The 121,896-nt window shown below is 33.4% G+C and overlaps 3 protein-coding genes across 3 annotated transcripts; 1 reads left to right on the top strand and 2 right to left on the bottom strand.

Moving 5' to 3' along the window:
- Positions 1-26,216: 26,216 nt before the first annotated feature.
- On the top strand, positions 26,217-80,257 carry LOC124362524 (lipopolysaccharide-induced tumor necrosis factor-alpha factor homolog). Its single transcript, XM_046817107.1, has 4 exons — positions 26,217-26,346; positions 57,337-57,418; positions 76,177-76,312; positions 78,881-80,257. Exons 2-4 carry the CDS (start codon positions 57,340-57,342, stop codon positions 78,981-78,983), a joined length of 318 nt encoding a protein of 105 aa, XP_046673063.1. The 5' UTR covers positions 26,217-26,346; positions 57,337-57,339; the 3' UTR covers positions 78,984-80,257.
- Positions 80,258-83,391: 3,134 nt separating this feature from the next.
- On the bottom strand, positions 83,392-95,684 carry LOC124363553. The gene is made up of 2 exons (XM_046818805.1): positions 95,568-95,684; positions 83,392-83,883 (listed from the first exon to the last, which is right to left on the bottom strand). The coding sequence occupies exons 1-2, from the start codon at positions 95,682-95,684 to the stop codon at positions 83,392-83,394; spliced, it is 609 nt and encodes a 202-aa protein (XP_046674761.1).
- LOC124362525 (dolichyl-phosphate beta-glucosyltransferase-like) lies at positions 94,554-120,915 on the bottom strand. The gene is made up of 7 exons (XM_046817108.1): positions 120,652-120,915; positions 115,965-116,139; positions 115,580-115,788; positions 109,636-109,744; positions 106,903-107,146; positions 101,882-101,967; positions 94,554-97,914 (listed from the first exon to the last, which is right to left on the bottom strand). The coding sequence occupies exons 1-7, from the start codon at positions 120,712-120,714 to the stop codon at positions 97,805-97,807; spliced, it is 996 nt and encodes a 331-aa protein (XP_046673064.1). The 5' UTR covers positions 120,715-120,915; the 3' UTR covers positions 94,554-97,804.
- Positions 120,916-121,896: the final 981 nt, after the last annotated feature.

Here is a 121,896-nt window from a genome sequence, read left to right on the forward strand (position 1 = left end):
GTTTTTGCCTCTTTGATGAACTTCAGCTGAAAGTGTTAGCGGCTGTTAAGTATCACTTCACCTTGTATTGCATGTTGTAGCGTTGTCTGCTGGATCCAATATAAAACATTCCAAAATCAACAAAAATGTATAAATAAAAAGTTGACTAAGCAAATAATTTAAATTGGACCAAATTGGAAACCTATACAATTCTCAAATCCACCTGAAGACACACAAAATTTCATTAAAATCGGTCTAGCCATTTAAGATTATTTGTAGATATGCCTTTTGTGGATTTGAAATATGTCCAACAACAGGGCTATGCCATATGAACTTCCAAATCTGCAATGTTAATATTATGAGAGTAGTTTTGTTTAGTTTAAAAAGGCTGATTACTAAAACATACATGTTGCTCAGGCAGTTGTTCCAAGGCCAGACTATAATACAGGCCAAAGTGCTACACTCCACACCAGTCTAAAGTCACATTATCTGTCCACTGTTTGAATACTCCTCACATATTTATCACAACTGATTAATTATAAGCTAATCATCTATATTATTAGTTATCTGCTACAAACTCTTTTGTTGTATTAATGTTTACAAAGTATGTATGTCACTTTAAAATCTAATATTAACCTAATTTAATATAAAAAGAACTCTTAAAAAGATAAAGTGTTCTCTAGCAAGTATGGCGATTAATTATCCTCAATTGCAAAAGATAAAATATTAAATATTAACAATTATGAGTTCAAGTGCTTGATTATTCCCATTGTATGAGGCAGAGTGGTCATACAGATATTATACTTCACACTATCAGGGCTTTGGTGTGTATTGTAGTCTAGCCGCTTGGTTATTCCCAATCCTCTGACCGTGGCCACATAATATCCTCTAAACCACTATCTGCTTATTTCTTTATCATGGTTTGCACTCGCTACTTTTAAACATATTTTTCCTTTACTGTGTAATTTTTGTCTACGTATTTAATTGACATTCTTTGATGTAAGACTTCACTCCCAGTTCACCAAGACATTTGTAATCAACCATCAATCAGTTGTTTAATTTTCTAAGAAAAGTTGTAATAATGTTTGTGTTGCAACTATTTTATACCATGAAAGTCCCTAATGATGTAGAAAAGTGTAAGCAATTCTCCAACTATAAACAATTTTATTTTCGGTTTTACTGGACCAATTTTGTGGTGTTTAAAACTTTACTCTGCATTTGATACTATTGTTCTTTATATCCAGTATTAATAATCAAGATTTTACTATTGTTACTAATTATAAACATAATTATAAAAAGTTATTTTCAATAATCTGTCAACTATTGAACAGTTTGAAGACAAGTTTGTGTCATTGTGTTGTCCTAATAGAGATTTAATTTTAAGTAATACTCAACCAATGCTCTTCTCTATGATTTTCTTCTGACTCCTTGCGGACCACCCCTTTGTACAATGAAAAATAAGATATTTGCATAACAATATGTGGATATATATATATATATATATATGTGTGTGTGTCGAAATTAATTTTTTGCTATAGTGGAAATTACTTACACAATTATTGTTATTCAATATTTCAAAGTATTTTGCTATACTTCCGTAGGCTGTAGCTTCTTAACGAGTAAGGTAAAAAAATTGCCAAGAATAAAAATGTTTTGAAAAGTTTTTATATATTTTTGGCCAAACATAATACAATAATTGTCTTCAGTTGGTCTGTCTCAGTAGAGATCTAAGTCAATGACACAAATCATGGGCAATACATCGACTCAACGACTCAAATCTTGCCCCAGTTGGACCACCACAAAAAAATTATTGTAATTTTTTTGTATTTGTATTATTTATTCATAACTTATTATATATTTCATGTACTATTTATTCCAAATTTTACTGTGTGTTTTCATTTTTACTTTTGACTTGCCCTGACGAGTAAAAGTTTAATATCTTGTATCACCTGCAAGAGTAAAAATGCAACAAATGCAAATGCAACTGCCGTAGTGAAACAACTACCTAAAGGACCACAGTGATAGACCAGATAAATTAAACTATGATGGCATTTTAATAGTGCAAGCTGCAACAATAAAGTTGCAATTACTATAAAACATCTGTTATTTAATCTACAAAGTAGGATGTAGCATTCAAATTTATTTAAATGTGGAAATTATAGAGATATTTTAAAAATCTAATGGTAAAATCTCAGCTATTGATTATATTATTAAACAAACTAAATCACATGTATGTTCACAAACACCAAAAGTAATCAAAAATGATCCAGCATGGTTATATAAACAAGCGCTATGTAAAGTTGATTTTTATTATAATAGCTTAAAAAAGTTTTATATATATATATATACATTATAGTTACCAAAATAACGATTTACGTGCATTTGGTAACTGTATATTTATTTAATATGTAGCTAATATTATTACTAATATGATCTTATCATTACTATTCTTATATTACTATTCAGAGCGATTTAGCAGACTATCAGGCAAATACTACATTATTTATTTTTTTGCTAAGGGATTAAATAAAATTATATAGACATTGCTTTATTTTAAAATAACTTTTTATGTAATAAAAAGTAACTTAAAAGCCATGCACTTTTTCAGTACTAAATTGTAATGATACTAAAAGTCATACTTGTAAAAATAAAGTTTATTCAAAAATCCATGATTAATTTATTTCTTATCAGTATGTTATTTTTGTATTTTCTACAAAACATGCTTAGACTTTTTTATTTTGGTTTTATTACAATTATCTTTTATTAAATAAAGTTTCACTTACATCTATTGTTTATTTGTAATTTAATTTTTTTTTATTATGCTTATAAAAATTGTATTTTTGAATAATGATAGTTAAAAAAATAGAGAAAAATAATTCACTCAAAGATAATAATTTTTATGAAATAAAAAACACTTATCAAAGTTTTATTAATGTTTCTTTGGCAATTTATATATCTATAATGCATTGTAAAAATATATAAAATGCTTTTTAGTTGTCTTCAAGTGTATTAGTAGTTTATTTGAGTTTAAGGGATGTTAGAAATAAATCTCTGAAATTTGTAAATAAGGCTTTCTGAATTAGTGCCTTCAATAAAGTTAACACAGTTAGAATACTATACAAACTGGTATCTCGAATATTGAAGGTGTTTACAAGTGACCAGAATTTCATCATGGTCATTTAATAACACAATTCATTATTTCCTTTTTTGAAACAAGTTTAAAATTTAAGTGTTGTCATAATAATAAAATCGATTTTGCCCTAAAAACTAGAATTTTCACATAACTGTTGTCATGCTATTAGTCCTTGAACATTCCAGCACCAATATGTGTGTCAACTGTCTCTGACCAATTATTACGCGCCTCTGTGATATTTTACAATAAAATAATAAAACACTTTTTATAAGGGTCATTATTGACAAGTAATGCAAACCACAATATTTTAAGAACTGTAACATTAAACTAATTTATTGATTTTTAAATTTTAATAAAACAAACCTGTTGACAAAATTTAATAAATGCCTATCTTATTCCACTTGTTTTGTTTCATTGCGCTATTGAAATTTTTGGATTATAGCACAATATTTACAACAGTCATGGGTATAATAAAGCATCATAAAGGTTCATTTTATTTATCAGTTTAAAACTAGCCAATGATTTTGAAGTTGTGTGCCAAATAAACTTACTTAAAATATAACATCAAGGTGATATAATAATAATATAATATAAAATAATAATAATATATTAATATTAACATTCATAAGAGTAAGTAAATGGTTTCATGTAATTATTTTTTTTTAAATCACATAACATTTATTTAAATAAATTCTAAATTTTAGTTGGTAGTTATATCAGTTACATTATTAATAATTCCAAAATGAAGGGTTATTTTCTAATTTATATATATATATATATATATATATATATATATATATATATATATATGATGTCTTATTTTCAACTCAAGCTATCTTCACATACTGCTAACCCCCCTGCACTTAGAACTAAGACATATTTATAGTAACTACTAGCTGACACGGCAAACGTTGTTTTGCCATACAAATTCTTATTAGCATGTGCGAATGTGGTGTATGAGTGGAAGAAGCATGGAGCGCTGTAAACAATGACGGAATATAAAAATGTAAAAAAATTATACATGCATATTTTCTCATTTAATATAATTCTTTATATATAGATAATTATCATATATGACAATATTACTAATTACAACATTAATCCCTCAACGCAATGAATTCTACAATATTTTTTGATACCCAATCTTTAGCTAACACAAACAAATTAAATGGTTTGCTCACTCGAGAGCATGCCACATATAATTGCCCATGTGAAAACCAGTACTTCTACATGGATGCGTTTTTACAACCTACGGTGCAAACCTGTATGAAGACTTCTGGTTCATGTGAATTATATTTCTGACACTAATGTTGTTTCCCTTCTTCCCAAGATCAAGAAAAAATTTTAAAACTGGTTTATTTATGGTCATTGTAATATATTTTGATATTAGGTTTTTCTTTCATTGCTGATTTTTCCTCTTTTATGATCACAAAAATATATATACTGTACATACACAGCTCTAATAACCCCACTTTTGTAAAAAAGACAAATAATTTATGTTTAATAATAGTGTTTAGATGTAAAGTAAATGTCAGACTACATAAGCAGTTACATAGCAGTTACCCTCTCCTTTGCACGCAATTTAGTAGGATTTCAAGTAATAAAGCGTTGCACGTGTATGACTACTACTGGTTTAAGTGAATTTTATTTCCGATGCCAATGTTGAGTTTGCCTTATTGCCACGATCAAGAAAATACGTTAAAAGTTTATATTTATGGCCATTCTAATTTACTTTGTTAGATAGTGACATTATCTTTTAGATCTAATACTATAATATATTTGATTAAAATGCACAGCTAAAGGTACATTAACAATGACACTACACGTTTGTTTAATTTTTTAACTGAAAAACATTGTTAACAGTTTAGAAAATTTAGAGCTGGAATCAGTACATTAGTTTAAAAGCACAATCCAGAGAATTTTCATCTAGCATAGTTCTTGCCAACTGCTTCAAAGGGAGTCTTCAGTGTCAAATTCTGACCATCTTTGGGATATTTTGTAAAATAGATAAAATAGACTTTGTGACACGAGAATTTTACATATTAAGATTAGTAGCATATTTAGAATTTCAGTTTTGGTGACTTAAATTAATCTTAATCATGTTTATTAGGGTAAATTGACCTCTTCTTTTTTAATAATACATAATATGTTAAATAGATTGAAAGAATAATAGGATTTCGGACATATTTTTATTGTATTTTATTGTTTATTGTAGCTAAACAGTTATTGTACAGTACTTTAATATAATTTTGCATAAACATATTATTTGTTTATATAAACCTACTGAAATATGATAGTTGTACAATACTTATTCTCAAATGAAGAATAGGGAAATATGGTTTTTATTTATGATGTATGTGAAGTCAGTGCTATTGCTGCTGTTGAAGCAAAATGACAATATAACTCTTTAGCTTACTATCACTTGTAAATAAATAAAACAAGTTTTAATAATTATTTTATTATTGCGCAAGGCCTTTCGGAATAATAAAATAATTACTGGACAACTTTTTATTCATTTACAAGTAGTAGTAAGTTACAACTTTTTTCCAATGCTTGAAGATTCTTCATTCAACATAACTCTTATTCCAGAATTTCAAATTCAGGAACTATTAGTGTCACATTTTATGTGTTACAGAAAAGAAACCTCTTTCTCTTAGTATCCATGACAGCCTTCTCCAACTTGATGATATCGAAGATGAAAACATTATTGCTGCTGTTTCACATATGCTGTTTTTCAACATGGTGAGATAATTTTAACGACCTTTGTCTGTGTCTTAACAGGTAAAACATGTAAGACTACATGCAGGAAACTGCCCGTTACTTGGAGTTTTGGAATGGTTAAATTTATGTATGTACACCAATTAACTCTTCAATTAGTACTTTTTATGTACGTACGATGAGTCACAGTTTAGAGGTGATAGATTATCAGGTCAGGAACCAAACCACATGGGCAGATGTGATAGTGTAGGAGCAGAGATGCAGTTTATACTGTACAAGCACACAAACGTTTATCTTGAAATCGATAGAGAAATTTTTCAAAGCAAGAAATTGATTATCAGCCACACAGTTTTGGTGGAGGTCAAAATGGGAGGGTATCAAAAAAGTAAAAATATTAAATTATAATTTTTCTCAGATTATATTTATTTTAGATTGATACACATGAAACCGACCGTCAGACACATAAATAAGAGTTATACCACCGCCAGACAACTAGATAAAGAGACAAAGTTGTCACTCAGAGTGTCTTTATCTGGTAATTTGATACTGATTTTACATTGATTTATATGCCTGATGGTTGGTTTTAAGTTATCAAGGTAAGGAAAAATAAAATTTCAGAAAAAAATCGTTTTATTTTTTTAACTCTTTTGGTACTCTGCTATCAATTTGTTTCTTAGGAGCAATTCCACTATTGATTTCAAGAAAAACTAAGTTGTGTACACATACAGTGTAATTGGTTCTCGGCTCTTGAACTAAAAATTCAAAGATAACTTTACTTATAACAGTGATTTTGCTTTATTATAGTGTATTTAATAGAATTATACAGAATCTGTTGATTAGACTGTTTATTTTCCAATAGCACTTAACTCCAGTTCACCTTCCTCTCACATGCACCATTTGAATGATTTGATGCCGTCGCAGACTTGACTGCTGAAATCTAGAGTCATGTTCATCTGAAAGGATAAAAAAAACAGTGGACGATGAAGAACGAAGAAGCTCAAAACGTACTCTTTGTATTGTTTCAGATCAGAGACACCCAGACTACAAAATTTAGTACAGTCTAGGTGAAGAGGTATTCTCATTATCTCATCAGGTGCACAACTGAGTTCACTATGATATTGATTAACGCAATCCCAAAGCACAGTGGAACAACCGAGTCTACACATAATGCTGTTATGGTCGGCAGTATTAACTCAATGCGAAAGATGAGTTCAGCACCAGTTTGCCTTCCTCTTATTCTTATGTACATCATCTGAAATCTGATGTCGCAGACTTGGCTCCTGAAATCTAGAGTCATGTTCGTCTCAAGGGATTCCAAAATAGTCGTCGATGAGGAACGAAAATGCTCAAAACTAACTCTTTTGTAAGAGGAAGGTGAACTGGAACTAAACTCTACATTCGTAAATAGGTAATCTAACAAGAACAATCCCTGATATTATTTATATTAGTATAATATAGTATTTAGTATAATATTATAATATATTTAGTATAATCATTTCCTACAGAAAAATCAATTTTATTTATTCATAAACTGATAAAGTTATTGGACGCTAAATATTTAATTGTGGTATTTTGGCTCAGACATTTTTATAAAGGTTGTAACGAAAAGGTTGAGCTGGCTATGCATTTTCAGATTGTATGTGTGATTCTAAGCTAAAAATGAAGAATAACTTTTTTCCAAATTCCACTTTGTTTAGCCGCTAGCTGCCATTTTTATTAACAAATTATCTCTAAAACTAGTAAAGCTAAAGAAACAACATTCGGCACATAGGTATGAATAGGTAAGAGGGAAATAAAAACATAATTGTTTTCTTTAATATTAACAAAATTGCGTCTGCTGTAAAATATAAAAGTAAAATAATAAAAAAAACCAGTTTAGTTAAAAAAAATTGACTGTACTAGACAATGACTATTTGGTTAATTTTATTGCAATTACAAAGGTACTAGTTTCAAGGAAATCCGTCAAGGCATAAGCGAGCACAACCATTTTAAAGGTACCTTAGTGTTTTATAGATATCAGTATGACTTTACTTCCTGGGAACAGTTGAAATCTATCGCTGGTTGTAACCAATAACACTTGTGTACGAGGTCAGATAGTTTATGAATGTGACTAAGGGTTTGCAACAAATGCGCTCTGTAAGGCCATATCACTGCACAAACCTGCTATGATTGTTGCACCATCATACCCTTGACCTTTGCATTTGAAAATGTCCGACAAACCATTTGGCATTAAACCATAAAGAATCATCTGTTACAGTCCTCCTGCAGACTACTCATCAACTACTTTAAAGCCTAGAAAATTTTCATTAAAAAGGAAGAAGAAAGATGTTTGATTTAAAACAAAACAATAGTAATAAAACTTTAACAGAAAAAATATAATTTTCCGGATCCTGAAAAGTACATTTAAAACAATTTTAAACATTACTTATGGAAAAATAATAATAATGAAGTATTAAGACATATTTGATTATTCCAGATGTGCTGAAGAGTGGTGAGATATCATTCATCTCTAATATATTGAACATTTAAAATTAAATACATATTGTTAAAAATTGAATTCTTGCACCAAATCATATTTTATTCCTAATCCTTGGTCATAAACTCACCAACTCCTCCTTCGGTTTTCATGTTAATATTTTCATCACAATCCTTTTCTCAAACCAAAACGTCCTAACTTCAGCCAAAATTGTATATTTAAACACAAAATGAAAGTCTATTTCATTGTCCTGCAAGTTACAAAAAGAACTATGAAACTTACCTTGTTTTGACCAAGTTTTAAATTTTAGATAGACTAGTTCAGCTCTAACTTTGATTACAGTTCAAATATCATACTCGTTATGAAAGAAACTTGCTGAAGTTAATTGTTTTGTCAGGTACTGTAACTGGTGTCCAGGGTCATTGCCCAATACACCTTGTACCATTGTGTGATATTTATAAAAAAAAAACTCGAAATTCATAGTTGCACAAAATTACTAGGAACTATTAGACTTTCCAATCTCTTATCGGTCACCTATTTCATGCTAGATTACAAGATTTATGCTAGTAAGACATTTATGGCTGGTGCTCATTGCAATATTTGTCATCATATGTTTTTCTATTCTGAGTTGCACTCTCAAAAATACATAAATTGTTTGGCGGCTCTTCCGTGAATGTAAAGTGATGCAAGCCTGGATATGCAAGTTGTTCATGTACATTAGTTTTGCTGGCCCTTCCAGTCTATTACGCTTATATCTCGTCAACCTAATAAGTACATCCTTCATTCAAACTTTATTTTAAGTTAAAAATAACTGGATACAGAAAAGATTCAATAAAGAATTCTAAATGTTCAAAATCAACACAATTTGGAACTAATTTTATTTAAAACCTACTTGTATTTATATCTTATTTTGTACAATTTTATTTTTAAATTCCAACGTATACTCTGGAGATATTGTTATTTACTAGCAAACATAACTATTACTTACAGAAAAAGATATTAATAGTAATAAACAATTACAGAGGAACTGAATGAATATCACTTATGAATATGAATGAATATAACAGTAGCCAAAAGCAAGAGCAGCATCGGCAGCGACGCTTTACAAATATGCCTCGCTTACTGCAATGAGTATAATATGTATGAATGTTTGGACTCCTTCCTATTTACCTGAAACGCTCAGTGCTCCGGTTAGACACCTTTCAACCAAATCATATTGAAATCTGATATTACAGTTACAGAAATTGGTTTCTGTTTACTTCCCGCCCTACCTACCTTAACTGATACAATGTTCACTTTGATGCCAACCTTTTATCATAAATCCACAGTTAAAACCAAAAGAGATAGTGTTAAAATTGCAATAAAAGTTGTAAATACATAAGTTAAATTTTGAAATGCATATTCTGAGAATCGGAAGTTTTCATCCAGCTAGACCATTAAGATTTGCAGACCATCAACTGTCAATGTGGAAAAGTATACCTACACGAACATTGAGATGTAGGAAAGAGGTGTTTCGATCTATTAAATTAATTACTGATTATGATAACAATTAATATTTGACTCAAGGTACCCATTAAGGAATATTTTTACTAGAAGAGATTGCATCTTTTTACTTAATTTAAAGGTACAAGTTAATAAATTTATGAAAATAAATTATGGGAGAAAAAGCAAGAGTTGGTTAGCTCCAATTAAACGCGTACCTTATCAACAACATAGATAAAAAATACTCAAGGGATTACACAAAAAACAATAGCACAAACAAATCTACAATGAAAAATAAATATATCTACGATATGAAATATTTGCTATTCACCGCAAAAATACCCCTAAAATTAGCCATTTACAGATAAAGTATCAAATAAGATTAAATAAATGTTCTATATGAGTTTTTTTTAATTTGACAGAACTTTGGTAACTTGAAAATTAAGTGCGTGCCTTTAACTGTGGTGAAGAGTGCAGTGGACAGATTACGAGGTTTTCCAAAACATAATCACCAGGATTTGACAAGGTCAGTCCAACGATGATAAAAAAAATAGCTCCCAGTATTATTCCGATATTAACATATCTCTATAACTTCAGTCTTATGACAGGGGAATTTCCTAGATGCTTAAAAAGTGCAATAGTAGTTCCAATCTTCAAACGTGGGGACCCTACACAGCCAAACTGTTACCGACCAATTTCTTTGCTCTCAGTTTTTTCAAAAATATTGGAAAAGGTTGTTAAAAAGCAGTTACTTTCATTTCTTAATAAAAACAAATTCTTTAGTAATAATCAGTTTGGGTTTCGAGAGGGTATGTCTACTGAGGATGCCTTACTTTCATTCATGGAATCAGTTTACGAGCCAATTAATAATAGTAAAAAGGTATCTGCATTGTTCATTGTTATTACAAAAGCTTTCGACACGATTGATCATGAAATTTTACTTCATAAGTTATGGCTGGCTGGTATTAGAGGTTTACCACTTGACTGGTTTTCTAGTTATCTCACGGGGAGAGAACAAAGGGTAAACATTGGTGGCGTCATGGGAGATCCAGGGAAAATTGAATTTGGTGTTCCGCAGGGTTCTGTTTTGGGACCAATACTTTTTTTAATTTATGTCAATGATCTTTGTAATGGTTGTTTTAATGGTAAATTGGTTGCGTTTGCCGATGACACTGCTTTTGTTTATACAAACCATGACTTAAATTCGCTTTACCAATCAATGTCAAAAGATTTATTTTTCCTAAGGTTATGGTTTGACAAAAACTTTATGATATTAAGCGAAAAAACTAAGTTCATGTTATTCAGTCTGAGATTCGACTCCAAATTTAATTTCCCACTTAAATTTCATGAAACTAAATGCCTTGTTCCGCTTGTTCCTGATTGTGACTGTTTGGAATTACAGCAAGTCAATAATATGAAATATTTAGGTTTAATCATTGATTATCAATTGACCTGGAAAAACCATATTTCAAAATTAAAAAAAGAGCTTTATTTCAGTTTGAGAAAGTTTTACCTATTAAATCAGTTGTGTGGGTCTAACAAAATTTTAGTCAATGTATATCACGCTCTTGTAGGATCCAGGATAAGCTATGGTATCACATGCTGGGGTGGGACATACAGTACTACCTTATATCCGATAGTAATTTTTCAAAAAAGATTCATCAGACTTATTTCGGAAAAGACAAGGTTTGAACATACTTGGCCACTGTTTGTTGAGATGAAAATTCTTCCTCTACGGTATTTATACATTTTTAAAGTCCTAAAAATGTTTTACATTAGAAGCTCTGCTTTTTCAATAACAAGACAGCCTAGTTACAATCTTAGGCGGTACCAAGTCGTTAGTGTGCCTAAATCAAATTTAAATATACATCAAATATTTTACAGTAGTTTTGCACCACGATTATTTAACATAATTAGTTATAAAATTGGCGACTTCACAACACAGAGAGAGTTTTTGAAAAAATTGAAAAAATGGCTTTTTGAATAAGAAGCTGTCGATAAAATATTAAAAATAGTAAAGTAGGTTGAGTCTTGAACATTTTGAATCGCTTGCACTTACTTCTTGCCTGAATTTCCTATGTGTTTTTGGTACATCTATTTGTTTGCTTACTGGTATTTGTCACTATCTCTTTAGTGTCTTTTTATTTCTTTGAATTGTAAATATAATTACTTGGTATGTTGGTGAAGGAGATTTTTACCATTGAAGTTACAAAGAAATAATTTCCATTCAATGGCACAGTATGTTTTTTAATCAATCTCTTTTTCATACATAATTTTTAAACTATGTGTTACGTTTCGCTGCTAGCCGTTTCATTCTTTTTGTTTAAAACAAGTGATGGAGATCCCAGCTCAGGCTTTGCCTAGGGGATTCCTATTTATTTTGCCTTATATTTATTTATATTGTTATTGTGTTAATTTATTCTACCTTTTTATTCTTATATTTTGAACTCATGGTATTGTAAAAACTGTGTTGTGTACTTGTATATGAAAATGTACTGTTTTGTACTTGTTTTTTGGCAAAATAAAGATTATTTATTTATTTATTTATTTAATGAAGTTCATTCAAAATGTTCTTAAACAAACTCTTTTTCTTCTTTTACAGTATATCTGATTTTATTCACATGAAATATGGCAATGACAAATGTAAACCACAGAAATAGCTGCGCTTGAAAATTACCAAGCCAAAGAAACGTTCTTTCTAACAGTAGAAAATAAGACGCAACTGTTTTCCCCATAACATACATATCCTGCAAGACCGAGAACCCTATATATCTAGGATTTTAAATATGAATTAAAATGTATGATCATAATATATGAGAGATTGTGTCTATAACAAAGGGACCGTAGTGAAGCTGTACAGTAATAATTAATACGCTAAACCCATATGCTTTCACGAGGAGACAGAAAACTGCATATCTTGTATAGTGATGTTTCCGTATCGGGCAGAATAAGCTATTGGTAATATTCGAGATAATCTGTGAAGGTTTGCATAATATTGTAACAGGAGTGGGAGAGAGGAAAACAGATAATCACATCAGAACAGATGCATAGAAACCAGTTTTCAAATAATTCCCCAGAACTTCACGTCGCTTCTTTGCAACACATGATGCAACCGGCAAGATTGAGACTGAGAAATGTATTTCCTTTTGAAATGTTTAAACAAATCAGAAATGATTTATATTTTACATACCTTGATCGACCTCAACCAGACGAGACTTAGTTTGAATATATATTATTTGTTTAAAGTTTGTGATAGGCTATGGGTGATTTGAAAGGATAATAAGATTTCGGACTTTTTTCATCGTTACACGTTACAAAACTAGAACGATGAGTTTCGAGAACAGAAAGCTACCCTCTTTCTTAGAAATCAACCCTGATATGAGTACACAAGGTGTGGCAGGGTGTGATAAGTTCGTTGCCGTACCTTTTAGTTTAAGGCTTTTAGTGCGACTTGACCCTTATGCTTTAGGAGTTTTGTCACTTTGTCACAGGAAGAGGGTAGATTTCAATCTCCGAAACTTGGTGTTCTATTTATATAACAACATGGAACCTTTTTTGTTCTACTCAAACCCAATTTCTTACCTACTCTCAAAAAGGTTAAACTTGTTATGAGTCTCGGTACATCAAACTCATGTCATCTCCAACACTAAAAAACAAAAGCAAAGCCTGGCGTGTACTTTAGCTGCATACTAGCAACATGTACTTAGACGTATTACCTAAGTCAAACCTCTTGTCTTAGAAGAAAATGCTTGAACTTGTAAAAAAATAACAATTTATGTCCAGGAATTTTGACAAAGCATCCACTGCAGATACTACACAATAACAAATGTTATGAGCCAAGCCCGAACAAGTTAACTTTCCGCTTATGGATTAATGTCTTCTTTATTAGTATCTTAAGATGCAGAAGGGCAAGACACATCAAAAGCTCAAAAAGATTTTGTCCTCGACATTGAGGATTACTTCCCATATAATCAGGCCATGGTTTGAGATGAGGCTTTACTTATATCCTCACATTTAAAAACTGCTCCAAGGAGATGTACAGATCACTTACAAACAGTCACTTGTTGATTACTTTCTCGCGCCCACCCAAGTCTGTAAAAATCCAAATAAATTATATAATGAAGAGGAATATTAAAACAATAAAGCTTTGTTCCATTAAATTCGAATATTCAGATTTACTTGTATTGGGATGCTCCTATATAATTATATATATTATCAAAATTATGATAAATATTTCTCATATTTACGACTTAAGTTAAGTTTTTCAAGTTCTGTGAAGGCCAGTAAGTGAACTATAAAATGCGTTTTTAAATTGAAACCAAGCAAAATCTGTCTAGTCATTACTATAACCAGGATATGCTGTATTAGGTAAGAAAATACAATTTTCATGTTAAATGCGCAATAAGTGCTTAGTTAATAAGAAAAAATAAATTAATTTTGGCAATAGTATACAGTACAAAATATAGAACAATAAAATATTATGTTACAATACGTTACTCTATGGCAACGTAACCATCACGTCGCCGCCGCCGGTAGCCTGGGATAGCAGGTGTTTCCTCTTCTGAGAGTGTCCTTTACTAAATCTAATAATTTATCGTCCTTTATATAATATTAGTACCATTATGCTAGAGGATAATAAATCATCTAAGGTTAAAATGGCGCTTAAAAATTAAATTTTTCAAAGTAAGACATCAATAATACATGTTTATTTTTAATTAAAAGTGTATTAAATTGTATTTTTGTTCGATATAGGAGAATTTTGTGTTCAATTTTTCTATCCGGTATGTTTTTTTATACTTTTTACTAAAATGATGTTTGAAACAAGTTTCTATTTCATTTGGTTCTATGATACGCTCCCCCGCTATGATTACCCCCTTCACCCATGTTGTGGTCCACTCTCAGGTTGAAAAACATCGGTTTTATATCACTGAGGTACATAGAACAATAATTAAAATTCAATCCGCGTTATGCATTTCTGCATGTTCAGCCTCCCCCCCCCTTACACTACACTATTAGTGGAGTACCGAGTACGTAACGGATAATAAACTCGATTACGCACAACTCCTGTCGTATCAGTTTAGTTGCGATTAGAGCCTCAGTCATCAGCACTACCAGTGAGTGGTCAGGCGAATGTTGCTATACTTTAATAAAGTAAAGAAATAAAACAATTAAGGTTGAAAAACTTACAGATTACGACATTACACGAAATTTGCATTTAAGTAGAAATACGAACAACATTTATGGCATTGATCTGCAATGGTTAGTCAAAGGATGCCTTAGGGGTTTGCCAAACCATTGGGCTCGTATAGGGGCGCCACCTTAACGCCCGTGGCGCGGGGTCTGTGTGTGCTTAGATGCGCCACTGTCTGGGAGAATCCTCTGGTATTCATATAACCTGTACGATACTAATAATTAAAAAACGCATTTGGGAATTGCAGACAAGCTTTATAGACAAGGATTATAGACAAGCCCATAAATTTGAACATTTTAATTTCAGTCTGATTTTGAGTTTCCTGAGTTTCTTAAATATTTGTCAACAGTGAAAGAATGCCAGACATTTTTGTGACACTTGTATTGAATACGTATCTATATTATTTGTATATTATTGTAAATACATCAACATTCAATTTATCTTATCACATGTAGACAATGTGAATGCTCATGTTCTTATTTATTGTTTTAAAGCTATAGAATGTAGTTTAATTAAATTTGGTTTAAAATGTAGTAAGTATTTTTGTGAAACCATTTGGTAATAAATACATTTGGTTTTATTCATTCTTTAATAATAGTCAAGTCTACTACTATCTAAGTTTTATCAAAACCATAAAAGTATTTTTGCACGTTTTATTTCCAATCTAGTGTTGTAGCAGTGTTTAATAACATTGGAAAATTGTAAAGCATTGAAAAATAAAATGTTTTCTTATTTAAATAACACATCCATTATTACCCTTACATATTTTATACATTCATAAGCTGTTTGAATCAATGAGTAATCTTCTCGCCAACGGCTGTTGGATTTTCTTATGATTGACATGACTGATGATAATGTAAATGTTCCTATATTTAGTATGAGGTTATCAGACCACTAGTCCCAGCTTATCTCTGTGGGTTTCATGAAAAAGTTCGTACCATCTTTTTGTACAGGGCGCTGTTTGACATCCAACAATTTGACTACTGAACTTCTTATTAACTTGGAAATCTTGAGACATAGTAGATGATATCTCACCGGTGGACGAGCAATTTAACTCGTTTATGTCATCAATAAACTATACTTTTGATTCTGATTGTTGTAGTAAACGAATACAGAATTGTTAGGAAGCCTTAGTATAAAGGACTGTTAACGACCAGTATCCAAGTTCCAATTGACATTGGGGTAAAGAACAAAGATTTTTACAGAAAAGTACTCTTCAGTGATTAAGTAGTATACAGCTAACTATTTATAAATAGCTTGTCACAATCGACGAATAAAAATAGAGATTCATAAACAAAATTGTACAAGGAGAATGTTATTATAAGCATTTCTCTATAAATAACTAGTAAACTAGTAACGGATAAACAGGAATTAGGTAATAGCACGGACTAAAGCATGGCGCACACTGCAGACGCGCCGAACCGCGCCGCCTTTTGGAAAGTTCCGCTGACCGTCGCACATACTGGGCGCGCCGAACTCCCTCACCACAGTTGCAGTGCTATCAATTAGCGTGCAGTCGTATGGTTATGTTGTGTCGTTTTGTTTAATAATTTACACGATGAGCAGCTCTGAAGATGAAGATCTGTTTTTATTTTGTCTTCTTCAATCAGAAGAGGAGGAGAAGACACAGAAAACAATGTGGGTTCATCCTATAAATGAGAAAAGGAAAAAATACGGGGAATTTCACCACCTTTTCCCCGATTTATTAAAGGACAAACGGAAATTTTTCCAATATTTTAGAATGTCCCCTGAAAAGTTTTATGACCTATTGAACATGCTTAGGCCTTTAATTGAAAAGCAAGACACATATTTTAGAAGACCAGTTTCACCTGAAGAAAGGCTTGCGGTTTGTTTAAGGTAAGTTATTAACTAAGTCTTTACTAAATACCAAAATATGGATAAACTTACAATAAAGTAGTTTTTATTAAATATATGCAAATAATGTTTTGTAAATTTTAATATTTTCAGAAACCACAATTTACTCATTACATTTTTTTCTTCTTCGGTTAGAAAACATAACATCAAATGGTGTTTTCAGCAATAAATTATTATTTAACAATGTATCGCTGTTCAGGGCTTTTTTAATAAGCAATAGGCTATTTGTTTCAAAAATGTAATGTATTTTATCTGTAAGAAAGTAAAGTTTCAAGAATAACACACAAATTATGCATACAGTACTTCCTACATATTACAATAAGTTTTACCCATGTAACGTTGTATCACTTGACCCTGCTGAGTTTGAGGTGTATGAATAGTTACTGGATCCATCAGGTGAAACAGCACACCGTTCCTCTTGTGCCCCTGGGTATTGTCCCATCTGACCAATAGGAGTTGGTAGTTGCGGCATATATTGGGTTGTCTGAAATGGAACTGGTGCTGTGGGTGTAGGATCTGCGCGTAGAAATGAATGAGCGGTGTTATATGACCCAGAAATGGCCTCTAGCTCTGCATCATGAATTATTCTGGAAATGTTAGATTTCTCTCTAATTTGTAACTCTGGTGGCAAGGTTCATACAGTTTCCTCTACTCCTTGGAAATATTTTGTCAAATAGTCACCACGAGTAACTTCGAGTGATTTATTATTAAGTTGTTGTTTTTTTAAGTTAACATATTCTTGAAATACAGCTGCTGTTGGTGTCATAGTCTTGGGTTTTTTTCCAAGTAGCGCCTGACAGCTTATTACATGGTCTTTTACGTGTTGAATTTAGGCCTACTTCTTTATTGTTAAAGCCTTCTGAAGAGGCAGACACAGGCGCAGTAGAGGCAGACACAGGTGTAGCGGAGGCAGATCCAGTTTCATTTGAGGCTGACTCAGGTTCAGGTCCAGGTAACGAAGGTGTCTTGGTAACCTGACTGTTTTCTAGTTCCGGGATACTTTCGGAAATGTTACTTTCTTGTTCCCTCTGAACATTCACATATTGCTTCACAAAGTCCATCTGCTGTTTCAAGCGCCAAGGTTTCAATTTTTTCGCTGCTTGACCAGACTTGGTTTCTCTCTTTAGTAACGCTTTTCTATAGCACTCCCGCAATGATTTCCATCTGGACTTACAATTGTCGCCTAATGTAAATTTTTTATATTTACCTGAAATAACTTCCTGCACGATGGAAAACACGTGTACTCGTGGCGGTCAACAAAGCAGATTGTTTTTTACGTCGACTGCTATACTTCACCGACGATGGCCGAGGTAGTACGAAGACACCCGAAGGTAACCGCGGCTAAGATACGGTTCCGCTGCCTACGCACACTGTAGACGAGCCGCGCCGCCCCAGTGGAACAAATTCCGCTCGACTTCTCCCAAGAGTTCTGGCAGCGGAATTATTCCACGGCGGACGCGGCTGCGCGGCGCGGCGCGCTCTAGTGTGCGCACTTCCATTTGAACACATGCAAACTATTAAGCCGGAATTATTTCCAAAAGGCGGCGCGGTTCGGCGCGGCGCGTCTACAGTGTGCGCCATGCTTAAGGATATTTCTATAGAACTTTCCTGCAACGGCGGTGGCGCGGCCGCAAGCCAATAGCATCACAACTTTCTCTTGTGGGTATAGAATATCCTATTCTGCACCCTATGAGTTCGGCAAAAGTTAATACCACAACCATTTTAAAAATATAAACAATCTGGACGAGCTGATGGGGAACCGGTTGCTGAAGGGTTGTGCGTACCCAATTTGCCTCTTATTATAACTTTTTTCCGGTAAGGTATTGTACTAGCTTGGTAGAACCCGTATCTAAAGGAATATACAATACTTTATTAGATTGTTACCGACCTATTTCACAAATATCTGGTATTAGTAATGCATTTAAATTAATGTTTAATCTTCAAATAGGTTAACAGTTTATACTGTTACGGACCGACCTACCTACCGCTGAGACACCTCCCATCCGATTGGAGGACAGAAGGAAGACAGTAGACGATTGTGTGAGAGAGCAGTAGACGAACACACCGTGCTGGGCCCTCAAGTTGTGTGGATCGATTCGTGGGCGCCAACTATGGGGTGTGGTTGTTAGCCCCATCCCCTCGGAATAAAGACAACCCTGTTTTTTAGCTGAAAATGTCCTTATCTTGTAACTTTAACATAGTACATTGTCAGTATACTTGATCAATCTAAGAGGAGTATCGCTTACTAAGTTAATCATTAAACATTCTGCTCTTATAACTGTTGAATTTGTTTAATTTAACTAAAATAAACATTGCACTAAAGACATTAACTTGTTAGAATCACAATATATATATATATATATATATATATATATATATATATTATATATAAATATATATATATAATTTATATATATATATATATATATATATATATATATATACGAAAAACAAAATTAAAAAACAGATTATCACATAAAATGTGTATATTCTAATTAATCGGAACAGCTCGACTGGTGTAAATTCTGTATTAAAAAGGTATTGCCCATAAAGTTCAATGTGTGCTATTTGGATTGCATCAATAATAACGAGTCTAGATTTTATGCAGCTTATCTCTCACTGCGATTATTGTTGTTATTGATATTAGAGGTGGCATTGATTTACAATCGGAAAATGTTGAGTGAAAGTAGTAAATTTTGGACATGTGCCCATTTCATAGTTTCCCAATACTAGTACTCCTTCACTTTTTCAGAATCCATGATATAATATTTTCTTCTCAGAATAAACCTCCCATTTTATTAAATTAAGGTGTATCTGAGCAATATTATTTAATTCAAAGTTCAAAAGTAAATAGTAAGTACTAATATAACAGCACTATTCCAAACAATTTATTGTACATAAGAATTTTTTATAACTCAGTAAGTTTTGCTACCTATGAGTTTTTCTTAATAGGACAGAAGACACATTTTACCTTATAAATTATAAAATGCAATTTATATAAAAAGTTGCGTGTTGTGTACAGTTGTAAGCCATTTGTAGTTTTAACCCAAAAACGTTAATTCCATTTCAAAAGTGTCAATTTTATACTTTGATATTAATACAACTAAATATTAGTAAGATGAATATAATTGTACAAATCTTGTTGCCAATAACCGTGATCTATCCAGATGAAAAAGAATAACATTTTCATATAACTCAAAATTTACAAATTACATGAACTAAAACAGAATATTTGTACCAATCTTTTATAACAATATAGTCTTAATCGGATTTAGCCTAAGTTACGAATTTTCAAAGTTGTAGTTTGGTTGAAAAACGCCAAAACCCATATTCTTTTTCGTTGTTATCACCATAAAACTGGAAGATATTGTTTGTAAATTATTTACTTTATATGTATAAACGCAGAAATAAACAGGCTAAACTTTAATGTAACTCCTCTCATTATAGTTCTACTAGTTAATTTGTCGTCAACTTTGAAACTCGAGTATGTATACTTTTTGAGTATCATGGGCAGGATGATAAGTCAGCTTTACAAATGCTGCAATCACCACCATATTAAAGGGGGCGATCGTACCGCTTTGTGTGCGTGGTCAAGTTAACTTCTTATCAGTATCACAAAACATAGTACAGTAATTATATTTATTTTGTTGACTAATAACATTTTCAGCCTCAGGCAGTTTCCTTACTACACGCCTGGGCTGAAAATGTTATAAGACTTCTGACAAGAATGTTCACGTGGGGCTGATTTTTATCTTGTGCAACCGGTGTGCCATCAAGGGCCGGCTGTTGACTATGGCAATAGCGCCAAACTGATAGAGAGATAGGTTAGGCTTTACCAACGACATACCCAGGTGGTATTAATAGTCTATCCTACAAATCGTAAGCAATTTATCAAACTTATGCCCATTGTTCGAAGATAGCTGAGATTAATTTTAGTATTCCCCAAGGACCAGTACTTTGACCCATTTTGTTGAACCCAAACGTAAATAATTTTGTGTCCACTATCATGTACAAAAAACTGTCATGTATTCTGATGATCTTGCTGTCGGATTTTCTAATCATGGTGCAGAAAAGCTTAAAATAAAAAGCAACGACGATTTATCAGAGACCTGCCAATTCTTAAACAATCTTAATTTACAATTTAATGTACAGAGTTAAAAAAATAATCATAACTTCCAGCCTTCTGTTTTTATAATTGATTAGAAAGTCATTGAGAATCAATCATAAATGAAATATTTGGGACCACGGGCTGATGGTATTCTGACTTAATGATGATATTAACCGTGTTTGTGTCTGCTCTCATAATCTTACATCATATTCCAGTAAGCAAAATGCCGCCATGTAAAATGTACTTAAGTTCGTATACCTCGGACTGCTTGAATCATGGTTACGACCATCTTTATGTTTGGAGCTCTGCACCTCAGCACTTGTCGAAAATGGATTTATTATACAAAAGCGACTGGCTCATCTCAAAGAACCTCATGTATAAATATATTAAAAGAGCATAGTACTTTAATTTATACACATACTAATATATATATATATATATATATATATATATATATATATATATATATATATACATATACAGATATCCTTCGTTATACATATACTAAAATATTAATTGCGCTAAATTTAGTTGGCAACGCGTCAGCGATACCTTAATTCGAGGAGCTGGAAAGGTTTCATTACTGTCTGTCTGTCTGCACGATATCTCAAAATAAAAACTGAAAAAATATAGACTTAAAACTTTGCATAAACCTTTAATTATATATTAGCAGCAATGAGTTCGATTATGGTGCATGTCACTCCGTGTGATTTGTCTGAGTGATATATTTACATTTGTCTAATGGGTAACAATGATGGCAACGAGAAATAGCAGAATACATAAATTTGTAAACAAACTAATTCCAATCATGTGAGATTTTAACATGTGACTTTTATTAAAGGAGTAAAAAAAAAGTAATGGAGCCAAAGTTAAAATTGTATAAAACGATATCAGTACAACCTTGTCTTGAAGCTTACCGGACTTGTTTAAACACTGTTATAAAACGTAACTTAATGAACAAAAATGTTAATATATCAATTTTAATATAAGATGTATTGATAAAGATCATCTTCAAGCTTTAAAGTTTGCATGAAACTTCATTTCAAAATACCCGTAGAGGAAAATGAGTTCCGTGATGGTGCATGTCCAACCATAAAATTAGGCTGAACGTTATTGGAGCTTATCTCTTAGCAGTCTGCCGGGGGATGTAAAACTTTCTTTCCTGTATGATGCCTGTCTGTCTGTCTATATGACTAGCTCAAGAATGAAATGGCCTATATGCTTGCAAGTTTGCATGGAACGTTAACGAAGCCTATTATGCGACTCGTGGTGTGACTCACTCCTTCCTACCTTGAAGTATAATTTAGTACACGGCTTAGTTATCCATGAACGCAATTCACAAGCACGTATTTTGCAAGGAACCTACGATATACTCGAACATTACCACAAACTTCTCCCCAACATTTAAAGAATATAGAATAAAAATGTCAAAATAGAAGTTGAGGGATTATCGTTTTCTGGAGTCCCTTTACTTATTTGGGCAGTACCTAGTCTACATTATATTAGAAATTATTGTTAAAAGATAATATTTAACTTTTAATTATTTGACTCAATAGGTTTATAATTGGTTTATATATATATATATATATATATATACCAATGTGTGTGTGTGTGTGTGTGTGTGTGTGTGTGTGTGTGTGTGTGTGTGTGTGTGTGTGTGTGTGTGTGTGTGTGTGTGTGTGTGTGTGTGTGTGTGTGTGTGTGTGTGTGTGTGTGTGGTGTGTGTGTGTGTGTGTGTGTGTGTGTGTGTGTGTGTGTGTGTGTGTGTGTGTGGTGTGTGTGTGTGTGTGTGTGTGTGTGTGTGTGTGTGTGTGTGTGTGTGTGTGTGTGTGTGTGTGTGTGTGTGTGTGTGTGTGTGTGTGTGTGTGTGTGTGTGTGTGTGTGTGTGTGTGTGTGTGTGTGTGTGTGTGTGTGTGTGTGTGTGTGTGTGTGTGTGTGTGTAAAGAATCTATTCTTTAATTGTTTGTGGATGATCTTTAAATAGAAGATATATTTGACTTTTGCCGTCAATGTGAACATGAACATGTCAACGACATTAACAGATCGATAACTGGTAATTTTTATTGAAATTTACATAAAATCATAACAATGATAGTCTAGAACTCCAGAAGAGTTCTATAGAACAAATGCGTAAAATTGCTTTTACTAGTGAATACTGGATTTGCAATATTGTTTGTTACCAATGTGCTGGTATTTGCTTCCGTAAAATAGCGAATATTGTCGAGATCGGTGGTTCCCAATCTTTTTTCTATTACGTACCCCTTTTCCCATAACAAGTAACCGTTTGTTGCCAACCTACCCCCTCCAACAATTTACATACAGAGATTTTTATTAACCTTAGTATAAATTTAGTGCAAAAGATACAAAAACCACAACATATTATATGAAATATATGATTTTTACTATACAACACTAAACTTGATATAGAGTGTCGTATCGACAACGTACAAACGTGATGAAAACTCGATTCTATTACATTGAAAATGTTATTGTAATGAAGAAGTTTAGGAATAGTTTACTCAATGGGATCATTAACCTTGTTTGCCAGGGCTAACTGGGTAACAGCTGATCGAAGGATGAGAGGTACAGCCTCAAACCTGCCAATGCTTCAAACTTGTTCCTATGTTTATTTTTTATAAATGCATACGAAAAGATGTTCTCTCAACAAGTAGTGTGCTTGTAAGGGCAATAAATACTTCAGTACTTTATCGCTGTCATAGTTTTAAATTAAGTTTATTTCTGAAAAAATAACACTCAAGTATGCCAGATGCTGAACCCAATTAATCACTATCAAGGAAGTTGCAATGTACCTCAAAAGGGTAATCGTCAAAAATAGTTTATCTTCATTTTTCAGTTGAAATCATTTTACCTCTGTATGAAAACGCAAATCTACATGTATACTGTACATATCTTTACATAACGACTTAAACAGTCTTATTTTGTTGCGCTATCTTACAAACATTTTACAGAACGATTTAACACTTCTTTCAATGGACCAGAACAGTGTTTTGAAGCTAGATTTTGTCTATGTATAACACAATGCCTTGAAACGACACGAGGATCTACTTAATTGATGCAACCTCGTAAACCTTTGCAAGAGCCAGACATAGATTTTCCGCTACAGTACAAACACAGCAACAAGTTACGAAATCTATTGATTTGTTGTAAAACTAACCTTGAATTGCATTAGATATGTCATTGAGCACATTTAGAGTACATAGCGTAGGTTTGCTTTGAGCTTTTTATCATTCAAGTATCTTTTAATGAAAATAAAAATAAACAAATTGGAAAAATCACTGCTTCATGCATTTAAATAGAAATCCTGGAACTTATTCAACTAATGAACATTTAATATCAGACATATCCTTTATTCTCCTAGAAATTGTATTATTTTTATTAGACGCCTCGACTGCATTCCAATCATCTTTGTTTACAGTTGAAAATGTAAACATCAGCGTTCTACAATCGATTGGGATATTGTCAGCAAACTGAAGGCAAACACTTTGAACATTTGTTATAACTGTTTTGGTAAGTGATTTGAAGTAAAAGAAGTAAAATAAAAGATTAAGTGTCTCAGTTTTCTCTAACAACCAGAATGTTTGCATTTGAAAAATTCTGTATTTTATAATCTTTGAGTGTCCGCCATTTTGTAATGCGTCAACTGTTTTACGTCAGATTTTCGCCAAAATGTTTCTAATTAAAAGAGCTTTAATTTGATGTACGACTCGACCTATGCTTCTATTTAAGAATTTTTACCAACCCCTAGCGGGACGTCCCCCATAAGCAGGATATCATGGTGAAAAACATAAAATAATAGTTTTATATGAGCAAAAGCTTGATGTAAATTTTGGTTCTTATATTGTAATTAGTTCAAAAGTTATTAGACCGTCCCGGGACTTTTCAGCACCCCTGTGTGTGTATGTATATATATATATATATATATATATATATATATGTATATATTATATTTATTATATAATATTTTATTTATATATATATATATATATATATATATATATATATATATAGTCAAACCTACAAATAGTACACGGAAGGTTAAATTTGTTACTATGGGTAACATTATTATCTAAATTTGCAAAAAATATTTTTTGCACTAAATATTTCCTAAATATACAAACATTGAGAGACTTATATGCAGTACAAACCAATATATAAATTAATAACCATTTTCTAAATATTTTAAAATTGTTGAACAGTTGTGGGACGTACCTAAATTTGTTACTGTTGCTAAAATTGAAATAAAGCTATAACAAGCTATAAACCAACATTATAAACCATAACCATGAATTTTGAAAATGGCTAAATGAAGACGTACTTTCTGGCAAGATTTATGACGTTACTGTAACATCACTGTTGCCAAAACAGCAAAACAAATTTCACCATTGAAATACGCGACTCTTTCTATTTGAAATGTATATAAATAGTGGTGTAGTGCTGATTTATGTACTATATGAACTGTCAATACACGTGTGTGTCAGATCGACAAAATAATGTCGATTGCCATTCTGAGACAATACACAAATTGATATTTGTATTTATTGATTTTTATGTTTGATAAACGTCAACCAATTATTTAAAAAAATACTACACATGTCCAGCGATAAACAGTTTAATTTTTTATATCTATGACTATACAGTATCAATGAAACAAATGTTTAATTTGACTCAAAACTGAGTTTTAATGTTTTCAAACTGTAGTCTATATCTATATTCTTTAATAATAAAAGAATATAGATTCTTATTCTTTCCGCGATAATTTTTGATCAACTACTTAAGTTTTTTAAATTCCTCTATTTTCAACAGAAAATAAAAAGGATCTGACATGTACACGAGACGTGACGTTACTGTAACAATCCTCCCCCCCCCCCCTACAGAACGTCATACCCAATAAAGCCATCAATTTCATATTTCCCATCAATTTTTTTCTGAGAATTACGAAGGTGCAGTAATTTTGTCAACAATAGCACCAGTGATATCGCAGCGTTAATTTTGCACCGATTATGAGTTCACCTATTTTATTGACAGGACGATGACGTTTAACTCACTTTGGTTAACTCATTAAAGATATATTTGATACTATAAAGTATTTGGACTGCATTTAAAATTTCAACACGTGGAAAAACATCTATCCGTGGGAAGGAATGAGTGTTTATTGTGCCCCCCTCACGGATCCGTCCCTGAAATTGCCTCACAATGACTGATATCACAAGAGATCACAATGTCGCTGAATGTGACGCCACTGTGTCGGGAGGGAGGGGAGGGCAAGGCTACCCTACCACCTCCCCACCAATACAGTCCGGCCATAACCGGTGAAGGAGTACGAGGAGAGACACGTTACTTCGTCAGCTAGGTAGAAAATACAGGTGAGAACTTTTATAATACGCAACAACTAACACTCTCGCTACAACTATACACTGTATTGGGATAGTATAAGTCAAAATTCAGGAAAATCAATTTTATTGAAACTAGAGCTTAACAAGTCAAAGAAGTACGTTTAGATTGTTTTAAAAGTGTTATAATAATTATTACTCTTTAAAATGTATTTATAATTTTCCGTACTTGTCCAAAGTTAGTACAGACAGTTCATGAAACGTCTAACACTTTTAAAGAATAATTCATATCTCTTTATTTCTAAGCCGATTGCGTTTAAAATTATTAAACATATTAAAATTACTTGTAGTTAAAGTTAATTTTACTGTATTATTATACAATTAAATATAAATTTCAATTTCATTTTCTCATGAGTTTTGTCAAAACAATCAAGGAAGGTGGCTCCCTAGGTAACCCATCAAACTTTCGTAAATGCTGTAATGAGATCCATTGATTTGTTTATCCAGAGGTCGTTTGCAAAGTTCAAGTATTTTGCTATAAAGGTTAACGATGTTGCGATATAAAGCGTTTCCTGCACGTCAGTTTTCGGTCGACTTCTACCAATGCGATGCGTTTTAATATAAAAGATTCCGAGTATAATAAAAATGATTATTTAATATTTCTATAATTTTACTATGCATAAGTTTTTAAAATGCCTTTCCTAACTAGGAATAATAAACTATTGAAGTATAAATTATATGTATTTGTGTGCAGAAGACCGTGTAGGTTGAGATTAGACAGGTATGAGTCACACAGGTTGTGTTGATTTTGTTGTGATAACGGCGAGATATATGCCGGATCACGCACTTCACTCAAGGGCGCACACGTTCAATGCGAAAATAATAATACCTGCATTGACGTTACTACACCTCCACTGATACGCGATTGTTTTAAAGTTTATAAACTGTATTACTGTATCGAATGGCTTCTAACAACCTTGGGAAACTGTCGTTACTTCTTCATTGTGTTTAAACGTAAATGACGGTAACTCCTAAAATGTCCGCCATTTTCCAATGTGGTGGAGAACTTCAAAGTCCAATTCGGAAATGAATTATGTTAAGTTTGGGTTGATAATAAGTTGGGGACTGAGATGTCCTTGAAGATTCCCTTCCGTATATCAAAATTATGAGATCTAACAAATAATTTAATACACAAAAATATTTAAAAGTCTCATTTATGGTAATTTTTTTTCAAATCGCTATCAGGATCTACTTGACACGAATTTATATTTTATGTAGTGAATTTGTCTGTAGCCATTATTTATATACCATCACAATTAATTAGCTTATTAACATGTAAGCACGCTTTAAACAATAACACGACTTTATTATTTCAAATAAACTCTAAATGAGAAAGTTAAAAATTGCCTTCAGATTATTTTATACCGGTGTGTTAATTAAATGATAAATCTCACAAGGAAACATGAAACTTCTTCAGAGCTTTAGCTTATAATTATAATCAGCTATTAAATTTAGCAAGTAATTTCATACAGGGCGCCTTAATGACCCTCCCTCCCACATGAACTTTAAAACTGTTTAGAATTTTCAAAGCTCTTTTGAGAAGATGTAATACCGTACTCCGAGGATATTTTAAATTATTGTATCCCCCATTACCCCAAAATGGGAGCAGGGGGAAACTTTGATTTTAAAAGGGAAGATCCATTGATAGATGCCTCAAATTAAATGCCTTAATAAGAGAAACCAATGACTCCATAAAAACCAGCTTATTACCATAATTTCTAAAATGGATGCAGTTCAAATAAATGTAAAATTACAACTGCTCAGTTGAATGTAGTCATCTTAGAGCTTTTAACTCAACAATGTTTCTGCTTTTAACATATTTTTCTAAATGAGATCACACGATCCTCCTAAATCGTTTACTGACCACCACTTTTGGAGAGGTGTAAAAGATTTCAAAAGTAATCCAGGTTTCCATGAAATAAGAAGAAAGGTAAAAATCGAGGTCTCTAACTGAACTCAATCCACCAGGGGCGTACCGACAGTGAGATCAACGGGACCTGCCCCCCTCCAAGAACATTGTGTTTCAGAAATCAATCCCCTATTAGGTTATTTTGCAATAAAAATAACATGTATGTTGGTAATAAAATATCTAAATTAAAACTTTATAACTATTTTTACGAAATGCATGACTCCATAAATAATTCAGTTTAATTGAAAGCGCTAAATATTTCACCGTCACGCAGCAACTACGAAAGTGAGGTTGGTGGCTTCTCCCTGTACTCGGTACTTTCAGTAACCGAGTGTAAAATGTACTCGTATTGATTTAAAATCATACGTTACAGAGTACTCCAAAATGTTCCAGTTACTGTTACTGTTAAACGAGTCCGAGTACTTTGTACCAGGAACGGTAACGTAAACTGTATTGTAAAAGTAACCTGTACCGGGTACTTTTGATTTGCAATGACACTTTAGTAATATTCTGATATGATCAGTTGTCACAGTAGTATGTTGCCAAGCTCTGGGCAGTTCTGTATTGTATTTGTTTGTTTCAATTGTTGTCACTACGAGGCTACACCGCCCTGGGCAGTGTGACGATTTGCGCGTTAAAACGAACAGTTGCCGGTTGAGGGAAATTAACAAAACGTGCTCAATTTAATTTGTGTTAAAAAATTTTAAATTTTTAATAGTGGTTTACAACATTACATGCTCAATGACTAAGAGCTGCGTGTCGTGACCAATGCCGAAATTTGAGGATGATCCAGTCGAAAATAAAAGTTGAGATGGTATTTTGGTAACAATTTGATGCCCTTACTATTATAAGATTTTAAGAATCACATATTCAATTACAGTATACTTGCATATATTTTGTATAACCATTTAATCATTATCAAATAACTGCAAATAAGTTATGAATGCTCAAAGTTGAAGTTTGGTTGAAAAGTGCCAAAAAACTGGTATTTTTCTGTTGCTATTGATATAACAACTGGAAGTTATTGTACAAACGCAGAAATGAACATGCAAGTTTTTAATGCAACTCCGTTTATTGGAGCTCGATTAGTTTGTGATCCGAGAGTAGACACCAAGATTTCACTTTTGTCTTGATTTGTGATTTAAACTTTACTACTTTGTCAATTTTGTGATTAAATTTGGTTTTAATTAAGGAGTGATTGGTGGTGGAGTGGTTTTACAGCAAACTGTATACACTCTTACCCTCCAATTTGTCCTCATGTTATTAGTTCAAAAATACTATAAAATAACCACTTTAGGTTCTAACATATCAAAAATGTCCTGGGGCCCCCCTACTGATCTGGGGTTGTTTCCATACCCCGAGTGGACCAGTACGGTGTACCAGACACCCCCAGAGAAGATTACTGGGTACTCAACTGCCATACACCATAATGTCTCAACACGATGTTTAATTTCTATGATCACTCGGTGAGTGATACGATTTTAAACGGTTTACTTCCTCCATAGTCCATACGTCCATTTTTGCAAAGTACTTGGTAACTTTAAAATCACTCAAACACGTTTTTAATGTATTTGATTACATATTTCCAAATGAGATTTGGAAAATGCTTTATAGTTCAAAAGTTAATGTTGGAGGCTGCGTAATTTTGGGACATCTGGTAAATGTGAGTAATCACTATAATGAAACAAAAATGTGTAGTGCATAACTGTCAACATTGGGAGAGAGTAGCAGCACCTGGAGAGCAGCACATTCCATTCCTATTGTTATTACACTGGAATGTACATGCTGGGCGAGATACATTGTTAGATAAAACAATGTGTTTCTCGCTGGGAAAATATTTATTTTTCCTGCAATACCATGTACATAACCAGGCATATGTGTTACCAGTGCCTGTTGATATTACAAACTTTAGTTTTGTCAGTAACTGACAATACAGTCATCCCCTGAAATCGCTGTATAGTACGAATGCAAACAAAACTTTCTATCCCTGCTTCACTTTGCCAGCCTCTTAGGCCGGTATTAAAATTTCATTGCTGAACATTCAGGAAAAAATAGAATAATGAAGTTCAAATTTTATTAACTGCCCGCAAAATAAAATATTTGTTATATAACAGGGTTAGTAAGAAGTATTTGTAGTTACAACTGTCTAAATCTGATGGCGAGGAACAAAAACTATCCTTTGAGATATTGCCTATCGCATAACACTATCAAAATTCTTTAGATTTTGTGATCACAGATGTTTGAAAGAGCTATCTAATATTATAAACACATTTACACTAACGTTTATCTGTAGAGAGTTTTACTCGCTCAGTTCCAAGCCTGCTGACCGACCATTTGCAACTCCGTTATCTTTATGGCGACAAGACGTTTGACTCGGATAGTTTTACTGATAACGCGGATAGTGTCATTGATAACAAGGTAAAACAGACTCTTGATATTCGTCAACTGTAAACATGAAACTGTTTTAGTGTTAAATAAAGTATACACATGAAGTTTAGCGGCATTTAAACTTATGTAGGCATATTGGATTGAGCTATTTTAGCGTGTGTCTTGCTCTAACGCAAGCTTAAGAAATCAAGAGGCATTGTCTGCAACAGTAAATAAAATATTAACAAGTCAGATGTAACACAAGATTGAAAAATATAAATGTTGTTCATCGCTGTTTCTCTTTCCAATGTTCCAGTACATAAAATATGTTACAATAAAACAAAATTGAGTTTCAAATTTATAACTAACAAATGTAATTAATCCAATTTAATAAAATACTTTCTGGTATATGCTCATATTATAATAATTAATATTTTTATATATTCTATTGCTATTACGTGTTTAGCAGGGTATCATAAAGTGGACATTTCATCCCAGAACCCGGATTGGGCTCTCAGTTTGGTCATAGCACTGACGAAATGTGTAAAGGGCTCTGGGTTGGAGACTCAGATCGTCCCCATAAAAATAGTCTTATCGAGGTAGATAAATGATAAATTAGGTAAACCAAAATATTTCACTCAAATATCAATTTACCAAATATATTTGGACCAATGTTATTGTTTATGTACAATTACGAAAGCCACTGATAAGATTCTCATTTTACCCTTCAGTATTAATGTATAGTGCAACAGTCACGGAATCTGAAGAATATGAAAGCTAGTGGCTAGTTATCTTTAACTAAAGCTTATTAGATTCCATTTTGGAGTTATTTGCATACAGAGGAGCGCTTCTAGACAGTGAGTAAATGCTCATATTACAATATTAGCCATTAGAATGGTGAGGGTGAGGAAGATAGCAGGGCGGTATCCAAGGCGGGTGGTCATTTAATTAAAGGCGGGGCCGTCTGTATCGACTTCCCATGGATTTTTTAAAAGCCCAGAGCTGCAAGAAAACAAGACGTTCCCGTTCGGAAGTAATAATTTGGTATCCAAATCTCGCTTAGAGACGTTTCTAGCTTTCAATCCCGGAAAAGTCCTAGACCTACGATAAGTAAAACGTTATACAATGCCACTCGGTACAGATATGATTTTAAGGATACAACACAGTATATCTTTACTGCAAGAAACAATGTAAATATTGCATAGAATACGTAGCATAATTAGTTTTTACTCATTATTAATAAACAGTTTCTTCTTGTCGTAATGCTAACGTCTTTAATTTTTTAAATATTGTTGTAAGTTTACAATAAAACAGTTGTCAGACAATAAAATTAACGTCTATTAATGCATGTGTTAACACCAAGTACTATAATAAAACTCGACAGATGCTAGTGAGATAATCCATGAATTCACCAACAGAATATAATGAATGAAACACTAAAAAGCTCAACCGTTAAAGTTTTATGAATAAACTTAAGGCCTTTTTAGTATTAATATTTAAATTCCATTTTAAATACTAATACAAAGTTGCACAGTGATTGGCTGAGCGTTGGAAACCTATCTCACTCGTGGGGCTGGACAAATTTTATTTCTGCATGTCTATCTATCTGTCTGTCTGTCCACACAATATCTCGCAAACGAACTGACCCATACAGTTGAATTTTTTTATTAGCAAACTGAATTCAATGATGGTACATGTTCCTTCATGAGATTTTGCTGAGCTTTAGCTAATATTTATACATCAGTGTTATCTGTAACTATAATAGAAACGATAAAATAGCAGACTAAATAAATTTGTAAACAAGCTGAGTACAATAATATGCGATTTTAACAAGTAACTTATTAACACATGTAGATTATTCATACATTAAAAAATAATAGAGTGAAAGTGGACGTTAAAAGTTGGCGACAAGGTCTGATTTCAGCGCAGTCTTGCGTTGTAGTACCCTCCCTAACTCATCGGAACTTTTATTATTTAACTCGTATGTGCCCATAGTTCCAATAATGGGACAGCAGGGAACTCCAGAAAGTAGCCGGAGGCTTGTAAAGTTCTCTAGGTCTTGGGTTTGTATGAGTTAAACATACTAGTCCTCTGTTACTTTAACTCATATGTGCCCATAGTTCCAATAATGGGACAGCAGGGAATTCCAGAAAGTAGCCGGAGGCTTGTAAAGTTCTCTAGGTCTTGGGTTTGTATGAGTTAAACACAGATGTAAAACTTAACTCAATTAACAAATATGTGAACCTATCATATGGCAGATAACTCGATGAAGATAATCTGCAGGTTTTAAATGTTGCACAAACATTTATTTCTACACAGACAAGAATGAGGTATATGACGGTGGATGGCAAACTATGGAATTTGGCTGAGCATCATTGAAGCACAGTAGGCTAACACAGTTTTTCCTCGTCTGGTGAGGTTAAACATTTATTTTCTATATGATGTATGTCTGCCTATCTGGCAGCAGGACGTTTGAGAATGAAGAGTAAGTTCTAGGCTAGAATTTTTGCAAGGAACCTTGTGAAGCCTGTTACGCGCCACACCCAAATATCGCGTAGCTTCTCTGACGTTGCACGCATTCTTTCAATTAGCCCATTTTATTATACACGGACAGACAGAAAAGAAATCTTCCCAGCCCCTCGAGCGATAACCTCGGCTATCTCTCATTCAGTAATGTAATATTTTAAAATATATTTGAATTCAAATGAATTATTAGAATAATTAAAAAAGATTGTAAAATTGTTCTTAAATTTATTAAAATTTCTATGTATGCTACTGGCTTAAATGAATAAGAAATTAACATTTCAGATTTAAACTTAAACATAAGTATTTTTGCCTTGAGTTAAGCACATGCATTTAGGAGTTGCTGTATTGAGAATAAAAATAATTTATTTGTGAATGCTTTCCGAACATTAATTTAAATATATTAAACATTATTTTCAAACGTTGCTTATATTTTGAATTTAGTTTTCTCAACCTGATAATTACTTGCGCCAAATAATATAGGATTTATTTTCAAAACATGTATCACCTAACCTTCGAAAATATTTAGCTTTGTTCGTGTTACATATCGGCACACCGTCAGGTGGAGATCGCGCCGATATGAAGTTATAATGAATCGAAATACTAAGGTTTGTTACAACGTAGGAGGCAGCTTACTCTTGGCATTGATATGGTAGCTAGAAGCATTCTAACTTTATCTCGGGAGATTGATTGCACCACTTGGCAACACTGCTGGATATCAGTCAGACCTTTTCATATTCACTCCCGAAAATGTATTTTCATGTCTTTTAATAATCACTCTTCCTTTATAAAAAATAACTACTTCAATACTTATGAGTATATCTGTGAACCGAAACACTGTTTCAAGTCATTGATTCAAGCGCTATGGTTGGAGGTGGTTGTCTGAGTAAAGTTCCAACAACTCTAATAGTTGGCTGTGCAGAAAACTGGGTCTCTCTCACTGGTCTGGGTAACTACTCCAATACTTAATAGTATATCCAGCAAAAACAGTGCTACAAGTCAGTGATTGAGTCAAGTATTATGGTCTGAGTAAAGTTCCAACAACTCCAATAGTTGGTTGTGCAGAAAACGGGGTCTCTCTCACTGGTCTGGGTAACTACTCCAATACTTAATAGTATATCCAGCAAAAACAGTGCTACAAGTCAGTGATTGAGTCAAGTATTATGGTCTGAGTAAAGTTCCAACAACTCCAATAGTTGGTTGTGCAGAAAACGGGGTCTCTCTCACTGGTCTGGGTAACTACTCCAATACTTAATAGTATATATCCAGCAAAAACAGTGCTACAAGTCAGTGATTGAGTCAAGTATTATGGTCTGAGTAAAGTTCCAACAACTCCAATAGTTGGTTGTGCAGAAAACGGGGTCTCTCTCACTGGTCTGGGTAACTACTCCAATACTTAATAGTATATCCAGCAAAAACAGTGCTACAAGTCAGTGATTGAGTCAAGTTGCATGTGCAGGAGACAGCGACTCGTTTGCTGGACTGGGTGGTTAACTACTCCAATACTTACGAATATATCCATGAACCGAATTAGTGCTACAAGTCAGTGATTCAAGCGCTATGGTTGAAGGTGCAGAAGTTGGACTCTCTAGCTTATCTGAGTAGGGTTCCAACAACTCCAATACTGGGATGTGCAGAAAACGAGGTCTCTCTCACTAGTCTGGGTAATTACTCCAATACATACGAGTATATCCGTGAACCGAAACAATTCTACAAGTCAATAATTCACTGAAGCGTTGCATGTGCAGAAAATGGGGTCTCTCTCACTAGTCTGGGTAATTACTCCAATACATACGAGTATATCCGTGAACCGAAACAGTTCTACAAGTCAATAATTCAGTGAAGTGTTATGGTTGGATGTGCAGAAAACGGAGTTTCTCTCACTGGTCTGAATAATTATTCCCATACTTACGAGTATATCCATGAACTGAAAAAGTGGTAGTCAGTGATTCAATTATGTTGGAGGTGCAGAAGACGGAATCTTTAATAGCCTGATTAGGGTTCCAAAAACTCCAATAACTCGTTACGAGTATATGCGTGAACCGTAAAGTGGTAAAAGTCTGCGATTCAAGCGGTATGGTTGGATGTGCAGAAGACGGGGTCTTTCTCGCTGGCCTGGATAGCAGCGGTCTGTTGGCAGGAGTTCAACCGACCTTGATGCCAAATCGTCCGCATAACGCTATTTTAGAAGGCGCCATTGTCCGGCGAGTGCTCGCTTGTTAGTGGTAGTGATGGATTACTGGCAGACCATCGAGTTCTAGTAGATGACAACCGACCAAACATAACCCTCCCCCTCCCTTACCTCTTTATTGTTAATGTACCAGAGAAGAAGTAATGCTATCTTAAACGACCACAAAACAACACATGCGTGTTTTCCTTCTTTGTTTATTTTAGGAGAGGCCAGACGGAAATAGCGTAGGCCTAACTCTTCGGGCAGTGGACTTCGCTTGCCGGCTCGCATACATTCTTTTGTAGAATCTTGGTCTGAGAAGGAATTAATGGGAAGACGCCAACAAAGTAGTACTTTTAGTAAGACATTTTCTTTAAATAAGACAACTTACTACACTCTTACTTTAGAACAGTATATTACTTTCTTGATTACAAGTATGATCTAGAGTATCACTTTCAAAACTGCTAACCTAATTCCTGAAACAGTAGATAAAGAACATTGTACTTATCCAGTCCAAAGAATAAAGAATAATTATAGTTAAACTTTCAATGAAGACCAGCTTTCCTTTTGTATAGCCTAGTGCTATCTTAAAAAATTAAGAGGAAATTTCAAACTTGTTAGCTATAGAGTAGAAGCCAAAATGTAAAATTTGTTACTTCAAGTTAGCTGAGTAGAATCAACAACAATTAGGACAATAATTCATTTGCATGTTTAACTATTTTGAATATATCAGTAGTACGAGTACTGCTCAGCTCACAAGTGTGGTGACTTGGAGCTGAATGTAAATAGTTGGCAGAACGATAACAGCGATGTTTTTGCGTGCGGGTACTACAAACAGAGAACAATATTGTAATCATACCGCATGTTCTCGCAAACTGCGGTACTATTCATCAGTACGTCATCCGAGCGCTTCATGGTTTTATTTAGTTTTTACATGGAGCAGTGTACGATGATCGGCTGGATAAGAAATCAATTCGCCATTTGATATGAAGAAAATATGTAATCAGTCCATTGTAAGTTATTTTAAAATACATAAAATCAGTGTTGCCTAGTTTTTAATCCACCAGTTCTATCTACTAGTCTACTTGTTTGGTCTTCAAAATCATGTGATTTGCGGCATTAGAAATCTGTCCGAAACAGTTTTCACATTGTTTAACGCTAACTGCATCTACTTCTGTCAAGCGTGAGTATGTTCCTGAGTGACAACCGCCGCCGGTTCACACTGGTTAAAAACATGACTCGCGTCATACAAGTTATTGTAATAATCATTTCATGACACGTGGCAGTTGATAGTGTCGAGTGCAACACGCTAGCCTAGTAACACAGTAACACCTGACTAGCCTAGTAACACTTTACTAGCCTGGTAACATTTGACTAGCCTAGTTGTTATTGTCATAAAACACACATTCCTGTCTGTACATACGTCTACATTATATATTCAAGACCTAACTCTGAAATAATCATTCATGCAATCAACTAGGAAATATGCGAAACCAATTTTTTAATTACTTAGTAAACACAACTCTTACCCCGAAGCGCCTCAAAAACTCAAGTCTTATCCAATGATTAATTACAGATGTTGTTTGAATTTGAAACTCTTCTTCCTATTTATTCAAACAATTATTAACAGACTAAAATAGGCTCTTGTAATATAAGCTTTAGGTTTCAGTCTTTTACTACAGAGCAGACAAATTAAATACTAACTCTGAAGTACGTAACGACCTTTGCAATGCCAAAAAATGCCGGGAAACAAGCCCCATAGAGGTAAAAAGCGAGTGTGGTAAGGTTGTTAAGCGACCACAGTTGTCTCTTAGTTAAATAATTTTAACATCTACTGTGAAATTGTTATACGTTGTTCAGTAGTGGAGTGGAGATGCAAATTAAAATGTCCAATTAAAGACAAACCAAACACAGATGTCTGATTGAGGTTAATAACTATGACAGGTCGACAGAATACGCTAGTGATGCGGTACTGTCTCGCCAGTTTCCAAGGTCAGATCGTGCTGTTGTCAGTGTTCCTGTGGGTTTTATCTTTCGTCATTTAAGTGAACAAACATTTGGGTGCTAACTGATAAGAAAAGCACTTAGTGTTTTAGTTGATCCTACACAGCTCGTACTCTTTCCAACATTAACATGGGCACTACATATTTTTGTATTAAGGTTTTACAAAACACGTTTAGAAAAATCCTACCGATTTACCACCAGCGGTGGGCTCAAAAGAAAAAGACCTGAATTCCCTTAATGTGAGAAGTCACAAGACATTCACACACACGTTTTGTTAGGATACATCACTTGGAAACAATACGTTGTAGTTCACTGCATACTCAATATTCTAATGTTAGAATGCGGTATTCGCGAATCAGGCTAAAATATTTCAGATGATAAATAAATAAATAAGGAAGGGATGTAAGATCCTCAGTCAAGCAGTCAGCTATCACACTCGTGATCTAATTCACCCTCACACGCAGGGTTTAATAACCTTTTAAAACTCAAATTTTATTTAGAACTGTTTAGGGAAACTGATTATAATATTTTGTTTTACGATCAAGGTTTACTAAATAAAATGTTTACTCAGTAGAATAAAATAAACATTTACTAGCGAAATTGGATGTTACAAATCTATCAGGCGTCATTGTATTACAATATCCAGCAACAATTTAACGTGTACACTTTATTGTACACCTTGTTCACTTAATTCTCTTTGGAAATTGTTCAATGATATATGGATGACAGTTTGGTAACGAAAGGTTTACATGGAACACACTCCTAGCGGTGTTTACAGCTCGTTGAGCTGAGCTCTTCAGAAAACAAACATCACCAAAATATTCTGAGACCAACCAACACCCAACGCTCTCTGAATCAGAGCGTTATGCCTCTCAATAGTCTTTCCTTGCACGTGTCGTCATCTATTCCGGCAAATCATCAAGGGAAATTCATCACTACGAAGGGTAGTACAAATTTAAATTCGTGTCGAAATTTTTTTTGTCTTTCCAAGATCTTTGAAATTATATTGCAGTTGATTTTTCCAAATATAGTTTTTTATCTGATAGTCTCCACCGTACTGGTTGAGGCGATTAGTATATGTAGGTGGCCCAGTCAATGAAAGGAAAACATCATCGAACGCAGACAACAATATTAAGGCCGCCATACAGTACCGGCAAGCCCGTACGACCATACAACTCATCCACAAACTGTAGAAGTTTGTATACCAGAGTCTTGGTACATATATCTCGCCTCAAGAAGAACCGGATCTCGAAGAATCCCTCACCTTCTTTAGTTCTTTTCTGTAGCTGCTCCTGAAATTGTTAATTTTTTAAAACAATTACAAAGTGTTGGAATCTACTTGTTTCCACACTTCAACAATCCGTACGTAAGCCGCTTCTCTTTTGGCTTATCGAGATACTCCGATGATTTTTTCATAAATACGGTTCACTTTTATAAACACTAATAGATTCCTCAAGACACTGATTTTCTTTTTCTCGCGATATGTTGTCTGAACAACCCACAAGAACTGTGCCAACTACGCTGACTCGCTGTCAGGTGGCCGTAAATCCCCACACACGCACCGGCGAATAGCTTTCGATCACCGGTCGCCTGAACAGTCCAAACCGACAGGCCAACTGGAGCCCATACCGCAGACCGGCGGACTGTTCAGGCAGAACTGTCCGGCTTGCCGGTACGTGTATGGTGGCCTTTAGAGAAACTGAATTTATACTTGTTTTTGAGACCCATTTAGAGGATTATTTCCTCAAAATTTCCCATCCCTCTCTCTTACGCAACCCTCTACCTCTTTTTGATCTTTTGCAATGATTCGCGTTAAAGTCATTAACCAAATAACCTCCGTTCAATAACCCCTATCGTTGTAACCTTAATGTATATTTTGTACATAATATACGGGCTGCAAAACAGATTCAGTAACTTTTTTGGCATTATTACGGTTTAGATGTAAATTTTAAACGGTAGAGGTATGCGCTAAACTGTTCTAGTGAAACATACGCGTACGTCCTGGGTTAAAGTTTATATGCTATAAATGAGTGAGTATTTGATCTTCATTTATGTTCTAAATATCGTATTGAAAGTATCTTCCGACTTCTTGTAGTGTCACCAAGTATTGTAATCTCCAGAGGTAAACTCCGAACGCATATAGTGCAACAACAGAGATGTATGTTTTACATGATATGAGTGAATATTTTATATTAAACGATTCTCTAGATATCGTATTGAAAGTATCTGCCGACTTCTTGTAGTGTCACCAAGTATTGTAATCTCCAGAGGTAAACTCCGAACGCATATAGTGCAACAACAGAGATGTATGTTTTACATGATATGAGTGAATATTTTAAATTAAACGATTCTCTAGATATTGTATTGAAAGTATCTGCCGACTTCTTGTAGTGTCACCAAGTATTGTAATCTCCAGAGGTAAACTCCGAACGCATATAGTGCAACAACAGAGATGTATGTTTTACATGATATGAGTGAATATTTTATATTAAACGATTCTCTAGATATCGTATTGAAAGTATCTGCCGACTTCTTGTAGTGTCACCAAGTATTGTAATCTCCAGAGGTAAACTCCGAACGCATATAGTGCAACAACAGAGATGTATGTTTTACATGATATGAGTGAATATTTTATATTAAACGATTCTCTAGATATCGTATTGAAAGTATCTGCCGACTTCTTGTAGTGTCACCAAGTATTGTAATCTCCAGAGGTAAACTCCGAACGCATATAGTGCAACAACAGAGATGTATGTTTTACATGATATGAGTGAATATTTTATATTAAACGATTCTCTAGATATTGTATTGAAAGTATCTGCCGACTTCTTGTAGTGTCACCAAGTATTGTAATCTCCAGAGGTAAACTCCGAACGCATATAGTGCAACAACAGAGATGTATGTTTTACATGATATGAGTGAATATTTTAAATTAAACGATTCTCTAGATATTGTATTGAAAGTATCTGCCGACTTCTTGTAGTGTCACCAAGTATTGTAATCTCCAGAGGTAAACTCCGAACGCATATAGTGCAACAACAGAGATGTATGTTTTACATGATATGAGTGAATATTTTATATTAAACGATTCTCTAGATATCGTAGTGAAAGTATCTGCCGACTTCTTGTAGTGTCACCAAGTATTGTAATCTCCAGAGGTAAACTCCGAACGCATATAGTGCAACAACAGAGATGTATGTTTTACATGATATGAGTGAATATTTTATATTAAACGATTCTCTAGATATTGTATTGAACGGGATTGCCGACGCCTTTATTTTTATAAGCTAAAACTGTGTATTTGTATACGAATCTCAAAATATCGTAGTGAAAGTATCTGCCGACTTCTTGTAGTGTCACCGAGTATTGTAATCTCCAGAGGTAAACTCCGAACGCATATAGTGCAACAACTGAGATGTATGTTTTACATGATATGAGTGAATATTTTATATTAAACGATTCTCTAGATATCATATTGAACGGGATTGTCAACGCCTTTATTTTTATAAGCTAAAACTGTGTATTTGTATACGAATCTCAAAATATCGTAGTGAAAAGCAGGCAAAAATTATTCGCCTTCTAAATTATTAGTACTGCGGTTACTAACACTGAGCTAAGAAACAAGATTTAATATTGACTTTACCAGTGTTCTTATCTGTAAGTTTCTTATATTTCAACAGTGACTATGATGTCCATAAGAGGTCCATCTTGTGATAACACGTGCAGGGTCTGGAGAGTGAGTTTATTTTTATATCTAGGTCGGCGAAACGCTTGTTCCTTGTGACTGCTGGGCAGGCGAACATATCTTACAGTCAACCGCTGAACTTATTACAATTTACGAGAACTACCCATAAGTTGCTATTGACACTGAAATCACATACATGTTTAGATATAATCAATTGACGCCATCTTAAATCAAAATAAAGTGGAAAGTAAAATAACCCATATGTTTACCTTGATTATTATTTCAGTTGCATTAAGAAGGTTTTTGAAGCCTAATTGATCATTACTTCTAGTTTTATTCTTAAGCACTTAAAAATGTCTAAAGTATATAATATTTTAGATATGTAGCACACTTTCTATCAACGTTAGTGCCTTTTGTTCGGCTTAAGTGACTCTTTAATATTCGAGGATAAGTTAAGTGTAAATATTATTATTAATCAGAAATTGATGAATTCAGGCATTTAAAACTAAATAACAATAAATTTACAATTGTAATGAAATAACTATGTTTCAAGCTCATAGTTGAGTACTGTGTTATTACCACGTATCTCTTGCTTTTTATAATTCATTAAGGAACTAAATACTCAAATATAGAGTACATTAACTATGAATAGTAAAAGTGTTTCATTCCATCCTTTATACGAAAGATAATAACATAAAGACAACCATTTCATTTTGGAAAGGGTGTAGTGAATAAAAATTTAAAAGACATTCGTTGAATAATTTACTTATGGAAAGGGCCTTTCAACAAAAATGGGAACACATTAGAAAGTTCTACAACAGGTTTGACTCTAGATAGAATTCAATTATTAACAATTAATTTAAAATAAGAATTGTTTCAGGATTGGTATTTAAATTTGCCAAACTTAAGTTTTGTCTGTTGACGAAAATGTTAAAATATATTAAAGTAACAGCAATATATCTAGAAGTTGGTAAATTGTAAAATTCTAGTGTATAATGAACATGTACATTTAAATGCGTATTTCCCCCCTTTACGTTCTAAATATATAACGTCTAATAGTATAATGAAGACTAGAAGACTATTATGAAAGGATAAAAAGATATCGAAAGTTTTGTAATGGAGTAGGCAGCGGTGGAGTTTGTATTTAAATTACCGTTCCCGCCCAGCCTACAGGTCCAGCCGATTTTCTATCGATTGTTTATACAATCGATTACTGTGGAGCAGCCACGCCTCTACAATAACACCACAGACAAATGGATTATACCCTCGCACTCGTGCAGCTAGTAATATTTGCAAGCTCTGCTAAGGTAGGGCGTTAGGGAACTGCCATAGCTTTAGGCCTATTACTAGTTAATAATAATTTGCCATTGGTGTATTTATACTGTAATATTTTATATGATATTATACATGTAAGTAGTATGATAATATGTGTATATGTGTACTGATAGTCGTTTTATAAATAAAAGGAATCGCAAAATGAGTTGTGTCAAAATCTCCAGAACGGCTGGATCAGTTCTGCTAGTTCCTTTTGTAAAATACTTTGAAATTTCATCAAGGTTTATATGAAGAGAAAGATTAGGAAAGATATATGGAATAATTTTAAATTCGAAAATAATTGAGGTATTTATGTTGTATATTCGTAATTTTACTGACACTATACCGGTACAGCTGTTGAAACTTTCAACTAAAGTTCGACAAATTGGCAGAAATACTCTTTACATTTAAATTTTATAAAATATTAAGTGTACAGTGCCATTAGTGATGCGGATATTAAAGATAATATTTAACTTTTAATCCACATTGTGGCAGTGAGAAATTGAAAATATCTAAAGCATTGTAAATACTATTTAAACACTATAAAACCAACCTTATGAATAATCATGTGAATGATGTGATATAAGGTACTTGACACTGTTAGCTATCTTGAGGTTCCCACACTTCAGTCCGCAAAACAATACATCTATAAAGCAAAACTTTGATTAATTTGGAATGTTGCCTGAACGTAATACGGATTTTCCCCTTATACCGAAAGTAGATAAGCCGTGTGTAGGATTTCTCCTTGTGCCTTAATAGGCTTCTCAGTATAACGTATGTATGAATTGTGTATTTTCTACATTGCGACAAGGAAAACTCGACCATGGCACTGGAAATATCTTAGATTGAAAGTATATTATAAGAGACGGCCTTTTTACCGAAGTAGGTGTTAGAGAACTACATATGCATATAGTTTTTTGCTCGGTAATACGGAATTGGAAATATCGTAGACTGTATGTATATGACAAGGGCTAGAAGTAAACGCTTCTTGAATGAAGTAGGATTCCCGAGACCTGAGCACGTATTTTCTTCATCCTGGCAATAAGGAAAATGCATCTGTGGCATTGGAAGTATAATTAACTGCACCTAGAAATACTCATACAAGTGCAAAACATGATATCACAGTGAGGTTAAATTCGAATACTATTGACTATGGACACTGAAATAATATCTGCCTGATGTATATCTACTTACGTGTGAAAAATGTCATAAGTCTCCATAATATTACATCATTAGTGCTTTTACTACGTAGTATAAGGACTTCAATTTTGAAAATTGCGTGCGAAGCCGCGGGTAACAACTAGTAATTTAATAAATATCGATCATATATATGTATATATAAAGTTTTCTGAAAGCTATAAGTAATATGTAACTTCCAATCGACTACCCTTGGAGGTGAGAATCTCCTGATCTGGAATGTTACTGGAATATGGTTATTGTGTAAACGTTGACTGTTTTATGAAATAAATTTATATTCAATTCTATTCTTTCAAGGTTGCTACGTAGCGTCTTGTGGTAATCTATATTTTAGCACATAATGATATTTGTTTAACTTTCTTTAGTCACTGAACAATTAATTAGTGGTCCTTTCCTGGTAAAAGTGTGATAGCAACTAATGCATAGGTAATACGATAAGAAAATAAGTGGTTTCTAGTTATTTAATAATGACAGTACTACCCAGGACGTCCACGGTAGTTTGTTGTTGACTCTTGTTCATCTCATTCAAGGAATTCAGACTTACTCTCTAAATTGTTTTGTTCTACTGCAAAACTATACCGACCGCATTCACATCTTAGAAAACGTATTTAAATGAAAAATTCATTAGATTATTCAAATTCTCCTAATAATATATAAATAGATTAGGTATTAAGAGAATACCACGCTGTCGAAAATTAGTAACGTCATAATACACGGCGTTAACGTCAGGAATCACTATCGCTTATTATATATCCTAATCAAATAGGGAAGAAACAACTAATCACCGTAAGAAAGTAATCTTGTACGAGATGTACGACATAAGATAAGAGAGAGAATTGGCAACGTCGCTGGTATTGGAGGTGTGAATAACCAGGAAAGAGAAGGAGAAGAATGGCAACGCCGCCGCACCCCGCCGCGCCGCGCTCATACCCGCGGCGGCGGCGGCAGCGGCGTTGATATAAATGATCTTGAAACAGATGTAACAAGATTGAAGCGTGAGATCTGGGCGATTCAGCGAGTACCAGCGGACGGTAGCGCCATCTGCGAGCCTCATGTTGGATCAAGTCGGAATATGGTTTTGTAAAAACTTGTCCTGAGCTCAGTATCAAATGGTGGTGGGAGTCTGCAGCACGGTGAGGCCCGGCTAGGGAGTGATCGTTTTCAAGGTGTCAACTCAATCGTACCGCTACCTAAGAGGTTCTGAGCCTATATACTTTAGTTTTCCCACTTTTGAGATATTACGACTTTACACAGAAATAAGAAAGGGGATCATTTCGGTTAACAAGGAATTGTATTTACCCCCTACCCACCCATCGGCAGTAACTGGAGCTATCGATAAATAACCAGCCAGACAGTAAGGAGTCCGATGGTAAACAGTCACGAGTTCAATATCATCATCCGGCCAATGCTGATCGGCCAACCCCGCTGATACAGCGTGTTTTCATTCAACCGAGGCAAAATGTCTTATCAAACACGCCTAAGTAAAGATTTTATTGGAGAGTTAGAGAAAGCCCAAGGATGAGGTTTAGAAGATTGAGTACTTTATTCGTATTGACAAAATAATCAGTAAATTCAGTTTTACGTGTGCTTTCGAACTTTACAAACACTTTAGTTTCGTTAAGTATGTTTTATTCTCATCTAGCAGATGTACCCATTTGAGAGTTTGATAGCTCTAGAACTAAGTATTTTCTCTGCCTTCAAAAATATTACCAGAATTACATTTCAATATTTGGTCTAAAAATAGAATATCTTTTAAACACATTTTTTTGGGAATAAAAATCATAAATGTGCCTAGTATCTTCGAGACGTTAACGTTTCTTACATATATTCACACCTTTTTAAGTATCGCAGGTACCTTCACTTCGACACGTACCGAATAATGTACCGACGTTAAGACAGTCGGGGTAGTTGTGAGGTGTGTCCACCGCAAGCAGCTTGTTAATGCAGTATTCTCACTTGTCTCGCACAAAGCCATCATTCAACCTTCATCATTCATCATTCCTGACTGCATATACGAGTCTCTAAATATCTTCCAACCTGCCTGAAGAGAGAGAGACACATAAGGCTTCTTTACGTGCAAACCACTTTTACTCTGTATATGAATTTATTTCTGAACTAATTGTTGTATATCTTAGGCATTTAACTGAAATACGAGTGATTAATTACGTAAACTTGACTGTATATTTTACATTTTCGTTATTTAACTAAAATTATATTTATTTTCATCATGTAAATGTGATTACGTGCTGATATTTTCCGATTTTGTTGTCACATGGCAATAAAGAATGTTTGATTCTTGATTGCAAATAGTACTAACCAGTATTAAAATAACACTATATATATATATTAGATGTGATCGAGATATGTCAATCCTGACATTAAAACATAGTTTCAAACATTCAAAAATCAAACTAATCATATCCACTAATCAATTACAGACTTGCAAATTTGGTCAAATGTGGCATAATATGTCCAATGCCTTACCTCAAATTTTCATCAGTCATCTGTTTGATGACAACGTCAGTGAACGTATCAGTACGGTTTGATTATAGACGGTTTGATGTATTAATACTAGTTGCCAAATCATTATTTTTATATTCAATTCAAGTCGTCAATTTAGACAAGTCGATGACTGAAACTGACAACGGGCCAGTAAGCCAACTACTCGGATGTCGGATTATGAGGATGATTTGATGAGGTGAAGTAAGATATAGGCCTGTTTTGTCAACTGACGAGCAAGATGGCTGGTTGGCCTCGGAGAGAACCAGTTCGCAGGTAGCGGAGCGAGCGTAGGTCCTTGCTGAATCCAAAAATGGGCCCCGATATATCGCTCTCAACAGCCCAAGCCCTCAAATAATCGTTAGGTTTATAGTTAGCTTTTGTTAGTAGTGGACGTACAAATGTGGATAAAAACAAAATAGGTATCCACTATTTGAAAGGGCGTTTTCTCAATATAAACTACATAAGGAGTCGCATTACTTAGAGATTCTCTTATTTCCGTTATCAAGGAAAACATAAAAATGTTCCAATAATAAAACATATTTAAAATTATATATTTTTCGAACATAATAAATAATAAAATACGGGCGTTCCATAAAAAAATAAAGTTGACCACCTTATTTTGAATTAGCGGAAAGTTTGAAATACATATTTTAAAATTCTTTACAAACAAGACAAGGTTTTTTTATTTAAGGTTTGCACTCAGATTTATAGTTTCCAAGATCATAATGGTGGCCCATTAAAAAAGAGGCTCTGTATATTATAGTTTTACAATTTAATATGTAGTTTTTAGAAGTATAAAAATGTTCTAAATTGATTTAGATTTAATATTTTTGCTTTTTAAATTCAAATTTTTAATTAAATCTATGCTGGAGGATGGTAATGTATGATGTATAAAGGTATAAATAAAAAATAATATAATGATGCCAAAATTAAAATTGTACTTTTATTCATATATGACATTGTACTCTCTCTTCTTAGTTTCTATATTGGCGTTGGAGAAGAAGCAAACCCACGTAGTGTTGGAAACTCAACGTCGGTTAATAAATAATTATTATTGTCAAAACCACTCTCAAGATTACTCTAATATTATTGAATGCGCAATATTCCAGTACTTCCTAAATAAACTTTCAGTATTCAAGAATTGCTAAGATGGCCCTTTACGGCTTTTCTGACGCTTTTATTTTAGGAGCCGAAGCAGAAGGATCGTTTGAATCTAATATAAAAATTGGGTCAGAATAATATCGGAGTGATCTCTTCTAGATTGTTATTCAAACAAAAGGGACTGTGATGATCCTCTTAACAAAACACTTGTTTCACTTCTTTACTGCTGAAGTTGATTTGGTAAATATAAAGATACCTTGAAGTTTCTTCCTGTGATTTTAACTTCCCTCTAACAAAAGAAGTGCAGCAGTTAGTGACTTGTTTCTTTCTTACCAAAGAAGACCTATTAAATACCAGAACATGCAAAAGGATCGATCTACAGCACTTTTGCTGTTCTGCTGTTAGATTACATCCAAGAAATGCTGTAGAGAACATTCGTAAACACCGAGGGCCATGAAAGAGTTAGCAATGTTAGCAATACTCATTATTGTTAAGGTGCAAATCTCTACCTCTTACTGAGCTCTGATGTTATTCAAAGAGCAGACTAGCTGTAATGTCAACCTTATCTGCTGCACTTGTTGTTGTGCTGCTGTTAGATCACATCTAAGCAAGATTGTAGAATCATTCATGAACACCGAGGGCCACCGGAGGGTTAGCGATGTTTACAATACTTATTATTGTTAAGGTGCAAATCTCTACCTCTTACTGTGCTCTGATGTTATTCAAAGAGCAGACTTGCTGTAATGACAACTGTATCTTCTGAACTTGTTGCTGTACTACTGTTAGATCACATCTAAGCAAGAGTGTGGATGACATTTGTAGACACCGAGGGCCACCGGAGGGTTAGCGATGTTTACAATACTTATTATTGATAAGATGCAAATCTTTACCTCTTACTGAGCTCTGATGTTATTCAAAGAGCAGACTTGCTGTAATGACAACTGTATCTTCTGAACTTGTTGCTGTACTACTGTTAGATCACATCTAAGCAAGAGTGTGGATGACATTTGTAGACACTGAGGGCCACCGGAGGGTTAGCGATGTTTACAATACTTATTATTGATAAGATGCAAATCTTTACCTCTTACTGAGCTCTGATGTTATTCAAAGAGCAGACTAGCTGTAATGTCAACTTTATCTTCTGCACTTGTTGCTGTGCCGCTGTTAGATCACATCTAAGCAAGAGTGTGGATTACATTTGTAGACACCGAGGGCCACCGGAGGGTTAGCGATGTTTACAATACTCATTATTGATAAGGCGCAAATGTCACAACTCAGCGAGCTCTTATGTTATTCAAACAGCGGCCTAGTTGTAATGATAACATTATCTGCTGCAATTGTTGCTGTGGTGCTGTAGAGTTCAACATCAAATTTATGTATCGATAGTTGAAAACCTTGCAGATGGTAGCCTCACTAATTTATAAAGTCATTTTCTTTCTTAATATATATTTTTTGCAACATAAAGATACTATTTTCCAGGTCCATAAAAGTAAAATTAATCCACCCAGTTTCTAGCTTAGGTTTTATTTGTTCAATTTTTATCTGGTGCTTTTAACGGTGTTTTATTCGAGTTGACATTGACTTGAAAGGCAGTGTTACTTCTACAAAGAAGGAATACGAGTGCCTGTAGGAAGGTATATTGCTAATTAATGAATGCAATTCAAATTGATGTTGTTATTATTTTTATCGCTTTCCATCTATTTTTACCCACAAACTAAGCATTTGAATATTAAACAATTATAGATCTTGCCTGTGTAACGTAAAGTACATCAACCAGTTTATCTTATCAACCAATTGTCACGACCCATTATATCCGATAGCTGGAAGAGGAACGGGTATTACACAACTGGCCCACGCCTCGCCAGGAATGGGAGTGGGCCCAGGGTCGAGTCGAGGCCTTGATCCCGCATCGCGGCCTGTAGACTCCGCCAGTGACGTCAGCCACACCTTACAGCTACCAGTAGTGCCAAAATAACAATTTAAAAGTATATTAATCGTTGTACCGCACGGACGAGGTGGACTATACAAGCAATAATTTAAAAATCTTATTCTACAGACGTTTATCTGTAAGTGTGCAGAAGAATTACGCACGAGGATAGCCTTATAGGCTTGTTTAGTGAACTAAAATGGACACTGTTTAGAAATAGTATAATGTAAAATAATCTCAATTTATCAAACATTGAAAACTAAACTAAAAAACAAAACCAATTACTGTACTGCGAATGTTTTAAGAGCCAATTTTTGTACCAACATTTAACACTTATATGAAAATCACATACATTCTCTATAATAGATCCACCAGTAACTTCAGACACTGGAGTTATATTTATTTCGTATAAAGAAGTTTTTTTTAATATATTCCATTCGTGTCCATATAACATTTGATATGACAATCAAGCGTGTCTTCTGGAGGAACTCTCGAATTCTCCTTTGAAGTGTGGTTAGTATTCACTTTGTCAAAATGTATCTGGATTTTACCTTCACTTCTTCAATAAGCAAAAACATTATTTCACGATAAAAAATTCATCCATTAATGTAAGGGGTGTATTTTCACACCGTGATGTGAAAACAACACATTTTGGAAAAGATTTCGAAACATCATGGATAATTGATAAGATGTAGTTATTCTCTTAATTTTTTTAACAACAATAATAATACTTACAAATGGTCTTAACAATTTCATTTTAAAAAGACAAATTTAAAAGTGGAGGTCTATGACATCATCCACCGATATTTTTGTAAAGGACAGGTACTTATCATGCCATTAATATGCAAACTAATATAAATTTCCCCACAAAATTAAAATATATTCATTCGGTCACAGTCAATGTATTGAATCTCAAAGACTGGATATGTCTAAAATTCTTTTTTCGTCAACTTTCATCAGTGCTCTCATTTCGGAGAGAAGAAAATAACATTGGACGTAAATTTCCTTTCCGTCTACTTTATACAGTTTAAGGAATTACATGTAATCTTTTTGTTTTATACCTGAGTAAAGTCTTAAGAGTAGCTCTTTATGAGGCACTATTTGCTTTAATAAATCTCGGAACGCGATAAGGAAATGTCGTGAGAATTCCTCTTCATGGTTGTGCTGAACATACATAAAGAGCAAGTTATAATGCCGAACTAAGAGTACAAGAGGAGACGGGCGTTTCACCCCCTTCAACATTTTTGGTAAATTGTAATGTTCCATTTCTGCAAAACCCTTCTTAAATAATGTACTATGTTGTTAGCAAATCGAGTATTTAGATAATCACTCAGCTATCAGGGACAACTATATAATCAACGAGCTGTTACCCGCGACATTGCACGCAATTTTCAAAATCGCAATTTTATTATACTACTTAGTAAAAGCACTTATGATATGATGGAATCAGGTAGGCTACATATTATTGCAGGTTCACTAAGAGTATCAGAGTTTAACCTGACTCATATCACGTGTTGCACGTTAGGAGCACTTCTAGCTCGAATGTGCAAAATCTGACTCGTTATCTCGATAAAAAATACAAATACATCGGAAATCTGCTTCGGTCAACAAAAGTTTATTTCAATTCTTGTCATATACTTTCGGTCTATTATATTTCCAGTGAGTGCCATGATAAAGTTTGCCTTATTGTTCCGACGAAGAAAACATATTTACATACGTAGGTCTGAAAAGCTAACTTAGGTTAAAAGGTGTCTACTTACGACCATAAATTCCATTAAGAAGCTCAATCGCCAACTAGGGAAGCCTTTAGAAATAATGGACTTAATTATTATAGACTTACGTAAGTTTTACTCCTTTGTACTGTATGGAGTGACCTTACTAAGATTCTTGAATCACAAAACTACCTGTATTATTGATGTTTTAAAGCGGATTGCCATGGTGTATACAGAAGATTGCGTAGATATGATATGTTATCCGATGTGACATGTTAATTACATAATTTCTTTAATTTTGTTTCTGCCCTATATATCATGTTTTATGGAACCGTGTGCGCATACGCACACATACACACACGTGTTCCATATTATATCATCCTTCTGTACTGATAACCATCTCATATGAATACTGTTAAATCTTAAACTATTGTACTGCTTTTTTGTGGTAGTTCAGTTTGCGATATATCACAGTTTAAAGGTATGTTTTTTGCATATCTAACACTTTTTTTGCTTTCTCGATACTATTCGATGATTATTCGTCAATAGATTTGTAGTATTTTTAATGAAAACGCTTGATTTTCAATAAAATACCAATAACAAGCAAAACCCCAAAAGCACTTGGTTGCGAACAAATCGTATTTTTTTGAAATTAAATGACCCAGAGATAATTAAATCCCAAAAGCAAAAGACGAAGAGTTAGGGAATAACGGGATTTAAAGTTTAATTTTAATATAAGTAAAAATTCTTATGGTTTAATACCGTAACCATAAATAAATAAAATAAAATTAATTAAATGAAATTAATGAATGAAATAATAATAATTTATTTTATTTTATTATTTATTTAAATTATAATTCCATTTTCTTTCCGTATTGCCTGTTCTAAGTCAGCCTAAACAAAGTGTATTTCTATTTGAAAATATTCGTATATTTGGTACTTTGAATATTGTAGAATTATCTGTAATGTTTTTCTTTTATTATAGATATTTGAAATCGGGTAAATTATCGGGTGATGTATTCAACACAAGCGCGATGATCAAGTCCCGTTTTTTCTGTCTGTTTGCATTTGACAGCGATTGTTAAATATAAACACAAGCACCGGTACTGATCATCATAATATGGCTGCCGGGCGGCGTCGACGATTGGCAGTGATTTAGATGGCAGTGTATGAGCTGACGTCAAGTTCAGTACTATGACTAACTCATGATACGGTAGGCGCGTGACTTGTAGTGTAAACAGAGATAATATGCAGTGTGACTCCTGGCACTGCACGAAGTCTTGGGTGCGGTCGTAAGCCTATTGCTGGAGATATTACTAAGTGGTTCTAATTACCAGCAACTGTGCTCATTGTCCATTCCTACAGATTAGGTCACAGCCTTCATGCTCACTTCCCTGTAACAAGATTAATACCGTGCGCTAAATTAAGTTAATTCAGTTACACTAGTTAGTCTTTTTCGTGTGGTTTGTCATTTCACTTAACACTTTTTCATAAGAGATATTTAATTAAAACCTTTAATGCAGTTAAATAAAAATTGTGTACCTAAGGCGAATTAGAATTACTCGTGGAGTAATTCGTCATTAAATAAGCACAAACATCGACAATATCTAATATTGATGTAGCTTACTTGGTCCATTTTACTGTCTATTCAAGCCACTTACTTATGAATAGTAAGTTAGTTTTTATGTTTTAGAAGGTCAATAGCCACACGCCGTATTCGGGCTTTGAATCCAAGTTAGGGATGACGCAGCCCTACATCCTGTCCGAAAATTTATCACTTTTCGGGTGTCGGCCAATCTATTCTGAATCGACTGGATGTTTTATGAAAACCCGTAAGACAAACAGGCCTGTGGTTTATGCGGGCTTTGCAGGCGCATAGATTTTGTTACATCTGCTAGAACATAGTAACACTGTCACTATTTTATTATGTTTTTATTCTTCTATGGATAGCTGCTCCGAATCTCTGTGTAGTATTCTTTCTTAATATCTGCTCTGAATCTCTGTGTAGTATTCTTTCCCATCAAGATAACTTTCTAAATCATACAATGCGTATCAGGACACATTTAAAAAGTATTTTGAACAATTGAAGATATTGTATTGTAAACTTTAATATCTTCATTTTCCTTTCTAGCATTTTGAATATCCTTTCTATCTCCAGTTTCCTTTCTAGCAATATCAACGGACAACACTCTTCTTTTATGCGATGTTTAAATAATGTAGTCTACTAATGGCAGTGACTTTTATATAGATTCATTCTGTCATATTGAGGAGTATAGATTGCAAATGTGCAATTATAGTGTGTTGCGAGAATTTCTTATTAAAATAAAGTACTTATAAAAGTTGGCTCAGCAAAAACGAAAAAGATTTTGTGCTTAACAATTTCCTTCAGCATTTAATTGCCAACCTTTACTTGGCTTCCCCACCATAACAAGTCCCGGGAACCGATTATCCCCTCTCGTTATTAGACGATGCTCAAATTATCAAGCATTTACTGCCAATACCAGCTGTTCACTATACGAGTGCCTGCAACAAGTTTACTTGTACACATGATTAAACGTTGCTCATGGTATTAATCATGTACTGCCAGTGTTTACTCTCCTTGCCATAACAAGTCTCTGAGACAGATTATCACTATACATTACGTCTCATATACTCGGTTTTGGGGGTTAGTCAGTTACAATGCTAATTTTCCCAAAATTTTCTTTTCATATCATTCTGTGGTGGAACCTGTAAATTCCTAAAATGCTGGCTGTTACATACCTTGTGTATGGATTGTCGTTCAACTCAGAAAGCCTTTTTAACAAATTCTACAGATTCTCAAAGGCTTAAATGGCTCTTAAAATTCGAAAATGATTTATTTTGTTATTCCTAAACCATAAACGATAGGTTAAACATTTTATTAGTAAGAATTTAATAAGGATCTGGTGCTCTTAGATCCATTGATATAATTTGTGGGTGAGAATGTGCATTTCTACCTTGATACCAAAAACTGATGATGAAATGAGCGTTTGATACAAAAAACTGGATGTCTAAACAACCTCCTCACTTTAAATCTAGCGTATTGTATTGAATAAATATACCTTAAACAATGTTGTTGTAACGTTTTACATGTACTCACCGCATATTAAAAATTCAACATTATCCTTAGTTTAACAGTTTTGAGGTGTTACGCGTGGATTTTCTCAGATGACAGAGACGTTGCATATTGCATATTGAGAGCAAGCCTTAAAATATGACTTAAAAAGTAAACAAATAATTTTAAAATAGTTTGAAATCCAAAGTAAGCTTCTAATAAACAAAACAATGTTTTTATATTAAAAGCTGAGTCAAAAACAATACGACTAGGGTGTAATTTTGCAAGTGGGAGAGTTCTGTCACTAAGCCAAATACCTGCGGTGAGAATATGAGATTCTGGGCATGCGCCAACACCCACCAGTGTCCTGTGTACCGAACGATTTCAGATTCTGTGTTATTGGACGTTATACTGTATAGCGGCGATGCGCTGTGCTGGGCCTCGCAGATCGTTGATAAACTAACCTATAACCATACAGGCGTGCAGTTCCGCTCTACGTACACTTAAGCATCTAATTATTATTAATTAGAGAACAGCAATTATTCTTGTTAATTCACATCGTACGAAATGTTAAAAAAATCAACAATCCCACAGCATTTTTGTAACAGATCCGGAAATTTGTCAAAGTGTACTATGACAAAATCTGGAATAAGTCCGATTAACACACTTCAAAACCCAAAAAAGTAGGCAACGCCCATAACTCTACGGATAAAGTATTTTACTTAAGTATATCAATCATTAGTGTAATTTTTTTTTTAATTTTTATTTCACAAAAAACAATTAGTGCATTTCTTAAAGGTTGATATTTGATATTCTTCTAAGAATATTTATCAGATTTAAATCTGGATCATAGGCATTCGTTTCATAAAACGAATATGTATGAGCACAAAGAAACAACGCCCAAACAACGTACAGCAAGTAAGAAAACCTACAACTTTTAGACGACTTTCAACTTGCTGCCAGAAAACTTGCTGAAATAATTCGCGAGAAACCACCATCGCGAATAAATCTTTCTATAATAAACTTATAAACATCAACCTGCCACAGGATGCGGTACGTTGCTCGCAGATAATGCGCTATAGAGGTCGAAAATTACAATCAACGTTTTGTGATCCTGCGGAACCGGCTTAAAAGTACCTACCTACGAGCTAGGTACATACGTATCTGTGCTACTAGAGGACTGCACATTGTATATCTACCTGTCGTGCACAATAAGGTTCACCGACCTGAAAGTGTGTGGCCATCCAGGAAGTGGGACAGTCACATAGAATGTGTCTGACCCACTTTCTTCTAATTATCATTCATGTTGAATTTAGCAGGGACAGGTTGATGGATCCCTATTTGGCCATCAAATCGTCGGCCAACTCTATGGGTGAAGGGAGTAAAACGTAGTTACTAGTGGTTGGAATCCAATGCTAGTTCTAACTCTAGGTCGGAAATGACTGAATAAACACAAATGTGCTAGACCCAGGTAGCAATAGGTTGGGGGGGGGGGAAGTCGGGCTTTTCCGGAAAGTGTAGGGAAGTGCTAGATGGAGCAGTTTCTAAGCTTAACTGCACCTACGCGCGTTTGGTGATTTGTCCTCCCTTCCATTGCATTATCGCAGCGAGTCGGTATAGCCTCTCCCACCAAACATCCAGACCAATTCACTTCCTCATTCGTCAGATTTAGAGTTAATTGTGTGCATTGCATGAGCCCAGAGTTGTGTAATCAATCAAGTTTGATTAGTCATTGGTGGTGACTAACTTTTAGATAGGCACTGGTTGTTAAACTCGTCTTATTACACCATGTGAACAGAAGATTTTCTAGATTTGATTTGACGGGCTAGGAACCTATGAAGCAGATCGTAGATGAATGTTTCTTTGCTGTTAGAAGCTGCTGAACAGTGAAAGCTAGCTTAAAGACAATCTGATGAAACTACAATTGGCAGATCATATTGAAGGACTGTGGATGCAGTTGGATGCATTATTGAGGCAAGAACCACAATGCAGTGATTTTATTTAAATCTCCGGAAGTTTGAATATTGATAAAGAAATAGTATAAGGCCATGAGTTTTAATGCATACAATTCTTGTATTTGTTCCAAATGGGTTAGTTTTAGAGAAATGCTTTAAAGCTCAATTCTTATTTTGACCGATAAAATGCGCCCCAGAAAATCTTTGTATTGATCCTGATTATATTATCTTTTACAGTTAAAGCAAGATGCTCTTTTATCCTGTTTGAGTTAAATATATAGTTCAAGTAACTGTGTGAGCGTTATGCTATTGTTATGACTATTTACATTCCAAATCGTCATTTACTACTTCAACGGTTAGTGGTTCTATAAGATGAAGAAATTGTATTTATGGCATCTTTCCGAATCTATTACTATAGGTGGTCTGATGGTTGTAATAGTGTATGTTCTTATTACCGCTGCTCATGAAATACAACACAAATCAGTGCCAAAAATTAAGTCAACTTTTATTGATACTCTACTATAATAAAGAGGGGGTTTTTACTCATAAGATGACCTTGTACATAAAACGGATGTTTTTTATGTTGTTATGATTGGTGTGTTTTAGTTTCATAGAAGGCATGCCATATTTAAAACACTTTAAAGTTATGTGTTTGAATTCACAATTGTATAATAGTACAAATAGTTGTGTTTTTTGCACTTTATTGTTGTTATAGTTTTTTATGTGTATGAAAATGTTTTACATGGAAGTATTACAGTAGCAAAACACTTAAATTTATCATTTTAAAAGGCTCTAGAGTAAAATCGCGTTAGTTAAAATTTAATTAAATAATCGCATTTGAAACACTGATGTGGTCTTAGTGCTTTAAATTAAATTAAATTCAAATCTCATTAAAATATTTAGATATAATATGATGTGTTATATTCAATACGGATACAAAAACCAATGTCTAAACATTTAATTCTTACGGTAAGTATTTAAAAGTCAAATATAAAGTATGAAATTATTTAATAAAAGAAAATATAATATTCAGTTGGTTTATTAACCAGCTTACATTAACATAATTTACTACTATAGAACATCAGCATCGTAGGGAAAAGATTGCTACAACATGGAGCTTTCTTCCTATACTTTCTCTGAAACTTTTTCATTTTAATTGGTGATTGTTTATTTGTTAACTCTAACTAAAAAAGGGTACTTTGGTATTATCTGGTAGTCACCATTTTTTGGAACAGTTCTTCTTACCAAGGACTAAAAAACTACATTTTTAGAAAGAAAAAGTTTTTTAAATCAAGCCTGTTCTTTCTAATTATGTAGTTTTTTAGGTCTTTTGTAAGAAAAACTGCTAAATAGTGGCTTTCGGATAATACCAAAGTACCAAAAACAGTAACTCTATTTTAATATAATTACTTCAAATATATTTTCTATTAGTTTACTTACTAATTTATTTATTTATTTGCTTTCTAATGATTTCTATGCTGCATACTTAAAAGTTCGTTGTACTAACTGCCTGTGCGTGTCCAGACAATGACATCTAAAAACGTACCACCCCCTCCGGGCTATGGATTCCAGCCCCAGCCTGGCCAAGTGGTTTATGCACCTCCAAGTATGTATTTGCTTATTTATCACTTTCTTTATATATGATTTATATTAATATTTTAACTGCATGAAAGTGTAATGGCTTTGCTTGAGCATTTGTTGCATCAGTGCTTTTAACACGTTCACTGCATAAAATACTAATCTGGTGTTTTCAATGTTTGTCATTTGATTTCTTGTGTAAGATGTTGTTTCTCAACATGTTACCTTTTTCAGGTATGATTTATTATGATTATGCAAACCTATATACGCATCAAAACGTTTATAGAATCTGTGTAAATTGTATACCTTTTGAATACTTAAAAGATGAAGTAGAAAAATTGAAATATTTCGTAAATAACAGATAAAATTACTGAAAAACTAAAAAAAAATATCCGTCGTGTTGGAGACATATACAACTAAAAATAAAGTGATTAAAGTGTTTGAAGTATAACTTTTCTTGGCCGGCTAAAATCAAGGTAGCTGCCAGTGTAGCTTTTATAAATATATTGTTTGCTTCCGGTCTTGTATTAACTACAGCTTGACTCTACAATTAAGATAAGCGGATCCAGAAAACAACCCCCATGCAGAGGACTTTGTCAAATAAACAATAACAGTGAATGGAACCCTGACATGAGTTGGCACGTGGCAGCGGTTTGCTGGTAGAGTTTGTGTCAACTTGGGTGAGATTGGTGAGAACGGAACCTACAGTGCAAGGGAGAAAGAGTTCTCTCCTCCTTAATTAACTTAACTTATAATTATCAGTGGTTTAGATTAAAAAAACACTTTGGCGTTTAGACGACAGTACCAAAGGGAGAAATGTTAAGACTACAATCGAAGTTATCTTCTTTACGAATTTCTAAAACATTGTATATTAAAACAATGAAATGTGTGGAATGTTTATAGATAAATGGGCATATTTAAAAAAAATTTCTGAATGTTGTGATGTTCTATCAAGGGTGGTTCCAACTAACTTTTTCAAGTAACTCCTTACTCCTGTTTTAAGACATCGCAAGAAGTAAAAATATAAAAAATTTGTAAAGTTTTAAATTTTCTTCTCTAATTATTATTAATCTTCTTGAAATTTATAAGTTAAATGACGAATGTAATTAATTTAAAAAAATTGTTATATTTAAACTCTCAGAAAGTTACAAGTGTATTTGATGCATAATAATGTACTGTGTTTGCCTTTAATAAAAGTAACAACACACAAATTGTGATCCATTTTGAAATAAGAGTGTTTAATGCAAAGATAGGTGTTAAAACTTAAAATTCTATAATTTGTTTTTTTGGTAGAAAACAAGCAAACATTTTGCTACCAATTGTTCAACAAAGAAAAAACCCTTTCCAGACGTTAGTACTAAATTAATTGTAATTCTGAGCAATTTGCTCCTATAATTTATCTTTTTTTTAATATCCAATCAGTACAATACTCCTACATCGTTCATTGGCACCGTTAAATATAAAAACCTCAAATATATGTCAAAACCTTTCTACATTCAGCCATTTATTTACATACATCCTTTTTTTGCAAAGCAATGCATTACAAATATGAAGAGTTTCTATCTCTCCCCAATTTTGAATGAGCCAAAATATAGGTAGGCTACTACAGATCCAGGAATTTTCAATAAGTTCCATTTTACCAAGTCAGTTGACTATTAACTAAGTCTGAAATTAGTCAACAATTAGTAGATATGTTATGCCAAAGTAATTAATCCAGCTATTATACATAGTGTAACAAAATTCTATACAAACTTTAGGATATTGTTCCAGTGACCAATATGAGTCTATCTCTTATCATTTTTGCCTGTATGTCTGTATGTGTTTTATATTTCATTTCGGAAACCAGTAAAGAAGATATAAAACTCAAATTTGGTAAATTTTTCTTGCAGTCTCAAATCAAGAGAAATATTTGCATTAAATTACCATATCCCGTTTCAATATAGCGTCAGTATTGAAGTTTTAAAATTTAATACTGTAAAAACTAACAAGATTATGACATTCGTTAAAGAATAATAAAAGTTTCTAGATCTAATTATAACCATTTCGCGTCTAAAACATATTAATCGATCAAAAATTATATATCGTAAGCTTTAAATTAATTATTGTACTGCGTAACACAAATTTCAATGTTAATCGACCAAAAATTATATATCGTAAGCTTTAATGGCACAAATTTCAATGTTTTGCCAGCATGTTAACAGCATAATTAACCTTCTATTACAACTGTTAAAACCTTATATCTACATTATTTACTGAGCGATTTTTATGATCTAGGTATTAATATATTTGTAAGAAAATATAGCAACTTTATTATCCTTTAAAACGTTTCATAATCTTTCTAGTTAACAACTTTAACCATTCATCATATTGAAAATTTAATATAACTTTTATCTTGGATTGAGATTCCAAAAAAGTTATTTTCCCAAATTTGAGTTTTATACCCTTATTGGTTTTTGAAATAAAAAATAAAACTAAAAATACTTACAGACAAACAAAAGGTAAACAAAAAGAGATGGATCATTGGTTGCATTTAGTTTTTACCCCCTCCCCCCCTAGGGCTAAGGAAAAATATTTTAAAGTTTTTATAGAGTTTTGTTTTATCCTGTATATTATATCCCGTCATTATGTATGTCCGCAATTGATTTTGTCAAAGTTATTAATAATGCTCTATTTATCACTTTTTCCAACCATTATACATATATCTGACTGAATTTGGTCAAAATGATTAATCATGCTTTATTATTGTATCAAAGTAGGTTAGGTTATTATGAGGTTAGGTTATCTTAGGTAGGTTAGTTTATGCTAAGATATTTCAACAGTACCAATCAAAATTGCTAAGAAAAATTGCATAAACGCCTTGGTATGTATCCAATAAAACGTTACATCAAGATTTGAACATCCTAACAGTCAAAGAAGAAATTACCAAATTCAGTCCCTTTTATCTTTCAAGGTTAGAAAATCTTCCAAACCACCTTGCGGTAATTCTACTTGATAGGCCTAATTCTAAAAATGTGTACAGACTCCACCGAACTGCTCTCTTGGATCTACCTTTTAGGTTCTTTAATTAATTATGTTAGTGTTAACAATGGTTAACATCTAACTCAATTTTAATTGTTAATGTTGTTTCTGTATATAATATTTACTTATTGTTCTTCTCAAAATGAACATATTGTAAATAAATAAAATGTTGTTAAAAAGTTTATGCTAGGTTATGTTATGTTAGCTGGTAGGTTAGGTTACTTCACAAGGCCTTTTAGTTACGTGACTTCCCTCACCATCATGAAATTATTACTTTGACTAACTTGTGGTACCTACCTGTATTCTTCATAATGAGTGGCCAAAGTTATTATTTTACTATACTATGATTAGGTCTACTTTTGCCAAATTGCGTTAGCTATTGTATATAATGAGTGGATAATATAATTAATTTATTACTCTGATTAGTGAATTTGGTCATTATACACTGTATATGACTGTAATATACATATTATTGTTTTCATATCAAAATGTATATAGAATAGATTTACGGTTTTAAAAGTGATAAGTAATTGGTTTAAAATAATCAAGAATAGTTTTATTGTTAGTACAAAATAATGTAATATATTGTAACAAACAACACATTAAAGGGCATAGACATTGGCCAGCAAAAATAAATAAAATCCTTGACAAGTCATAAAAAACTGTAAGCAGGAAGGAGTTTGAAGGAGTTTTGTTTTTTGCAAGATGATTAACAATGAGGAGATATTGTTTACAAGCGAAACTGACGACGATCTTCAGATCTGTCTTATTTCTTTGACTTCTGAGCTGAACGCTCTAATGACTAACTATCCAGAACTTGACTTCACTAACCTTAGTATGCATATCAGTGATCTTCAAAATAAATTGATAAACAAAACTCCTCATATAAATGCTGCCTAAGTGATCTCACTCATTCAAGTAATGAACTTCAGTTACTTTCAACGAAGCTTGACTTAGAAAAGGAACAGAGAAGGAACGAAATGAACAACTCTTTTAAAATCCTGGACGAATCGAACGTTGAGATTGTCGACCTTAAAAAACAAGTCCAATCGTTGCTTGACGAACTACGGCAGCGAGAGCTTCACATCTCAACGCTCATCGCCGAGAACAACACCTTGTCTGACGATGTTCGCAGTATTAAAGCCAAGCTTTTGTTGTCGTCTGAGTCCAATGAAAAAAACGATTTAACTATAAAAAATCTCAGTTATAAGCTAGATTTATTAATTGCTGAACTCAGTGTAAATAGTATTAGTGACAAAAAATGTAGTTCTTACAAATGGGTTGAGGAGCATATTATTTCGGATTATTTTTCAGCTATTGCTAATAGTGTGAAGGGTAGAGATGAAATTTTATTGTTTAACCCAGCTGTTTCACATTTGTTAAAAGTTGGTACACCTGAGGCGATTAATGACACTTTGTCCAACTCCACTTTCAATAATGCCAAGTATGTATTTCTTTGTGTAAATAACAGTGTTGATAAGCAGAGAGCTGACTCTGGAACACACTGGTCCCTTTTATTTATTGATCGAGGTGTATGTAAGGCTTACCACATTGACTCTGTTTTAGGTGTAAATTTGAGCTCAGCAGTAAACATTTTAAGAAATTTAAATGTACCTCAATCTAGTCTAGTAGAGATCAAATGTCAACAGCAGGTGAATGATTTTGAATGTGGTCTCAATGTAATTGTCAATGCAAAATTCATTGTTAATTACTATTGTTCTCCTAGACGTAAGGAAGAATTCACTGATTGGTTCTATTGTAATGTTGTAACTTTACCTGACTGTCCATCACCTGCCCTCAACTCTGTCATACCTTCGATCACTCCTTCTCACAACCAGTCGCAATCATCCCCCCCTCAGTTAGATAACAATACTTATACTACTAGCTGTAAAGTTGACACTGTAAAACTTTTTTTTTTTTTTTTTTTTTTTTTTGGGCTGAGGATGGGGAATCTGCAATCAGATACATGGAGGGTTCTCTCTTCTTCCCTTCACTCCAGTGCATGCGGGGTTGACTACGTTATAAAGATCGCCGACCCGCTAAACCCCACCCTCGTCCTTCCTGCCCACCAAGCCGGGACCACTTTTAGCATTTCTTCAGCTGGGTGAGTGTCTTGCACTAAATGCTTTCCTTCTTCACCTCAAGTCCTCACGGCTCATCTTCCATTTTCTTCCGTATAATGGAAAAGGCCATCTTACTGACTGCGTTCCACATGTCTTCCGACTGCACCATGTGAGAGACCAAAGTCTCAGGTATCAGTTGTCCGGTTGTTTCCCAGCAATTGGCTCTCTCCTCTGTCCACCTCTTACAGAAAAAGAAAGTGTGCTCAGCAGTATCTTCCTCTCTGCAGTAGTGGCATATACTTGAGTTACTTCTGCCAATCCCCTCCAAGTAACGGCGGAAACACCCATGACCTGAGAGGATCTGAGTCACATGGAAATTTACCTCCCCATGTGTCCTTTGAAGCCATACTCTAATGTCTGGTATGAGCCTTCTGGTCCAGGAGCCCTTACTTGAGACCTCCCACTCTCGTTGCCAAGCATCCCTCAGTCTTTCCTGCAGCTCCGCCCTGTCTCGTTCTCCCAGGTAGCTGTCAGTTCTCTCTTTCACCAGAAGATGGATAGGAGGAGTCCTAGCGAGCACCAAAACAGCGTCGAGAGATATCGTCCTGTAGGCTGATGTGATTCTCATCGCAGCAAGCCGTTGAACCCTTAGTGCAGCTTCCTTTGCTCTTCCAAACTGCATTGCACTCGCCCACACCGGTGCACCATACAAGAGTATGGACTGTGTTGCTGAGAAAATCAGCCGCCTCTTTGACTCCTTGGGGCCCCGAACATTCTTCATAGTCCCACTTATTGCCATTGCCGTTACTGAGGCCTTTCTTGCTGTTTCCATAACATGGGGAACGAAAGTTCTTGACTTATCCAGCCAAATGCCTAAGTACTTGACCTTAGTCTTCGGTGTGACAGTCGTACCCTGTACCCGAAAAGTGATCGGTTGAAGTCTCCTCCTTCCAGCCATGATAATTGCCTCAGTCTTTTGTGGGGCCAGCTCAAGTCCCAGTTCCTGCAGATGATCCCCAACTCGTGCAATGGCTTCATTGGATCTCTCCATTAGCACATGTTCCGTGCTTCCCTTGGCCACCAGGGCCAAGTCATCAGCATACCCGACAATTCGTACCCCAGGCGGGAGAGCCAAGCGAAACACAGTGTCGTACAGGACATTCCAAAGGGTTGGGCCAAGCACTGATCCCTGTGGAACTCCACTGGTAACTTGCCTCCTCATTCCATTTCCCAGGTCCAGTGTTCTCTCCCCTAAATACGCCTGAATCATGCGCCTAAGATATGGAGATACTCCAATCGCTTTCAGCCGCTGCAATATCTTCTGCCAAGAAGCACTATTGAAGGCATTTTTCACATCCAAAAGGACCACCGCTGGTATTTCCCGGTATTGTCGGCCTCCACCCACAGCACGTCGTACCAACTTGATGACCATGTCCACAGCATCTACTGTTGAGCGTCCAGGTCTAAAGCCAAACTGGTTGTCAGACAAAGCATTGGTTTTCTCAAGTTCTTCTTGTAGTCTTCCTACCAGCAGTTGCTCAAACAGCTTCCCCACAGTACTCAGCAGACACAGTGGCCTGTATGAGTCTGGTCTGCCTTCTGGCTTACCCAATTTTGGGATGAGGACCAGTCTTGCCATCTTCCAGCCTGCAAGGAAGCTCTCCTCTCTCAGGGCCATATTTAACACTTTAAGGACCTTGTCTGGGACTACACTCACTGCCACCTTTACTACCTCTGGGGGAATGCCATCAGGTCCCGGGCTCTTGTTAGACTTGATCTTTTTTCCCGCCACGATAAGCTCATTTTTGGTGAAAGGTGGAATCTCCAGAGCAACAATTTCCTCATGCACTACAGGTGGGTGGACACTGTAAAACTTGTTAGATGTAAAGGTGACAAGTGGAAACTTGTAAAATCAAAATCAAAGCGTATACGTTCTAAACAAACAAAACTTCCTCGGCAAGAAGTGTCAATCGAGTGCGGGAATAAATATGCTGTCCTGAGTGATATTGATGTTGATGACTGTACAGAGTTAAACACGACCCCTGGTGTATGCGGGACTTCTAAGCCAGCTAAGGAGCTCTCAGTGATATCTCACTCCTGTGTCTCTGTATCAGATCGAAATCAGCCAAAAGAGAAAAACATACATGCCAATAAAAGTAATGTTAGCGATAGCCCCTTGACTGTTAATGATATTTCATGTAATGAAAACCTAAGTTGTAATGAGTTACCTTTAAAATCATGTTTGATTATTGGTGATTCGTTATTGAGATACTCGGGCAAGCAGTGTTCCGACTCAGGTGCTACAACTGATATGAATCCTGGAGCCAGAATACGTACAATAAAGCAAAAACTTATGTTTTATCTAAATGAAAAGCCTAAGGTTATTTATTTAAATGTTGGCACTAATGATGTACCCTTGTGCTATAATGGTGGATCTGGTTATAACGGGGGGTGTGGCAAACGTTTAATTCTAGATTCTATGGCAGATCTTTTGGATACTGTTAAAACTAAGTTCCCTACTTCTAAGGTATTTTTAAATTGTATTCCAATAAGGCGTGATTTGAAGTATGGTACTCTGTGCATGTTGAATGAGCAGATAGAGTTGATGTGTTTGAACTTTGGAGTACAGTATGTTGATTTAAACTTTTGCTTAAGACTGCGTCACCTTGCAAGGGATGGTAGACATCTGAATAAGGAGGGTAATTTTCTACTGGGTTTCATAATGCATCAGATTCTTTCTAAGGTAAGTGCTCATAAGGACGAAACACAATCCTTTGAACCAGGTACATCTGAACCTGATACTCCTACTGCTCCTGAAACTAAACCTTATACACCTGAACCCGAACCAGATACTCCTGCTCTTACGTCGGGAAACGATTCAACACCTCATCCCAATCCCCCATCTTAGCACAACGTGACTTTTTCGCCGTTGCTTCAGCCTTGGACTTCAGTCCAGGTGATGTACGCAACGGCTTTCATAATACCTCCCTGAAGGTCCTTCATCAGAATATACGGGGTTTAAATTCTAATTATGAAACTCTCCAGCTTTTCATTCAGGAAGAAAATCCAATGGTGGTGTGTATTAGTGAGCATCACGTTAACCAATTCGGCATTTTGCAATTGGATGGTTATGTGATGGCAAGTTCGTTCTGTAGATCCGGAATGGAAAAGGGTGGAGTTGCTCTCTTCATTAAACCAGATGCTTCCTTTTCCCTTATTGATGTCTCTGACTACTGCGTTGAAGGTTTCTGTGAATTGGTGGCCATTTCTGTTGAGCTAGACAGTAGAAAACTTTATATTGTTGGGGTATATAGACTCCCCTTAATTACAAGGAGGTCTTCTACAAAAATATTTATGATTGTCTTTCACAGGTTGTGAAAGGGAGTGCAAATACAATTGTCATGGGCGATTTCAATATTGATTTAGCGGGTTCTTCCAACGACTCCAAAACTATACTAAACAATATGCTGTCCTTTGGTCTTCACCAAACCATTCGTTCGTATACACGAGAGTTTAAGAAGTCTAGAACCCTGATTGATCATATATACACAGATATACCTGAACCCTGTTTTTCGAGCTCTATTATAGTGTCATACTTAAGTGACCATCACGCACAGGCTGCAATTGTTGGCTCTCAATCATCTTCAAAGTCATCCCCAGCTCTTTTCCGCTACAACCGTGTTTTCTCAGAGGAAAACATTAGTCTCTTCAAATATTACTTGAATAAGGAAAACTGGGCTGATTTGTATTCATTGACTGACTTAAATGCAAAGTTTGAGCTGTTCTTGAGTCACATTGACTATTACTTCAACGTTTGTTTCCCCTTGGTCAGGAGAAAGGTCCCTTCAGAGAGTAGGGACGAGTGTAGGATTAAGCTAGATGGTGAGGCGATAAGGGTTAGGGAACAGTTAAGATCCTCTTACTTGGAATCGAAAGATTTGCCTTCTGTCCACCCCCTTAGGCAAAGATATCTTGGCCTCAAGAAGTTGTATCGTAAGCTTATTCTGAAACTCAAGTCTGATAGTGTGGCTAAGCGGCTCAGAACGTCATCTAATACAACCAAAACACTTTGGGGGATCGTTAATCAGAGTCGAGGTTCACATGACTTTAAAAAGTACCAGAAATCAGGAATAATTTAGGAGAGGTTGTTAATGATCCCTCAGAAGTGTGTAATATTTTCAATGATTATTTTCTTAATGTGGGTGATAAGTTCAACAAGGTTCCGCCTAATGTTAGCTCTTTTGCCTTGAGCACATGTCCTCTGAATTCGTTTTTCTTGTCGCCTACTAATCCTATGGCGATTGCTGAGTCAGTTCGCAGCCTAAAATCAAAGAATTCCGCTGGTTCAGATGGAATATCATCTGCTTTGTTGAAAAACGTAGTCTTAGAGCTGGCAGAGCCACTCAGTGAATTGATTAATCATTCATTTTCAATGGGTATATTTCCTGACTGTTTGAAACTCGCTATGGTCACCCCTTTGTACAAGAAAGGCTGCAATCCGGACTGTTCAAATTACAGGCTGATTTCTGTAGTTTCAACCTTCTCTAAAGTTATAGAGAAAATAGTATTAAAAAGGCTTTGGAGTTTCCTACAGCACAACAAGCTGATGTTTCAACATCAATATGGGTTCACCCAAGGGAAAAGTACTGTTGACGCAATGTTCTGTGTCGTGCAGAACATTGTTGATACTATTGACTCGGGTAACCGGTCTAGTGGCTTATTTTTTGATTTAACTAAAGCCTTTGATTTAGTTGATCACGTTCTTCTTCTAAATAAATTGTCTATCATGGGGATTAGAGTTGTCGCACTTCAGTGGTTTCAATCATATCTGGTCAAAAGGGCACAGTTTGTTAAGGTTAGTTCTATTGATGCGTCAAATAACATCTGCAATAGTTTTTCCACGAAGGGAACTATCAGCAAGGGTGTGCCCCAAGGTTCAATTTTGGGCCCTGTCCTTTTTTTAATCTTTATCAACGATCTTTGTAAGGGCTTAACTGTGCCAAACTTGTGCCTATATGCAGATGACACGTCACTAACGTTTTCTAATTCCTCCAGAGATCACCTGGAACTCGACACATTCTTAGAAGGGAATGCACTTGTTAATTGGCTTGAGCAAAATAGTCTTCAAGTAAATGTCTCAAAAACTACACTCATTGAATTTTCAATTAACAGCCATTCAAGCAAAAGTTTGCTCAGTATTCATTTGGGTGATGAAGCTGTTTTCTCAGAATGCTCCGTAAAATTTCTTGGCCTTATTATTGACTGCAATTTGTCTTTCCATCTCCATATAGAGCATGTATGTAGGAAGCTGAGTCAGGGTATTTTTGTGCTCAGAAATCTGGCTCGTTTCGCATCAACTGAAATTCTTACTGCTACTTATTATGGCATCATCTATCCATTCATATCATACGGGGTTTCCATTTGGGGTTCTGAAAGCACCAAAACTAAGTCTGTGTTTAGGCTTCAAAAGAAAGCTTTAAGAATAATTTGTCATGTCCCATCCAGAACCTCATGTGCTAACCTTTTTTCCTCCAACAAACTTTTAACTTTTCCTTCCATTTATATTCTGAAAACCTTATCATTTCTTCATAAAAACTTTCACCTTTTTAATAGATTTTTTCCGACTCACATTTATGAAACAAGAAGTAAACCCAGATGCATTATGAATATCCCACCACACTCCACCTCATTTTTTGAAAATCATTTAAAATATTCAGCAGTAATTCTTTTTAACAGTCTTCCATTAAGCTTAAGATTAGTCCAAGATTACACAGTTTTTAGAAAAAAATTGAAATGGTTGTTGATCGAGAAGGCTTACTATTCTGTTAAGGACTTTTTAGCTGATAAGATAGTGTAAACTTGAAAAAGTAAAATTATTTTATTGAGAGACATTATTATATATTGTTATAATTTGTTGACTTGGCATATACATTGTTAACTCTGTCTACATGCTGAATAAAGAATTTGAATTTGAATTTGAATTTGCATTTCAAAGGTCATAAATAAAAATTAGCTTTGTGGTTTATGCCTACACTCCAGGGTCACAGTGTTATTTTCTTTTACTGATACAGACTATAACTAAATATGTTTACTCTAGTGAGGGTATTGAATTAACATTCAAAACTATTTGAAATGCTTCAAATGTAGGAAGTCGTGACTGTATATTGGAAACATACTAATTAATTCTTTTTTTTTTCTTTTTTCTCATTTAAGCCTCAGCGTCAGCTATGCCGGCTTCGAAGTGCACTGGTTTCGATTATTATTATTATTACATTTTTTGGACCTCCCTGGGATTTGAACCCGTGATCTCTCGGTTAGAGAGCCGAGACTATAACCATTAGTATACGGAGGAGGACTAAAATTAATTCTTAAAGGTTTTTGCCATATACATACTTTTAAGAACCACTTCTACTTCCCCACAGAGTTAAACCAAGCATCAAATGAGAATGAATAAATGCATGATACTCTATTTTTACTGTAACTCAAAAAACTCCTTAGTTCATGTAAAAAGTAAATTCTCTTCGTGTTCTAGGTAAATTCTTACATAAGTTATCAGTATGACAAGTCCAGCTTGATCAGATGTCTAAATCTATTCCAAATATTTTTATAGACTCATTATTACTGTGTATTGTTGGATTCAATGAAAAAGTTATGAGTTTAATTTTACATTATAGTTATTAATAAACAACTTTTTTGAAACCACTCTGATGCTAATTTAATGCAATTCTCTTTAGCTAATGTGAGAATAAGTTATTACTACAACTTACGAGAGTGGTAAAATCTGTGTACAATACAGATCTATATTGCATTTCATAAGCAAACAATATTGAACTGAACAAAAGATCAATGTTATCAGTTAGTTAATACTATTTCATTGTTATAACTATTATCGCAACCCACAGAATATATCTTATACCCTCCAACTGGCAGTCATTTTTTCCTGTAGTGGCAGCATGTTTTCGAGCCTCGTGCAAGGGTTTTTTAAAAAATTTATTAAAAATATAAATTAAAAGTAATATATATAGAAGTATATATTTTTGTGTTCAGAATTAAACATATAATAATATTAGTATTTAAATTTGGCCTTAAAAAAATGTTGACTAAAAATTTTTTTCCATGAAATTCAAAATTTACATTTTTTTATTTTTTAATTTGGGGGGGACCATACCTAGCAAACCAAGTTATAGTAAGAAAACTATAAAAGTGAGATATCCATTTTATGTCAAATTTATTCTAGTTTCAGAAACACATAAGCATTTTACAAATTTATGAAACTATAATAACACTATATAACAAAAAGCAGCGATGCGCATAAATTGTGAAAATAGGGTGTATATGTAAGAGTTTGCTAATAAAAGTTTTACTAATACAGTTTTACTTCAATACATGTTATATTGCATATTTTATTACTCAGAATGAAGTAAACTATACAGCAGTAGTAGAATAAATTCCATAACTTTTTGTTTAAGAGTCGAAAAAAGTTTCATTTTGTCATTACTCAAAACTTTTGCGAAAAATTTTCGAAAAATGTATTTATTCTAAAATATATTTATTTGCACTACTGCAATATTTAACAATTCACCACACACTAAACACAACACTAAAACACAAATAAACCTACTAAAACTTACTAATAAACACGACTCGTCACATCAACAACTCAGACGGCATCGACAACATGGCGGTCACATCTTTTACGTTCCAAACTACGAACTTGGTACATTGCAACTACAATACAAAAAGGAATAAAACTATAGTATTCCTTAGGCTTTTTTTCCCGAATCCAATGGTGCATGAATCGAATCGATACGTTGCCGGAATATACTGTAATGAGTGATTATGCAAGGGAATGTTTGTTCATCAAAATTTTGATGAACAACAATCATAATTGGGTTGTGTTTATCAAAATTTTGATGAACAACAGTTGGAGGGATAATCACAATCCTTATTAGCTACAGCATTGTTATTTTTCAATGGTTATTATACATTCAGATTTATAGTTTCATATCGATTTGGAAAATTAGATAAAGTATTGTTAATTTGTTACACAGAAAAAGAATTGAGAATCTATTATACTCACTATATTACAATTATTACTATCCTTATACTATAATGTTATAATTCACAAGCAGGGGCGCACCGACTGGGAAGAAAGTGAGGTTAGTTCTTACTATTTCTTGTGGCTTCTCCCTGTACTCGGTACTGCTAATTTTAAATCATACGTTACAGAGTACTCCTAAATGTTTCGGTTACTGTACTGTTACTGCTAAACGAGTCCGAGTACTTTGTACCAGGAACGGTAACGTAAACTGTGTTGTAAAAGTAACCTGTACCGGGTACATTCGGTGTGCGATGACTTGTACTCTTAGGACGAAGAGTACCCGGTACAAAGTATATTTTGTAGTAATCCCGATATAATCAGTTGTCACAGTAGTGAGTATGTTGCTAAGCTCTGAGCAGTTCTAACTGTGTTAGTTTGTTTCAATTGTTGTCACTTCGAGGCAAAACCGCCCTAAGCAGTGTGACGATTGGCGCGTTAAAACGAGCAGTTGCCGGTTGAGGTAAACTAACAAAACGTGCTCAATTTTATCTGTGTTAAAAATTGTAATATTTGTAATGGTGGTTTACAAAATTACATGCTCAATGATTAAGAGCTCCGTGACGTGACGTGACCAATACCGTATTTTAGTCCATGACCCATACCCAGTCAAGAATAAAACTTGAGATGGTATTTTGATAACAACTTTATTTCCATACTATTATCAAATTCTAAATAAATTACGTACTCAATTACAATATTCACATCTTTATGTGTGCACTGTTTTCCAGTTTTTCAGGATGCCCAATGTAATAACAGAAGAATTTCTAAAAAGCCTATCCAACAAGATAACACAGCTTTTCAGATACAGTGCAGTAATCAATTTGGGGTTTTATCGCCTGTTGATGTAAATACTCCTAAATCTATCCTCAATAAAAATTGTAGTAAAAACAAAAAAAACTAGAAAAACAATTCTGACTAGGCCAACATCTCCTGAGATCCCAATCCCTCTACAGCCTCAAATAATAATCGATAACAGCCCTTCACATCCCTCCACTGCAATAATAAATGAATCTTGCAAGGCTCATCATAGGATTTTGTTGTGTGCCGACAGCCATGGACGTGGATTGACTTGGAACTTAAATAAATTGATTAAGACACATCAAACAGTAGGTTTTGTAGCCCCCAGTGGTAGAGCCAAGCAAATTCTTAATCCAATAAACATTCAAGGGGAAAAACTGGACGAAAAAGACATTTTGGTGGTATTTTGTGGTACTAATGACGTCTCAAGGAATGAGGCAAATGAAGCAATAAATATAATCAAAGACACACTTGAAGAACATTCAAATCAAAATATAATACTATTAAATATTCCACATCGATATGACTTAGTGCAATGGTCATGTGTTAATGAAGAAGTTAAGAGGACTAATGGTATTCTACAAGAAATAAGTGATCAGTATAATAATGTCAAGTTGGTGAATGTACATGATGCTGACAGAAAACTTCATACTCGCCACGGTCTGCATTTCAATCATAAGGGAAAACTGTGGCTTGCAGACAAAATTTGTGAGGCAGCTAAGACTTTTTGTGACACTGCTGAAGCTTCCCGGAGCCAGAGTCCAACCAACCCGGATGGTGTGTAGAGGGATACCGAGCCGCAGCTACAGGAGGAGACAACAGCATCGGGTGAAGAAGAGGCAGCTACGGTGTCGGGAAACTCCACATCAATATTCTAGATCTGTTAAAGTAGCATATGTTGATAATAAATGCAAATTTTTCAATGTTTTCCATCTAAATGTTCAGTCAATTAGGAAGAAAATTGAAATGTTATAACTTTTATTAGAATCACTAAATTGTAGTATTTTAACACTAAATGAACACTGGCTAGTCGTAGAAGAAAGTCAGCTTTTTGTTCCTCAAGGGTATAGTCTTGCAAATATTTATTGTAGAAAACCACCATTAACCAGAGGAGGGTGTAGCATTTTTGTAAAAAATGGATTGGATTACCAACCTATTGATTTAGAAAAATTTTGTATCGATACTGTGTTTGAAGTAACTGCAGTTTTATTGAGTAAGACCAACATTATTGTAGCAACAATATATCGCACACCAGGTTTAGACCTCGATTGCTTTCTGTCCTCTTTAGATAGTTGTGTTGGTTTCCTGTACAAAAAGTACCCTTCCAGACATATTATTATTTCAGGAGATTTTAACATAGATATTTTAAAAGATGATTTAAATACTACAAACTTTCTCAATACATTACGCTCTTTAAATTTATACTGTTTAAATCATGAACCTACAAGAAATGTAGCTTGTCTTGATAACATTGTTACCAATATGTTTAAATATGATATAGAATGTCAGATCATCGAGCCTCATATCTCTGATCACTCTGGTATTTTAGCAGTCTTCCACGACTTTATGGGTAATGATCCAAACAAACAAACATATTTCAAGCGAATGAGGGACTTAACTCCCAAAGCAATAAGAAACATTAGAATGGTGCTAAGTGAGGTTGACTGGACTTTCTTAAAAACATACTATAGAGTTGATTTAGCTTTTAATGATTTTATCAACTTTTTGACAACTTCTTTTGAAGAATGCTGTATGATAAAGAAAATAAAAGTAGATTTAAATAAAAATATATGTCAGAATAAGTGGTTTACACCTGAGCTGAGGTCATATAGAGATTATGTTAAGTATTTGTATGATTGCTATAAGAATAATAAAGGTCTTGCTGAAGAAAATTTATATAAAGATGCATATTTAAATGCTAAAAGATGTTATAAAGTAAAAATAAAACAAGCCAAGTTAGAATCTCATGAAAATTATATTCTTAGTTCTAAAAATAAGTGTAAAGCTGCTTGGAATGTTATTAGATTAGAAGCTAATTTAAGACCAGCAAATCAGGAGACAAAAATTGATTCAGAAATTTTTATTGACTATTTTATTAACTCTGTAACAATATCAAATGTAAATAATGTAGCGAGTAACTGTAATATAGCTGCCATCCAGTTTTTAAATAGGTATACATCTAACATGAATATTGAGAATAACGTATTCCACTGGAAGCAGATTCCTTCAAAGGATGTGCTCAAGTATGTTTCTAAATTGAGTTCATCACAAAGTGAAGATGTTTATGGTTTCTCCAACAAAGTAGTCAAGGAAATAATAGATATTATTCTAGAGCCCTTAACACTTCTTTTTAACATGATGCTTGAGCAGAGTGTTTTTCCAGATACTCTTAAAGTTGTCAAAGTTGTACCTATTTTTAAGAAAGGAGATAAATTGTGCCCCTCTAACTATCGCCCGATATCATTAGTTCCTATATTTAGTAAGGTCTTTGAGTGCTGTATAAAAGACCAACTGTACAATTACTTTGCTGAGGGAGAACTACTATGTAAGGAGCAGTTTGGTTTTTTACCTGGTAAAAACACTATCAAAGCAGTTGAATCAGTTGTTGAACAAATCTTAAAAAGTTTTGAATGTAGAGATATATTATCGGCCACTTTAATTGACTTGTCGAAAGCTTTTGATAGTATATCTCATGATCTGCTTTTAAAAAAACTTCATTGTTACGGTATACAGGGTAAAGAATTGAATTTAATGACCTCCTATCTAAGTAATAGGAAGCAAATGGTAGCTCAAGGTTCTGACGTATCAAAGCTCAAATCAGTTCAAATGGGTGTCCCTCAGGGCTCGGTCCTGGGGCCTTTTTTGTTTATTGTAGCTATGAATGATTTTGCTTTTAGTGTACCCTGTATGTCCGTTTTATATGCGGATGATACAACTTTACTCAATTCTGGTAAAGACCTGATTAGCTTAGACTTGGTGCAAGGTAATGCCATGAGGGTAGCTTGTGATTGGTTTAGAGCAAATTTCTTAAATGTAAACAATAGTAAAACAGAGAATATTTATTTCAGTTTAAGAACTGCTGTAACAAGTGGAAGTAAATCAGTTAAACTGTTAGGGGTACATTTGGATGACAGGCTTAGTTGGGATACTCATACATGTAGTCTATGTACAAAGCTGTCTAGGGTAACATACTTATTACGTAAATTAAGTTTATGTGTAAGTAGAGAAATGTTAATAACATCATATTTTGCCTTTTTTCACTCACTCTTGTTATATGGAATACTTCTTTGGGGTAATAGTAGTGGAGCCCAAAGAGTTTTTTTGTGGCAAAAGCAAGCTCTAAGATTGATTAAGAATGTGAAGAGTATGGAATCTTGTCGCCCGATCTTCAAAGAGTTCTCCGTAATGACAGTACCATCTATGTATATACATTGTTGCTTAATGAGAGTTAAAGAAAATCTAGACAAATATGAGGTGGGTCAAGACATCCATAACTATAATACAAGAGCTAAATATATGTTAAATTTAATACCAGTAAGACTTGAAAAATTAAAAAAAAGTCACTGCTTTATGGAGGTGCAGTTGTTTAATAAATTACCTGATAGTGCATGGACAACGAGTCTAAATAAATTTAAAACAGTTCTTAAGAATTGGTTTAAGGTTGCACCTTTTTACTCTGTGGATGAATTCTTAGTCTGTGATACAAGTACTATATTTTTTTGATAGTCTGTTTTAAATGGTCTGATACAGCTTTTTAACTATAAATGTTGTTTTAATTTGTACTGTTTATATGTTAGTTTTTGTACCAGTTTGAAATCTTTTAATTTAAGCTCAGCATTCTAGTCAAACTATTTTAATTTGTTATATTAATTTTTCAATGTAAATTTTGTGATAAATTATTCATTTGTGTTTCCTATTTGTAAGTATTTAAATTTTAGCACTGGTGAATATTTATTATGCAATTTTTTTATATATAGTTTGAGCAAGTAAACCACTTATGTATAAACTTACTACAGAAACAAATTATTTATTACTGTGTTATAACCACCATAGAACTTTAATAGATTATATATATTTATATTGTCTGACAATGTCTATTGTACCTTTATGTATTTAATGACAATAAAGCTTCTTGATTCTTGATTCTTATAAACATTTAATAATTATTGAATCACAAGTTTCCGAGTTATGAATGTACAAAGTTCCAGTTTGGTTGAAAAGTGGCCAAAAACCGGTATTTTCTTGTTGTCATTTGATATATCATGGAAGTTATTGTTAGTAAATAATTTTATATGTAGAAACGCAAAAATGAATAATCTAAATTTTAATATAATTCCTGTTATTGGAGCTCTATTAGTTTGTGATTACAGAGTAGACATCAAAATTTTAACCTTGGTCTTGATTTGTGACTATTTTGTTAATGTTATGATTAAATTTTGTTTTTGTTAAATGAGAGTCTAACGTCATTACAAAAAAAATAGATTTTTCATTTTTTATTTGTTCACATTTTTTTATTTTTATCAAAAGTTTGATATAAAAACATGTATATATAAATTTTCTACACTCAATATCCAAAAAAGTGACAATTTTGTAATTAATATTCCAGTTAAAGCCTAGACATAAAAATTTATTCCAATTTTCAAGGAAATTAAGAAGTGGAGAAGGAACTGATATATTGATTATTCCTCACGCCAAATCTCTATTGCTAGAAGAGAGGAAGAGAATTCCAGTGGTATTCTCTAGCACAATCTATGGTCTATCATAAACCAGTGCTATACTTTTTTAAACTATAATTTTGTGTTGCAGCCACAGCCATGGTGATGCCACTGGGACCTGACACCTGTAATGTCACCTGTCCTTCATGCAATGCCTCTGTCGCCACTCGTGTAGAGAAGGAGACCACCACAAAGACTCATTTGTTTGCACTTCTCTTATGTATCTTGTAAGTATATGTTCTATCCTTCAACAGTTAAATATAAAAGTCATTCCAAACATAAACAACATTTTACATGTAGCCTGATTAAAACATGTACCCAGCAACATTTTTTATCTAGCTTTTTATATAAGTTCAAATTTTCAAACCTTTTAAATTTTGTGTTGTATAAACTTGTTATAGAAAATATTATTTTTATCATTATTCATGATATCTGTCAGTTTACCATGGATAACTTTCAATTCCTGCAGCGTCCCTTACCTTAATTCATGTGTATCCATAGTTCCATTATTGGAGCAACAGGAAACTTCAGAAACCAGCCAGCAGCTTACAAAGTCCTCTAGTTCTTGGGTTTATATTGGTTGTTCTTCATTGATGATGAATTATTTGAAATTATAACGAAGTTATGGACCGCAAAGTACCATAACTCCATAGAATTAAATTAAGTGATTTTCTTCTAAATTCTTTTTAAGGTCTTGGTAACTAATAGACATTTTAAACTCAGTTGATGCCGTGAAATAATCCCTGAATTCCAATATATGTGTTGCTTTATGACAAAAGGTTTGCTCTCCTATTATTATTTCCTCCTCCTATTGACAAAGTAAAGAGAAGGTCTGAATTAAAACACTTCCAACTTACAGGAATGTCGGTATTAGATGTGGTGGTCTAAAGTATACCTTGTCTGCAGCTTTGCAACCAGGTGAAATAACTCAGAAATTCAAATCAAAAATACAATTACTCATAGTTTTCTGAGAGTAAATAGTTTATAATTACTGGTAAAATGTTAAAAAATGTATTTTTGAAACAAATCTTATATATTGCTTGAAATTTTTCTAAATTGTGTAAATTGTATTTTTCTCTTGAATTTGCTGAACATTTTTGATAACTCATTTGTAAAACAACAAAATGGTATCAAAACTGATTCAACAATGAAAAACACCGCATAACACAAGGATAAGTTTTTCAATATAACTTTTTTTTAATGTGGTTGAAACTTTAATTGTAATGAAAGGTGATATGGTATCTGACAACACTTACATTCTCCCCATGAGAAAGATAGTCACATACTATACATGCCGTCTTAGTCATTTTAATAAAACAAAATATTGTTTCAAAATATAAAGAAAATTTATTTCATGCCTTAATTGAAAATGATTCCATTTGCAATATATTCTCATAAGTACAGGTCAGCCACAATTCTATTGCAAATAAAATAACTTCCTAAATACTGGACTGTAGATTCTCAATTATATTTTATTACATGAGTAGTTCTCAAGTTATATCAAGGTTATCATTCTCATGAGATACAAAGAAAAGAAAACACTGACCACCGCTTTACGAAAAAGTGTATGTTACAAATACAGGTTGTGTATGATTTCCAGAGGAATTTTAGGTGTAGTTTTAAAAACATGCAATTTTGCACCTTGCAACTTTGGGCCTGGATCACATGTAATTGAATGTGCTTACGTGTCTATATATAACTTTTGCTTTGGTGTGTTTTATTGTCATTTTTTCTACTGTTTACTATTTCACAAGTTTAACTTATAATTTAAGATTTTACACCTGAAGAAAATTATATATAACTAGTTCTTGAAAGGTTATGTTTCTGTTATTGGAAAACGTAATTGTAGCGAGTGTCCATAACCTCGTTATCTTTTTAAAGTTTCCATCATCAATGAAGAACTTTAACCATATAAAAACCTATCAACTGGAGGACTTTGCAAGATGCTGTCTACTTTCTGAAGTTCCCTGCTGCCCTAAAAATGGATTTAGAGAGACAAATGAGTTAAACTAAGAAGATGTTACTTGTTTCATCATGCTAAAACAGGAAAACAAACTTCAATGTTCTAAGCTATGTAGTAAATAGAGGTATTTCATCAGTCCAGAGGAAGACATGTGAATAAAAATAACTGTCCAAATTATTACCATTTTCTTAATAAACTGCTGAATAAGGGAAATGTGAACATTTCTTTTGTATATGATAGTTTGCTGTCTACCTGTCTGCAGGACATTTTGAGAATGAAAAAAGCAAAGGTTTGAAATTTCACATGCAACCTCAGTGATGCATATTACACGACCTGTGGTATTGCGTACTCCTACTTGTATATTCATGATTTCGTACTTTAAAAACATAAAGTGGTGGCTTTCTAGAAACAACTTTTAAATACAGGAATTACACAAAACACAACAGACTAAAGATGACTATTACATTTAAAATTGAATACAAACATAAACAAAATGCCTGAATCAGTAAAAATCAAGTTGACAAATAATAAAAAAGCCCCTACCAAAAAATAAATTATTTATTTAAATATTAATCAACCTACATCTGTAGTCAAATCTGTTCAAAATAAATCCATTTATTTGGTTGTAGATAATTTATGTGTAGGTACAAACACATCACGTATTTACGTTTACCAATTAAAACAGAAAACATTTTTGTCTATAAACATAACTTTATGGAAATAAAAATAAATTTCATGATTTGGACCATATGGACCAAGCCCACACCTCTCTTCTGTGTGGAAGGAAGAGTAAATACCTAATAATCAACTGCAATTATGTTTGTTTTTACAGATTCTGTCCATTGTCACTGATCCCGTATTGCTCCGACTGTTGCAAAGCGACTAATCATTACTGTCCAAGTTGCGGTGCATTCCTGGGGACCTACGATCATTAGTGGCTCTGGATCTTCCTTCTGATCCTTCTCCGCTATTTATGTGCTTGCTTTATTTGCAATGGCAGAGCGCCACCTATGTGTCTGTATTACTTTTATACTCTTCCATAAGGATCGTAACCAAGAAACCAATCGTTTTAAACTGTTTAATGTTATATTATCAGTTTTTTAAGAATATATGGATTTTCGTAAGTGCTATCGCTTCAGTAAATTAGTTTTGATCTATAATAAAACATTCAAGATCAAATCCTTCACAATCATGTTTGTTGATTTCATTGTGTATGTAAGTAAACTAATATAAATGTAGTACAAAAAAGTGTCTAAAATGTAGGTGCATTAATGCTGTTAAATGTTGTTCAGATTTTTAGTTGAAACTATACTGAGAATATATTAGTAACTAATGCATTGTTAATTACGTTTTGTCAAAACTTGGCCGTTTTTTGTAAATGTCAATTCTGCCGTTGTACCTGACTCTTTGACTCTTGATGACAGAAATAATAAAGGTATGATGTGAAACGATTGAAATCAATAAAGGTGTGCATATGTGCCTTCTGAAGTCAAAATTTATAGATATACATGATGTGTTCTTGATGTGATTACGTTTATTGAAAGTGGTGAAATACTTTCATATACCTAAACATTAATTTCTACCTGATTTTTAAAAATTTTTTTGCAGCCTAGATATTATTGCACGTTATATTTTTGTACATTATGGTTTTAATGAAAAGTAGATATATGTACCAAAGACAATTCAAATCCAGATGTCTCACTGAGAGTAACCACTAGGACCAATGAAAAGAATTCACTAGTGATGCGCTATCTATGTACTTCAATGATAGTTCCTAGACCTGGCCATTGGATGTCGCTGTTAGCAGTGTTCCAGTGAGACTTCTGTGTTCTATCTGTTCTGTGGTATGTGTTTCAAAGTTGTCACGTTTTAATGATTTTTAAGAGTTAAAATCTGTGTAGTCTACCCAAGGAAAGATAAATTAAAATCTTAAAACCTGTTATAATCAATGTTCTTCATCAAATGACTAAAATGCTATTTTTACTGTTTTTATATGTATATTTTTAAAACATCTCTAAATTAGCAACAATGACATCTTTTACTATTCTTATGAAATAATTTACAGTGTAATGAACAATGTATTTAATTTGTATTTATATTATATCTTATATCTTATATTTTGCAAATGTCTGTTTCATTCCAAGCCATCAATACTTCATTTGATGTAAACCAGTTTATATTCTTGATCAAATATATTGTTTAATTTTTATATTCTCTTAATCTTATTTCTCCTTATTTATCTATTAAAATACTTGAGAACAATAAACAAGCTTGTTGTATATACATCATGCATTAATATGTTCTTACGCATTATATCTCATGATATAATATTAATGCCTTAAAAATATTATACTTAGTGCTGTGATTAATATTATTTATTTCTATCTTATACATAAAAATTAATCGCAAATGCATTGCTAAGCACTAATCTTGAGAATGGCTGGACTGATTGAGTTAGTTCTTTTTCAAATATGTCTGTGAAGTCCAAGGGTGGTTTTGACACAGAGAAAAATTGAAAAAGTTTCCTGGAGTATTTAAGAATTTGGGAAAATAGTTATAATATTTAAGATAAATAATTCAAGTTAACTGGCACAAAACAGCTGTTGAGACTTTCAGCTGAAGGTCACAAAAGAGGCAGAAACATTTGCTTACATTTACATTTTAGAAAATATTGAATAATTGTACAATGCTTGATAAATGTGTAATTAATATAGATGGCACCAGTGATGAATAAACCATTTAATGCATTGAAAATACTAAAAACCACCTTAATGAACAAAAAAATTGAAAGGGTTTGACTTCCTTGACATTGTGTATGACATTTTTACTGTAGTTAAAGGAAAAGCAAAGGGATAACAAACTCTTCCCCTTATATGAGAAGCAGAACACAAGCTTACATATGTATGCACATATTTCGTGATCGGGGTAAAATTAAAAATCACTTATAGCATCACAAACATTGTAAACCTGAAATAAATCATTTTAAAACCAAAACAACATATGTGATAATTTTCTTGGCACCCCAGAAGTATACCATGAGGCCAACCAGTTTATGGTTTCAGCAGTTTCACAAACCACCAAAAACAACCGATCAGGTCCTTCTGGAGAATTCACGACCTTTGTCCAGACTACCAAAGATGGAGTAGCAATCCCTTGGTATTGCATGACAGTCAAAGAGCAGGTGTTCAGAAGTTTCCTCCTTCTCATCACACATTCTATAGAGTGTATCCTCCCAGAGAATGCTGACTCTGTGAAGATGCTTCCTCAGGTGACCATGCCCCGTAATTAGACCCACAACCTGAGAAGACACCGTTAGGTCAGACCCCATCCTGGGGGAAGGCAACTGTAGCAGCATTCTGCCGGTTCTCGGACCTGGATGCAGCCTCCACCTTCTCTCATGTTCAGCGTAACCTACTTCGAAAAAGCCCCAAATGATCATCATACCTAGAAACACCACAGAGCTGTTGAAGACCTGTCATGTTGGACCATGAGCCCAAGTTGGCCAAGGCATTAGCTCCTTTGTTCCCAGACAACCCCTCATGACCAAGAACCCAACAGCCACATTGTTGATTCTGCCAAGGGAAGAAACGACTTGATAGCAATCCCAGACAAGTTTGGCATTGAACAAACAAGAGTCCAACGCCTTTAGTGCTGCCTGGTTGTCTGTGGAAATATTAATCAATAATCTTACTCTTATACTGCAGACAAAGATTCTCAGTGGCTTCTGCCTGAAAAACTGTGGGATAAGAACTTATAGAGACCACTACCTCCTTACATGGTCTCACTCCCACAATCCCCATGTATGTACCACGTTTTGTTTTAGAACCATCCGTAAACCATTAAAGCTCCGCAAGTGGAAGAGATAACTTTCCTTTAAACCAAGTCTCCCTGGAAGGTATAATAATCCTGAAAGGTTTGTCTAAGGAAAATCTTTTAGACATCTGATCAGAGATCATGTTGCAGAGCATTCCCCTGAATCAGGATGCTTATTTTGCAGTGCCCCCTATTACAGATCGAGGTCAACCAAAGCCCCACCTGCTGAAGACGGTAGGCACTTCTCCTGGCCATAGCTCAAATAACAATGTCTAAGAGGGTGAGGTTAAGACAGCAGTCTAGAGCCATGCCCAGCGCCTTGGACAAACCCCAGTGATAGCAATGCAAGCGATCCTTTGGATGACAGCCAAACCAGTTTCCGCCATCCTGGCCTCCGTCTTTGGCCACTAGAACAAACAACAATGCAGGTCTAACCAAGGAGACAAAGCTAATACAAAAGCCTCGGCTAAGTAACAAGACCCACCTATGAGACATCTGAATTGCATCAAAGAACATTTTCCTTTGGCGATAACCGTTTCCATATGGGATTACCAGTTTAGGACCATATCGAGGATGATGCCTAGGTACTTGTCCTCAGACTTTATCTCAATAGACGAGCCTCTTTATAAGAATGGAATAAAACCCTCCAACTGACGCCTTCTTGTAAAGGCAATTTCGACAGTCTTGGTGGGGTTGACACTGTCTCATCCTATCACACCAGTTTCCCACCATGTTCAGAGCAGCATTGGTCAGTTCCGTGACCGTTATATTGAACTTGCCACTCTCAAGAATCACAATATTATCTGCATATCCCTGTGTGAAGACAAAACTGCTGTCCAAAGACACAAGCAGGTCGCCTGCAACTGTATTCCACAGAACGAAAGAAAGGACACCATTCTTGGGGACAGCACCTTGTAATCCTTTTACTGATGGTCATCCCATAAGAGTAATAGAAACTATCCTAACTGTGAGTAGGGCCCATATCCAGTCACATATTTCACCATCAATACCTCATCTCGAGACCGCACTGACAATCACCTGAGTGCCTGTATTATCACAAGCTCCTTCAATGTCCAGAAAGACACCTATGGCTACTTCTTTTGCTGCTAGCACCTTCTCAATCCTGTTTTTTTGTAAGAAGTAGACTTCTCAGACCTTTCATTTCATTTCATTTATTTCCAACGGCAGAACCACATTACATAGAGAAGAGTGAAATATAACAGTAACATAACAGTATTAATTCTAACAACAAGTTAACAATGAAAGATTGTAATAACAAAAATAACAATAATACTTAAAGATAACTTGGCGATAACAGTAATAAATATATGATAACAGTGACAATACATACAATAACAGATAAATAATGCAGATTACAATACAAATAATAGAATATTAACGATAACAATTGATAAATAATTTAGGCTATAGATTTTCAAATGTGTGTGTATGTGTGCATGTGCGTGCGTGTGGGTGTGGGTGTGTGTGTGTGTGTGTGTGTGTGTGTGTGTGTGTGTTTGTTTGTTGTGATTAAGAGGTTTCAGTGTGTTGCAGGTTGATAAATGTCTTGAGATTCCGTTTGAAGGTTAGGAATGAGGAAGCGAAGAAATCCATGTGGTTAGGAAGAAGGTTTCCATGAAGCTGAATTCTCCGCATCGTAGAGTTGGCCAAGTATGATGAGGAAACAGAGGATCTAGCAAATAGATATTGGGATCTAGTACCAGCAGGAACCCGGAAGCAAATCCTCTCCAGCAGCTCAGGACAGTCCACAGTAGAGTTAACGAGGCGGAACAAGAATATTGCATCATGGTAGAAGCACCTTGTTTCAAGAGCGGGTAGTTGGAGAAGGGATGCTACTTCGCGTGTAGAGACCTCTAGGTATCCATAGCCCAACCTTAGCCCTACCAGCCTGAGAAATCGCCTCTGGACCCTCTCCAGATCCTCAATCAAATATTTCTGATGTGGGGACCAAATCACACAGCAGTACTCCAGATGTGGGCGCACCAAGGCACAGTAGAGAGTCTTGAAAGAGAGTATATATCAGTGAAATGCTGTGAGAATCTGTGTATCAGGCCGAGTTTGCGCACTGCCTGGCTGCAAGCCGACCGAACATATAACCTTTGTATATAAATATATTTTCTTGATCATTGCAACAAAAAATATTCAACTGTGGCACCAGAAATATCTTAGACTGGAAGTAAACAGTAAATTACAATGGCCGAAAGTTAATTTATTACTTAAATAGGCTTCTCAGACCTGTGTATTTATACTGTATTTCTTTTCTTGGTCGGGGAATCAAGACAAACTCAACTATGGTACTAGAAGTACCTTAGGACGGATTAAATTACAATGACTATAATAATTAAATGGCAAACTCAACCATGGCGTTGAAAACATGCCTGCTCATATACGTACAAAGACTAAAATAAGAGCTATAAGCAATTTTGCTTATCTTTGAAGCTGTTAACTACGGAAATTAACATTATGTATCTAAGATATGCTTACTTTAATTCTCAAACTACACAGAAACCCACCATTAATTGCATCGCCTTCGGCTTAAGGGTTCTTCTACACTGGCCTAAAATATTTCAATTGTTACTGAGATTGTTGAAGCAATTCAATCTATTATCGTGGTATGTTGGAGGAAATTTCGAATCATATAAGAACTGTATCACTGAGCGACTTCAGGGTCCCAAAACACAGTTCTTTAAACTTAAATATAAAATGGATCCGGAGATTGGAATAGCTTCGTGTGACTATCAGTTATCTCAAGAGTATTTAGAATGTTACAAACAAAATTAACTATAAGCGAGGACTAAATGCAGGACTGAGATGCAGTGTGTGCACCTTTAACCTACAATGGGTTAAATTAATAGGAATTGAATTGAATTGAATTGAATCATAGTTTTATATCCAAAAAATATTTACATGCGTGCAAATTTACTATTAAATTTATATTGTCTTGTTACTATACTAGTTGAATGTTTACATAACAACATTATACATAAAAATATTATACACATCAAATTTAAAGTGGCCTAGGAAATGAGCCTACATGGGCGGAAAAGCCTGTGCGTAGGCTCGAGTTGCTTCCCTGGAGATTTTGGTCGAACTGAATCTGGTAATTAATTATCATATTATAATATCAACACACGCATACACACACACACACGCGCGCGTATCTACATAATACGGTATTGAAATTTATCAGCATAAATACTACAAATAGTTTAAAGGAAATATTTAAAGAGAAGAAAAACAAAATTAAGGAGTGGTGTATTTCAAAGATCAAAAAGTCTACCTGCAGAACAACCTAACACATTACTAGCAGATTTCTTTACGAACTGTTATGAAATAAAACAAATAAATGTATAAAATAGGAAAAGTCCATCTAAAGGCATCAGAGCTGTTGAAGGGGCATCAAGCTGTTGAAGGGGCATCAAGAGGGGGGAGGCAGGGTCAAGAGTCAGGTCCTTCTGTAGTCAGCCGTGATAATTGCCTCCGCCTCCTCCGCGCTGATAAGATACAGCCATTCATTCAAGCATTTCTTACTGTAAGTATTGAAGGTGAGGTGAATATTTGGTTGTCTGGAAGGTATTTACAGATATTTCTATACACAAGATGGGATATATAAAGAGAACTTGTAGATGAGAAGGATTTACTGATTTGCATTGATGCGACTCCAATATTCCGTGAATATCGTGTGTTATGAGAATGTGAAGTTGTAGAGAAAATTGTATAAAAATGTTTATAAATGTGAACAAGAAGTGTTTTAATGAAGATTTTTCGAATTGATAGAATGGCAGTTTCTTGATAAAGTTTCTTCTAAAGTGTCAGTTGGATATCTCCTAGATTTTTTGAAACCGGCTTTTAAGATTGCCTTCAGAACCACTTGCAGTGGCTGTAAAAGAGTTTTATACGCTCCACCCCAGGCTATTATTCCAAATGAGAACAACGATTGGGCATAGGCAAAGTTAGCAAGTTTGATTTATTTTTCATTTAAAATTTCACTTAAGTGTTAGGAGATAGGAAATAAAAAATAATTTACCTTAGAAAATCAGTCCACTGAACTTATTTTTATTAAAACCTTATTTTTATCTTCTCAAGTGGAGGAGGGGTTTTAAAATTCAGTTAGAAAAAGGATACTAAAAATGTAAGACAATTGAAAATTTAGAATAAATATTTCCCAAAACAAGGAACATTTTTAAAGACTAAGAACAATTTATGAGCAACACAGGTTTATCACTCTATCAGGAACAGAAACAAGGCCAATACAAATAACTTTAGTTAAATTTGAAGAGAAATGCTGGAACTGTAATAAGATTGTATTTATGTAAGTCCAGTTCTTTTACGTCATATGTCACAAGAGTAAATGGGCAAGCTGACAAGAATTCCACTATAAGAGCCAGCTATACGGACATAAAATCAACATTAAAGTTATAATATTTTCTTCTTTAAGTCTGATCACAAAGTTTGCAAGATATTTAATGTAAATATGTCTTATATAATTATATCCAAATGCCTTGAGGTTTTTGTAAAATGTGGTATTATCTTAATTAAGTATTTTTATTAAAAAGTCAAAATAAGCTTTGAATAAGTGATTATTTTTCATATTTAAATTTTCCACTGGAATAATGGAAAAATTAAAAAGTATTTGAAAGTTGGTTATTTTTGACTTAAAATAACACAAACATAAAATTCTATGCATAAAAATAAGAGAGTTATGTAAAACATAGTTTTTAACATTAGTTCATATGAGATCAAAATCAATATAGCAACGAAAACAGGTACCTCAAGATTAAAAAAGATTGCTTCAAAACCAAAATTATGTTTTTAGAGACTTAATGTAGTTCATTATTATAATGGATTAATGTATTACATAAAAGTTTAATTTTTATAACTCTTAAATTGAAATGAGCCAGAAATATATGAGCTCAGAGTTCTGATGGGAAGACAGAAAACATGATTTCTACATGTAGCTGACATAAAGGCAGTATCTTATCGTGAACAGAAATATACAAGCATACTGACTAGGCTATAAATATTTGGAGATCTCTGTAACTACAGTGTTTGGACAAGTGTTAAAGCTCTTCAGTGGTGTACCCAGGATTTGAGTTTGGGGGCATTCCCATTTACTCATATTTCAAGGTTACTCAACTCAAGGTGGAGGATAGATCAGCGTCTTATTTTTTAATGTTATACAGAGACAATTTTTATAAATGTAAAGAATGTTTTGAAAATGTGGAACTTACCTTAAAAATGGCTAAAAGGATTTGATTACATGCTAAAAACTGTACCAAACAAAACTGTTACTTCTAACAATATAAGTCATCAATATACTTAATCTCTATCTACTATTTTTGTATAAATTGCATGAAATTAAATAACAAACGTATTTACTTATCCTTAATCTTACGTTAATGGTGGAGATTTTTATGAATACTTCTAAATCAGGTTCTAACTGTAATGAAGATTCCCAAGCTTAATATATATATATATATATATAAGTTCAGTATATAAGTTATATATAAGTTCAGTATATAAGTTATATATATATAAGTTATATATAAGTTCAGTATATAAGTTATATATATAAGTTCAGTTATATATATAATGTTCATTCTCATATCTCTTTTTGCATAGCCCTTTATGGTTCAACTAAACAAATAAATATGGAAAATATATTAAAACAACAAAAAAAGGCAATACGGATAATGCTGAAGCTGAAATATAATGATTCAGCTAAAGAACATTTTAAACATTTAAACATTTTTACAGTTTATGGACAATATATTTTTGAATCAATCCTTCTAGCAAAAAATCGACAATTAAATTTAAATTATAAGACACCCAGTCACCATTACAACACTAGAGCAAAACACGAGATTATTCCGAACCATAAGTTACAGTTTTTTGAAAAAAAAACCTACATACATGGGGAACAAATTTTTAAAATTCATCCCACAAAACATAAAAACTGAAAGTGGCTCTAAGTTCAAAAAAAATCTAAAAGAGTACCTAATCAACAAAGCCCTCTATTCCATTGAGGAACTATCCACCTCTCTTTATAGTTTCCAAGATGCTTGCAATTAAGTACTAGCTGTACTTAACATTGTAAATATTATTTAGGTAGTATTTAGAACTTTGACACTATTCATTGTATCACATGTGCATAAAAATGAATAAAGAATTTTGAATTGAATTGAATATATAAGTTATATATAAGTTCAGCAAGTTCAGGCGCTTTGAAAACTTTTATCCTATTTAGCGCCGCCTGGTGGTGAGTTACATCAATGAGCATAGCATATAAACCTTCTACGTGGAGAAATACATATAAATACAAATTTTCATAGTGATCAGTCAAGTAGTTCACGATTCCATAAAGGACAAACACACAAACATTCATTTCTATATATATATATGTGTGGGGTATACTAATGAAGCAGAGAGTGAATAATACAAGATTTAAATTTATAGTTGTAATGATAAAATTATAAGTAAAAATATATCTTTGATTGAGGATTTGTTTTCTCAAGACGATTTGGGAGGCTGGGCCTCAATGGGCCCTTCCCCTGAATACACCGCTGAAGCACTTAGTGTGCTCTAATGTTATTTAAACAGCAGATCAACAGTAATGATAACTTTATCTGCTGCTTTAACATCAGAATATCACAGCAAAACTGACCAAAGCCAATAAGACTACCAACCAAATACCTGTTCTATCCTTAATCTCTAATTATTCTCCCCATACATCAAACTGTTATAAAAATATAACTTTACCAAATGCACAATTCAGTATAATCACAAATAAACAGTTCAGCCAGATATTTTTAAGTGCTCTTTACTTTATGAAAACTAATTTACCAGGTTTTAACTCTAGATTTGAGCAATGTTCAAAATAATGAGCATCACATTTTCAAAACTGCAATTTTTTAAATATCATAGACCTAATGTAATGAATAGTTTTCTACTAAAGAAATGCAGATTCCTATACATAAAATAATAAATGTTTTGACTAAATACTTTTTAAATGAGATCTAGGAACATTTTTATAATGTTTCAAACATCCTATTTTCAAGCATCATTTTCATATAATCTAAACTATATATAATCAATCCTAAGTAAGCAAAAATTGCACACTTTTATGTGGAAGCAGAATATATGTTTTAATGTATGTGTATGTTAAGATATGTATAATTTAAATATCAATAGCTTTTCTTTGTAAAATATTTTATGAACACGCCAATATGAAATATTGCAAGGATCTAATAGAAATAATTTTATAAGCCAACGTATTTGTTATAACATTTTTTTTAAAAATTTATGTAGTAAACTAAAAATTTTTTCTGCCTGTAGCATTATTTATAGTTATAAATTTAAAAAATTGCTAAAAAAGCTAATAATATACCTAAAATATGCATGAATAATTGAAGAAATGGATATGGGAAAAGTAAACAAGTAAATGGCATAATATAATTTATTACCAATTGAATGTTTAGTTTGTTTATATAACAAGATTAAATATGGGATCAAGCTATCTTATTTCTCTAAAAAGATTATAATAAAAATTCAAATTTTTCTGCTGATACAACAGATCTAGACTGCAACAACATTGAAATTTGAATGGCGATGTCACATACCTGGTTATGGACAAATGTATTTTTCACGCTTCATTTTGTACGTTTAAGAGTCGAAAACGATAAATGCTAAATGATAAATGCTAAAAAATAAAACCACCTTTTTACCTAAATTAAGTAGACATTAAAAAGGTGTATCATCTGTAAAGTACAATTCTAAGAACTTATTTATACAGGGGGGTCATAAAGTCTCCCCCTTCTCAAATATACTTGGAACAGTTGCAGATGGAAAAAAGACACTTTGAAATGTTTCCATGCCAATACTGCCTACTTTTTGGCATATTAAACATAGTGGGCTTTGTTTCCTCTAGCAGGTCAACCCCAACTCAAAAATGTAAAAATGTAACCTCCCTTTGTAACACAATTTAGAAAGGTATTATAATAACAAGGATATTAGTACAAACCACTTTTATTTACAAAGCATGTTTTAACATATTTGTCTGATATCTCAGAAATGGATAGTACACAGGTCTGTTAAGTATTTTATTCAATTTTTCAGTTCATTTTATATACAATCCAATACATTTAACAACTATCTTTATGCCATAAAACATCAATTTTGTTTTATTTTAATTTTTCTTAGAAAATGGTTGCAACCTTTCACTAGCCATAGCTCGCTATTAAAAAGCATTTCCGGAAATATATTTATATGAACTATTTAAATTATTTTTATGAGAGGAAACCACCCGAGAAGTTTGTTGGGTTACTTGTGGGTCACCCTGTTTAAGCAACACTGAATTCAAATATGGTGCATGTCACCCATGGGACGTGCCTTAGCGTTAGCTAATATTTTTACATTGGTCTTTTGGGTACCCATGATGGCATCAAGGAAATAGCAGAATAAATAAATTTGTAAACAAGCTGAGTACGATTTCATAAGATTTTAAACTGTGATATATCAACACAATCATGTTGATTATTCCTACACTAAGATGGAAAAAATAATAGAGTAGAAAGTCTATGTTAAAAGTCGGTGACAAGATGCGATTATAGCACACTCTTGCGCTGTTGTACCCTCTCTACTGCACTAGAACTTTTATTATTTAACACTCCCAGCTCCATGTGAAGATATATGGTAATGATATTTACACTTACTATACAGTACCACAGATGCCTGTAGTTGAAAGTGTTAATCATTGATATAAAACGTAACTCAATGAACAAAAAATTTGAATGCATCGTGTGGCAAGATATGAAATATTTCATCTGTAGACTTTACATTTTGCATAAATCTTCCTTTGTACATAAACAAGAACGAAGCCGCAATGGAAACAAAATAGTATACCAAGATGGCCAACGAATTACAGATGATTCCACAAGCCGTGTTATAAGACATATATATATATATATATAAACTTTAGAATAGACACGGTTTTGGGCTCTAGAGGTAATGTTAGGTGAAGTTACACAGAAATTGTCAGTAATTTCTACCATGAGGACAATTGGAATAGCCTGATTTTGTAAATAAAACCTACTTAAAACTCAGTACCCGGCTGTGATTAATTTTAGAAATCATGCAACTTTAATACAATTAAAAAATAATGAAAACAATCTATTTTCAAAGCTATTAATAGTTCTAAAAATAAACTAACCAAACAGATCTGAAATGGTAAGCAGATTATACCTTTAAGAAGTCATAGAACCCAACTATATATTTAACCATTGATTTTATAGTTATCACAGATTTAATCTAGATAACCCACCTTTAGGAACTTCAGAGCGATATTGAGATTATGGACTTCAAGTGGTGTGTAGATCATAAAAATCTCTTTCACACATGTGCCAATATTATAAGAAATGATATTACAGAAGAAATCGTCTGGTTATTTTATGTATTAACAGTTAAGCTACTGAAGTTTCCACTCCAAGGGCAGTTTACTCTTTGTACACAGTATGTCCAAAATAACTTATCTCAGGGCTAATGTATTGGAGGTCTTCAAGTCTAGGGTCAAGACTTGCCTGCTGAGGAGAGCATTCTACTCACTGGAAGAGTTTTTTAGTAGCGAGTTTGACACTATCTTGCCCCATAGCCTGTGTAAATAATGTAAATAGTTAGTAAATAGATAAAATTTTAACAAAATGTTTTGTACATGACTACATTTTTGACACCATTGATCCAGCTACCTGGTCAGGGATGCAGATAACATAGTATCAAGTGTTGAAAACTTGTAATTTATATCAATAAGTAGATTAAAAAAATACTTAAGAAGAAAAAAAACTGAAAAGTTTGATTAGATGTGGTCTGAATTTTTAAGGAAATACAGGCATGATACTGATTCTCAATAATACTTGTTTATTACTGGTAAAGATTACAAATTTGCAAAACACATTGTATGATATGAGCAGGGCTTTTCAGGGAATTCAAGTTCACATCTGCAAGAAATGTCCAATAGCCATGTATGTAAATTGGTTTTTTGCATTCCTTAAACCTCGCAACCATCTGAAATTACAGTAGTAAGACATTTTTTGCCCAACCCAAAAGTTGTGAGATTTTTCAACTAAGAAATGCAGTAAGCAAAAGGTAGCTCCAGATATCAAATATGAAACTGAAACAAATAAGTCCCAAACACTGAGTTGAGTGAGAGATAAGACTCCATATTGGTTATGGTTGAGCTTTTACATACCAACATTTCATCAATGTGACTGTATGGTACCTTTATCATCATCATAAAAGCTGTTGTGTAAAACCAAATAAAACAATTCAATCAGAAAACTAAGCTCATTCAAGAGGATCTTAAGCAGATGTCTATGATTTCTGTTATAAGGGAAAATGTAGACTTTAAATTATGTTTTAAACCCTTTGAGTGCCAACGTCCGATTTTACCGGACGACAAAAGTTTGGCCGGAAAAGTGCCGACGTCCGATTTTACCGGACATTCGGGAAAAAGTCACTAAAAATTGTAACCTTTAATATTTTTAAATAATATCATATTGAAATGTTTGTGAAGAATCGTTCTTTTCAAATTAAATTGTTTTAGTACACTTCCGATCAAACTTTAAATTATGAAACTCACATATAAACATTTTTGGTTGCCATAGCTACCAGAAAAAAAATGTGACAATAGTTTCTTAAAAGTTGTATAACTTACTCATTATTGAAGATTTATAATATAAATTTTCAAGATTTAACAGACAATTGCATACACTTTCCCAGTGATATGGACTAAGAAAAGGATATGAACTTTTTTGGTCATAATAATTTGGTTGAAAAATGAAATTAAAAAATATTTTTGAATTTTTTTAGGTAAGTCCCATTTTTGGTGTTTCTAAATTTAATGTTATGGTAACTTTGTTATTTTATGTTAATTAAACAGAAGTTTTCAGAGACAAATAAAAAAAAGAATCATGTTGATAGCTTATTAAAATCAACTCTCATATAAACATTTTTGGTTGCCATAGCTACCAGAAACAATGTAACAAGTTTCTTAAAAGAGTTGTATAACTTACTCATTATTGAAGATAATAATATAAATTTTTTCAAGATTTACAGACAATTGCATACACTTTCCAGTGATATGGACTAAGAAAAGGGTATGAATTTTTTTTGGTCATAATAATTTGGTTGAAAAATGAAATTAAAAAATATTTTTGAATTTTTTTTTTTAGGTAAGTCCATTTTTGGTATTCCTAAATTTAGTGTTATGGTAAACTTTGTTATTTTATGTTAATTAAACAGAGTTTTCAGAGAAAAATAAAAAAAGAATCATGTTGATAGCTTATTAAATAATCGAACTGTGAATTTTTTACTAAAACCTTGCAAAATGCCGGAAAAAGGGCTGGCACTTTTTAGGTTCATCCACTAGAAAAATACCTGGCACTTTTCAGTATACCCACTCAAAAAATACTTGGCACTCAAAGGGTTTAAAAGAGCACAGAAGTTGCTAAACTTTTTATACCGACTAGCAAGAATGAGAAAAAGAAGACTAGTTCACAGATCAAATGTTTGACCAGGAAACTGTATGAAGTAATTCAGGTGAGTAGTTTTTTCCATGGATTGATCGCTAGATCAAATGTTTGAGCAGGAAACTGTATGAGTAGGTGAGTAGGTCTTTCCTTGGATTGATAGCTTAGAAAAGGTTTATGAAGCACAAGGAAATTATAGAAAACTCCAATTACCGCCAGCCATTGAAAATTTGTATTCACTCCTCTAGTAATTTTATATATATGATATTATCACAGAACAGGAATAACTTCAATGTTGTTGGTTTAAGTACTGTTCTAACTATGAATACAACAAAAATACAGCATCCCAATTTAAAGACACTAACAAAGGGAAGTCACTATTCAATAATAATAATAGATTACAATAATTATGACAGGGGATTATTTTTAATGTAAACCTTCTGCTAAGACTTTTGTGAACCATCCCATAGATTATAAATACTGAGGAGTAGAGTTTTTAACATTGAAATTTATAAAATTCTTACTCATACACTCATTTGGAAGAACAGTCCCGAGCCTGTTGTGCAAGATGTATTCTTATATTTTACTTTTTATTTTATTTTATTTTTTTTTTTTAAGCATGTGCTAAAGTGCTTTTTCCTACATTTGAAGCATACAGTATATGTTTTTCTTTATGGCTTTCAACTGCTTCAACAATGCAGTTTATATCTCATTAATAGCCTTCATATTTCATTAAAATTATTGAATTTTGTCGGTTTTGGTTTTTTAAGAAGCCTAGGCATTTCCATTTCTAAGGCTAAGCTATTGAGATGATTAGGCCTTGAATTCAACTCACTCTCACACACTTGTTTTGTCACCTGTTATCACCATTAATTAAAGTTCTGGATTGTTACAGAAATTCCTGTGAAAAGTGTACACAACGTGCTGACACTATTAATGTCCAAAAACACCAAAACAATTGTTTGACATGTTTAAATATCTAACCTTATTTAGCAACGTTTTTGATAGTAATTCAGTAAATTTAATTAATGAGAATAACATACAACGTTTAACACTTTAGAAATACACAGTATTTCAAATTCGGTCTTTCTACATTTTGGTCTAAGAATAAATGTATTGAAATTAGGATTAAAAATCACAGATAAGCACAACGATGTTATTAACAATTTTTATTAATGAAATATATACATATGTTAACAAAACATATCCCCGGTATAAACAGTTGGTATTATTATAAACAAGAAAGTAAAATTATATCAATATAATTTATTTAAAAATGTATGCCTATTGATACAACAAGCATATCAAAATAATTGCAAATAATAAAATAGATTGCCAGCATTTATGTAAAACACTTTGAGGAATGTAAAAATTGTCTGCCCAAAATAGCCTTAATATACAGCTTATAAATATAACTTAACAAGAAATGTGTAATTTTAATTAATTAAAAAAGTGCAGATCTGAATAATTTACAAAAACATAATTCAATGGAACATAAAACCATAGGCCAAGGGTAAATAACAGTAATATTAAGAACTGCGTGACTATTAAAGTGAAAATTATTTTATAAAAATGTACGTCATTATAAACATTAAGTCAATACTTCATTTTATCACAATTCTATATAAATGAATACGTACTAACTAAAAGAAGAAGTATAAATATTGTGTTAAAATAATCAAATTATCCTCCAAAGAAAAAAAAGTGTGGCTACTTAAGAATGTCTTCTCTTAAGTTTAAAAACGTTTTATAGTGAAAGAGCTCCTTGAACTAAGATTGTAATTCTGCTGTGCAATTGACAATGGTGACTGACCACAGAAATCCTAGTTATGAAGAAACAAGTACAATAATTTTAGACATTTGATATTATTTATGTTCATTTAATATTTAGATTTACACTGTGTAGTACACTTTCAGTTTATCATAATATAAGAATGATATAGCATACAAACTATAAGGAATAAAATGTCTTTTTTACGAAATGTAATATAAAAAGTAAAGTAATTTATATTACTGCCCCTTCTTTTTTATTCATATTTCTGTTTCTGCTTCTCAAGCTCTCAAGGAAATTCCGTATGTGTTATTTACATTCCATTCAATTCTAGTAACAGTTATATGCAATCAAATAGAGCTGAATCTTGTCCTTGTCTTTTCCCAGTTCAATACTTGCTCTCTGTCTCGAGGGCATGGGCTCACAAAGTGCTGGTGGCTGCAACCTGCAAGCACAGAAGGCTTTCCAATGAGGCTGTTGAAAGAGCCCTGTTCAGTACCATCTTCGCACATGGTCACACGAATGGGTGTATCCCGCACCTCAGAAGATATATTGTAAAAACTTATTAAAGGTACCCAAACCCAGACTCGCTGGGTAACAGATTCGTTGGTCAGAGTCTACAGAGGAAGGTAGGTTTTGGCTCACTGTGGCCTGCATGTTAGGGTACAGGTGAAGGGGCTGGCCACTCCGATGTATTTTGTACCCCGGAGGTATGCCTAGAGAACTGGTCTTTCGGTACCCTATTCCAGGCTCACCACGGTCTGGGCAACAGATCCAGGGTTAAAGACCACAGAAGGAGAGGACTTTGGCCTCCATCTTTGAGTGCGGAATTGGTCATCCCAGGTAAGAGGAAAAATGGTAGAACATTTTGGTTTGTGAAAATGTTCTGTGGATCCGCAGTACAAAGGGTACTGTGGGGAGGAGGAGCTAAGGATCAGAGGAAGCCGATGTGCCCTTCAATTCAAATGGGGGCGTCGCGCTACAGAAAGTGGCAATCCTGAACACAAGGAATGGTGTGATGAGAAGAAGAACCAACCCTAACAGCGGGAAGGATGAAAGACAAATTTCGGTTCGAGGAACTGACTAAGGATGCCTAGTGTCCATAGTCAGGGGTGAAGGCGAGATCCTCGGGGGAAACCTCAATACATAAACCATATATATGCCTGGTATCTCGAGGGCATAGCTTCCCTTACTTGCAGTCAGTAAGTCAGTTATTGTTACAATTTCCTACTCACCACTGCACTCTGCTCTGGGCTCCTTTGTGTACTAAAATTTTAAGTAATTGTTTCAAAATTAAATTGCGTTATATGTAGAGATTAATATTTGAAAATTATGTGTTGTCATTACAAATTGAGAAGAGTCAACTTTATTACTCGAAATAAATATAGGGCCTAAATAATTCTATTTTGACATAAAATCTCCATATAGACAGCTCTAATGTAACGCTACAATTTGTAAAGCACTTTTTTGGACAATTAGAACACTTTTAAAATGTTTAAAATATATATTTTTTTGGAACGAATCTTTAAAATTAATGAAAAGTAAGTGAGTTATTTTTAATTTGATATTTGAATTTTGAAGAATCAATTTTATAGTATTATTAACTGTAAGTAATATCTAAAGTAATTAAAATGAAAATAATTGATTTAGAAAATTTTAATTCACTTTTAAAGTTGTGCTTACTATATTTGGAAGTTGTTTTAACCACTCCACCTTTAGCAACCCTCTGTTTAGATCTTGATAAGTATGCCTACTGATCAGTTGCTAAATATACCTTAAAATGTTAAAATTTGAATAACGCTTTGAAATGTTTAGTTTTGAGACTAATTTGATTTTAATTAGATGTAAATTAGGTCCATGGCCTAATAACACCCATTAAAACGTATTTTAGTTTATACCAACTATAATAATCAATGGTTTGATAGGATAACAGGTTTTCCGAAATTTGCTATCGTTAATGTTAGAATCATCCATCATCAATAATACATTTTTACAAAGAATTGTTGGTTATTACTCAGCAATTGGACAGATCTGATGAGGATAAATAAATTAAGCACAATCTTATTTTTTAATAAAGCATGATCAGTACTAGATTTAAGTACCTTGCGTCCTTAGGCAACAGTTCACAGCCGAAAAATAAATGCTATCTGATTGTTATTGACATGTGAACTAACCAGTTATGTGGTACCATTTATTCAATTAGTAACAGCCACTACAGATACACTTAATATGTGAGTCAAATCTTGTTAGTTCTTTTCAATTTGTTTAAAACAATTGGAAAAATTAATTAAATTCCAATTGTGACTCCACAGAACAACTATTATTCTTATTGTATCACTTATAAAAAGACCATACTAAGATTAAATTATAAGAAAAATTCTAACTGATAACAATGATTAGTTGCTAGAATAAGATAACTTTTCCACAAAAGTTCTTTCGTAATATCTTTTGGTGATATTGTCTTTTTTACAGCTATTTGAGGCTAACACCCCCTGACACTAGCGCTTCTCCGACGCTAGACGTGTAACTAGAGACAACAATAGTGACATAGTCCTGCAGCCGTGTTGGTGATGTCACAAGCTGTGGGAAGACAGGAAGACATGAGATACCGCTGGAGATCACTGCTCACTGGTCACTTGTGCTTGCTGTGGATCTTCCATGCTCCGATCATGTACCTCAGCCAAATTAGGAACAGGTCCCGACCCATCTGCAGCCAACTCCACACAGGCACTATCTTAGATCCTGTCACAAACAGTTCAATTGAATAAAAATAGACATTTTAATATTATAATTTGGCTTATTAAAAAGGTTTGTTCCTAATTTATTGGCTCAAGTCTCAATTTAAAGTTACAGCAGACTGGATAAATCACATCAGATTATTCAGGAGTTAGGATAGGCTGACTGTGACTTTTATTGTTTTTCTCCACAAGAATATGTTAATAAGAGGGATAAAAAACTAAAATGTTACAATACTAATACTTTATATCAATTCCCAATATCCTAGGACAACTAAGATCATCTTCAGAGGCTTGTAATGGACAACTAGAATTTAAAAAGTACCTATTTTAAGAAGTGGTGTGCGGAAACACTTCACAGTTCAACAAATGTTTCTGAACTCAGAGTGAGCTTTCCTTGAAATTGCACGTCAGGATTGTATTTATTTTGTTCACATTTATAATACCTGCCACCAAACAACAAAAAACAAGAAATAAGAAAGGTGGTAATCAGACGTTCAGTGCCGTATTGGGTGGAAAGATACCACAAAACCCAAGACAGTGGCATTAATTAACCCTTTTAATGCCAGACATTTTTTCAGTGACCATTCGAAAAATGCCAACCTGTTTTTCAAAAAGTACATGCGAAGAATGCCAGGCCTTTTTTTCCATAATTTGACAACTATTTAAAAAAAATGTATAACTTTTTTATTTATTGAAGGAAATTATCCATTGAGGTGTTGTTTTTTATGTCATAATGTGAAGTGTTTGAAACAAATGAGTATTAAAATTTTTACAAATTTATATAATTTATATTTGTAAAAAACAAAAAATAAAAAAACAAAAACTTTAAAAAAAATTAGTTTGAACATATAAAGGTACCTTTATTATTAGCCTTAACTAAAAAGTAGTTACTGGCAATTGTACTATATTTAATTGTTAACACACACACCAAATTTGAAGAAGTTGCCTTGAAAAATAGTGAAGTTACAGCGTTTTGTTGAAAACCTTGTAAAGTCCACATTTTACAGTAAAATTCAGTAAGACATATTTTGGTCAGTTTCATTCAAAATCACTTTATTTACACGTGTTGTTTAGCCCAATGTATAAAATTGTTTGTTGAAATAATAAAGAAAGTAGTTTACATAAAATTAAAATTAATTATTTACAATATAGGGTACATAATTTAAAATTTTTTTAACACTTGTGTTTGCCGAAGCACAAAGTATGAATCCCCCTCTTTTACTCATGGTCAAATCTATTTACAATAATCACAAAACTAATAATAATATAAGCAAACTGAAATAAACAAAAGAAAAGCACGAATAATTCCCATTAAAACATAACCTAGCAACAACGTATTACCACAGAAACCAGACGCTCACTGAATGATTTGACGTAAATGAGGTTGAAAACAGCTGATAACGTCATCACATGTTGAGTTTGTATCAATAGTAGTAGTGTCTAGATACAGTATGCAAAGTTTAGTGGCATTTAGTCAATAATTAAAACTACAATATAACAAAAACCGGACGAGCGCCCCCAGCGCACGTCGGCATTTTTCGTAAAACCTAATGACGTGCGCTCGCGGCGCACGTCGGCATTAAAAGGGTTAACCCATAGGGGAACTTGTCCAAGCGTCAGTCGTTGCGGCTGAGCAGGACTGAATAATCTTGTCCAAGCGGAACATGTTATGCTCTTTCTAGACGCTAACGATCACGTATTTGTTTGGTTTTTTCCGCTATATCAAAGTTTTGTGCCCTCATGCATCCTTATAAGCAATTATTCCGTTTTAATTTATTATGTTTGCACACTGAAACCACAACTAATAGTTTTTTTTTTATTGTTTACATTTTTCCATATGCTTAATTTCCGTCACTTTAATGTTCTGTTTACATTCTATGTATCATGTTCTCAATGTTTAGTGTTTAACTGTTTATAGTTGTTGAATGAGTTTTTATTTCTTCCGCTACCTCATGGAGCAAGACAATTTGCGTACTTCAGAAGTAGACAAATACTTGGACAGTGATATTAAGATATCAAAGATATTCAAAGACTGACACAAAAGTGAATTATAAAATGTAAATTAATGGTCATTGTATGTAATGTAAATAATTTTTATTTTAATTATCATTTTAATAATAACAATTGAATGAAACAAACAGTTTGATCTCATCTCCCAAACAACTAATTCAGAAGCTTGTCATAAAATCATCAAAAAGTGAAAAAAAGTAACTTAATTTTGATTATTTTGTTATTATGCTTTATAATTAAGTAATCCAATAAAAACTGGTTTTCCGTGTAAAGAACATTGTACTGTTTTGAATAAAAAAACTATTAAAACAGATAAACAAAAAAGTAATAGAATATTGACAGTTACTTTTGATTTCGTGTTTTTCTTAAATATATAATAAAAAAAATAAATAAAAAATTCTTTGAAGATAGCAACAAACACTATTGTAGAGCAACCAAATAGACTAAAATGTCCTGAAAAATGGACTAATTTATCTGTATCCAAACTCATTCTATTAATATTTTTAGGTCACGCATGTATTTCTGCCAAAATCAATTCAAACATTCAGCCCTATAGAGGCTAGGTTAATTGGTTACTCAATGGGTTAAGTAACCATTTTGATACTAAAAGTGATACCATGGAGTTGGCTTTATCCTGTGCTGGCTGTGTAGTGGACAAGAGCAGAACTGTTGGAAGGTGGCTCAGTATCGAGAGAGCCCGTCATTAAGGCTGAGGTCAATTTGAAGTCAGTAACACCATTTTCTTGTTATACACTAGCATGTGTTGGTCACCTCAGAGTGTGGAGTTTTAGGTTAATTTTGGACCTAATCTCTTGGATGCTAAGGGAAATCATGACTGATTTTCAGAGGGGTTGCAATATGAAATTAAGCAGGTTAGAAAAATTACCACCAGAAATATGCTGGGGCTTTAGGGTTTGATTACTCCATCTCTTTGTGGAACTTGGGTGAATTGAACAGGGGTCAACATTTTATGTATTAGTACCCAGCTTACAATTCCTTAATCACCCTATTTTTCATTTATAAGGCTGGAGATTTTTAGAAAATTGTTGAGATGTCAAATTGAACCACAAATAAATAATCAATTGTGTTTGATAGCAACTTTTAAGACATTTAACCATCTTGGATAATCATAATTGACTGTTTAGAAATATACAAGAGACGTAATTAAATTTTTTTTATATTACAAAAACATTTGTTTGACATATATCTATTTTATGATTCTACATGCTTTTTCACATGACTTTTGTGCTGGCAATTTCTGTGTCTTAAACAGTAAATTCCGAAATTCTTATTGAAAGAAACATTTTTGTTCTGATAACTATGAGTTTACATCCATTTTCACTTTCTTTGTTATATTGTTTATAGAGAAAGGGCCATGTTACATGGTGAATAGATTACTAGTTGAGAAATCATTCAAATTCCAGATTTGTACAGCAGTGTGAGATCAAGCATCACTGTTAAGGCAAACTTTTATTATTCAGCAAGACTTGTTCCACGCCTATTCTCAAACAAAATTTTGTAAAATATTGGCCGACATTTGAATAAGACAATGCCATTTCATGTAGAGGATTGTTATCATGAATCAAAATGACTTGGTCTTCACAAATATTCAAATTCAAATCAATTGCACCAGTCGTTGGCTGCTTTAGTCAGATTCCATTCATAATAATAGGATCATAGATCTCACAAATATGATGATGTGAGTCCACAGCCATGGTTAAAAACCAAGTTATTGACAGTATCTAATACTTGTGGTGGGTTAGAAATAATAGACACCTTATAATCATGGAATGAAGGTTACAAGTTAGTAAGTTATCTTTGTTTATATTCTTTATAATTATTAACAAAAGAAAAATAATTTCAAAATGTTTGAAATTAAAACAGTAACTTATGATTTTTGTTTTTCTGTATTAAAATTTAAATAATTGAACCAATACAATAACATCTAACTAACATCTCACCATCTATTTCTGTCCAGGTTACACAAACTTCGCTCAACGGAATGTTCAGTCTCTCGGCCAAGTAGAGCAACTCCACATCAAATGCCCTGCACATATACACACTCCAACTAATAATATTTCACATCTACTAATATCAATCAAAAATATTTATTTCTTAGAGGTAAACGAATGGCTGGCTTGGACATCTTCAAAATACTCTCAAAATTGTTCCAAAATTGTTTTCAGTAATGAACTCTTGATGCATTTTTAAAACTATATTGCTTACATCCATTTTTTTTGGAAACTCACTCAGTTTAAAGTGAAAGTAAATTTTAATACTCTGTACAAATTATGAATAACACAATTTCAGTTTTAAAAAAGAGATTTTCAGGAATCCAAGGTTGAGCTCCACCACTACCAATTTCTTCTTGTCACTCGACACAAGGTGAAATGGTTCCGGTGTCACTGTTGATACAGTTTGCATTTGATCTCAATTGACTCCAATTGTTGGCTTTAACCACCCAAACTCTACAATTTTGCTGTTGTGGTATCTAAGACAGTGATCAGTTATATTCTTCACTAATTTTATACCACAAATAAATAGTTTCAATTTCAAATTCATTTATTTTAACTCTGAGTTAGATATTGATTCTTTATTGAATGTATGACCACAGTATTAATGTAAGCAATAGTTTAAATACCGCCAACTGTAGTACATATGAAACTTCATTTTAACTATATAAAAATTTCAAATGATAGCATAATAATCAGCTGGTGTCATGAATATCCACGGACTTTTTCAATAATTTCAATACCCTTGAGTCAATACTAATGGTTAAGAGGAAATTTTAAATATTTATGAAAATAAAGAAATTCAACAGTATACAATGAGACAAAAGAGAACATCAATGTAAATTAAGTTAATATCCAGCTAAACTAAAAGTGTCTAAGCTGACATGTCTGAAAATTATATATTAATGTACCAGGGGAAATCACAATAATTTCACCCTAGAATGGCACAAAAACTTATACTGCAGTGGCACAGTGTTTTAGGGTACCTGGTAATGTTTGTTTCTAAAGCTTATTTTAGCTACAGCCAATGTTTCAAATGCAACATAATATAAATAATTTTTCTCAGAATAGAACAGAGAAACAAGTTTTGATGATTTATTACTTTTTTACTTTCAACATAATTTTTTAATGCTTGAAAAATTATGGGAAAAATGTGTTTTGTTATCTGAATCTCCAAATTTCATTTTATACCTAACTCGGAGTAAAAGAAAAAGAAAACCAAAAATATACATTTAACCCCTAATTTTATGCTGTTAAGAAATGTACAGTTCACATGACAAACACTATAAATATACGTACATATTTTTAAGGAAATTCAGGTGTTTTGACGGACGAAAATAATCAAACAATGCAAGTCACCAGCTGTTGCTTTGTAAAAAAGCTAATGTAATACAGCCAAGGCGCTCTAGTGGAAAACTGTTAATAACAACATAATAGACATCAAATTATATAATAGATGATTATGTCATAACATTAGCACCTGTGTAACACACTAAAATTGGAAACATCAATTTTGCATTATTACGTGAATGCATTCATCGAAAGTTTTGGTGTTAGTATATAATAGAAATAACAGGCTGTTAGATTTTGCCTGCACATGTGAGTGAGGCTGACACGCTTGAGGATGACCAGCAATGCGGTGAGGGGTGATAATATACCTCTACGCTTTCTGAAGAATACCTTACCAATCTGCCTATTATAGTTATTATTTTCAATTGTTATTTGAATTCTTGTTCCCAAGATGTTTGAAAATGCGCCCATTGAAGAAAACATCTAACCCTCAAACTCCTTCTGAACTATGCCCAATAAGCATTCTCTTGTGTCCCTCAAAATGTCTTGAAAGAGTAGTCCACTAACAGTTTTCTTCTTATCTTAATAAAAATAATATTCTGAACAAATTCCAATCTGGATTCAGATCTAATCACAGTACCACTACAGCCTTATTGAAGATTACTGATGATATCCGATTGGCAATGGACAAGATACTAGTGACCACTTTAATATTATTTGACTTCTCCAAGGCCTTTGACTGCATATACCACCCCCTCCTCCTTATAAAATTAAAGAAGTATCGTTTCTCCGATGCTTTTGTTAATTGGGTCGAGTCTTACCCTACTGGACGTCAGCAATGTGTGAAGGAGGGGAATAAAATGTCAGACTGGAAACCTACTAAACGGGAGGTCCCACAAGGCTCTGTACTTGGGCTACTTTTATTCTCACTTAAACATCATCACTTCAATTATAACACATTAAAATTTTCACTTTATGCTGACGATTTGGAAATACACATTCACAGTTTACCAAACGAACTAGTCACTTTTGAGTCACTTCTCAACTTGGATATTGAAGCAATTAACTTTATAGGACAACACAACAAGGACTAAAACTAAATGACAACAAAACGCATGCAAACATAATTGTAACTCAAATTATAAACCGAATTAATCTTGACACCACACCAAAACTTAACAGTTGTGAACTAAATTACCAAAACAAACTGAAATCACTATCCATCTCAGACTCACAATGAATATAAATCTCAAATGGATTGACCAAGTCACGATAAAGTGCAGAAGAGTCTTTGCTGGCATCCACGGTTTGAAGCGGTTTGCCTTATATCTGCCATTCAATATTAAGGTGATGCTCATTAAGACTCTTATACTACCACAATTTGATTGCAATCTGACAGACTATAGTGTGCTCAGAACTACTGTATTAGATGTATTATTAATCTCAGACATGAGCATGTTACACAATATTTTCAGCAATTGTCATTCATGAAACTTCACCAACTACATAAATTCCACATACTTTATATTCTACATTTAATTATCAAAACCAAATATCCTGTTTATCTGTCTGATCATTTCAACTTTACCTCTGATATTAGTTTGATCAATCTGCAAGAATGGGAGCCACATTACTATCAATTCCGATTCATCGATCAACAATTTTTAATAGGTCCTTTACTGTTCAAGCTTGTTGCCTTTGGAATGCTCTCCCGATGATATTAGATGTATTGAGGACGTGCACACTTGGATGTTGTTTAGGGGCTTGCTGCTGGGGGTCTGTGGGGGTGACGGGTGGTGCTGCTTGTTGTGGTCATGTGGTCAGTCGGTGTGTGTGTTATAGAATGATTGAATGTCTTCTTGTTTTGCATTTTTCTTATATTTATTACAATATATATAAACTTTCTCTAACGTATTTTAAGTTTTGAATTCATTTAAATATGTAGATTTTTTTGTAAGTTAATTTAACTTTTTATAGGTTAAGCAATTTTGTTAAACAGGGCTTGATAGCCCTAAATCCGCCTCTTTCATAAAGGCATTTTTTAAATTCATTTCATAAATATTTCTGTATAAGTGGAATTTTCCAAAAATTTTGGTTTTGTTACAATGTACCTTGAAAATAAAAATAATTTACATATAGGAGACCTATTGTTTATAATTATAGAATAATCTACAAATATATTGTTAGAAAATAATTGAACAAACTTTTATCAAAATATGAAGAAAATTATCAATTCATTCCATAATAGCACCTAGAAATATATAATTTGTGTCAGAAATCGGCCAGTACTACTAGTTACGGGTTGATTAGTGTCATAAAGTGGATTATCATCAAATATATCTGACAATGAACCACTCTATCACGAACATCAGCCAATCCAAATCCAAGGGAGGGGAGAAAGAAGCCTATATATAGGGTAGCCATACCCAAATGATTTCTATAAAAATTGAAAAATGTCATACCAATCACCAAACTAAGGTGCTGATGGTGACATACACAAGGAGAGGATGACACAAAAAGAACACATGGATTTTAGTAGTGTAGTATCAGTGGAGGGGAGCTGTCAGTGATCGTAGAGCGACGCCATTATGTAAACTAAAGCATCCAGTTTTAGTAGCAATGGCGCTGTGAACTGTTGAACAGTATTTAAAATCGAATGAATTAGTCAAAACTGTTCAATGAAGCTTTCGTAGTGAGTTTAATGTGAAACATAATGAGTACTGCATCTATGAAAGTTGTAAGAGAAATGTTTTCTGAACATGTGATTTCACATTTTAGTGATCTATATTGGCCTGTACGCTCACCAGATCTATCACCATAGGAATTCTTCTTATGGGATCACTTGAAATTTTTAATTTATTGACGCAAACCTTGTTCACTTGAAGGACTGCCAAATTTATACCAAAAACCTTTTATTGTAAGAAATAAGAACATTAGGAAAAGCAGGAAATTCCATTGCGTATTTTAGCTCAAACGATTCTTAACAATTAGTTCAATATAGCTAGATTCACGCTAATAAAAGTTATAGCTTTCCATCCAAAATAGAAAGTGGTTTGTTAAGTAGAATACTCTAGTTCAAACTTATCAAATATCACCAATAACTAACTGGTGTAAAGTTTCTCCATAGCCAGTAGTTTTAAAGCGATATATGGTGAATACAAAATTTACAAATAATGACGGTCAATATTGGTATCATGATAAAATCTTTAAACTCTAAAAATGTTTGTACTTAAATAGACAATACAATTACAAATAAGCAACTCACATTGATCTCATGATATGTATTTCACACTTGAGATGTCCAGCAGACAAAAAGACAGGCACACAATCAGACAGACATGAGCTTTTTACATGCCCCAGCAGGCAAAAGAGAAATTGTGCCAGCTTACTAAATAATATGCTTCAATGACGCTCAGCCAAAGCACACGGATGAGACATGTACCATCACTGAACTTAATGTTCCTTGTATAGAAATTCAAGTAAAATTTCAAGTCTAAAGGTCAGTTTATTTTTTATATATAATGCAGACAGAGAGAAAGAAATAATATATTTCATTCTCTCAAGTAATAGACTTCGCTAACACTCATTCAATAAAAACAATTATGTGCACTACACAATTTTAACCGTACAACACCTTTGTGGGGTTGTTAAACACCAAAAAATTCCATAAACATAATTACCATCGTTCAACATGAAGACTCCTAAAGCAGAGACGAGTGGCTTCACGGGTGAGTAGTTTGAAACCACATTGAGTGTCACGTACTGAGCGTACACACAGTAACCACACAAGCAGATGGAAACCATGCATCAGTAACGTGCGGAACAGTGAGCGAGTGGCAATAGCTTCCTGCTCCAAATGTGCTCGAGAACCACACACCAACGCCACTTCATTTGATATCCTCTCCGCCTCCACCAGGTAATCTCCTGCAGACAAATTCATTCTTTCAGTCAATCTACATGTCCTAGAAGCAGACATACTCATACTGCAACATACAATTTTTAATATCATGACAATAATGAGGGAACTACGCTATCTTTGATAGTCCGGACATAGTAGGTGAAGCAATGCTACTTTTGGTAGCATGCAAATATTGTGAGAAGCTATGCTACTTTTGGAAAGACAAAAGTAATAGGGTAAGCAACACCACTTTACAAGAGTGATCCAGATAGCGCTGCTACTTCTGTTAACACAAGAGTAATGAGGTTAGGAATGTTTCTTTTGGCTCTACCCAACACAGCGTCCTATTGTAATTATAATTTCATCTTTTTTCAAACACTACTCATTTTGGTCAGAGTGATCAGAAAATGATTTCTTGGTGTCATTGTATTTGTCTCAACAAGGCCCTTGATGTATCACTCAATGGGTCATTCCGGTTAGATCTTTTGAGTTAATACCTACCCCATTTTGGAGAAGTGAAGGTAATAATAAGTAATAAGATTTGAAAATTCTCAACAGTTAAAAAATTAAGGTGGGTGGGACTTTTGAGACACCCAGTGTGCATTTTTACGTTCATACTCAGTGCTGGGTGAAAATTGTAGTGGTGACTTGAATAAATAAGAAAACAATAGGCTGTTCTCGACTCTCTAACTGCTGGTAATTTTTCTAAATATGATAGGTATGGTTAAAATAGTTTTTAAATTCTTAAAAAACTACTATTATGGTTATGATTTAACTATAATTTCTTTAAAAACCTAAAATAACACAAATAAAGTGGTTTTTTTTATAGTAAAGGCCAACTTCCATCTAAGCCACAACCATCTTAATTTAAGGTGGACCCTCCTACCAGCTTTATAAAAAACCAGTGACTCATCAGTATTCACCAGACTGCAAAAAAACCCTAACACCAGGTGTAGAAATTGAACTCATGAATCCAAAGGCCAACTCCCACACCCAAGAGTAGCGCCTTAGACTATACAACCATACTGACATGATATCTTCAGTGTGCATATAGCTCTCTTACGATTTTGCTCTAGCAGCGCTCAATCACTATCATTTTGGCAAGGCTCAAATGTGTTGCAATTGTGACTCGTACTGCTTATAAGGTTAAATGGTTTCAAGTTTCTAGGACAACCTTTCTATCAAGTGTCATCACAACACGATTTTAAGAAAGCCCAGTCAGGTCCTTAGTAATTATTAATACACTTTCTTGAACCCATACATCTTGAACATACTGTTGATGTTTACAAAAGACATGAATAAATTGTTTTAAATATTATATATCTGATTATTGATATAACCTTACAATATTGCTGTTAAAATAATACATACTACAGTGATGCAAAAGGTTGTGCAAAAGCTATCTCAGTCTAGTATACACATGATAACAAGCTGTTGAAACACTCCCTGTAAACAAGTATTACAATGTTGCTAGTAATTTTCACTTAAAAAAGTAGTAATAATCTAAGACTGCAAGAAATAATTCTGTATCTATCTCTATAAATATCTCTACAAAATATTACATTCATCCTGCAATGTCAAACAAATATTTTATAAATTCAGTTACTGAGGTTATAAACCTGGTTGATATTGTGGCGGGTATGCTTAATTTTGTCTTAGGATTTTTGACTCCTGAGGAAGAGTATACATTTCAATTAGAACATATAACCATGGCAAATTAAAATGTCCATAGTCTTGGTAAACAGTGTACTTAAAAATGAAAGGAATTGTTATGGACGATCTCTGAACCACAATCAGAGAAGCACTTATGATATTGAAATATTAATTGTCTTATGTCATGAAAGTTTTCAATGGGTTCGAAATGTAATGCAGTAAAATTTATTAAAAAATTGATTAATTTCAGTGTTGAATGGAAGTTGTTCAGCGTTACTAAATAAAATCAACAACAATGTAGAACAACTGAAACATGTCATAAGAGGTGATGAAACAGGTTTATAGACAATACGTCAAAACAGTATTATTTCTGCATGGATGTTACCTATCACAGGAAAATATAAGTATGAAATTGCTGGGTTATATCTTTCACACGAGAGATCAGTTTATATTATATTATCCCAATTCATCAGAAAGTAATATCCAATAATTAGATACAATGGGATCACAAACACTTTCAACAATATAGATCTTTTCAAAAACAAGATTAGCAATTTCTTAAAGAACTTTATGAATTATGCAGTGTGTCACAGTATGACATACTCACACTCAACATGCTTTTAGTAAGGCTTAACTTTATTAATCAAGTGTTACAAGCTTAAGCCGTACGGCTGTTTTGCTAGATTTGTTTTCGAGAGTTCTATTCTTTATGTGTCACTGGTCAGTGGAAAAATCAGTAAGGTGTAGGGGCGATGGAAGCATCACTTTGAATATTAAAAATATGTTTTGTATCAATGACTTCATTTTAAATAATTTAAGTTCTTTGTTTATAATTCGATTATTGAGCCATATATTTTTATACCTTTAACAAGTTCTTTTAGACTTTCCTCAAGTTTGGTAAGATCGGAGAACTTGGTTGCCCCGTCAGCGTCAGCAAACAAGAGCACTGCTCCTCTTGCTGACTGCATTCCCTGCAACAATGTCAGGTTTATTTCACATACATGTTAATTTGTTATTGTTTAAAAGTAGATTCTTGACTACACTTGCTATTAGTATAATGTAGGACATTTTAACGACACATAGGTCATAACAATGGGTGATCCAGTGGGTTGTTGAGGAGTGGGTAGAGGCTAGTTTTGGAATGTCTAAACTTAACAAATGTTTTAAAAATCAAGGCCTGGAAACCTAATTTTATCCTCATTAATGTCCAAAAATAACACATATACAAAAAAATGGCTAGTTAAATTGTAATCAGGTGAAACATAGTGGGGGCTTAGGTTTGAGCCACAATTACCTATAATAATTCTCGTACCTTTATTGATCTGTCACTTGGCCATTATATTTCATATTTATAATCACAAAATACACTGACATATGCAAATACGTTATTCTATGGCAAATACGATCTATGGATATACTTGTATATACCCTAATTCCGTTTCCCTTAAGTTATTATACATATGAATGTGCTATTCAAATTAAATAAGGAATAACCTCACTCTACAAGCTAACACTTTTTTTTTTAATGAGTGTCAGCTCTATGTACCTGCAAACCAGGTTACGTGAATTGTACACAGAGTAAAAATTATGGAGAACCTGGTCCTCACTGAACTGGTAGGCAGAATGTTGAGTTTATTTCTGAATAACCAAATATAAATAAATACTAATATTCTTTATTTTCAAATACACTGAGTAATGAAATGAAGTCAGACACCTAATCTAGCTCTGTTACAGACTTGACTCCTGGAATCTGGGGTCATATTCGTCTGAAGAGATCCAAAAAGTCTGCAATAAAGAAGCTTAAAATGAACTCTTTACATCATTTCAACATCAGAGACACTCAGACTACAAAAAAAAAGGGTGAAGAGGTATTCTCATTGTCTCATCAGGTGCACAACTGTGTGCACTACGATGCTTTAGACACAACCTCACAACAACATTATGTGTACGTAAATAATTGCAACATGAATAACATTACAAGCCTGTAAGTATTTAGTATTCTGCATGGTTTCCCTTTACAAGCCAAATTCAGGCTTCAGAGTAGATAGATCATACAACCTTTTTACTAATACCAGTTGGATTGACTTAAGTTACCAAAATCATTTATTTACATAAAATAGAAGCGTTTATCTATATGCATTGTAGTAGGCATAATCTAAAACTAATTTATCTAGTTAGAGAAAATATTCAAAGTTTTGATTAATATATTTACATAAGTTTTATATAATTGAAGAAAAGATATTGGTTTACACATCTAGGTTATTTCGTTAAATATGAAAAAATGTAAATGATTTGGAAATCAGATAAAAACTATTCATGACTTTTGAAGGGTTACTTTGTTTATACATTTTATAGTAAAAAGATGTTTTCCATATATTATTTTAGCTGGATTTTATTGGAAAATTTATGGAAAAAATAAACAGGGGTAAATTTTAACTGAGTGTTACTATCTAACTTTTACTATAAATTTAAAGACTGATTTAAAACCCATCTTAGTTCAATTTTGAGAGAAATAGACTTCTTTCATCTTATATATTTTCTTGATCGGGAAACAAGGCAACATCAAGTATGGAACAAAACATATTAAGAACAAAGTAAAGTACAATAGTTACAAATATAAACTACTTGATCGTGGCAATAACGCAAACTTAAAATTGGCATCGGAAATATAATTCACTCAAACATACACATGCAACACGTACTAAATTTCGTGTAACTGCTAGCAGTGCAGATATGAGACAATGTAGTCTAACATTTACTTTACATTCAAAGAATGTTATGAAACCTAAATTGGTTGTCTTTGACAAAATTAGGCTTCTAAGAGCTGAGTATGTATTTTCTTGATCAGGAAAGAGGCAAAATCAGCTATGGAACAATAAATACTAACATAGAAGTAAATTACAATGACCATAAATATACACTTTTTAACACATTTCCTTCAATGTGGGAAGAACGAACACTCAAAATTGGCGTCAGAAATATAATTCATTCGAACCAGAAGTGCTCATATAGGTGCAAAACGTACTAAATTGCGTGCAAAGCCACTGGTAACTGCTAGTATTTTATATTTTCATTCAGCTTATTACAAGATTAATTATATCAATATAAATGCATAACTTAATGTTTTCACATCCGACATTGTTATACGTTTATGTGTTCTGACAATAAATAAATAGATCTGATAACTTGTAAGCAACAGACTGTACTTGTGTAACAATAAGCAACGTTTCTTTGTTAGTTTATTATTGACAATGGATTATTTAAAAGGATTTCCAACACTAGCCATCTTTATTGTGACTGTCGTATTTTTAAAACTTTTGCTTTACACTGGAGACTTGTCTTACCCTTCCTCACAGAACTCTAAACCATTTTCTCAAGCAAACAAAAAGCTTTCCTGTTTTGTATCCTTACTTAAAACTTTCATCCTTACTTTGTGTTTACAAGTGACAAACAAAACACTAACACCTAATGTAACAACTCAACTACAATAACTTGATATATTATTTCACATATGCAAATCCAAGAATACTGATAAAAATTAGACATAAAATGGAAGTACAAATATAAAACGAGTATAAGGCTCGAGTTTTTTATTCTTTAGATCTGAGGTACTTGCTTCTTTCATAAGGAAGATAAAACAAAACTGGTATGATGATAGACATTGTGTGAATTAGCCATGAGGGGAAAGTGGGAAATCTCCTCCAAAAGGAGCAATTTTTGTATATATGCATCATAACGGATACAAAACATTTCTTTATCACAGCAAGCCGGCTGAACGGTAATGATATGTCACAAATAGTAAACAACAGTTATGAATTAGTCACTAACATGTTCATGTACAACTAAGGACACCAACAAATTACATTTATGTAAGAGGAAGGTGCATTGGTGCCAAATTCAACATTCACATCAACAAATGAGTTACACAAATTGTATACATCAGATAATATACTACACTCAAACTTGAGCATATTACTGCTGTTGGAAATTTATGACAGCTAAATGTAAATTATTGCTATGTGCCGTCTAATAAATTCACTCAACCTATTTTATGAGTTAACCCTTTGAACCCCAGACCAAAATATTGATGGTGAGAAAAACGTACCAAAACCATTTGACCTAAGAACTACAGAGAATCCCCGGAGCAGAAACAGCTGTATTGCATACTGTTCGTAAAAAATTAATATTTTTGCTATTTTTTGTGCTATTGTCTTGTATTACACACCAAAATGTCCAGAATGAAATTGTGTACACAGAAAAAGTTTAGTCTGAAGTATAAAATTTGTTTAACAACATTAAAATAACTTTAAAATATATGTTTATAGGTTTTAGGTAAAAAAATAGATTTTAAGATTTTTTAACCCTTTTAGGACCAGACCAAAATTTGACATGTGCAAAGAAAATTTTTGCGTTTTTCTGGCCATGCTCCAAATGCTTTTAATGTGCATATTAAAAATGTGTCTTTTTTCAAGTGTTTGGGAGAAAAATCATATCTTGAGAACTAATTACTGTACAGATTTGTTTTTAGGCTTAAAATGTTTATAATTAAATTGTTCATTGTGAAAAAATAAATTTAAGTCATTATATAGCAAAAAAACAATTCGATTTATATGTTTATCAAATAAAAAAAAATAAAAAAATTTAAAAAATTGAGTTTGATCTTCAATAACTACCAGAAATAAGAATAAATTATCAGTGGGAGATGGTATTTATTAGTTCTACATATAATTCTCTATAAACTGTACAAAATTTGAAAGCCCTGGAATAAAAAATAAATAGTTTGTAAATGAATTAAATTTTTTTGTAACACTGGTTAAAACACACTTTTCAGCATTAGCCTAACATACAAAACCTTACAAGCTACTAAGGATATTATTCGGTACTTTGGGATTATACCGACCACACCATTATGAAGAACACAAAAATATACATTTATAGAAACAAACATGATACAACGAAAAAAACAACTCTTTAATTACAAAATTACAAACTTACAACGATTATCAATTGTTAATGGGGTCAGATTCCGTTATATGCCCCCAACGCTTAAACTTTTTTCAATGAACTTAGAACGTTATAAAACGATGTAGTTGAGTAACATAAATAACATTCCATCAATCAACAAGCATTTCCAGGTATTGTGATCGGTATTGTTGTCACTGTTATCTATCTTTCTCGAGAATCCCGATTACGGCAGGCCGCACGGCATCACATGATTATTTAAGTTTCTTGCACGGTACATAAAAACAAGTTTTGTGTGTTTTTTTTCAATAAAGAGTTTAGTTTTTGTTTGGTAATGTTTGTTTTTTGTTGAATTTTTGTGTTTTAGAAATGTAGGGGTAAAACACGGAAGTACAACAAAGCGACGCACCAGCTGAACGGGCGGCGAGACTCTGCAATCACGCTATCTACTAGACCGCTCGACTTTGACCTCTGTCTGAGGATGTGGAGGGGTTTGCAATAAGACAACTCCTGTTTTATATTGACGACATATTGTTCTATGCTAATCTAGTAATCAGTAGAAGCAAAATGTCAAATAACGATTCATGTCTGGGTGTTGTCGGTATAATCCCAAAGTACCCTGACAACATTAAGATGCAACATGGCCGTAAAATATTTTTTTTCACCAAGCTGATGATTCCAAAGACGTTTAAAATTTGATATCATAGTAAGAAACATACAGGGAATAGAAAAATAGTATATTTATTCCATATAGAAGATTTAAATATCTCTTAAAAAATATTAAAAGTCTGCCGGCGATAAATCAGACGGCTGGTCCCTTTTTGCATAGTACGCCGCCGGCGATAAATCAGACGACTGGTCCTTTTCGCATAGTACGCCGCCGGCGATAAATCTGACGGTTGGTCCTTAAAGGGTTAATTCAAAAATAAGAAAAATTTTTACTATGGGCACCCACATTTTATTTTTCTAAATTTAGTTTTATGTATGTACAAAAACAATTATATTGATATCTCTAAAGATAAAGATTTTGCAACCGCGATCTCACTGAGACCGGTTGGTCATTGTCCGGAGTAGGCCTAGCGGCGGCGTTACCGCGAGAAGTAGATAGCTGACTAAATGGCATTTCTTTGTCATCTGAGTCCGAGATAGTTGGCCTATAGGTAGGATCAACATCAGTGTCATCACTGAAAATTGATGAGACGTCAAACCAATCGTCATCTGATAGGTCAACATCCAGTTGTCTGTCCAATTCACTCGGGTGATTTACAATGTTGTCACTTATTGTTCACAGAACTGATTATTACTATAAGATTAAAACTAAAGAAAAAGTGACGAAAACAGTCCTCAATTACAACATTTAACTCAATTCACACGCACAAAAACAATATACGTAACATTAGACCGCTTTGTAAACAAATACAGCTGTAGCAACAAAGAGTAATATATTTTTTTTGAGAATAGATGTTATTTTAAATACACTATATTACTAACAAAAAATTTGTATTTTACTAAAATACTCAAAAATATGTATTCATACTCGTAAAATAAGTATTTTACGGTTTCAAATGAATATGTATTAAACGCAATACCATGGCGACGATATTACGTCGCCCGGGGATTCTCGCATCTTCATTGGCGACGTTACATCGTCGCAGCAGGGATCTTCGCATATTTTCTCGGCGACGATATTTTGTCGCCTGGGGTTCAAAGCGTTAAAACTGTTATGATGTAATATAAAAAGTAGAATAGTAGCATAACCTTTTCAGCAATCCTCAATAGGTTGGTCAAAATAATGTATTGTTAGAAAAAAACATAAAGTTAGGAAAGTAAATTTAATAAAGTACCAGGCGGACAGCACCTCCCTTGCCACGGTTAGTGCGTAGGTCCAAGACACGACACTGGTTGGCACCGTATTCTCTTGTGTAGCGTTGTGCCACCTCAACTGTGCGGTCTTTGCTGCCATCACTCACTACGATCACTTCATACGTGAATCGCACACTGTCTCGTCTGCGCGCCTCTAGGAACTCGAAACACTCATCCAACATAGGTGGTACTGGACAACATTTACACCATATATTCAGTTTTATAAGTCACATGTGTTGTCATATTACAACACCAAATGCTATGATTATCCAATAAATGTCTAAATTAGATATGGTATTTAACCTATAAGTTATCGATTTATTGAAAAAAACTGTTTCAGTTGTAAATAAGATGTAGTCATCTTACATCTTTTTTCTTCATCATAAGCAGGAACAATAACCGAGAGAAGAACTGAAAATGGATCTTCAATGGATGGAAACAGAATTCTCAGTCCTTCATTTGTATTCAGAAAAGATTTTTCCTCCTCTGCCCGTTCTACTACAGGATATGGTGTTGTGGTCTTCATTAATACAATACACATCTAGAACAAAACACCAATATGAATGTTTTCAAAATAATGGATTACAACCACAAATGAAATAATAGTTTATTTTTATAAATTGTATATGCATTTGATATCTAAGCTACAGACCTAGAAGAATATTACACAATCTTGACATGATCAAAGAAAGTCAATATTTTATTAAACTAAAATATTTATTATGTAAATTAAAAGCACAATTAATTAAAATTTATAATAAAGTTGCCAATCTTAACACATAATATTAGAGATATACTGTTTCTACTGTTTATATCATAGCCTAAACACAGTATTACTGAGCCACACTTATGTTCATTTTTCATTATAAAAGAAACTTGGTACTATACATTACAATCAGTTGGAGATGCTGGTGTTTCCAATAGATTATATTGTACTTGATCTAATAATAAATAAAATCTTAAAATTGTGTCAAAAAGTAATCAAATCAAAATCATGAAAATATAGGTAAACAAATTTAATATACACAAACACTAATACCCGAGAAATAAATTAAAAAATCGAGCAGCAGTAAGAAAAAAATAAAATAAATAACATATTACCAATAACAAAATAAAAAGTTTCAAAGTTCATTTTTACGTAGTGTCCAAAAAGGGCCAAAAAAGGATCCTTTATGGTTGGGCCAGAGCCGGATTGCGGGATAGCTTTCTTCTACAGCAAAGCTCTTGTAAAAGATTGAGAAAAGAGGACAAGATACTTGAATGGAGTAGTTCTTCCGGATTAAGACAATAAAAATTGTTTATCGCACCTTAAGCTAAAGTGTGGGCATCTCTCCTAGATCAGAGTAAGGGGATTATAAGAATGATAATAGGGATGCTGACATGAAGATGAGCCTTAGCCAGACTGACGAATGCAGACTCTGCGGGGAAGCGGAGGAATCAGTGGAGCATATTTGGCTAAACTGTCCTGCCATATCTAAAATTCGGAAAAAATTCCTAGGAACATATCTCCTCAGCCCCAAGGACATCAGAGAACAGGAGCCCTCACATCTGATCGGCTTCTGTAAAAGTTTCAGATTCTGAGGATACATAAGTAAGGGAGGCGCAAACAAAGGTCCTCATAGGAGTAAGTGCGGGGACAATCGTCTCTTTCCCTCAGGAAAAACAACTACTGACTACATGATTACAAGTGTAGCATACTGGGTATTTTCATTAAATTTTGTGCCAGTTACTCAAAACAAACATATAATTTTCAGGTAACTCAGAATGTTACCTGCTTAATGGGTAATTATTGCATGGTTTTAGCCTAAAATTGTCAAAATATTAAATTTATATTAAGTACAGTAGCAAATATATATATATATATATATATATATTTTTTGACAAAATATATATATTTTCAGGCTAAAAAAACTCAAGAAATACATATATATATATATATATATACACATATACATATATATATATATATATATATATATATATATGTATGTATTTCTTGAGTTTTTTTTAGCCTGAAATTGTAAAAAATATGATTTTATATTAGTATGATAACCAAATATATCTGTATTTATTGAGTATTTTTCTAAAAAATGTATTGTTTACAGTTACTTGTTAAAAAAAACTATGCAAAATATTAATATAATTCAGTTATAAGTTTAAGGTATTTATGAAATAACTCAGAGGTTTGGGGTTAAATAAGTTAATTTAATCACAAATTTAGATTTTTTATACCACTTTCAAATGTAATTTTGTTAAGATTTATTTACTGTTTAGTAGATCACAATATTTACTCTAGTATGTGTCCCATCACTATTTAACCTTTCTCTATGTTCTAGCCAGTTAGGAGTGATAATTGCCAAAAGAATAATCCTTTGCCCTTAATTTTCTACACATTTACTAGTCTTTTTCATGAACCCAGAGGGAGTTAGATCCAGATTCTTGATTGTCAAGGCACAGTAGACTCTGCAATTTTAATTAACCTGTAGCAGAATCAAGTATTAAATGCTTTACTTCACACAGAAGATGAAATGAAGATTTGTGCTCTTGCACAAAAGTAGACAGACCCTTTTTCCAACTCACAAGTCGACCAAATGAGAGAAAACTTTCCCATCAATTGTGTTTGTAAAAAAAATTTTAAATTGCCAAGCATACAACCATACCAAACATTCAATCTATGTGTGAGTCCCAATGATACCTCTGACATAAAAGTTACCTACCGATAAATAACCACATTAAAAAACATTGTTTTCATGATTTTTTTTCTACCATAGTAAGATATAAATTATGATCTCTTGTTCTTGGCTATTTAGTGTGCAAATTTGTACTTTGTATGCAGTTGGTCATATATGATTGTAAACCTCAGTTGTTCTCAACTGAAGGAATACTATGTTGTCTTAATAATTTGTAGGTTTTTCTAGGCATAATGTCTAATGTCTGTTGACATTCTCTTCTGATAACTTTTTAATTACAGCTCCGGTTTCTGTAAATACACTTCACCACATGCAACTGATTTTGTCCGTACCCACTCCTCACCATACTTGCATTGAAGGTTCCATTACACAACAAAAACAGAGGGGGCTTCAATGAGCCAGATCTAATACTGAGCATTCACATGTGTTGTTCATTGCATTGTCCTGGGTTTGCTGGACTACCTCAGGGTCAGCAATCTGCACAAGTGCTGATAACAATATAAAAACGTGACTTGTAGTAGGTTGGAGGTGGAGGTTTTCCTTTCACCCAACCCTTCTTCTCATACTCCACCCTCTCAAAAGCCTAAAAAAATCCTGTTTCTGCTGTTAAATTTTAAAAATCTAAGAAGGGAGTGTCACCTCTATGCATTGTTTTTATCCGTTTTCAACCAAGTCAAGTAATATACTTTTAAAATTCTGTTGATGTATTGCCACAACACACTGAAAACTTAATTGATTTATATGATATATCAGACTCAGTAAACTCAATCATTTGTAAAAATACTATAACAAGCCAAAATATTTATAGAGGAAGCAAACACTTTGCTGATCTCTAGTCAAAATACTTTCAGGTTTCAACTAAACAAATGTCTTCAAGTAAAAAAAGGGTAATCCATTTTTAGTCACCGATTCTCAAGGAAGACAAGTAAAAGAGTTACAAATTTCAAGTTAATTCACTTGTTTCCCCTGATTTTACTGTTGAAAGTGTCTTGGATAGTAGCAAGAATAATCTTTGCAACCTTTAAAAACAAGATTTTGCTGTAATCTAGGCTGGCACAAATAACATTCATCCTGATCACTGCGAGGGATTTTTTTAAGGGTACATTTTGTACGCTTAACAAAATGCACTGGTAACACTAATGTTATCGTGCTGTAAATTCCTGAGAGAGCAAGATCAATCTAACCTAAACTCTCAAATAATAGAAATAAATAGCAGCATAGGCAAAATAACAGTTAAAAGCATGTAGACACCACTTTCATTTTTTTCAGACATTCCTTAGATGTCTATTTAAAACATGGGTTTCATTTAAGAGCCAGTAGTAGTGAACCAACTTGGTTTTAACTCATAAGAGCAATGTTAAACTTCAAATACTCTTATGCCCTTATTTTTGGACTTAGAATTATGGGATATGTCTCATTTTAAGGTATAACAAAATGAAAATGCATCCCAACAATGTCTGCTATATCTTATTCTTGTGTTTTTTTAGGACAAGAACTTCAGAAACCTCTAATTGCATTTAGACCTTAACAGACCTTTGCACTAACTTTCGGAGTGACAACATATTTGGGATGAGTAAGGTTGAGGGTAGGGGCCATCCCCTGTAAAAATCCCAGTTTACCAAAAGGAGGATTGTATATATAAATAGGGTTAAAAGAGATGTAAGCAAATGCCTTAAAGAAAAGACATTTTACTCTAAGAATGAATATTTGGCATGTGATACTAGTTCTAAAAGTTTGTAATTTATCTTATTAACTTTAACCAACATTAAATTTTAACTTTTGTTTCATAGTTTTAAGATTTTAAGTTTTAACTACCTGATGTACATATTTTAAATATTTAAATTAATGTTACATTGTTTAACACTTAAACATATTTTGTCACTTGTGAAATTTCCTCATATTCATCGCCATTTTCAAATTCTCAAAATATTAGTTACTTCTTGTTTATTGTTTACATTAAAATTACTATAACTAATTAGAATTATACGCTAAGTTAAATAAATTGTAATACCGAATTATTCCTTATAATAAAAACGTCGAACCTTTCGATAAAAACAGTCAAATAACGAGTGGAGGCCGCTTATTAAAGTCTACCCGTCACTTTAAATATTTTTTACTATTTCGTCTTTTCAACACCTGTCACGGTCTCAGACATTAATTTAAAAAAAATTATCCTCTCTGTATCACTTATAGGCTAGACTACATAATATTTAACATTATGAGTAAAAATATATATCTTTGTCCTGGGATTTGGCTATAACGTATTGAGAATACTAAATAGGAATACCTAAGTGGTACACATAGAAGTTTAAATTGTTCTTATATCTAGTAAATATACATTAGCTGATGTTAAGCCTACTTACAATAATAAATGATAAAATCAGGAATCCTAAAAGGACTGTAAACCAAATCAACAGTTCTTCCATTGCAAAAAAATGCAATAAATATAACTACTGCTGACTCAGAGTATGTTTATAGTCACGTAAGTTTGAATTCTAGCCACGTAGGGCCCAACTTAGAAGGTTATGTTAGCATAAAAAATTAATAATTCCAATAGGAACCAAAACTAACGTAAACAAAATTGGGAGGGGATATGACGCAGCGTCCACAGTCCACGGATGAAGTGACTTGACAGATGACTTTTGAGTAGGCTTCATCAGCTGTTTGTATCGGTCATATATATATATTACATAGACCAATAAAGTAAAAATTGTGGTTTAGATAACCATTAAAATATAACGAATTTTCCACGTGAGAAAATGTATTAAATTTGGATTGTAATCTTCATTAGCATACTCAAAATAATAAGGATTATTTTATACGTTTTTTAAATTTGCTTTTATAATATTGTTAGGGGTTTTACAACATTTTGAAAATTGTAGAAGTATTGTGCAAAATTAAAAAATATTATGATTTAAAAAATATATATATTAAAAATTGACACGAAAAACAATTGTAGCTTACAAATTTATATTTTTTAAAATAAAATATTTTTTAATATTACACTTTTAAAAGGTTTTTTCTCATCCATATCATACACAAAAATCTACATACATATATAAAGCACATACAATATAAGAAATAATGACACCTAATCTAGTTTTTATAATTAAGATTTGTAATAGTTTCACTTTGATTGGGAACAAAGCCACTTGACAGATGGAATACGCCCATTTTGATCGGTGTTGGGATTCGTGTGTAAGATATCATGCATATCTGCGAGACATTGTTCTGATTTACATATTACTGCTTTAGCAAATTAAACTATTACATTAAGGACATTTATTTTATACGGATTTGTTCTCTCAGCTGGCATTCTTCTTCATTATACTTCTTAAGCCAGAAATTATGAATGCAATTAGAAATCTTACTCATTGTGAAGAATTTCAATGTGTCTTGCAGTAGAAAATGGTAAAATCATTGACCACTGTGTTAGTCAGAAAATGGTAACTAATTATTTTCCATACGACTTCGTTGGTTTTCTTTTAAAAGTCTGCCATAAGTCCATACATAAGAAATTATTATTAGTACTTGGAAGGTGTGAGGAAAACAATGTCTTCTTTCATACACGCTTGTGCTTTTTCTTATTTTCGATGGTGTAACTCCTG

The sequence above is a fragment of the Homalodisca vitripennis genome, chromosome 5 (genome assembly GCF_021130785.1).
Source record: "Homalodisca vitripennis isolate AUS2020 chromosome 5, UT_GWSS_2.1, whole genome shotgun sequence".
Taxonomy (NCBI): Eukaryota; Metazoa; Arthropoda; class Insecta; order Hemiptera; family Cicadellidae; genus Homalodisca; species Homalodisca vitripennis.

Coding starts and splice junctions, on each gene's coding strand:
- LOC124362524 (XM_046817107.1), top strand. CDS start 57,340: ATGACATCTAAAAACGTACCACCCCCTCCGGGCTATGGATTCCAGCCC. Junction 57,419..76,176: donor AGTGGTTTATGCACCTCCAA/GTATGTATTTGC, acceptor TTTGTGTTGCAG/CCACAGCCATGGTGATGCCA. Junction 76,313..78,880: donor GCACTTCTCTTATGTATCTT/GTAAGTATATGT, acceptor TTGTTTTTACAG/ATTCTGTCCATTGTCACTGA.
- LOC124363553 (XM_046818805.1), bottom strand. CDS start 95,684: ATGTGCGAAGATGGTACTGAACAGGGCTCTTTCAACAGCCTCATTGGA. Junction 83,884..95,567: donor GCCCTCGAGACAGAGAGCAA/GTATTGAACTGG, acceptor CTCTCTTTCAAG/ACTCTCTACTGTGCCTTGGT.
- LOC124362525 (XM_046817108.1), bottom strand. CDS start 120,714: ATGGAAGAACTGTTGATTTGGTTTACAGTCCTTTTAGGATTCCTGATT. Junction 116,140..120,651: donor TGATTTTATCATTTATTATT/GTAAGTAGGCTT, acceptor GTTTTGTTCTAG/ATGTGTATTGTATTAATGAA. Junction 101,968..106,902: donor AGTCTTCATGTTGAACGATG/GTAATTATGTTT, acceptor GTATATGTGCAG/GGCATTTGATGTGGAGTTGC.